Source organism: Ranitomeya variabilis, chromosome 2 (assembly GCF_051348905.1).
Source record: "Ranitomeya variabilis isolate aRanVar5 chromosome 2, aRanVar5.hap1, whole genome shotgun sequence".
NCBI lineage: Eukaryota > Metazoa > Chordata > Amphibia > Anura > Dendrobatidae > Ranitomeya > Ranitomeya variabilis.
Window position 1 is genome coordinate 6,699,157 of NC_135233.1, and position 144,179 is coordinate 6,843,335.

The 144,179-nt window shown below is 49.6% G+C and overlaps 2 protein-coding genes across 9 annotated transcripts; one reads left to right on the plus strand and one right to left on the minus strand.

Moving 5' to 3' along the window:
- The first annotated feature begins 5,124 nt into the window (after nucleotides 1-5,124).
- TJAP1 (tight junction associated protein 1) lies at nucleotides 5,125-57,813 on the plus strand. Of its 7 annotated transcripts, XM_077281905.1 has the most exons (12): nucleotides 5,125-5,263; nucleotides 6,009-6,057; nucleotides 29,263-29,366; nucleotides 29,594-29,648; nucleotides 29,867-30,009; nucleotides 32,181-32,209; nucleotides 37,851-38,012; nucleotides 38,090-38,156; nucleotides 41,206-41,235; nucleotides 41,500-41,607; nucleotides 54,566-54,649; nucleotides 55,708-57,813. In XM_077281905.1, exons 5-12 carry the CDS (start codon nucleotides 29,893-29,895, stop codon nucleotides 56,869-56,871), a joined length of 1,761 nt encoding a protein of 586 aa, XP_077138020.1. In that variant the 5' UTR covers nucleotides 5,125-5,263; nucleotides 6,009-6,057; nucleotides 29,263-29,366; nucleotides 29,594-29,648; nucleotides 29,867-29,892; the 3' UTR covers nucleotides 56,872-57,813. The 7 variants fall into 7 exon arrangements, with proteins under 7 accessions (XP_077138020.1, XP_077138027.1, XP_077138026.1 ...); XM_077281912.1 differs by lacking the exon at nucleotides 41,206-41,235 and having other exon boundaries at nucleotides 6,009-6,233; XM_077281911.1 differs by lacking the exon at nucleotides 41,206-41,235 and having other exon boundaries at nucleotides 6,009-6,225.
- A 2,251-nt stretch (nucleotides 57,814-60,064) lies between these two features.
- LRRC73 (leucine rich repeat containing 73) lies at nucleotides 60,065-100,982 on the minus strand. 2 transcript variants are annotated; one of them, XM_077281913.1, is made up of 7 exons: nucleotides 100,884-100,982; nucleotides 81,401-81,740; nucleotides 81,165-81,325; nucleotides 80,932-81,054; nucleotides 61,211-61,311; nucleotides 60,787-60,973; nucleotides 60,065-60,476 (listed from the first exon to the last, which is right to left on the minus strand). In XM_077281913.1, exons 2-7 carry the CDS (start codon nucleotides 81,670-81,672, stop codon nucleotides 60,406-60,408), a joined length of 915 nt encoding a protein of 304 aa, XP_077138028.1. In that variant the 5' UTR covers nucleotides 81,673-81,740; nucleotides 100,884-100,982; the 3' UTR covers nucleotides 60,065-60,405. The 2 variants fall into 2 exon arrangements, with proteins under 2 accessions (XP_077138028.1, XP_077138029.1); XM_077281914.1 differs by having other exon boundaries at nucleotides 100,826-100,907.
- Between the last annotated feature and the right edge of the window lie 43,197 nt (nucleotides 100,983-144,179).

Sequence of the window (144,179 nt, forward strand, 5' to 3'; positions counted from 1 at the left end):
AAGAGCAAACTCGGCCAACGGCAAGAAAGCCACCCAATCATCCTGATCAGCAGACACAAAGCATCTCAAATAGGTTTCCAAGGTCTGATTAGTTCGCTCAGTTTGGCCATTTGTCTGAGGATGGAACGCCGAAGAAAATGACAAATCAATGCCCATCCTAGCACAAAAGGCCCGCCAAAACCTAGAAACAAACTGGGAACCTCTGTCAGACACAATATTCTCCGGAATGCCATGCAAACGAACCACATGCTGAAAAAACAATGGAACCAAATCAGAGGAGGAAGGCAATTTAGGCAAAGGTACCAAATGGACCATTTTAGAGAACTGGTCACAAACCACCCAGATAACAGACATCTTCTGGGAAACAGGAAGATCCGAAATAAAATCCACGGAAATATGCGTCCAGGGCCTCTCAGGGACCGGCAAAGGCAAAAGCAACCCACTAGCGCGGGAACAGCAAGGCTTGGCCCGGGCACAAGTCCCACAGGACTGCACAAAAGAACGCACATCCCGCGACAAGGAAGGCCACCAAAAGGACCTAGCAACCAAATCTCTGGTACCAAAAATCCCAGGATGACCAGCCAACACTGAACAATGAACCTCAGAAATTACCTTACTAGTCCATCTATCAGGAACAAACAGCTTCACCACTGGACAGCGGTCAGGTTTATCAGCCTGAAATTCCCGAAGCACCCGCCGCAAATCAGGGGAGATGGCAGAAAGAATCACCCCTTCTTTAAGAATGCCAACCAGCTCAAGGACTCCAGGAGAATCAGGCAAAAAACTCCTAGAGAGGCATCAGCCTTAACATTCTTAGATCCCGGAAGATACGAGACCACAAAATCAAAACGGGAGAAAAACAGGGACCATCGAGCCTGTCTAGGGTTCAGCCGCTTGGCCGACTCGAGGTAAATCAGATTCTTATGATCGGTCAAGACCACAACGCGGTGCTTGGCTCCCTCAAGCCAATGTCGCCACTCCTCAAATGCCCACTTCATAGCCAACAACTCCCGATTGCCAACGTCATAATTGCGCTCCGCAGTCGAAACCTTTCTGGAAAAAAAAGCACACGGTTTCATCAAAGAACCATCAGAATTCCTCTGAGACAAAACGGCCCCTGCCCCAATCTCAGAAGCGTCAACCTCAACCTGAAAAGGAAGAGAAACATCCAGCTGACGCAACACAGGGGCAGAAGTAAATCGGCGTTTAAGCTCCTGAAAGGCCTCAACAGCCGCAGAGGACCAATTCGTCACATCAGCGCCTTTCTTCGTCAAATCGGTCAGGGGCTTAACCACACTGGAAAAGTTGGCAATGAAACGGCGATAAAAATTAGCAAAGCCCAAAAATTTCTGAAGGCTCTTCACCGATGTGGGTTGAATCCAGTCATGAATGGCTTGGACCTTAACAGGATCCATTTCTATAGACGAGGGAGAAAAAATAAAACCCAAAAAAGAGACCTTCTGAACTCCAAATAGGCACTTAGACCCCTTCACAAATAAAGCATTATCACGAAGGATCTGGAATACCATCCTGACCTGCTTCACATGAGACTCCCAATCATCGGAAAAAATCAAAATATCATCCAAATACACAATCATGAATTTATCAAGATAATTGCGGAAAATATCATGCATGAAGGACTGAAATACAGAAGGAGCATTAGAAAGCCCGAAAGGCATCACAAGGTATTCAAAATGGCCTTCGGGCGTATTAAATGCAGTTTTCCATTCGTCACCCTGTTTAATACGAACAAGATTATATGCCCCTCGAAGGTCAATCTTAGTAAACCAACTAGCCCCCTTAATCCGAGCAAACAAATCAGAAAGCAAAGGTAAAGGGTATTGGAATTTGACCGTGATCTTATTAAGAAGGCGATAATCAATACAGGGTCTCAAGGAGCCATCCTTCTTGGCAACAAAAAAGAATCCCGCTCCCAATGGTGACGAGGACGGCCGAATATGCCCCTTCTCCAAAGACTCCTTGACATAACTCCGCATTGCGGCATGCTCTGGCACAGACAGATTGAAAAGTCGGCCCTTAGGGAACTTACAGCCAGGAATCAAGTTAATAGCACAATCACAGTCCCTATGTGGAGGAAGGGAACTGGACTTGGGCTCATCAAATACATCCTGGAAATCCGACAAAAACTCAGGGACTTCAGAAGAGGGGGAAGAGGAAATTGACATCAAAGGAACGTCACAATGTACCCCTTGACAACCCCAACTAGTCACAGACATCGATTTCCAATCCAGCAACCGATTATGTTCCTGTAACCATGGAAAACCCAGTACAACAACATCATGCAAGTTATGCAACACCAGAAAACGGCAATCTTCCTGATGTGTTGGAGCCATGCACATAGTCAGCTGAGTCCAATACTGAGGTTTATTCTTGGCCAACGGTGTAGCATCAATGCCCCTCAAAGGAATAGGGCTCTGCAAAGGCTGCAAGGAAAAACCACAGCGCCTGGCGAATTCCAAGTCCATTAAGTTCAGGGCAGCGCCTGAATCCACAAACGCCATGACAGAAAAGGACGATAATGAGCAAATCAGGGTCACAGATAAGAGAAATTTAGGCTGTACAGTACTGATGGTAACAGACCTAGCGGCCCTCTTAATACGCTTAGGGCAATCAGAAATAACATGAGCAGAATCACCACAGTAAAAACACAGCTTATTCTGACGTCTGAATCCCTGCCGTTCTGCTCTAGTCAAAATCCTATCACATTGCATAGGCTCAGGACTCTGCTCAGAGGATACTGCCATATGGTGCACAACTTTGCGCTCGCACAGACGCCGATCAATCTGAATGGCTAGAGACATAGATTCGCTCAGACCAACAGGTGTGGGGAACCCCACCATAACATCTTTAAGGGCTTCAGAAAGACCCTTTCTGAAAATTGCTGCCAGAGCATCCTCATTCAATTTAGTGAGCACAGACCATTTTCTAAATTTCTGGCAGTATAATTCTGCCGCTTCCTGACCCTGACACAGGGCCAACAAGGTTTTTTCTGCATGATCCACAGAGTTAGGTTCGTCATACAATAATCCGAGCGCTTGAAAAAATGCGTCTACATTAAGCAATGCCGGATTCCCTGATTCAAGGGAGAATGCCCAGTCCTGAGGGTCACCACGCAGCAGAGAGATGACAATCTTAACCTGCTGAATGGGATCACCAGAGGAACGGGGTTTCAAAGCAAAAAACAATTTACAGTTATTTTTAAAGTTCAAAAACTTGGATCTGTCCCCAAAAAACAAATCAGGAGTTGGAATTCTAGGCTCTAAGGCCAGAGTCTGGACAACATGATTTTGGATACTCTGTACTCTTGCAGCAAGTTGATCCACACGAGAAAACAAACCCTGAACATCCATGCCAGCGCCAAAATCCTGAACCACCCAAAGATTAAGAGTTAAAAAAAGACAAAAGAGACTGCAGAAAAAAAAATGGCTCAGAATTTTTCTTTTTTCCTTCTTTTGAGATGCATTTAATTCATTTTTGGCCAGTTGTACTGTTATGCACTGGTGGTTTAGGAGCAACATGGGACGAGCTCTGGAGGAGGTGGTAACTATACCGACCGCAGTTCCTGAGCTTAACACAACACTAGAAGTAGCCGTGGGATGTTCCTGTCACTCCCTAGACATCTCGTCACAGCCGGAGAACTGACTACCCCTAAAGATAGAAACATGAAAGCTATCTTGCCTCAGAGAAAATCCCCAAAGGATAGGACAGCCCCCAAAATATTGACTGTGAGTGGAGAGGGAAATGACATACACAGAATGAAACTAGGATGTAGCAAAGGAGGCCAGTCTAGCTAGATAGATAGAACAGGACAGAATGCTGTGCGGTCAGTATTAAAAACTAGAAAAATCCACCACAGAGTTTACAAAAATCTCCACACCTGACTAAAGGTGCGGAGGGTAAATCTGCTTTCCAGAGCTTCCAGCTTAACTGAATAAATCCATACTGACAAGCTGGACTAGAAAAAAAACATAGAATGTGCTGAACGATTAAGTTCACAACAAGTGGAAAGCAAAAGAACAAAGCAAGGACTTATCTTTGCTGAACTGGTCAGAACATCAGGGAAATCCAAGAGAGATGTGAATCCAAGCAAGAACCATTGACAACTGGCACTAGCTGAAGGATAGAGCCAGGATAAATAGCCGAGCCAGAATAGACGATCAGTGGAAGCAGCTGCTGACGCTAAATCCAAGGAGCAGCAGTACCACTTAAATCCACCGGAGGGAGCCCAAGAGCAGAACTCACAAAAGTGCCACTTACAACCACCGGAGGGAGCCCAAGAGCGGAATTCACAACAGGGGAGGGAGGGAGAGCGGGCGGAGAGACGAGGAGAGGGAGGGCAGGCGGAGAGACGAGGGGAGGACGGGCGGGCGGGCGGAGAGACGAAGGGAGGGCTTTTCGGAGAGACGAGGGGAGGGAGGGCGGAGAGAAGAGGGGAGGGCGGAGAGACGAGGGGAGAGCGGGCGGGCTTTCGGATAGACGAGGGGAGGGCGGGAATCCGGGCGGGCGGAGAGGGCGGAGAGACGAGGGGAGGGAGGGCGGAGAGGCGAGGGGGGGAGGGGAGACGAGGGGAGGGGGGAGACGAGGGGAGGGGGGAAGACGAGGGGAGGGGGAAGACGAGGGGAGGGGGAAGACGAGGGGAGGGAGGGTGGAGAGACGAGGGGAGGGGGGCGGAAAGACGAGGGGAGGGGAGGGGGGCACGCGGAGAGACGAGCGGGAGAGAGATGAGATGAGAGGAGGGGGGGTAGAGACACGAGAGGAGGGCGGGCAGATACAGGAGCCGGGGGGCGCGCGGAGAGGCGAGCGGGGATCGAGACAAGGGGAGAGCGGAGAGAGGAGCAGAAATAGACAGCAGTGGTTCTGGCAGTAATAGGGAGCCCTCACACTGAACATGAGCACGGCACACAATGCCTCCAATCAGAGGCCTTCTTTCACTTTACCACAGTAGGTGTGATTATATAAGCCGCTCTGTGATTGGTCCGGCTGGATGTTGCTCTATAGAGCGGGCTCGGAGCTGCAGTGGGCGGTAGAGGCTGTCCGGGTTCTTTATTCAGTGTCTGCTGATCGGCGCCATCTTTTTGTGGCTCGCTGTCTGGGGACGGAAGCGCTGGACTCCGAGAAGATGGCGGCCCTTGTACATTGATGTGACAGCCGTACAGAGGACTCGGACTGTGATGTCACACGTCTAACGTGGGGATTCCGGAGGATTACCCGGCGTGCCTCTCGGAAACATGGCTGCCAGCAGGTAAGAGAAGACGGAGGGAGGCCGCCTGTGAGGTGACGGTGCTGGGAGGGGGCGCCATGGAGGCGAGTGAGAGGGAGGCGGACACCTGCTCTATACTCATACTGATGGGGGGGACACGGCGGGGGGCGGTGTGTGTGATGGGGGGACACGGCGGGGGGCGGTGTGTGTGATGGGGGGACACGGCGGGGGCCGGTGTGTGTGATGGGGGGACACGGCGGGGGCCGGTGTGTGTGATGGGGGGACACGGCGGGGGGCGGTGTGTGTGATGGGGGGACACGGCGGGGGGCGGTGTGTGTGATGGGGGGACACGGCGGGGGGCGGTGTGTGTGATGGAGGGACACGGCGGGGGCCGGTGTGTGTGATGGGGGGGACACGGCGGGGGGCCGGTGTGTGATGGGGGGGCAGGTGTGTGTGATGGGGGGACACGGCGGGGGCCGGTGTGTGTGATGGGGGGGACACGGCGGGGGCCGGTGTGTGTGATGGGGGGACACGGTGGGGGGCCGGTGTGTGTGATGGAGGGACACGGCGGGGGCCGGTGTGTGTGATGGGGGGGACACGGCGGGGGCCGGTGTGTGTGTGTGATGGGGGGACACGGCGGGGGCCGGTGTGTGTGTGTGATGGGGGGACACGGCGGGGGCCGGTGTGTGTGATGGGGGTCAGTGGGGTCAGTGAGTGGCTCGGGTTGATGTCGGGTGGTCTCTGGGGTCCGGACTCCATTGTAGCAGGTCGTGTCTGTGTCTTGTAGATGAGCTCTGGGCTTCTCTTCTGGCGGAGGAGGAGGACCGCGCTGTGAGGTAAGGAGCTGGGTCCTCTATCACTCGCACTTCTGTATGTGAGTCACGCTTGGACTGTGACCCTCCACATCTCCCTGGACTTTGGCTTGTGCTCGGCCTCTCGGTGTCACTTGTGTGGAGTCCGGACACTGAAGAAGATGGGAGTTCTCCTCCTGGGGACCATGTGAGGTCAGCAGGTAGCGTCTGCTCAGTGGATGATGGGAGTGAATGTTCTCCCCCTCCCTGTGTTGTGGGTGAAGGTTTGGTTGGCGGGGGCAGGACTTGGAAGAAGGGGAGGGTCTGTCTGTTGTCGGGGGCCGGCGGTCGTCTGTTACCCTTTAGCTTGTTAGTTTTTTTTCGCTATAAGGGTCTGCGCCCTGCTCCTGGCCGGGGGGGGGTGTTGTACACCTGCGCGCTGCTTGTGGCCGAGGGAGGGACACCCCAGGGTGCCAAGATTAACGGTGGCGTCTGAGGGGTTGAACAGTTATTGTAGAGCGAAGCATCAGCAAGTGACAGTGCAGGCGACAGTGAGGGAAACCACAACTCCCAGCAAGTTCTGGAGATTTACAGATGTCAGAGAATGCTTGGACTTGTAGTTCCTAGAGTTTGCAGCCAATCCGAGGCCACAGATTGGCTGCAGCGGTTGTGTGAAGTTCAGGTCGTAATAAGACGTGAGAAGAGCATTGTGGTGTTGAGCGGCGGTCCCGGCGCACTGCGGGGGTCTTGTAGGAACGTAGGTGGTGTTTTTCCTCTTTCACTACCCCATGGGCCAGACCCTTTAATCGTCTAAAGAGGAGCCATAAATGCGACACTTTGTGCCCGCGGCGCCATTTGTTGGGGGACGAGTTGTAGTTCGGAAGAACATAAAATGTAGAGATAAAATCTGAGTGCGACCGCCAAGAACCCGCTCTGCCGCAGCCATTGGGGCGTGTTTTTGGGATGTCGTTACGTGGTGACGCTTCTCCGGGCCGCAGCCGTTCTGGTGATCGCAGCTTCAGCCGCTATTATTCTAGTGAAATTGATTTTTCACATTGCCTGAACAGTTGTGCGCCCCCGGCCCAGCCTGTATGACCAAAACAATCCCAGCTCCAGCCGCGTCTCTTTATATCTGGGCGGATTGTACAGGTTTTACATAGTAACATGGTAACATAGTTAGTAAGGCCGAAAAAAGCCATTTGTCCATCCAGTTCAGCCTATATTCCATCATAATAAATCCCCAGATCTACGTCCTTCTACAGAACCTAATAATTGTATGATACAATATTTTTGATTTTGGACCCGTTACGTATTTTTTTCTTTCCATTTTTGGTGGGAAATGGAGCTTTAATTGAAACTTCCATATATATGTGTGTGTGTGTGTATATATATATGTATGTGTGTATATACGTGTGTGTATATGTAACCTATTCTTTGTAAATCTTTAAGTTCCTGTGAGACCTTTAAACCTGCCGAGCCGCCTATAGCACAAGCAGGGTTCTCCTCTGAAGTCTGGCATGTGGAGAGCGTCACAGGAGGACAAACATGTCCGCTGCGGTCTTCCTTCAGGCCCCGGCTGCACTAGAGGCACACTCCCACCTTCACCTACTAGTACCGGGGGTCAGAGGGACACCTTCGCTGCAGGGGAGGCACTCGCACATCTACGACAGACTCGTCAGTGTTAGCGACTACTCTCCTGCCCAAGCCGTCCATCAGCCCCCAGGACCTGGCACCACCAGGGAAAGCGAGTGAGTCCTGTGGAACCCTCCATTGCACGTCCGTGACACTGGGCCCACTGGGGAATTCTCCAGCTTTTGGCAGGACCAGTCTGAGCCTGTGTGTTTTGTATATGCAAATGTTGAAAAAAACAATTGGAAACAAAATTATCAAAACCTCTGGATGTATCCAGTCTCGTGCAGAAATCCCGGCACCTCTACTGAGTAAGGTTTTGCCGCTGAACATGGCTGGAGTGAAGGTCTGTGTTCAGCGATGAGTTCGGTTTTTGTGTTGGACGCAATGATGGCTGGAGCAGCTTAGTGTGGAGACACGACGGGTCAGTGAGTGCTCTAGTCCGCTAGCCGAAACCGCATGGACCAGGTATCCCACCGCTCTCCTTTAACCATGGGTATAATACTACCCAGACAATGTAGGTTGAGGGTAACTGTGTGACAATGCTTTATTGAACCACAAAACAGGCAAAAAACACAAAAACAGTCCCAGCAAAATAACCAAGATGGTGCACATCAGAGTCTCACCCTTCCGCTGACCCGCTGGGATTTGAGCAGCTGTGACTTCAGAGCTTCCAGGGCCAGTTATCCCATCTGTGGCACGCACGGAGAGGAGGTAACGATAAGCTTAGGAAGTTGACAATCCATTTGAGGTACAAGGCCAGGTGACCGGAGGGTCACAAACTTGCTTCTCCGAACATCTCCATGGAGCCAGGTGACCGGTGGGTCCCAGTCCCGGCTTTCTGCAAACAAGTCCTGGGATTCGCAATGGTCAATGGAGCAGACCCGTATTCTTCCAGCCGGGGCCTTGGTCCCCTAAACTGGCATCCTGTAGAATAACAAATCTGTGTCCCTCTTGATGGAGCCATTATGTCTTGGCTGCTGTCTTATAGAGAGTCTCTGGATGTTTGGATCTCTTGGCTGTCTGGATGTCCCTCTGTATATCTGGAGGTATTTCTCCTTTTTAAAGTTAACAAATGTCCTTCAAGCCAGCATTCTTAGGTAAAGGGGAAGAATGGTGATCTATTTACATAGTTTTTGCCTCCTCTATTTTGCAGGCCAACAAACTAGCTGGCCTGGACAATGTGTAATTGGCATATCAGCAAATAAAATTGTTCAATGACCCTGCATGAAAGAGTCAATATTTCAGAATCTTGCCCAACTGAAGAAATAAAATGCATAAATTCAAACTCAACAAATGGATAACTCTATTCTTCCTGGCTAACTGGAAATAGACGTGTCTGATTTATTAAGATACAATGCTGTGTCCCCACACCTAGGTATCCATGTTTACGACTACTCATAGCCACAGCTAGCTAGATTCTAATGGCTAACTAAGCTACTGCAATGCCTGCACATGAGGAAAGATACATAGCGAATCAGAAGAACTATACTACATTACTAATTGGAGATTATTGCAAAGAGGTAAAGTCACCTCACCGTATCACTATGCACATATTCAGGAAAAACAATCGGCGCGGAGCAGTCTCTGTCCAGGATGCATTCAGCAGAGGCAAAGGAAGGAAATAGATCTGCAGCGATGAATTTCACAGAAGAAGGGATAACAAAAAAAAGTAGCTTTTAATTGGTCCGTTAAAAAAAAAACACAGTAAGTGTTGGAGGAGACGGGCGCTCACCGGGTACGGATGACGGAGGAGACGGGCGCTCACCGGGTACGGATGACGGAGGAGACGGGCTCACCGGGTACGGATGACGGAGGAGACGGGGGCTCACCGGGTACGGATGACGGAGGAGACGGGCGCTCACCGGGTACGGATGACGGAGGAGACGGGCGCTCACCGGGTACGGATGACGGAGGAGACGGGCGCTCACCGGGTACGGATGACGGAGGAGACGGGCGCTCACCGGGTACGGATGACGGAGGAGACGGGCGCTCACCGGGTACGGATGACGGAGGAGACGGGCGCTCACCGGGTACGGATGACGGAGGAGACGGGCGCTCACCGGGTACGGATGACGGAGGAGACGGGGGCTCACCGGGTACGGATGACGGAGGAGACGGGCGCTCACCGGGTACGGATGACGGAGGAGACGGGGGCTCACCGGGTACGGATGACGGAGGAGACGGGGGCTCACCGGGTACGGATGACGGAGGAGACGGGGGCTCACCGGGTACGGATGACGGAGGAGACGGGGGCTCACCGGGTACGGATGACGGAGGAGACGGGGGCTCACCGGGTACGGATGACGGAGGAGACGGGCGCTCACCGGGAACGGATGACGGAGGAGACGGGCGCTCACCGGGAACGGATGACGGAGGAGACGGGCGCTCACCGGGTACGGATGACGGAGGAGACGGGCGCTCACCGGGTACGGATGACGGAGGAGACGGGCGCTCACCGGGTACGGATGACGGAGGAGACGGGCGCTCACCGGGTACGGATGACGGAGGAGACGGGCGCTCACCGGGTACGGATGACGGAGGAGACGGGCGCTCACCGGGTACGGATGACGGAGGAGACGGGCGCTCACCGGGTACGGATGACGGAGGAGACGGGCGCTCACCGGGTACGGATGACGGAGGAGACGGGCGCTCACCGGGTACGGATGACGGAGGAGACGGGCGCTCACCGGGTACGGATGACGGAAGAGACGGGCGCTCACCGGGTACGGATGACGGAGGAGACGGGCGCTCACCGGGTACGGATGACGGAGGAGACGGGCGCTCACCGGGTACGGATGACGGAGGAGACGGGCGCTCACCGGGTACGGATGACGGAGGAGACGGGCGCTCACCGGGTACGGATGACGGAGGAGACGGGCGCTCACCGGGTACGGATGACGGAGGAGACGGGCGCTCACCGGGTACGGACGTGATTTTAATTTTTTCATTTTGTATTTTGTCAATTCATAATCAACTATTAACCATTTTATTCCTGGAAGCTTCCTACTGCGCTGTATTTTCCCATGCTTACCTAGGACTTCTCGTCCCCTGTAATATAGATGTGTCTCCTCCCCTCATCCCCTGTAATATAGATGTCTCCTCCTCTCATCCCCTGTAATATAGATGTGTCTCCTCCTCTCATCCCCTGTAATATAGATGTCTCCTCCTTTCATCCCCTGTAATATAGATGTCTCCTCCTCTCATCCCCTGTAATATAGATGTGTCTCCTCTCCTCATCCCCTGTAATATAGATGTCTCCTCCTCTCATCCCCTGTAATATAGATGTCTCCTCCTCTCATCCCCTGTAATATAGATGTCTCCTCTCCTCATCCCCTGTAATATAGATGTGTCTCCTCCTCTCATCCCCTGTAATATAGATGTGTCTCCTCCTCTCATCCCCTGTAATATAGATGTGTCTCCTCCTCTCATCCCCTGTAATATAGATGTCTCCTCCTCTCATCCCCTGTAATATAGATCTGTCTCCTCCTCTCATCCCCTGTAATATAGATGTGTCTCCTCCCCTCATCCCCTGTAATATAGATGTGTCTCCTCCTCTCATCCCCTGTAATATAGATGTGTCTCCTCCTCTCATCCCCTGTAATATAGATGTGTCTCCTCCTCTCATCCCCTGTAATATAGATGTCTCCTCCTCTCATCCCCTGTAATATAGATGTCTCCTCCTCTCATCCCCTGTAATATAGATGTCTCCTCCTCTCATCCCCTGTAATATAGATGTCTCCTCCTCTCATCCCCTGTAATATAGATGTCTCCTCCTCTCATCCCCTGTAATATAGATCTGTCTCCTCCTCTCATCCCCTGTAATATAGATCTGTCTCCTCCTCTCATCCCCTGTAATATAGATGTGTCTCCTCCCCTCATCCCCTGTAATATAGATGTGTCTCCTCCTCTCATCCCCTGTAATATAGATGTGTCTCCTCCTCTCATCCCCTGTAATATAGATGTCTCCTCCTCTCATCCCCTGTAATATAGATGTCTCCTCCTCTCATCCCCTGTAATATAGATGTCTCCTCCTCTCATCCCCTGTAATATAGATGTGTCTCCTCCTCTCATCCCCTGTAATATAGATGTGTCTCCTCCCCTCATCCCCTGTAATATAGATGTGTCTCCTCCTCTCATCCCCTGTAATATAGATGTGTCTCCTCCTCTCATCCCCTGTAATATAGATGTGTCTCCTCCTCTCATCCCCTGTAATATAGATGTGTCTCCTCCTCTCATCCCCTGTAATATAGATGTCTCCTCCTCTCATCCCCTGTAATATAGATGTGTCTCCTCCCCTCATCCCTTGTAATATAGATGTGTCTCCTCCTCTCATCCCCTGTAATATACATGTGTCTCCTCCTCTCATCCCCTGTAATATAGATGTGTCTCCTCCCCTCATCCCCTGTAATATAGATGTCTCCTCCTCTCATCCCCTGTAATATAGATGTGTCTCCTCCTCTCATCCCCTGTAATATAGATGTGTCTCCTCCCCTCATCCCCTGTAATATAGATGTCTCCTCCTCTCATCCCCTGTAATATAGATGTCTCCTCCCCTCATCCCCTGTAATATAGATGTGTCTCCTCTCCTCATCCCCTGTAATATAGATGTGTCTCCTCCTCTCATCCCCTGTAATATAGATGTGTCTCCTCCTCTCATCCCCTGTAATATAGATGTGTCTCCTCCTCTCATCCCCTGTAATATAGATGTCTCCTCCTCTCATCCCCTGTAATATAGATGTGTCTCCTCCTCTCATCCCCTGTAATATAGATGTGTCTCCTCCCCTCATCCCCTGTAATATAGATGTGTCTCCTCCTCTCATCCCCTGTAATATAGATGTCTCCTCCTCTCATCCCCTGTAATATAGATGTCTCCTCCTCTCATCCCCTGTAATATAGATGTCTCCTCCCCTGATCCCCTGTAATATAGATGTCTCCTCCTCTCATCCCCTGTAATATAGATGTGTCTCCTCCTCTCATCCCCTGTAATATAGATGTGTCTCCTCCCCTGATCCCCTGTAATATAGGTGTCTCCTCCCCTCATCCCCTGTAATATAGATGTGTCTTCTCCCCTCGTCCCCTGTAATATAGATGTGTCTCCTCTCCTCATCCCCTGTAATATAGATGCGTCTCCTCCCCTGATCCCCTGTAATATAGATGTATCTCCTCCCCTCATCCCCTGTAATATAGGTGTCTCCTCCCCTCATCCCCTGTAATATAGATGTGTCTCCTCCTCTCATCCCCTGTAATATAGATGCCTCCTCCTCTCATCCCCTGTAATATAGATGTGTCTCATCCCCTGTAATATAGATGTGTCTCCTCCTCTCATCCCCTGTAATATAGATGTGTCTCCTCCTCTCATCCCCTGTAATATAGATGTCTCCTCCTCTCATCCCCTGTAATATAGATGTGTCTCCTCCTCTCATCCCCTGTAATATAGATGTCTCCTCCTCTCATCCCCTGTAATATAGATGTGTCTCCTCCTCTCATCCCCTGTAATATAGATGCGTCTCCTCCCCTGATCCCCTGTAATATAGATGTATCTCCTCCCCTCATCCCCTGTAATATAGGTGTCTCCTCCCCTCATCCCCTGTAATATAGATGTGTCTCCTCCTCTCATCCCCTGTAATATAGATGCCTCCTCCTCTCATCCCCTGTAATATAGATGTGTCTCCTCCTCTCATCCCCTGTAATATAGATGTGTCTCCTCCTCTCATCCCCTGTAATATAGATGTCTCCTCCTCTCATCCCCTGTAATATAGATGTCTCCTCCTCTCATCCCCTGTAATATAGATGTGTCTCCTCCTCTCATCCCCTGTAATATAGATGTGTCTCATCCCCTGTAATATAGATGTGTCTCCTCCTCTCATCCCCTGTAATATAGATGTCTCCTCCCCTGATCCCCTGTAATATAGATGTGTCTCCTCTCCTCATCCCCTGTAATATAGATGTGTCTCCTCCTCTCATCCCCTGTAATATAGGTGTCTCCTCCTCTCATCCCCTGTAATATAGATGTGTCTCCTCCCCTCATCCCCTGTAATATAGATGTGTCTCCTCCTCTCATCCCCTGTAATATAGGTGTCTCCTCCTCTCATCCCCTGTAATATAGATGTGTCTCCTCTCCTCATCCCCTGTAATATAGATGTGTCTCCTCCTCTCATCCCCTGTAATATAGATGTCTCCTCCCCTGATCCCCTGTAATATAGATGTGTCTCCTCCTCTCATCCCCTGTAATATAGATGTGTCTCCTCTCCTCATCCCCTGTAATATAGATGTGTCTCCTCCTCTCATCCCCTGTAATATAGATGTCTCCTCCTCTCATCCCCTGTAATATAGATGTCTCCTCCTCTCATCCCCTGTAATATAGATGTGTCTCCTCCTCTCATCCCCTGTAATATAGATGTGTCTTCTCCCCTCGTCCCCTGTAATATAGATGTGTCTCCTCTCCTCGTCCCCTGTAATATAGATGCGTCTCCTCCCCTGATCCCCTGTAATATAGATGTATCTCCTCCCCTCATCCCCTGTAATATAGATGTGTCTCCTCCCCTCATCCCCTGTAATATAGATGTGTCTCCTCCTCTCATCCCCTGTAATATAGATGCCTCCTCCTCTCATCCCCTGTAATATAGATGTGTCTCCTCCCCTCATCCCCTGTAATATAGATGTGTCTCCTCCTCTCATCTCCTGTAATATAGATGTGTCTCCTCCTCTCATCCCCTGTAATATAGATGTGTCTCCTCCCCTCATCCCCTGTAATATAGATATGTCTCCTCCTCTCATCCCCTGTAATATAGATGTGTCTCCTCCTCTCATCCCCTGTAATATAGATGTGTCTCCTCCCCTCATCCCTTGTAATATAGATGTGTCTCCTCCTCTCATCCCCTGTAATATACATGTGTCTCCTCCTCTCATCCCCTGTAATATAGATGTGTCTCCTCCCCTCATCCCCTGTAATATAGATGTGTCTCCTCCCCTTATCCCCTGTAATATAGATGTCTCCTCCTCTCATCCCCTGTAATATAGATGTGTCTCCTCCTCTCATCCCCTGTAATATAGATGTCTCCTCCTCTCATCCCCTGTAATATAGATGTCTCCTCCTCTCATCCCCTGTAATATAGATGTCTCCTCCCCTCATCCCCTGTAATATAGATGTGTCTCCTCTCCTCATCCCCTGTAATATAGATGTGTCTCCTCCCCTTATCCCCTGTAATATAGATGTCTCCTCCTCTCATCCCCTGTAATATAGATGTGTCTCCTCCTCTCATCCCCTGTAATATAGATGTCTCCTCCTCTCATCCCCTGTAATATAGATGTCTCCTCCTCTCATCCCCTGTAATATAGATGTCTCCTCCCCTCATCCCCTGTAATATAGATGTGTCTCCTCCCCTCATCCCCTGTAATATAGATGTCTCCTCCTCTCATCCCCTGTAATATAGATGTGTCTCCTCCTCTCGTCCCCTGTAATATAGATGTCTCCTCCTCTCGTCCCCTGTAATATAGATGTGTCTCCTCCTCTCGTCCCCTGTAATATAGATGTGTCTCCTCCCCTCATCCCCTGTAATATAGATGTCTCCTCCTCTCATGACCTGTAATATAGATGTGTCTCCTCATCCCCTGTAATATAGATGTGTCTCCTCCTCTCATCCCCTGTAATATAGATGTGTCTCCTCCTCTCATCCCCTGTAATATAGATGTGTCTCCTCCCCTCATCCCCTGTAATATAGATGTCTCCTCCTCTCATCCCCTGTAATATAGATGTCTCCTCCCCTGATCCCCTGTAATATAGATGTGTCTCCTCATCCCCTGTAATATAGATGTGTCTCCTCCCCTCATCCCCTGTAATATAGATGTGTCTCCTCCTCTCATCCCCTGTAATATAGATGTGTCTCCTCCCCTGATCCCCTGTAATATAGATGTCTCCTCCTCTCATCCCCTGTAATATAGATGTGTCTCCTCCCCTGATCCCCTGTAATATAGATGTGTCTCCTCCTCTCATCCCCTGTAATATAGATGTGTCTCCTCCCCTGTAATATAGATGTGTCTCCTCCTCTCATCCCCTGTAATATAGATGTGTCTCCTCCCCTCATCCCCTGTAATATAGATGTCTCCTCCTCTCATCCCCTGTAATATAGATGTCTCCTCCTCTCATCCCCTGTAATATAGATGTCTCCTCCCCTCATCCCCTGTAATATAGATGTGTCTCCTCCTCTCATCCCCTGTAATATAGATGTGTCTCCTCCTCTCATCCCCTGTAATATAGATGTGTCTCCTCCCCTGATCCCCTGTAATATAGATGCGTCTCCTCCCCTGATCCCCTGTAATATAGATGTGTCTCCTCCTCTCATCCCCTGTAATATAGATGTGTCTCCTCCTCTCATCCCCTGTAATATAGATGTGTCTCCTCCTCTCATCCCCTGTAATATAGATGTCTCCTCCTCTCATCCCCTGTAATATAGATGCATCTCCTCCCCTGATCCCCTGTAATATAGATGCGTCTCCTCCCCTGATCCCCTGTAATATAGATGCGTCTCCTCCCCTGATCCCCTGTAATATAGATGCGTCTCCTCCTCTCATCCCCTGTAATATAGATGTGTCTCCTCCCCTCATCCCCTGTAATATAGATGTCTCCTCCTCTCATCCCCTGTAATATAGATGTCTCCTCCTCTCATCCCCTGTAATATAGATGTCTCCTCCCCTGATCCCCTGTAATATAGATGCGTCTCCTCCCCTGATCCCCTGTAATATAGATGTGTCTCCTCCTCTCATCCCCTGTAATATAGATGTGTCTCCTCCTCTCATCCCCTGTAATATAGATGTGTCTCCTCCTCTCATCCCCTGTAATATAGATGTCTCCTCCTCTCATCCCCTGTAATATAGATGCATCTCCTCCCCTGATCCCCTGTAATATAGATGCGTCTCCTCCCCTGATCCCCTGTAATATAGATGCGTCTCCTCCCCTGATCCCCTGTAATATAGATGCGTCTCCTCCCCTGATCCCCTGTAATATAGATGCGTCTCCTCCTCTCATCCCCTGTAATATAGATGTGTCTCCTCCTCTCATCTCCTGTAATATAGATGTGTCTCCTCATCCCCTGTAATATAGATGTGTCTCCTCCCCTGATCCCCTGTAATATAGATGTGTCTCCTCCTCTCATCCCCTGTAACATAGATGTGTCTCCTCCTCTCATCCCCTGTAATATAGATGTGTCTCCTCCCCTGATCCCCTGTAATATAGATGTGTCTCCTCCTCTCATCCCCTGTAATATAGATGTGTCTCCTCCTCTCATCCCCTGTAATATAGATGTGTCTCCTCATCCCCTGTAATATAGATGTGTCTCCTCCCCTGATCCCCTGTAATATAGATGTGTCTCCTCATCCCCTGTAATATAGATGTGTCTCCTCTCCTCATCCCCTGTAATATAGATGTGTCTCCTCCTCTCATCCCCTGTAATATAGATGTGTCTCCTCCTCTCATCCCCTGTAATATAGATGTGTCTCCTCCTCTCATCCCCTGTAATATAGATCTGTCTCCTCCCCTCATCCCCTGTAATATAGATGTCTCCTCACCTCATCCCCTGTAATATAGATGTCTCCTCCCCTGATCCCCTGTAATATAGATGCGTCTCCTCCCCTGATCCCCTGTAATATAGATGTCTCCTCCTCTCATCCCCTGTAATATAGATGCGTCTCCTCCCCTGATCCCCTGTAATATAGATGTCTCCTCCTCTCATCCCCTGTAATATAGATGTGTCCCCTCCCCTGATCCCCTGTAATATAGATGCGTCTCCTCCCCTGATCCCCTGTAATATAGATGTGTCTCCTCCTCTCATCCCCTGTAATATAGATGTGTCTCCTCCTCTCATCCCCTGTAATATAGATGTGTCTCCTCCTCTCATCCCCTGTAATATAGATGTGTCTCCTCCTCTCATCCCCTGTAATATAGATGTCTCCTCCCCTGATCCCCTGTAATATAGATGTGTCTCCTCCTCTCATCCCCTGTAATATAGATGTGTCTCCTCCTCTCATCCCCTGTAATATAGATGTCTCCTCCTCTCATCCCCTGTAATATAGATGCGTCTCCTCCTCTCATCCCCTGTAATATAGATGTGTCTCCTCCTCTCATCCCCTGTAATATAGATGTGTCTCCTCATCCCCTGTAATATAGATGTGTCTCCTCCTCTCATCCCCTGTAATATAGATGTGTCTCCTCCTCTCATCCCCTGTAATATAGATGTGTCTCATCCCCTGTAATATAGATGTCTCCTCACCTCATCCCCTGTAATATAGATGTCTCCTCCCCTGATCCCCTGTAATATAGATGCGTCTCCTCCCCTGATCCCCTGTAATATAGATGTCTCCTCCTCTCATCCCCTGTAATATAGATGCGTCTCCTCCCCTGATCCCCTGTAATATAGATGTCTCCTCCTCTCATCCCCTGTAATATAGATGTGTCTCCTCCCCTGATCCCCTGTAATATAGATGCGTCTCCTCCCCTGATCCCCTGTAATATAGATGTGTCTCCTCCTCTCATCCCCTGTAATATAGATGTGTCTCCTCCTCTCATCCCCTGTAATATAGATGTGTCTCCTCCCCTGATCCCCTGTAATATAGATGTCTCCTCCTCTCATCCCCTGTAATATAGATGTGTCTCCTCCCCTGATCCCCTGTAATATAGATGCGTCTCCTCCCCTGATCCCCTGTAATATAGATGTCTCCTCCTCTCATCCCCTGTAATATAGATGTGTCTCCTCCCCTGATCCCCTGTAATATAGATGCGTCTCCTCCCCTGATCCCCTGTAATATAGATGCGTCTCCTCCCCTCATCCCCTGTAATATAGATGTGTCTCCTCCTCTCATCCCCTGTAATATAGATGTGTCTCCTCCCCTCATCCCCTGTAATATAGATGTGTCTCCTCCCCTCATCCCCTGTAATATAGATGTGTCTCCTCCCCTCATCCCCTGTAATATAGATGTGTCTCCTCCCCTCATCCCCTGTAATATAGATATGTCTCCTCCTCTCATCCCCTGTAATATAGATGTGTCTCCTCCTCTCATCCCCTGTAATATAGATGTCTCCTCCCCTGATCCCCTGTAATATAGATGTGTCTCCTCCCCTCATCCCCAGTAATATAGATGTCTCCTCCCCTCATCCCCTGTAATATAGATGTGTCTCCTCCTCTCATCCCCTGTAATATAGATGTCTCCTCCTCTCATCCCCTGTAATATAGATGTGTCTCATCCCCTGTAATATAGATGTGTCTCCTCCTCTCATCCCCTGTAATATAGATGTGTCTCCTCCTCTCATCCCCTGTAATATAGATGTGTCTCCTCCTCTCATCCCCTGTAATATAGATGTCTCCTCCTCTCATCCCCTGTAATATAGATGTGTCTCCTCCTCTCATCCCCTGTAATATAGATGTGTCTCCTCCTCTCATCCCCTGTAATATAGATGTGTCTCCTCCTCTCATCCCGTGTAATATAGATGTGTCTCATCCCGTGTAATATAGATGTGTCTCATCCCCTGTAATATAGATGTGTCTCCTCCTCTCATCCCCTGTAATATAGATGTCTCCTCCCCTGATCCCCTGTAATATAGATGTGTCTCCTCCTCTCATCCCCTGTAATATAGATGTGTCTCCTCTCCTCATCCCCTGTAATATAGATGTGTCTCCTCCCCTCATCCCCTGTAATATAGATGTGTCTCCTCCTCTCATCCCCTGTAATATAGATGTCTCCTCCCCTGATCCCCTGTAATATAGATGTCTCCTCCTCTCATCCCCTGTAATATAGATGTCTCCTCCTCTCATCCCCTGTAATATAGATGTCTCCTCCTCTCATCCCCTGTAATATAGATGTCTCCTCCTCTCATCCCCTGTAATATAGATGTGTCTCCTCCTCTCATCCCCTGTAATATAGATGTGTCTTCTCCCCTCGTCCCCTGTAATATAGATGTGTCTCCTCTCCTCATCCCCTGTAATATAGATGCGTCTCCTCCCCTGATCCCCTGTAATATAGATGTATCTCCTCCCCTCATCCCCTGTAATATAGATGTGTCTCCTCCCCTCATCCCCTGTAATATAGATGTGTCTCCTCCTCTCATCCCCTGTAATATAGATGTGTCTCCTCCTCTCATCCCCTGTAATATAGATGCCTCCTCCTCTCATCCCCTGTAATATAGATGTGTCTCCTCCCCTCATCCCCTGTAATATAGATGTGTCTCCTCCTCTCATCTCCTGTAATATAGATGTGTCTCCTCCTCTCATCCCCTGTAATATAGATGTGTCTCCTCCCCTCATCCCCTGTAATATAGATGTGTCTCCTCCTCTCATCCCCTGTAATATAGATGTGTCTCCTCCTCTCATCCCCTGTAATATAGATGTGTCTCCTCCTCTCATCCCCTGTAATATAGATGTGTCTCCTCCTCTCATCCCCTGTAATATAGATGTGTCTCCTCCTCTCATCCCCTGTAATATAGATGTGTCTCCTCCTCTCATCCCCTGTAATATAGATGTCTCCTCCTCTCATCCCCTGTAATATAGATGTGTCTCCTCCCCTCATCCCTTGTAATATAGATGTGTCTCCTCCTCTCATCCCCTGTAATATACATGTGTCTCCTCCTCTCATCCCCTGTAATATAGATGTCTCCTCCCCTCATCCCCTGTAATATAGATGTGTCTCCTCCCCTCATCCCCTGTAATATAGATGTGTCTCCTCCCCTCATCCCCTGTAATATAGATGACTCCTCCTCTCATCCCCTGTAATATAGATGTGTCTCCTCCCCTCATCCCCTGTAATATAGATGTCTCCTCCTCTCATCCCCTGTAATATAGATGTCTCCTCCTCTCATCCCCTGTAATATAGATGTCTCCTCCCCTCATCCCCTGTAATATAGATGTGTCTCCTCTCCTCATCCCCTGTAATATAGATGTGTCTCCTCCTCTCATCCCCTGTGATATAGATGTGTCTCCTCCCCTCATCCCCTGTAATATAGATGTCTCCTCCTCTCATCCCCTGTAATATAGATGTGTCTCCTCCTCTCGTCCCCTGTAATATAGATGTCTCCTCCTCTCATCCCCTGTAATATAGATGTGTCTCCTCCTCTCGTCCCCTGTAATATAGATGTGTCTCCTCCCCTCATCCCCTGTAATATAGATGTCTCCTCCTCTCATCCCCTGTAATATAGATGTGTCTCCTCATCCCCTGTAATATAGATGTGTCTCCTCCCCTCATCCCCTGTAATATAGATGTCTCCTCCTCTCATCCCCTGTAATATAGATGTGTCTCCTCCTCTCATCCCCTGTAATATAGATGTGTCTCCTCCCCTCATCCCCTGTAATATAGATGTGTCTCCTCCTCTCATCCCCTGTAATATAGATGTCTCCTCCCCTGATCCCCTGTAATATAGATGTGTCTCCTCATCCCCTGTAATATAGATGTGTCTCCTCCCCTCATCCCCTGTAATATAGATGTGTCTCCTCCTCTCATCCCCTGTAATATAGATGTGTCTCCTCCTCTCATCCCCTGTAATATAGATGTGTCTCCTCCCCTGATCCCCTGTAATATAGATGTGTCTCCTCCACTCATCCCCTGTAATATAGATGTGTCTCCTCCCCTGATCCCCTGTAATATAGATGTGTCTCCTCCTCTCATCCCCTGTAATATAGATGTCTCCTCCCCTCATCCCCTGTAATATAGATGTGTCTCCTCCTCTCATCCCCTGTAATATAGATGCGTCTCCTCCCCTGATCCCCTGTAATTTAGATGTCTCCTCCTCTCATCCCCTGTAATATAGATGTGTCTCCTCCCCTGATCCCCTGTAATATAGATGTGTCTCCTCCCCTGTAATATAGATGTCTCCTCCTCTCATCCCCTGTAATATAGATGTGTCTCCTCCCCTGATCCCCTGTAATATAGATGCGTCTCCTCCTCTCATCCCCTGTAATATAGATGTGTCCTCCTCCTCTCATCCCCTGTAATATAGATGTGTCTCCTCCTCTCATCCCCTGTAATATAGATGTCTCCTCCTCTCATCCCCTGTAATATAGATGTGTCTCCTCCTCTCATCCCCTGTAATATAGATGTGTCTCCTCCTCTCATCCCCTGTAATATAGATGTCTCCTCCTCTCATCCCCTGTAATATAGATGTCTCCTCCTCTCATCCCCTGTAATATAGATGTGTCTCCTCCTCTCATCCCCTGTAATATAGATGTGTCTCCTCCTCTCATCCCCTGTAATATAGATGTGTCTCCTCCTCTCATCCCCTGTAATATAGATGTGTCTCCTCCTCTCATCCCCTGTAATATAGATGTGTCTCCTCCTCTCATCCCCTGTAATATAGATGTCTCATCCCCTGTAATATAGATGTGTCTCCTCCTCTCATCCCCTGTAATATAGATGTCTCCTCCTCTCATCCCCTGTAATATAGATGTCTCCTCCTCTCATCCCCTGTAATATAGATGTGTCTCTTCCTCTCATCCCCTGTAATATAGATGTGTCTCCTCCTCTCATCCCCTGTAATATAGATGTCTCCTCCCCTGATCCCCTGTAATATAGATGTGTCTCCTCCTCTCATCCCCTGTAATATGGATGTCTCCTCCTCTCATCCCCTGTAATATAGATGTCTCCTCCCCTCATCCCCTGTAATATAGATGTGTCTCCTCCCCTGATCCCCTGTAATATAGATGTGTCTCCTCCTCTCATCCCCTGTAATATAGATGTGTCTCCTCCTCTCATCCCCTGTAATATAGATGTGTCTCCTCCCCTCATCCCTTGTAATATAGATGTGTCTCCTCTCCTCATCCCCTGTAATATAGATGTGTCTCCTCCTCTCATCCCCTGTAATATAGATGTCTCCTCCTCTCATCCCCTGTAATATAGATGTGTCTCCTCTCCTCATCCCCTGTAATATAGATGTGTCTCCTCCCCTCATCCCCTGTAATATAGATGTGTCTCCTCCCCTGATCCCCTGTAATATAGATGTGTCTCCTCCTCTCATCCCCTGTAATATAGATGTGTCTCCTCCCCTGATCCCCTGTAATATAGATGTGTCTCCTCCTCTCATCCCCTGTAATATAGATGTGTCTCCTCCTCTCGTCCCCTGTAATATAGATGTGTCTCCTCCTCTCATCCCCTGTAATATAGATGTGTCTCCTCCCCTCATCCCCTGTAATATAGATGTGTCTCCTCTCCTCATCCCCTGTAATATAGATGTGTCTCCTCCCCTCATCCCCTGTAATATAGATGTGTCTCCTCCCCTGATCCCCTGTAATATAGATGTGTCTCCTCCTCTCATCCCCTGTAATATAGATGTGTCTCCTCCCCTGATCCCCTGTAATATAGATGTGTCTCCTCCTCTCATCCCCTGTAATATAGATGTGTCTCCTCCTCTCATCCCCTGTAATATGGATGTCTCCTCCTCTCATCCCCTGTAATATAGATGTGTCTCCTCCCCTGATCCCCTGTAATATAGATGTGTCTCCTCCCCTGATCCCCTGTAATATAGATGTGTCTCCTCCTCTCATCCCCTGTAATATAGATGTGTCTCCTCCTCTCATCCCCTGTAATATAGATGTGTCTCCTCCTCTCATCCCCTGTAATATAGATGTGTCTCCTCCTCTCATCCCCTGTAATATAGATGTGTCTCCTCCTCTCATCCCCTGTAATATAGATGTGTCTCCTCCTCTCATCCCCTGTAATATAGATGTATCTCCTCCCCTCATCCCCTGTAATATAGATGTGTCTCCTCCCCTCATCCCCTGTAATATAGATGTGTCTCCTCCTCTCATCCCCTGTAATATAGATGTCTCCTCCCCTGATCCCCTGTAATATAGATGTGTCTCCTCCTCTCATCCCCTGTAATATAGATGTCTCCTCCTCTCATCCCCTGTAATATAGATGTGTCTCCTCTCCTCATCCCCTGTAATATAGATGTGTCTCCTCCGCCTCTGGCTGTTGTGTAATTGAATCTGCTTCTCACCTGTTTCACTTGTGTCTTGTTTGGATGTAAGAGCCGCAGTTTTTCCAGACATTTGAGCTGTGGGCTCTGGTTTCGGGGCTCGGGCCTGGTGTATGGTCAGGGTCATGGTACGCTGCACCGGAGGAGGATGGTGGATGTTACTTCTCTGCAGTAAGAATGGAACAGATGTGGCCACAAAAGCATAACTGCTGAACTGCAGATCCGTGCCACTGTGCCGTGCGTAGCACTGAGTGTGGAGGTGTTGTGATCCGTGTGCCGTACTTAGCGCTGAGTGTGTGAACGGGTCCAGGATCGTGTGCGCTTTCCATTGAGTTCATCAGGGACCATGTAGCGCTGGTTGTTTGGGGGGGGGCGTCAGGGACAGTGTGCTGCGAGTATTGCTGGGTGTGGGGGACATTGGGGACTGTGTGCCGCGCTTATTGCTGGGTGTGGGGGGCGTCGGGGACTGTGTGCTGCGCGCAGCGCTGGGTGTGGGGGACATAGGGGACTGTGTGCTGCGCGCAGCGCTGGGTGTGGGGGACATAGGGGACTGTGTGCTGCGCGCAGCGCTGGGTGTGGGGGACATAGGGGACTGTGTGCCGCGCTTATTGCTGGGTGTGGGGTGGGGCGTCGGGGATTGTGTGCTGCGTGCAGCGCTGGGTGTGGGGGGCATCGGGGACTGTGTGCCGCGCTTATTTCTGGGTGTGGGGGGCATTGGGGATTGTGTGCCGCGCTTATTGCTGGGTGTGCGGGTCATCGGGGACTGTGTGCCGCACTTATTGCTGGGTGTGCGGGGCATCGGGGACTGTGTGCCGTGCTTATTGCTGGGTTTGGGGGGCATCGGGGATTGTGTGCTGCACGCAGTGCTGGGTGTGGGGGGCATCGGGGATTGTGTGCCGCGTGTATTGCTGGGTGTGGGGGGCATTAGGGATTGTGTGCCGCGTGTATGCTGGGTGTGGGGGGCATCGGGGACTGTGTGCCGTGCGCAGCGCTGCTTGTTGGGCATCGGGGACTGTGTGCCGCACACAGCGCTGGTTGTTGGGCATCGGGGACTGTGTGCCGCGCGCAGTGCTGGTTGTTGGGCATCGGGGACTGTGTGCGGCGCGCAGTGCTGGTTGTTGGGAATCGGGGACTGTGTGCTGCGTGCAGTGCTGGTTGTTGGGCATCGGGGACTGTGTGCCGTGCGCTGTGCTGGGTGGGGGAGATGTCGGTGACAATGTGCCGCGCGCAGTGCTGGGTGGGGGAGATGTCGGTGACAATGTGCCGCGCGCAGTGCTGGGTGGGGGAGATGTCGGTGACAATGTGCCGTGCGCTGTGCTGGGTGGGGGAGATGTCAGTGACAATGTGCCGCGCGCAGTGCTGGGTGGGGGAGATGTCGGTGACAATGTGCCGTGCGCTGTGCTGGGTGGGGGAGATGTCGGTGACAATGTGCCGTGCGCAGTGCTGGGTGGGGGAGATGTCGGTGACAATGTGCCGTGCGCAGTGCTGGGTGGGGGAGATGTCGGTGACAATGTGCCGCGCGCAGTGCTGGGTGGGGGAGATGTCGGTGACAATGTGCCGCGCGCTGTGCTGGGTGGGGGAGATGTCGGTGACAATGTGCCGCATGCAGTGCTGGGTGGGAGAGATGTCGGTGACAATGTGCCGTGCGCAGTGCTGGGTGGGGGAGATGTCGGTGACAATGTGCCGTGCGCAGTGCTGGGTGGGGGAGATGTCGGTGACAATGTGCCGCATGCAGTGCTGGGTGGGGGAGATGTCGGTGACAATGTGCCGTGCGCAGTGCTGGGTGGGGGAGATGTCGGTGACAATGTGCCGCATGCAGTGCTGGGTGGGAGAGATGTCGGTGACAATGTGCCGCGCGCTGTGCTGGGTGGGGGAGATGTCGGTGACAATGTGCCGCATGCAGTGCTGGGTGGGAGAGATGTCGGTGACAATGTGCCGCGCGCTGTGCTGGGTGGGGGAGATGTCGGTGACAATGTGCCGCATGCAGTGCTGGGTGGGAGAGATGTCGGTGACAATGTGTCGTGCGCAGTGCTGGGTGGGGGAGATGTCGGTGACAATGTGCCGTGCGCAGTGCTGGGTGGGGGAGATGTCGGTGACAATGTGCCGCGCGCAGTGCTGGGTGGGGGAGATGTCGGTGACAATGTGCCGCGCGCAGTGCTGGGTGGGGGAGATGTCGGTGACAATGTGCCGCATGCAGTGCTGGGTGGGGGAGATGTCGGTGACAATGTGCCGTGCGCTGTGCTGGGTGGGGGAGATGTCGGTGACAATGTGCCGCATGCAGTGCTGGGTGGGAGAGATGTCGGTGACAATGTGCCGTGCGCAGTGCTGGGTGGGGGTGATGTCGGTGACAATGTGCCGTGCGCTGTGCTGGGTGGGGGAGATGTCGGTGACAATGTGCCGCGCGCAGTGCTGGGTGGGGGAGATGTCGGTGACAATGTGCCGCGCGCAGTGCTGGGTGGGGGAGATGTCGGTGACAATGTGCCGCGCGCAGTGCTGGGTGGGGGAGATGTCGGTGACAATGTGCCGCGCGCAGTGCTGGGTGGGGGAGATGTCGGTGACAATGTGCCGCGCGCAGTGCTGGGTGGGGGAGATGTCGGTGACAATGTGCCGCGCGCAGTGCTGGGTGGGGGAGATGTCGGTGACAATGTGCCGCGCGCAGTGCTGGGTGGGGGAGATGTCGGTGACAATGTGCCGCATGCAGTGCTGGGTGTGGGGGGCGTCGGGGACCTTGTGCCGCCGTATCACAGAAGATGAACCTCCACTGTCCTACACGTTGCGCAGTATGAGCTGATTCCTGGCGCCTTTTGGGACGGGCGGCTCTTGGTCACAGTCGGTGCCTGTGTCGGGTGCTCGCTCTGGCGGTCACACGTGTGTGTGTGTTTCCTGTGTGCCACCCGCGGCCCCACTCAGTGCGGAGCTGTGATCCCGAGTGACTGGAGCCGATCTGGGCGCAGGCCGTGTCTCGCCGCTCGGGTTACCGCTCTGCCAGGTCTTGTCTGGACGTGGGAGGATGACGGAGGTTTTGTCCTGAGTGTGTTTCTGGCGTATGATCGCTCTTCACATTCCTGTAGGTACGAGTCAGGCACGCTGTTCATAGCTGGGGGGTACAAACTTTATAAAGAGGTGAGGAAAGGGCGGGGCAGCACCACGCGTGTCTTCACCTGGATACACCTGAAGCCCTAGAGGCACGAGTCAATATAAGAGGTGGAGCAGGAGCGGCGCAGATTCCTAGACAAAGATACCTCTGCTGCGGGGGCGCATGCTATGTACCACCTGCTGCACCAACCGAGCTGCCATATGGCACCAAAGCACCCCTACCGCATGGATAGACCCCTGATGTGCCCCCTACTGGAGCGTAGAGCCCTGATGTATAGTGACTGTGCCCCCTGCAGGGGGAATAGACCTCCGATGTATAGTGACGGTGCCCCCTGCTGGGGGGAATAGACCCCCGATGTATAGTGACTGTGCCCCCTGCTGGGGCGAATAGACCCCCGATGTATAGTGACTGTGCCCCCTGCAGGGGGAATAGACCCCCGATGTATAGTGACGGTGCCCCCTGCGGGGGGAATAGACCCCTGATGTATAGTGACTGTGCCCTCTGCGGGGGGAATAGACCTCCGATGTATAGTGACGGTGCCCCCAGCTGGGGGAATAGACTTCCGATGTATAGTGACTGTGCCCCCTGCTGGGGGGAATAGACCCCCAATGTATAGTGACGGTGCCCCCTGCGGGGGGAATAGACCCCTGATGTATAGTGACTGTGCCCCCTGCTGGGGGGAATAGACCCCCGATGTATAGTGACTGTGCCCCCTGCTGGGGCGAATAGACCCCCGATGTATAGTGACTGTGCCCCCTGCAGGGGGAATAGACCCCCGATGTATAGTGACTGTGCCCCCTGCGGGGGGAATAGACCCCTGATGTATAGTGACTGTGCCCTCTGCGGGGGGAATAGACCTCCGATGTATAGTGACGGTGCCCCCTGCGGGGGGAATAGACCCCTGATGTGCCCCCTACTGGAGCGTAGAGCCCTGATGTATAGTGACTGTGCCCCCTGCAGGGGGAATAGACCTCCGATGTATAGTGACGGTGCCCCCTGCGGGGGGAATAGACCCCTGATGTATAGTGACTGTGCCCTCTGCGGGGGGAATAGACCTCCGATGTATAGTGACGGTGCCCCCAGCTGGGGGAATAGACTTCCGATGTATAGTGACTGTGCCCCCTGCTGGGGGGAATAGACCCCCAATGTATAGTGACGGTGCCCCCTGCGGGGGGAATAGACCCCTGATGTATAGTGACTGTGCCCCCTGCTGGGGGGAATAGACCCCCGATGTATAGTGACTGTGCCCCCTGCTGGGGCGAATAGACCCCCGATGTATAGTGACTGTGCCCCCTGCAGGGGGAATAGACCCCCGATGTATAGTGACTGTGCCCCCTGCGGGGGGAATAGACCCCTGATGTATAGTGACTGTGCCCTCTGCGGGGGGAATAGACCTCCGATGTATAGTGACGGTGCCCCCTGCGGGGGGAATAGACCCCTGATGTATAGTGACTGTGCCCTCTGCGGGGGGAATAGACCTCCGATGTATAGTGACGGTGCCCCCAGCTGGGGGAATAGACTTCTGATGTATAGTGACTGTGCCCCCTGCAGGGGGAATAGACCCCCGATGTATAGTGACTGTGCCCCCTACTGGGGGGAATAGACCCCCAATGTATAGTGACGATGCCCCCTGCTGGGGGGAATAGACCTCCGATGCATAGTGACTGTGCCCCCTGCGGAGGGAATAGACCCCCGATGTATAGTGACTGTGCCCCCTGCTGGGGGGAATAGACCTCCGATGTATAGTGACGGTGCCCCCAGCTGGGGGAATAGACTTCTGATGTATAGTGACTGTGCCCCCTGCAGGGGGAATAGACCCCCGATGTATAGTGACTGTGCCCCCTGCTGGGGGGAATAGACCCCCAATGTATAGTGACGATGCCCCCTGCTGGGGGGAATAGACCTCCGATGCATAGTGACTGTGCCCCCTGCGGAGGGAATAGACCCCCGATGTATAGTGACGGTGCCCCCTGCTGGGGGGAATAGACCTCCGATGTATAGTGACGGTGCCCCCAGCTGGGGGAATAGACTTCTGATGTATAGTGACTGTGCCCCCTGCAGGGGGAATAGACCCCCGATGTATAGTGACTGTGCCCCCTGCTGGGGGGAATAGACCCCCAATGTATAGTGACGATGCCCCCTGCTGGGGGGAATAGACCTCCGATGCATAGTGACTGTGCCCCCTGCGGAGGGAATAGACCCCCGATGTATAGTGACTGTGCCCCCTGCTGGGGGGAATAGACCCCCGATGTATAGTGACTGTGCCCCCTGCAGGGGGAATAGACCCCCGATGTATAGTGACTGTGCCCCCTGCTGGGGGGAATAGACCCCCGATGTATAGTGACTGTGCCCCCTGCTGGGGCGAATAGACCCCCGATGTATAGTGACTGTGCCCCCTGCGGAGGCAATAGACCCCTGATGTATAGTGACAGTGCCCCCTGCAGGGGGAATAGACCCCTGATGTATAGTGACAGTGCCCCCTGCTGGAGGATATAGAACTGCTGCAGGATGGTGAGGGGGCTGCGGGCACAGGTGGGGGATATGATACTTGTCTCCTCATGTTTCGCAGGCACAATGCCGTCTCCTGCATCTTGAATTACAGACGGCGGAGCAGATTCCAGCGACATCACCCAGATGGCAGCAGGTGGGAGCGGGATGCTGTACCCTTCACAGGTGAGAAGACCCCTGCCCAGCCTCGCGCCCGGCTCCCTGGAGGGTTTGCCCCTGGCTGTGCCCCCTAGGTTCATATTGGCTCATTCTTTGTGTCGTAGTAAATGTGAAGTAGTGTGAGGGTCCTTCACCATCCGGTCGTCTGTGCCTCCTCTCTCCCCCCGAGTTAGTTTTGTACCCCCTTTTTTCCGGGGTCTTGTGCTCCTACCGTTACTTGTGCTTCTCCGCAGGCCTCCTGACACGCTGCGGAGCTCCCGTCTGACCCAGGGTGTAGTTTTGTATGTGGTGAGTACATTCTGGTGCCCCTGGAGGTGTGGAGTGTATGACGCCAGCTTGGCCTCCTCCTGTTGTCCTGCCTGTCCGATTGATCTTTCCCCAGTGAGCGTCGCCTCCTCCTGGAGGGATCAATATTCTGCCTGTGGCTCTGGATGTGTGTGCTGTGCTCAGTCTGCCGCCCCGGTGCCCTGAGTGTGCAGCCTCTGACTGTTCTTACTCTGCCATAGGATCGGTGCCCGTAGAGCAGCTCAGGATGAGCAGCACAGCCCCCATTAAGAAGCCGTACCGTAAGGCTCCGCCGCAGCACCGCGAGGTCCGCCATGAGCCACCTGGAGCGCGGGAGGAGGTGATGGAGCAGCTGAGTAGTCAGGTAACCACAGGTGCATTAGCTGGGAACCAGCGCACGTGCTTCAGCCGAGCCGAGGCGGTGGAGCTGGATGCTTCAGACCACTTGAGCTGCTCCTCCTCCTGGTCCATAGCCTCTAGCAATGAGAAGGAAGCAGAATGGGAGGGCAGGGGTAGGAGCAAACCGCGGACCCTGCTTCGAAGGGTAAAGTCCCTCAGGGGTAAGGGGAAGGTGGGCAAATCCAAAAGGCTCATGGGACTGCGACAATTCTTAAGCCACAGTGAAGAGAACATTGCTGCGTCAGAAGTGGGAAAGATGGAGAGCAAGAACCGTAGCCTGGTGTTTAAAGAGCCTGCCGAGGTGCTGGCCCCCAAGAAAGCCCAGCACTCATCCAGCGATCAGCCTCTGAAGAGCATCCTGAAGCAGCCTGGTGCCCTGAACCCAGATACACTGCGCTCGCCATCCCACCCAGGATCCCCCTCCCCAGACCACAAGACCCTGCAGGAAAAGACCAACTTCTCCAGGTTTCTGGATGAGATTACCTCCCGAGTGCTGAGCCCGACCAACCAGCAAAAGGCCCAGAGAAGGGGGGGAAGCACCAACGACGAGGCTCCCCTGTCCGTCAGGACACCTGGCAACGGATGTGGGCGCCCAGCAGAAGAGCGGCATGGTAGGAGGACAGGGCACAGGAGGGCAGTGGGCAGGAGGCAGTCAGCAGACAGGAGACATGAAGCCGCCTCACACAGCAAGGAGCCGTGTCACTCTCCATCCGAGCAGGGCTTCCTGGACACAGAGTCCCTCTCTTCTGCTTCTCACTGGAGTCCTGAGGGCAAAAGCCCCTCACCCAGGACATCACCTTCTCTTACTGCTGCGCGCTACAAGGTTAGTGCCCCCACTTTCCCATAGAACTAATCTAGGCCCTCCCACCGTCTTCGGCGGCACTCCAGGCCCTCCCACCGTCTTCGGCGGCACTCTAGGCCCTCCCACCGTCTTCGGCGGCACTCTAGGCCTTCCTGTATTCTGTGGCGGCACTCTAGGCCCTCCCGCATTCTATGGCGTCACTCTAAGCCCTCCTGCATTCTATGGCGTCACTCTAGGCCCTCCCACATTCTATGGCAGCACTCTAGGCCCTCCCACATTCTATGGCGGCACTCTAGGCCCTCCCACATTCTATGGCGTCACTCTAGGCCCTCCCGCATTCTATGGCGTCACTCTAGGCCCTCCCGCATTCTATGGCGTCACTCTAGGCCCTCCCGCATTCTATGGCGGCACTCTAGGCCCTCCCGCATTCTATGGCGGCACTCTAGGCCCTCCCGCATTCTATGGCGGCACTCTAGGCCCTCCCGCATTCTATGGCAGCACTCTAGGCCCTCCCACATTCTATGGCGGCACTCTAGGCCCTCCCACATTCTATGGCGTCACTCTAGGCCCTCCCGCATTCTATGGCGTCACTCTAGGCCCTCCCGCATTCTATGGCGTCACTCTAGGCCCTCCCGCATTCTATGGCGTCACTCTAGGCCCTCCCGCATTCTATGGCGGCACTCTAGGCCCTCCCGCATTCTATGGCGGCACTCTAGGCCCTCCCGCATTCTATGGCGGCACTCTAGGCCCTCCCGCCGTCTGGGCATCCTCTCCTAGGTTCCCTCTCTTCCCCTCTCCTCATGGTTACTGTCTCCTGCCACTACTGCTCCCAGCATCCCGAGCCCCTGCTTGAAAGATCGTTCCCTGTTCATGGGTGACGGCCCCTGAAAGTAATAATCACAACTTTGCTCGGTGGTCTGGTATGAATATTATGAGGGGCTTGGATGTAGCAGACACTCATGATGAGGTTGGAGACAGGAGGGTCATGTGAGTAATGGTGCCCTCCGCTCTCCCAGACCTCTGATACCTGCATCGCACCCCAGAATGAGAAGTTATAAGGAGAGCGCTGACGGTGTGACAGCGCCCCGGACGGTGTGACAGCGCCCCGGACGGTGTGACAGCGCCCCGGACGGTGTGACAGCGCCCCGGACGGTGTGACAGCGCCCCGGACGGTGTGACAGCGCCCCGGACGGTGTGACAGCGCCCCGGACGGTGTGACAGCGCCCCGGACGGTGTGACAGCGCCCCGGACGGTGTGACAGCGCCCCGGACGGTGTGACAGCGCCCCGGACGGTGACAACTGCTTGATCAGTGACTGATCTTCTCTGTTCACAGGAGGCCGTGACCGAAGCCGACAGAATTCAGTAAGTTTTCCACCTGTCGCCCCTCTTACTCCGTCTGTTCTTCACCCCTCCCCCAGTCCTCTGCTTTCCTGTTTGACCCCCTCTTCTCTTTATTCCTGCCTCTTGATTTCCTCCTCCTTCTGTTGCCATCATTTTGCCCCAAAATCCTCCTCTTACCCTGATCATGCCCTCGGCCCCTTTTAGTCATGAGGCATACATTACATTACCGGTGACGTCCTCTGCTGAATCTAGGACACCAGAGCAGTCACCATAGTGAAGCACAGCCACGCAGGAGGAGTGGTACTGTGTGCATGTTTCAGGCGGTGTATGACATCCAGGCGTGTTACGGGCGGTGTATGACATCCAGGCGTGTTACCGGCGGTGTGTGACATCCAGGCGTGTTACAGGCGGTGTGTGACATCCAGGCGTGTTACAGGCGGTGTGTGACATCCAGGCGTGTTACGGGCGGTGTATGACATCCAGGCGTGTTACAGGCGGTGTGTGACATCCAGGCGTGTTACGGGCGGTGTGTGACATCCAGGCGTGTTACAGGCGGTGTGTGACATCCAGGCGTGTTACAGGCGGTGTGTGACATCCAGGCGTGTTACAGGCGGTGTGTGACATCCAGGCGTGTTACAGGCGGTGTGTGACATCCAGGCGTGTTACGGGCGGTGTATGACATCCAGGCGTGTTACGGGCGGTGTGTGACATCCAGGCGTGTTACGGGCGGTGTATGACATCCAGGCGTGTTACGGGCGGTGTATGACATCCAGGCGTGTTACAGGCGGTGTGTGACATCCAGGCGTGTTACAGGCGGTGTGTGACATCCAGGCGTGTTACGGGCGGTGTGTGACATCCAGGCGTGTTACGGGCGGTGTGTGACATCCAGGCGTGTTACGGGCGGTGTATGACATCCAGGCGTGTTACGGGCGGTGTGTGACATCCAGGCGTGTTACGGGCGGTGTGTGACATCCAGGCGTGTTACGGGCGGTGTATGACATCCAGGCGTGTTACGGGTGGTGTATGACATCCAGGCGTGTTACAGGCGGTGTGTGACATCCAGGCGTGTTACAGGCGGTGTGTGACATCCAGGCGTGTTACGGGCGGTGTATGACATCCAGGCGTGTTACGGGCGGTGTGTGACATCCAGGCGTGTTACGGGCGGTGTGTGACATCCAGGCGTGTTACGGGCGGTGTATGACATCCAGGCGTGTTACGGGCGGTGTGTGACATCCAGGCGTGTTACGGGCGGTGTATGACATCCAGGCGTGTTACAGGCGGTGTATGACATCCAGGCGTGTTACGGGCGGTGTATGACATCCAGGCGTGTTACAGGCGGTGTGTGACATCCAGGCGTGTTACGGGCGGTGTATGACATCCAGGCGTGTTACGGGCGGTGTGTGACATCCAGGCGTGTTACGGGCGGTGTGTGACATCCAGGCGTGTTACGGGCGGTGTATGACATCCAGGCGTGTTACGGGCGGTGTATGACATCCAGGCGTGTTACGGGCGGTGTATGACATCCAGGCGTGTTACGGGCGGTGTGTGACATCCAGGCGTGTTACGGGCGGTGTGTGACATCCAGGCGTGTTACGGGCGGTGTATGACATCCAGGCGTGTTACGGGCGGTGTATGACATCCAGGCGTGTTACGGGCGGTGTATGACATCCAGGCGTGTTACGGGCGGTGTGTGACATCCAGGCGTGTTACAGGCGGTGTATGACATCCAGGCGTGTTACGGGCGGTGTGTGACATCCAGGCGTGTTACAGGCGGTGTGTGACATCCAGGCGTGTTACGGGCGGTGTATGACATCCAGGCGTGTTACGGGCGGTGTGACATCCAGGCGTGTTACAGGCGGTGTGTGACATCCAGGCGTGTTACGGGCGGTGTATGACATCCAGGCGTGTTACAGGCGGTGTGTGACATCCAGGCGTGTTACGGGCGGTGTATGACATCCAGGCGTGTTACGGGCGGTGTGTGACATCCAGGCGTGTTACGGGCGGTGTGTGACATCCAGGCGTGTTACGGGCGGTGTATGACATCCAGGCGTGTTACGGGCGGTGTGTGACATCCAGGCGTGTTACGGGCGGTGTGTGACATCCAGGCGTGTTACGGGCGGTGTATGACATCCAGGCGTGTTACGGGCGGTGTGTGACATCCAGGCGTGTTACGGGCGGTGTGTGACATCCAGGCGTGTTACGGGCGGTGTGTGACATCCAGGCGTGTTACGGGCGGTGTATGACATCCAGGCGTGTTACAGGCGGTGTATGACATCCAGGCGTGTTACAGGCGGTGTATGACATCCAGGCGTGTTACGGGCGGTGTGTGACATCCAGGCGTGTTACGGGCGGTGTATGACATCCAGGCGTGTTACGGGCGGTGTGTGACATCCAGGCGTGTTACGGGCGGTGTGTGACATCCAGGCGTGTTACGGGCGGTGTATGACATCCAGGCGTGTTACGGGCGGTGTGTGACATCCAGGCGTGTTACGGGCGGTGTGTGACATCCAGGCGTGTTACGGGCGGTGTATGACATCCAGGCGTGTTACGGGCGGTGTGTGACATCCAGGCGTGTTACGGGCGGTGTGTGACATCCAGGCGTGTTACGGGCGGTGTGTGACATCCAGGCGTGTTACGGGCGGTGTATGACATCCAGGCGTGTTACAGGCGGTGTATGACATCCAGGCGTGTTACAGGCGGTGTATGACATCTTGACATGCTACAGATAAACGGTTGTAATAACGTCCGGTTACCCAGGTAAAGTAATGGTGGTGTCGTCATAGACCGTTATTTTCTCATCTCTAAATACAATGTCATCTGTAAGGAGACAAATATTTCCTCTCAAAATATGGAGACAAGAAATCTACAGACTGCTGCCATGGAAACCACAACCTGTCCATTCTATAAAGGAAATGTGTCCTTGTTCCACACAGCAACCAATCGGAGCTCAGCTTTTGTTTTAACAGAGAAACTAATGCCAATCAAAAATCTGCTTTTGTTTTACTTCAACAGTGTAAGAAATGTGTGATACACGGTGTGTGTGATAGCAGACGGTGGCCGTGGTGTGTGATACACGGGTGTGTGTGATACACGGGGGTGTGTGTGATAGTAGACGGTGGCCGTGGTGTGCGAGATACACGGGGGTGTGTGTGATAGTAGACGGTGGCCGTGATGTGTGAGATACACGGGGGGGTGATACACGGGTGTGTGTGAGATACACTGGGGTGTGTGTGATACACTGGGGGGTGATACACGGGTGTGTGTGATACACGGGGGTGTGTGTGATAGTAGACGGTGGCCGTGATGTGTGAGATACACGGGGGGGTGATACACGGGTGTGTGTGAGATACACTGGGGTGTGTGTGATACACTGGGGGGTGATACACGGGGGTGTGTGATACACGGGGGTGTGTGTGATAGTAGACGGTGGCCGTGGTGTGTGAGATACACGGGGGGGTGATACACGGGTGTGTGTGAGATACACTGGGGTGTGTGTGATACACTGGGGGGTGATACACGGGTGTGTGTGATACACGGGGGTGTGTGTGATAGTAGACGGTGGCCGTGGTGTGTGAGATACACGGGGGGGTGATACACGGGGGTGTGTGATAGTAGACGGTGGCCGTGATGTGTGAGATACACGGGGGGGGTGATACACGGGTGTGTGTGAGATACACTGGGGTGTGTGTGATACACTGGGGGGTGATACACGGGGGTGTGTGATACACGGGGGTGTGTGTGATAGTAGACGGTGGCAGTGGTGTGTGAGATACACGGGGGGGTGATACACGGGTGTGTGTGAGATACACTGGGGTGTGTGTGATACACTGGGGGGTGATACACGGGTGTGTGTGATACACGGGGGTGTGTGTGATAGTAGACGGTGGCCGTGGTGTGTGAGATACACGGGGGGGTGATACACGGGGGTGTGTGATAGTAGACGGTGGCCGTGATGTGTGAGATACACGGGGGGGGTGATACACGGGTGTGTGTGAGATACACTGGGGTGTGTGTGATACACTGGGGGGTGATACACGGGGGTGTGTGATACACGGGGGTGTGTGTGATAGTAGACGGTGGCAGTGGTGTGTGAGATACACGGGGGGGTGATACACGGGGGTGTGTGTGAGATACACGGGTGTGTGTGAGATACACGGGGGGGTGATACACGGGTGTGTGTGAGATACACGGGGGGGTGATACACGGGTGTGTGTGAGATACACGGTGTGTGTGTGATAGTAGACGGTGGCAGTGGTGTGTGATACACGGGTGTGTGTGAGATACACTGGGGTGTGTGAGATACACGGGTGTGTGTGATAGTAGACGGTGGCAGTGATGTGTGAGATACACGGGGGGGTGATACACGGGTGTGTGTGAGATACACGGGGGGGGGGGTGATACACGGTGGGGTGTGATGCACGGGGGTGTGTGTGATACACGGGTGTGCGTGTGTGTAATACGGTGTGTGATACACTGGGTGTGTGATACCCGGGGAGTGTGTGTGTGATACACGGGGAGTGTGTGTGTGATACATGGGGGTGTGGGTGTGAGATACACGGGGGGGTGTGATACAGTGTGTGTGTGATACACGGGGTGTGTGTGTGTGATACACGGGGAGTGTGTGTGTGTGATACACGGGGGGGGGTGTGTGTGTGATACACCGGGGTGTGGGTGTGAGATACACGGGGGGGGGGGGGGGTGATACAGTGTGTGTGTGATACACGGGGTGTGTGTGTGTGTATGATACATGGGGGTGTGTGTGATGGTGGAGGGCGGCAGTGATGTGTGTGGTGTTTCTCCAGCCATTTCACCTTCCTCGGAGGACTTTCTGGGCTTCCTCCTCCTCTTCTCGCAGTCAGATCGCAGTTCTGTTCCTGGTTTCCGCTTCTAGTTTTCTTGGATCTTTGGCTTTTTAAAATCAAACAAAACTAAATCGGTCTGAGGAGAAAGGTGACAACATGGCTGACTCCCCGAACCTTATTGGCCCATCATCCCGACATTAGACCGTGTAGTGGATTTTCTCAATGGGTTGTTTCGAGCTTTAGACGATTTGTTGTAGGAGTGTGAACGTGAAAATCGACACCTTCATAATATAGACGTCGGACAAGAAGAGCAGTCATAGGAGCGGTGGCTGATTGTTCATCTGAATAATGGAAGTCATGTCTGGTGATGGTAAAGATCGGATCAAACACCGTAAAGAAGAGCGAGGAAGGATGTAGCAGGAGGATGTGTCCATCACGATGCGGTAGATATCTGATGAGTTCTCGCCAGCAGAGCTCCATGCTGCAGACTGAGGACATGGAGGCTGGCCTCATGGAGGACGATGTGGCATCTCGGGGCGCGAGCTGTATGTTGGGTGTCTGGATTTCATTCTCTGCCTGTACCATATACACGTGGCGCACACATCGCGGCAGCTCTGTTCACCCTTATACCCCCAGATCTCCACATCCTGAGAACATGATGCTGCCCCTCCCCCATGATCATCGGAGGTCGTTGTCCCCAACCCTATGTATAATGCCATCTGCCTCATAGAATTAACCCCATCCTGTCATTCCGCCATCTCGATTTAGCTCAGATGACCGTCTTATAGCGTTGACCTCCGGCCGGGCACAGGGATGGTGGGTGATCCGTCTCGGTGCTTCACGCATTTTCTTCCTTGCAGCTTTCTGCAGCATCAGAATGATGAGCTGCGCAGGCGTCTGGCCTACGCCACAACCAAAATGGAGGCCATGGAGCACGAGGTGGATGCCGGACGACATTATTTGGAGGTGGAGCTCAGTCGTAATCGTGAGGAGCTGGAGAAACTTAAGGACAAGTTCCGCAGGTAATTGATGTGGAGCTGGAACTTTGTCATCCCATCACCCGTCACCCTCGATCCCACCATCACCTCCTGTCCTGCAGGTTACAGAACAGCTACACGGCCTCTCAGAGGACCAACCAGGACCTGGAGGAAAAGTTACACACCCTGGTAAGACTCTGAAGAGCTCCTGCTTTAATGGTAGCACATGCAGAAATGTTCTCCATATTTCTGACATCTGGCTGCAGGAGCAATTCTTGTAGGATGGTGAATGTGTAGTGGATGGCTGTTGTAGTTATTTGGCTGACAGCGTGTCCAAGGTGAAGGTGGGAGGGAATGAGGCCCGGCTGACAGCGTGTCCAAGGTGAAGGGGAGCGAATGAGGCCCGGCCGACAGCATGTCCAAGGTGAAGGGGAGCGAATGAGGCCCGGCCGACAGCATGTCCAAGGTGAAGGTGGGGCGAATGAGGCCCGGCTGACGGCGTGTCCAAGGTGAAGGTGGGGCGAATGAGGCCCGGCTGATGGTGTGTCCAAGGTGATGGTGGAGTGAATGAGGCCCGGCTGACGGTGTGTCCAAGGTGAAGGTGGAGTGAATGAGGCCCGGCTGACGGTGTGTCCAAGGTGAAGGTGGGAGGGAATGAGGCCCGGCTGACGGGTGTGTCCAAGGTGAAGGTGGAGTGAATGAGGCCCGGCTGACGGAGTGTGTCCAAGGTGAAGGTGGAGTGAATGAGGCCCGGCTGACGGTGTGTCCAAGGTGAAGGTGGGAGGGAATGAGGCCCGGCTGACGGTGTGTCCAAGGTGCTGGTGAAGTGAATGAGGCCCGGCCGACAGCATGTCCAAGGTGAAGATGGAGCAAATGAGGCCCGGCTGACGCTGTGTCCAAGGTGATGGTGAAGTGAATGAGGCCCGGCTGACGGTGTGTCCAAGGTGAAGGTGGAGCGAATGAGGCCCGGCCGACAGCATGTCCAAGGTGAAGGTGGAGCGAATGAGGCCCTGCCGACGGTGTGTCCAAGGTGAAGGTGGAGTGAATTAGGCCCGGCTGACGGTGTGTCCAAGGTGAAGGTGGAGTGAATTAGGCCCGGCTGACGGTGTGTCCAAGGTGAAGGTGGAGTGAATTAGGCCCGGCTGACTGCGTGTCCAAGGTGAAGGTGGATTGAATGAGGCCCGGCTGACGGTGTGTCCAAGGTGAAGGTGGAGCGAATGAGGCCCGGCCGACAGCATGTCCAAGGTGAAGGTGGAGCGAATGAGGCCCTGCCGACGGTGTGTCCAAGGTGAAGGTGGAGTGAATTAGGCCCGGCTGACGGTGTGTCCAAGGTGAAGGTGGAGTGAATTAGGCCCGGCTGACGGTGTGTCCAAGGTGAAGGTGGAGTGAATTAGGCCCGGCTGACTGCGTGTCCAAGGTGAAGGTGGATTGAATTAGGCCCGGCTGACGGTGTGTCCAAGGTGAAGGTGGAGTGAATTAGGCCCGGCTGACTGCGTGTCCAAGGTGAAGGTGGGAGGGAATGAGGCCCGGCTGATGGCATGTCCAAGGTGAAGGTGGAGCGAATTAGGCCCGGCTGACAGTGTGTCCAAGGTGAAGGGGAGCGAATTAGGCCCGACTGATGGCATGTCCAAGGTGAAGGTGGAGTGAATTAGGCCCAGGTGACGGTGTGTCCAAGGTGAAGGTGGGGCGAATGAGGCCCGGCTGACGATGTGTCCAAGGTGAAGGTGGATTGAATTAGGCCCGGCTGACGGTGTGTCCAAGGTGAAGGTGGAGTGAATTAGGCCCGGCTGACTGCGTGTCCAAGGTGAAGGTGGGAGGGAATGAGGCCCGGCTGATGGCATGTCCAAGGTGAAGGTGGGAGGGAATGAGGCCCGGCTGACAGTGTGTCCAAGGTGAAGGGGAGCGAATTAGGCCCAACTGATGGCATGTCCAAGGTGAAGGTGGAGTGAATTAGGCCCAGGTGACGGTGTGTCCAAGGTGAAGGTGGGGCGAATGAGGCCCAACTGACGGTGTGTCCAAGGTGAAGGTGGGGCGAATGAGGCCCGGCTGACGGTGTGTCCAAGGTGAAGATGGAGCAAATGAGGCCTGGCTGACAGTGTGTCCAAGGTGAAGGTGGAGTGAATGAGGCCCTGCTGACGCTGTGTCCAAGGTGAAGGTGGGAGGGAATGAGGCCCGGCTGACGGTGTGTCCAAGGTGAAGGTGGGAGGGAATGAGGCCCGGCTGACGGTGTGTCCAAGGTGAAGGTGAAGTGAATGAGGCCCGGCTGATGGTGTGTCCAAGGTGAAGTGACTGAGGCCCGGCTGACGCTGTGTCCAAGGTGATGGTGAAGTGAATGAGGCCCGGCTGACGCTGTGTCCACGGTGAAGGTGGAGTGAATTAGGCCCAGCTGACGCTGTGTCCAAGGTGAAGGTGGAGTGAATTAGGCCCGGCTGACGGTGTGTCCAAGGTGAAGGTGGGAGGGAATGAGGCCCGGCTGACGGTGTGTCCAAGGTGAAGGTGAAGTGAATGAGGCCCGGCTGATGGTGTGTCCAAGGTGAAGTGACTGAGGCCCGGCTGACGCTGTGTCCAAGGTGATGGTGAAGTGAATGAGGCCCGGCTGACGCTGTGTCCACGGTGAAGGTGGAGTGAATTAGGCCCAGCTGACGCTGTGTCCAAGGTGAAGGTGGAGTGAATTAGGCCCGGCTGACGGTGTGTCCAAGGTGAAGGTGGGGCGAATGAGGCCCGGCTGACGGTGTGTCCAAGGTGAAGGTGGGGCGAATGAGGCCCGGCTGACGCTGTGTCCAAGGTGAAGGTGGGGCGAATGAGGCCCGGCTGACGCTGTGTCCAAGGTGAAGGTGGGGCGAATGAGGCCCGGCTGACGCTGTGTCCAAGGTGAAGGTGGAGTGACTGAGGCCCGGCTGACGGTGTGTCCAAGGTGATGGTGGAGTGAATGAGGCCCGGCTGATGGTGTGTCCAAGGTGAAGTGAATGAGGCCCTGCTGACGGTGTGTCCACGGTGAAGGTGGAGTGAATTAGGCCCGGCCGACGGTGTCCAAGGTGAAGGTGGAGCGAATGAGGCCCTGCTGACGGTGTGTCCAAGGTGAAGTGAATGAGGCCCGGCTGACGGTGTCCAAGGTGAAGGTGGAGCGAATGAGGCCCATTGACGGCGTGGTTGTGGTGCTGGAACAGTGAGTGCCGCACGTTGAGCTCTGCTATATCTTACATGTAATTTTCTTTCTCTTTGTCTCGCGCTGTTGCAGGCCTCTTTCAGTCAGAGCTGGATCTATTCAGTTGCGTTTGGTAGCGGTTACGGGACGGGGGGGGGGAAGGATAATTTTTGGATTTGTGTGTTATTTCTCCAGAACATCCCCTTTTTCTCCCGTCTTCCCTCTATGGTATCCTTGGTGTTAATAGTGACACCTCTGGTATGACTGCCACTCTGGGTTCTCCTGTATGTCACCCGTATGACCTCATGTGTTTCCTCATGGCTGCACCTCCCCCGCCCTCCGTCTGCTCCACGCCGTCACTGACCTCCTGCCTTCTGTCATTTCTAGATCAAGAAGGCCGAGATGGACAGAAAAACCCTGGACTGGGAGATTGTGGAGCTGACAAATAAGCTGCTGGACGCCAAGACGACCGTCAACAAGCTGGAGGAGCTGAACGTGCGTTTCCTCCTCTCCTTGCTGGAGACCGTATGAGGACCGTATGAGGCCTGATTCTTGTGTGATGAGTCGTAGTTTTCAGAGACCTCATTCGTATAATGTTCTGAAAAGTGTTAAAAAAAAAAATATATATATCTATCCCGGTCAATGAGCTGGTGAAAAGCACGTAGTTCTGACAGTTTTGGGGGTTTTATTTTTTGGTTCTCATTGTGCAGTAACATTGTCCTGGTCAGTCCAATGACAACATCAAACTTTCATAGATTTTATTTAAGTGGTGAAAAAGAAAATCTGTAGTTTGTAGTAAAAAAACCCAAAATCTTTCTGCGAGCCATGGAGGTTGTGGCCCGTGGCGAGGGCTTGTTTTCGTGCCGAGCCGATGGTCTATGAATACTATTTTTGTTGTAGGTTCGGTGGTTTTAATCGTCTCCTATTTGCATTTTATTCTTTTTGAAGTGAGGTAGACGAAAAACTGCAATTCTGGCGATTTATGTTTATCCCTTTATGGTTTATACTGTAGGGTTCATATCGTATTTTGGCGATGTCGGTCTGTGGTATTTGTTTTCTGTTTTTAATAGAAATTAACTATTTCTAATTTTATATTTTGAAAAACTGTAATCTTATTTTTCCCTCTTATTATTTATTTATTTTTTTAAGTCCCTCAGGGGACGGGAACCTGCGATTGATGGCTTATGTTATATACTGCAGTACATAGCGAACATCTCGATCTCCTTGTAAGCTCCGCCTGTGGACCAAGATGGCAGCAGCCCCCATGGTTGAGCTCCTCAGTTCGGTCTTTTCGGTGCACCAGTAGGGTTGTGTGCTCGAGCCCCAGCGCAGAGATTTACATGGTGAAAAGCTCTGTCAGCTGCCACCTATAAACCTGCCTCAGCTCTTCCCCAGAAAAAGTGGTGCTTGGTGATCACCGGACGGAGACGTCACTGATCGGCAAATGGTGGAGAAACAGAATTATCATCATCAGGATTCTCCAGTCCGGAGTCTGATCCTTGTGCAGAGATTCGGGCACCTCGGCTGCTGTCACTGAGGTTATTAATGGTCGTATGAGGACTGCTCTGCCGCTGAATGTACAAATCATCAGGATCCGCTGCCGGCAGCTCCTGTGTAATCACCGACCGATGATGTCCACAATGGAGACAAGTCCAGAGAGGCTGCCGGCAGCTCCTGTGTAATCACCAACCAATGATGTCCCCAATGGAGACAAGTCCAGAGAGGCTGCCAGCAGCTCCTGTGTAATCACCGACCAATGATGTCCACAATGGAGACAAGTCCAGAGAGGCTGCGGGCAGCTCCTGTGTGATCCCCGACCAATGATGTCCCTGATGGAGACAAGTCCAGAGAGGCTGCCGGCAGCTCCTGTGTGATCACCGACCGATGATGTCCACAATGGAGACAAGTCCAGAGAGGCTGCCGGCAGCTCCTGTGTAATCACCAACCAATGATGTCCCCAATGGAGACAAGTCCAGAGAGGCTGCCGGCAGCTCCTGTGTAATCACCAACCAATGATGTCCCCAATGGAGACAAGTCCAGAGAGGCTGCCAGCAGCTCCTGTGTAATCACCGACCAATGATGTCCACAATGGAGACAAGTCCAGAGAGGCTGCCGGCAGCTCCTGTGTGATCCCCGACCAATGATGTCCCTGATGGAGACAAGTCCAGAGAGGCTGCCGGCAGCTCCTGTGTAATCACCAACCAATGATGTCCCCGATGTAGACAAGTCCAGAGAGGCTGCTGGCAGCTCCTGTGTAATCACCGACCTATGATGTCCCTGATGGAGACAAGTCCAGAGAGGCTGCTGGCAGCTCCTGTGTAATCACCGACCAATGATGTCCCCGATGTAGACAAGTCCAGAGAGGCTGCTGGCAGCTCCTGTGTGATCACCGACCTATGATGTCCCCATGTACTTGATGGAGAAGTCCAGAGACCCTGCAGCCACGGTAGCAGGTTTAGGCCACGCAGGCGGCTCACCGTAATGTGAGGAACATGAGACCTGGGGTTGTCATGTGGGAAAAATGGCACCTGGGACACTTCCACCTTCCCTTGTGACGCCTCTTCATGGTGCTGCCCACATGGTCTCCTGACCAAACTCTAGCCATCATTGTGTCCCATACAAAAGCCAGACTCCTCGCTCAGGACAGACCTCCTCTCCAGCCTCCATTGCGGTCGTGATCTACTCCATGATGGCCTTTGAGAACGGTGGTGTGGGGTCCGTGGACTTTTGTAGCCGGACGTCTGGCTGGCACCCATTGTCTTTTGGTGGTTTGTGTAGACGCTCAGTAACTCCTTACTCTTGGTATGTGACTGTCACTTGCAGTACAGACCAGAACACTGCACGCCAGTCTCCTAATCTGATGAGGCCATGTGGGGAGCGCCATGAAGAGGCTTCACGAGGGGATGTCATACTGGTCCTACTCCCCAACATTATGTTGTGGGGTATAATGTTCGCTAGCCAAACCCCTCAAGGTTTCATTCCTGGTCACTAACCTTTTGGTGTTACTTTGATTGGTGGTAGAACCAGCAGTACAGCCATTTCTCCAGTGTTACAGAAACCGTTTTTCCACATGACATCCCAGGGCCGCATGTTCCTCCCTTTACTCTGAGCGAATGTGTGACCTGAACCTACTCCCGTGGACTTGTTTCCATCAAGCACATAGGGGACGTCATTGGTCGGTGATTACACAGGAGTTGTTGGCAGCGTCTCCGGACTTGTCTCCATTGAGCACATAGGAAACGTCATTGTCGGTGATTACACAGGAGGGGTTGGCAGTGGATCCTGATGATTTGTACAGATGAGTTAAGAACCTTCCTTATACGACCATTAATAACTTCAGTGGCAGCAGCCGAGGTCGGAGGTGCTGAGGTTTCTGATTGAGGCTCAGACTTCATCCTGTACAGATCAGTGACTTCTCCATCCTTCATTTCCATCTTTCCACTACTTCTCCTTCTTTATTCGGTAATCTCACTGTTGAGTGTAGAATTCCTCCCATCACCGGTCCTCGTGGTTGCAGATTTCAGATACTTTTATTTTATTGACTGTGAAGATGTGAGGTTGTGGGTTGTAATAATCACCTAGACAGGTTAACAATGCAACTTTTTTTTTGTTCCTTACATCCATGGTCTTAAAGCAATTGTGGGGAGATGGTCACAATGCAATGTCTGCAGTCGACAACATCCCATCCTGGGGCCGATAGTGAGCCTCGCCTGGTACGGGGGCAGTGGAACTATCTCCCAACTTTAGGTTGGCCCACTGCTTTTGGATCTGCTGCTGGTATAGTCTACAGTCCCAGTCCATGCTCCATACCATGACTGTGGCACGACTTCCACTCCAGCTGGCAACAACCGTCCTTAAAGGGAACCTGTCACCTGAATTTGGTGGGACAAGTTTACGGACGGTCATATGGGCGGGGTATTCGGGTGTTTGATTCACCCTTTCCTTACCCGCTGGCTGCATGCTGGCCGCAATATTGGATTGAAATTCATGCTGTGTCCTCCGTAGCGCGCAGTATGCTTTGCCCAACTGCGGGCAAAGCCGAAAAGCATTAGTGCGCATGCGCCGGCGCACTATGTCCCGGAAGTATTTCGCTGTGTTCCGGGACATAGTGCGCCGGCGCATGCACACTAATGCTTTTTGGCTTTGCCCGCAGTTGGGTAAAGCATACTGTGCGTGCACAAGGCAAGATTGCCTTGCACAGGCGTGTACTACGGAGGACACAGCATGAACAATCCAGTATTGCGGCCAGCGGGTAAGGAAAGGGTGAATCAAACACCCGAAAACCCCGCACATATGACCGCAAACCTGTCCCGCCAAATTCAGGTGACAGGTTCCCTTTAAGATAGTTCCTCACATCCAGATAACAGATATCGCAGCCGTAGCACCAGCCGGCAACAAGATAGTACAGTCCCAACTGGGGTCCTCCAAATGTCTGTGGGTTCAGTGATGGGCAGAAGATCAGACCTGTATTCCACCAGATGGTGCCATTGGTCATTGGGCTGTTCCTGAATACTGTCTCTTTACAGAGGGAGCCAGAGACTTTATATCCACAGCTCCCATTCAGGACATTCTTCCACAGGATTGGAGGAAGGTGGGGGCGGTAATCTTGCGTTGTTTGATTGTTCAAATATTCTGGATATTTATCCTTCGTTGTGCATATTGCATCAGCCCACTGTAGTTTGTCAGTCAGCAGGCATTCACAAATTAACATATGCTATAAGTCAAGGTACAGTCTCATGTGAAGCAATGGCTCCATTGAGGCCTCTGAGACACTATCAAGAGTAATGGAACGATGCTTTTACCTTTATCTTGTGTATACTTACAAGTGCTTCTTACTAAATGAGAATATCATCACAAAGTGAATTTATTTCAGTTCAACACAAAAAGTGAATCTCCTCTATTCTATAGAGTCATTACGCACAGTGATCTGTTTCACGTGTTTATTTCTGTTAATGTTGATGATTATGGCTTACAGCCAATGAAAACCGAAAAGTCATTATCTCAGTAAATTAGAATAATTAACAATAAACACCAGTAAAGGCTCCTAAGTGTTTATAAAGGTCTTTAGTCTGTTTCAGTGGCTCCACAATCATGGGGAAGACTGCTGACCTGACAGATGTCCAGAAGGCGTCACTGACACACTCCACAAGGAGGGGAAGCCACAAAAGGTCATTACTAAAGAAGCCGGCTGTTCACACAGTGCTGTATCCAAGAATATTAATGGAGTGTGGTAGAACAAGGTGCACAAGCAACCGGGATAACCGCAGCCTGGAAAGGATTGTTAAGAAAAGGCCATTCAGTAATGTGGGGGAGATTCACAAGGAGCGGACTGCTGCTGGAGTCATTGCTTCACCACACACAGCCGTCTCCAGGACATGGGCTACAAGTGTCACATTCCTTGTGTCAGCCACTCATGACCAATAGACACCGCCAGAAGCGTCTTACCTGGGCCAAGGAGAACAAGAACCGGACTGTTGTCAGTGGTCCAAGGTCCCAGAGTCTGGAGGAAGAGTGGAGGCCACAATCCAAGCTGCTGGAGGTCTGGTGTGAAGTCTCCACAATCAGTGATGGTTTGGGGAGCCATGTCATCTGCTGGTGTAGATCCACTGTGTTTTATCAAGACCAAAGTCAGCGCAGCCGTCTACCAGGACATTGTAGAGCACTTCATGCTTCCCTCTGCCCACAAGCTTTATGGAGATGGAAATGTCATTCTCCAGCAGGACTTGGCCCCTGTCCACACTGCAGAAAGTACCAATACCTGGTGTAAAAACAACAGTATCACTGGGCTTGATTAGCAGCAAACTCTCCTGACCTTAACCCCATAGAGAATCTATGGAGTATTGTCAAGAGGAAGATGAGACACCCGACCCAACAATGCAGACGAGCTGAAGGCTGCTATCAAAGCAACCTGGGCTTCCATAACCCCTCAGCAGTGCCACAGGCTGATCCCTCCATGCCACGCCGCATTGATGCAGTTATTGATGCAAAAGGAGCCCGACCAAGTACTGAGGGCATTTACTGATCATACATTTCAGTAGGAAACATTTCAGATTTTACAATCATTTTTCAAACTGGTGTTATAAAGTATTCTAATTTACTGAGATAATGACTTTTGGGTTTTCATTGGCTGTAAGCCATAATCACCAACATTAACAGAAATAAACACATGAAATAGATCACTCTGTGTGTAATGACTCTATAGAATATAGGAGGTTCACTTTTTGTATTGAAGAACTGGAATAAATTCACTTTTTGATGATATTCTAATATAGTGAGAAGCTCCTGTAAGATCCAGCCATCGTCACCAGAGCTGCCTGCACTATGTACCGCATACATTCTTCAAAGGCACGGGGGAGACAGAAATGCCTATCAATTGCTGATGACTGCACAGCTCTTGTCACACAACTATATCGGAGGAGATGAGAGCTCGGCCTCCTGACGGACACCACTAATAAATGAGCTCATCTAGGAAGGGGGATCACTTTATCATCCAAGCGAGGTGAGGGCACCGACTCTAGCTGGTCATGTGACCGTGTCACTGCACCAGCAGAATAGTGAGCGCAGCTCTGGGGTATAATACAGGAGGTAACTCAGGATCAGTAATGTAATGTATGTACACAGTGACTGCACCAGCAGAATAGTGAGTGCAGCTCTGGGGTATAATACAGGATGTAACTCAGGATCAGTAATGTACGTACACAGTGACTGCACCAGCAGAATAGTGAGTGCAGCTCTGGGGTATAATACAGGATGTAACTCAGGATCAGTAATGTATGTACACAGTGACTGCACCAGCAGAATAGTGAGTGCAGCTCTGGAGTATAATACAGGATGTAACTCAGGATCAGTAATGTAATGTATGTACACAGTCACTGCACCAGCAGAATAGTGAGCGCAGCTCTGGAGTATAATACAGGATGTAACTCAGGATCAGTAATGTAATGTATGTACACAGTCACTGCACCAGCAGAATAGTGAGCGCAGCTCTGGGGTATAATACAGGATGTAACTCAGGATCAGTAATGTAATGTATGTACACAGTGACTGCACCAGCAGAATAGTGAGCGCAGCTCTGGAGTATAATACAGGATGTAACTCAGGATCAGTAATGTAATGTATGTACACAGTCACTGCACCAGCAGAATAGTGAGCGCAGCTCTGGAGTATAATACAGGATGTAACTCAGGATCAGTAATGTAATGTATGTACACAGTCACTGCACCAGCAGAATAGTGAGCGCAGCTCTGGGGTATAATACAGGATGTAACTCAGGATCAGTAATGTAATGTATGTACACAGTGACTGCACCAGCAGAATAGTGAGCGCAGCTCTGGGGTATAATACAGGAGGTAACTCAGGATCAGTAATGTAATGTATGTACACAGTGACTGCACCAGCAGAATAGTGAGTGCAGCTCTGGAGTATAATACAGGATGTAACTCAGGATCAGTAATGTAATGTATGTACACAGTGACTGCACCAGCAGAATAGTGAGTGCAGCTCTGGGGTATAATACAGGAGGTAACTCAGGATCAGTAATGTAATGTATGTACACAATGACTGCACCAGCAGAATAGTGAGTGCAGCTCTGGAGTATAATACAGGATGTAACTCAGGATCAGTAATGTAATGTATGTACACAGTCACTGCACCAGCAGAATAGTGAGCGCAGCTCTGGGGTATAATACAGGAGGTAACTCAGGATCAGTAATGTAATGTATGTACACAGTGACTGCACCAGCAGAATAGTGAGCGCAGCTCTGGGGTATAATACAGGAGGTAACTCAGGATCAGTAATGTAATGTATGTACACAGTGACTGCACCAGCAGAATAGTGAGCGCAGCTCTGGGGTATAATACAGGAGGTAACTCAGGATCAGTAATGTAATGTATGTACACAGTGACTGCACCAGCAGAATAGTGAGCGCAGCTCTGGGGTATAATACAGGATGTAACTCAGGATCAGTAATGTATGTACACAGTGACTGCACCAGCAGAATAGTGAGCACAGCTCTGGGGTATAATACAGGAGGTAACTCAGGATCAGTAATGTAATGTATGTACACAGTGACTGCACCAGCAGAATAGTGAGTGCAGCTCTGGAGTATAATACAGGATGTAACTCAGGATCAGTAATGTAATGTATGTACACAGTGACTGCACCAGCAGAATAGTGAGTGCAGCTCTGGAGTATAATACAGGATGTAACTCAGGATCAGTAATGTAATGTATGTACACAGTAACTGCACCAGCAGAATAGTGAGTGCAGCTCTGGGGTATAATACAGGATGTAACTCAGGATCAGTAATGTAATGTATGTACACAGTGACTTCACCAGCAGAATAATGAGTGCAGCTCTGGGGTATAATACAGGACGTAACTCAGGATCAGTAATGTAATGTATGTATACAGTGACTGCACCAGCAGAATAGTGAGTGCAGCTCTGGGGTATAATACAGGAGGTAACTCAGGATCAGTAATGTAATGTATGTACACAGTGACTGCACCAGCAGAATAGTGAGTGCAGCTCTGGAGTATAATACAGGATGTAACTCAGGATCAGTAATGTAATGTATGTACACAGTGACTGCACCAGCAGAATAGTGAGTGCAGCTCTGGGGTATAATACAGGATGTAACTCAGGATCAGTAATGTAATGTATGTACACAGTAACTGCACCAGCAGAATAGTGAGTGCAGCTCTGGGGTATAATACAGGATGTAACTCAGGATCAGTAATGTAATGTATGTACACAGTGACTGCACCAGCAGAAAAGTGAGTGCAGCTCTGGGGTATAATACAGGAGGTAACTCAGGATCAGTAATGTAATGTATGTACACAGTGACTTCACCAGCAGAATAATGAGTGCAGCTCTGGGGTATAATACAGGACGTAACTCAGGATCAGTAATGTAATGTATGTACACAGTGACTGCACCAGCAGAATAGTGAGTGCAGCTCTGGAGTATAATACAGGAGGTAACTCAGGATCATTAATGTAATGTATGTACACAGTGACTGCACCAGAAGAATAGTGAGTGCAGCTCTGGAGTATAATACAGGATGTAGCTCAGGATCAGTAATGTAATGTATATACACAGTGACTGCACCAGCAGAATAATAAGTGCAGCTCTGGAGTATAATACAGGATGTAACTCAGGATCAGTAATGTAATGTATGTACACAGTGACTGCACCAGCAGAATAGTGAGTGCAGCTCTGGAGTATAATACAGGATGTAACTCAGGATCAGTAATGTAATGTATGTACACAGTGACTGCACCAGCAGAATAGTGAGTGCAGCTCTGGGGTATAATACAGGATGTAACTCAGGATCAGTAATGTAATGTATGTACACAGTGACTGCACCAGCAGAATAGTGAGTGCAGCTCTGGAGTATAATACAGGATGTAACTCAGGATCAGTAATGTAATGTATGTACACAGTGACTGCATCAGCAGAATAGTGAGTGCAGCTCTGGAGTATAATACAGGAGGTAACTCAGGATCAGTAATGTAATGTATGTACACAGTGACTGCACCAGCAGAATAGTGAGTGCAGCTCTGGGGTATAATACAGGAGGTAACTCAGGATCAGTAATGTAATGTATGTACACAGTGACTGCACCAGCAGAATAGTGAGCGCAGCTCTGGAGTATAATACAGGATGTAACTCAGGATCAGTAATGTAATGTATGTACACAGTGACTGCACCAGCAGAATAGTGAGTGCAGCTCTGGGGTATAATACAGGATGTAACTCAGGATCAGTAATGTAATGTATGTACACAGTGACTGCACCAGCAGAATAGTGAGTGCAGCTCTGGGGTATAATACAGGATATAACTCAGGATCAGTAATGTAATGTATGTACACAGTGACTGCACCAGCAGAATAGTGAGTGCAGCTCTGGGGTATAATACAGGATATAACTCAGGATCAGTAATGTAATGTATGTACACAGTGACTGCACCAGCAGAATAGTGAGTGCAGCTCTGGAGTATAATACAGGATGTAACTCAGGATCAGTAATGTAATGTATGTACACAGTGACTGCACCAGCAGAATAGTGAGTGCAGCTCTGGGGTATAATACAGGAGGTAACTCAGGATCAGTAATGTAATGTATGTACACAGTGACTGCACCAGCAGAATAGTGAGCGCAGCTCTGGGGTATAATACAGGAGGTAACTCAGGATCAGTAATGTAATGTATGTACACAGTGACTGCACCAGCAGAATAGTGAGCGCAGCTCTGGGGTATAATACAGGAGGTAACTCAGGATCAGTAATGTAATGTATGTACACAGTGACTGCACCAGCAGAATAGTGAGCGCAGCTCTGGGGTATAATACAGGATGTAACTCAGGATCAGTAATGTATGTACACAGTGACTGCACCAGCAGAATAGTGAGCACAGCTCTGGGGTATAATACAGGATGTAACTCAGGATCAGTAATGTAATGTATGTACACAGTGACTGCACCAGCAGAATAGTGAGTGCAGCTCTGGAGTATAATACAGGATGTAACTCAGGATCAGTAATGTAATGTATGTACACAGTAACTGCACCAGCAGAATAGTGAGTGCAGCTCTGGGGTATAATACAGGATGTAACTCAGGATCAGTAATGTAATGTATGTACACAGTGACTTCACCAGCAGAATAATGAGTGCAGCTCTGGGGTATAATACAGGACGTAACTCAGGATCAGTAATGTAATGTATGTATACAGTGACTGCACCAGCAGAATAGTGAGTGCAGCTCTGGGGTATAATACAGGAGGTAACTCAGGATCAGTAATGTAATGTATGTACACAGTGACTGCACCAGCAGAATAGTGAGTGCAGCTCTGGAGTATAATACAGGATGTAACTCAGGATCAGTAATGTAATGTATGTACACAGTGACTGCACCAGCAGAATAGTGAGTGCAGCTCTGGGGTATAATACAGGATGTAACTCAGGATCAGTAATGTAATGTATGTACACAGTAACTGCACCAGCAGAATAGTGAGTGCAGCTCTGGGGTATAATACAGGATGTAACTCAGGATCAGTAATGTAATGTATGTACACAGTGACTTCACCAGCAGAATAATGAGTGCAGCTCTGGGGTATAATACAGGACGTAACTCAGGATCAGTAATGTAATGTATGTACACAGTGACTGCACCAGCAGAATAGTGAGTGCAGCTCTGGAGTATAATACAGGAGGTAACTCAGGATCATTAATGTAATGTATGTACACAGTGACTGCACCAGAAGAATAGTGAGTGCAGCTCTGGAGTATAATACAGGATGTAGCTCAGGATCAGTAATGTAATGTATATACACAGTGACTGCACCAGCAGAATAATAAGTGCAGCTCTGGAGTATAATACAGGATGTAACTCAGGATCAGTAATGTAATGTATGTACACAGTGACTGCACCAGCAGAATAGTGAGTGCAGCTCTGGAGTATAATACAGGATGTAACTCAGGATCAGTAATGTAATGTATGTACACAGTGACTGCACCAGCAGAATAGTGAGTGCAGCTCTGGGGTATAATACAGGATGTAACTCAGGATCAGTAATGTAATGTATGTACACAGTGACTGCACCAGCAGAATAGTGAGTGCAGCTCTGGAGTATAATACAGGATGTAACTCAGGATCAGTAATGTAATGTATGTACACAGTGACTGCATCAGCAGAATAGTGAGTGCAGCTCTGGAGTATAATACAGGAGGTAACTCAGGATCAGTAATGTAATGTATGTACACAGTGACTGCACCAGCAGAATAGTGAGTGCAGCTCTGGGGTATAATACAGGAGGTAACTCAGGATCAGTAATGTAATGTATGTACACAGTGACTGCACCAGCAGAATAGTGAGCGCAGCTCTGGAGTATAATACAGGATGTAACTCAGGATCAGTAATGTAATGTATGTACACAGTGACTGCACCAGCAGAATAGTGAGTGCAGCTCTGGGGTATAATACAGGATGTAACTCAGGATCAGTAATGTAATGTATGTACACAGTGACTGCACCAGCAGAATAGTGAGTGCAGCTCTGGGGTATAATACAGGATATAACTCAGGATCAGTAATGTAATGTATGTACACAGTGACTGCACCAGCAGAATAGTGAGTGCAGCTCTGGGGTATAATACAGGATATAACTCAGGATCAGTAATGTAATGTATGTACACAGTGACTGCACCAGCAGAATAGTGAGTGCAGCTCTGGAGTATAATACAGGATGTAACTCAGGATCAGTAATGTAATGTATGTACACAGTGACTGCACCAGCAGAATAGTGAGTGCAGCTCTGGGGTATAATACAGGATGTAACTCAGGATCAGTAATGTAATGTATGTACACAGTGACTGCACCAGCAGAATAGTGAGTGCAGCTCTGGAGTATAATACAGGATGTAACTCAGGATCAGTAATGTAATGTATGTACACAGTGACTGCACCAGCAGAATAGTGAGTGCAGCTCTGGGGTATAATACAGGATGTAACTCAGGATCAGTAATGTAATGTATGTACACAGTGACTGCACCAGCAGAATAGTGAGTGCAGCTCTGGAGTATAATACAGGATGTAACTCAGGATCAGTAATGTAATGTATGTACACAGTGACTGCACCAGCAGAATAGTGAGTGCAGCTCTGGGGTATAATACAGGATGTAACTCAGGATCAGTAATGTAATGTATGTACACGGTGACTGCACCAGCAGAATAGTGAGTGCAGCTCTGGAGTATAATACAGGGTGTAACTCAGGATCAGTAATGTAATGTATGTACACAGTGACTGCACCAGCAGAATAGTGAGTGCAGCTCTGGGGTATAATACAGGATATAACTCAGGATCAGTAATGTAATGTATGTACACAGTGACTGCACCAGCAGAATAGTGAGTGCAGCTCTGGGGTATAATACAGGATGTAACTCAGGATCAGTAATGTAATGTATGTACACAGTGACTGCACCAGCAGAATAGTGAGTGCAGCTCTGTAGTATAATACAGGATGTAACTCAGGATCAGTAATGTAATGTACGTACACAGTGACTGCACCAGCAGAATAGTGAGTGCAGCTCTGTAGTATAATACAGGATGTAACTCAGGATCAGTAATGTAATGTATGTACACAGTGACTGCACCAGCAGAATAGTGAGTGCAGCTCTGGGGTATAATACAGGATGTAACTCAGGATCAGTAATGTAATGTATGTACACAGTAACTGCACCAGCAGAATAGTGAGTGCAGCTCTGGGGTATAATACAGGATGTAACTCAGGATCAGTAATGTAATGTATGTACACAGTGACTTCACCAGCAGAATAATGAGTGCAGCTCTGGGGTATAATGCACTATAAGATTTTTTTTTATGTAGGCAGTGACTGCGTTATATATACAATCAGAGGTCGTCCTTAGTGTTCTGTTATGACGCCTGTCTCTTCTTTTCCAGGAGCGATACAGACAGGACTGTAATCTCGCTGTGCAGTTGCTGAAATGCAACAAGTCTCACTTCAGGAACCACAAGTTTGCAGATGTTAGTATTGACATTGCGATTGATGATTCGACTAATGGGGTGACACTAGTACTGGGAGCTGTGAGCAGTATGGATGTTCATGTGAGTTTTGGTGTCGGGTCCGATGTGACAGAATGTAGATGGGAGGGTTGTGACGTCAGCTTCAGTTTGACAGTGTCCAGGTGGTGGTTGCGGTGCTTGGTCTGGTGTGACGGTGTGTAGATGGGGGTTGCAGTGCTGTGTCCGGTGTGTGTGCACGTGCAGATGGGGGTTACGGTGCCAGGTCCGGTGTGTGCATGCACGCATGCGTGTAGATGGGGGTTGAGCTGACGTGTCCGGTGTGTGCGCGTGTAGATGGGGTTACGGTGCCATGTCCGGTGTGTGTAGATGGGGGTTGTGGTGACGGGCTAGGTGTGTGCGCGTGTAGATGGGGGTTGTGGTGACGGGTCCGGTGTGTGCGCGTGTAGATGGGGGTTGCGGTGACAGGTCCATTGTGTGTGTGCATGTGTAGATGGGGGTTGCGGTGCCTTGTCCGGTGTGTGTGTGTGTGTGTGTGTGTGTGTGTGTGTGTGTGTGTGTGTGTAGCTGAGGGTTGCGGTGCCGAGTCCAGTGTGTGCGCGTGTAGATGGGGGTTGCGGTGCTGGGTCTGGTGTTTGCGCGTGTAGATGGGCGTTGCGGTGCCGAGTCCGGAGTGTGCACGTGCAGATGGGGGTTGGGCTGACGTGTCCGGTGTGTGTGCGCGTGTAGATGGGGTTACGGTGCCATGTCCGGTGTGTGTAGATGGGGGTTGTGGTGACGGGTCCGGTGTGTGCGTGTATAGATGTGGGTTGCGGAGCCGGGCCCAATATGTGTGTGCATGTGTAGATGGGGGTTGCGGTGACTCGTCCGGTGTGTGCGCGCATGTAGATGGGGGTTGCGGTGCCATGTCCGGTGTGTGTGTAGCTGAGGGTTGCGGTGCCGGGTCCAGAGTGTGCGCGTGTAGATGGGGTTATGGTGCCGGGTCCGGTGTTTGCGCGTGTAGATGGTTGTGGTGCCAAGTCCTGTATGTCCTCACTGACCCGCCTGCTCTCTTCTCGCAGTTGCCTTACAAGCTGCAGGACATGGTTAGTAAGCATCTCCAGAGCGCGGCCTCCTCTCCGGGCTCCGGTCAGGACACTCCTCCTCCAGGTCTTTCACATTCAGACGTGGTGCCCACTTCCGTCATTGCCCGTGTTCTGGAGAAGCCAGAATCACTTATTCTTAACTCTGCGATGTCCAGCAGCGGCAGTGGCCCCACTGCAGAGGATGTGTTTGTGCATGTAGACATGAGCGGCTCCACACAGCAGCAGAATGGTGTCCTGCAGAAGCAGAGCAGCTCGGACAGTGCTACTGAAGAGCCTCCAGCCTTCGAAAAACTCAGTCCCTACCCAACACCTCCACCGCCCCATCCTCTGTACCCAGGACGTAAGGTTATAGAGTTCTCCGATGAGAAGGTGCGAATCCCCAAAAACAGCCCCCTGCCCAACTGCACTTATGCCACAAGGCAGGCCATCTCACTGAGCCTAGTACAAGGCGAGGAGGGCAGCCCCGACAGACACCGCACTGTCCCAAACAGCCCTGCATCGTCAGAAGGCTACCCCCAGCGGGCACGAAGTGCTGACAATCCTGTGCGCTCTCCGTTAAGTAGTGCGGCCCCCAGCTCTGCCAGCTCAGAGGAGGACATGCTGGCTAATTGGCAAAGGATGTTTGTAGATAAAGCTGCCCCAAGTTCAGAGGGATCCCTGGCTCACCGCACGTCCTTTAGTCGGGACACCGCACTAGAGTTGCAGCAGAGGTTCAGCCGCTCCATGCAGGAGCTGAGCCATGTGGCACAAGCGTTCTCTGAACAGGAAATGTCCGGGAACAGCTGGATGAGCAGCCGGGAGAAAGGCTCAGAAAAGGAGATCTCCGGCACAAAGAGGGGACAACTCCCCAATGAGTATGGCAAGGAATTTTCCAAGGAGGAGGCCCAAGACCTTCTCTCTGGAGATTTGGAGGAGGAGGAGGATATGGAGCCCCTACAGCCGTCCGAAGACCTCGACGAGTACCAGGAACTGGAAGATCAAATCCTCCAGGCTTGTGAAGAGCAGGAGGACAGTGACATATTAAAGGAAAAACCTCCAAGCGGCCGTCCTCACCGAAGCCCTAAACGAATGGGTGTGCACCACCTGCACCGGAAGGACAGTCTGACCCGGGCCCAGGAGCAGGGCAACTTGCTGAACTAGCCCGAGAGCACGGCACTATATATTATATGTAGAATGTCCGGACGGCGGCCATTACCGACAGTATATGCAGATTCCCAGGCCCAAGGGTCTCCCACGCACAATGCACTACAGGAGATGGACGCAACCGCTCGTAGACTCTGGAGTCAGCTGGAGGGGGACGAGTAAAGCCCCCATATAGACTGAATGCCTCCTCCACCCCGATTCTATGCGATGTCCCATCAGGTGCTGCCATTCGTAGTGACAGTCCAATGCGTTCCCCCTCCTTCCAAGTGACTACGGCCTCATGTCCCACCATGCTGAACATAGTCCCCGAGTCAGGTGGAGAAATGTAATGAAGGGTAAAAGTGGTCGGAGGGGAGAGCTCACCTAATCGTTACATGTGGGGTTTTTGTTTAGCCGGTGAAATATTGAGTCTTTTGGTCTCCTGACGGCGGCTTGATGCCCACTGATTTATTTGGTGGGCGATCTGTTGCTGCAGTGACCTCCCCTTGTCCCACACTGTCATGGCTGCTGGGTAACTCGGATCTGCCGTATTTCTACAGCCCTGGTGTTTGATGTAGGCTGACGCACACCCGGTCACGCATCTGAGCTTTCCACGTCCGCCCCTTCTCGTGTTGACTATTTGCAGCTTTTTTTGCTCAGTGAGATGGCGGATTGTGGCGAGCGGACCCCTCCACGGCCCGCTGGTGTTTTGTGTGTTCTCCTGTCTGCGTGGCGCCTGTGTCCTGTCCTAGTGCTCCTGTCAGACTCGTGTCCATCACGTCTGTATATAGATGCACATATATATGTATATATATTTTTGTATCTGGCGGCCGTGTTGTCCCTGCGTGTCTGGCGCCTTCCGTCCTCTGGATCTGACTGTTAACCCCGTGTAGATATATTTTCTGAAATTTTTCAAAGCTGACATCTATTTTCCAATGAGAAATAAACTATTTTAAATGAGTTGTGCCTTATTGTAAGAAAATGTGGCATGCGGTTAGTGAGACCGCTGGGCAGAGGGGGCAGGAAAGTGGCTCAGTTTGTGGCCTGTGCGCGGGGGGGCGAGCAGAAGGTGACGCTCAGTGATGGCATGGAGGGGGCTGGAAGGAGACGATCAGTGATGGCATGGAGGGGGCTGGAAGGAGACGCTCAGTGATTGCATGGAGGGGGCTGGAAGGAGACGCTCAGTGATTGCATGGAGGGGGCTAGAAGGAGACGCTCAGTGATGGCATGGAGGGGGCTGGAAGGAGACGATCAGTGATGGCATGGAGGGGGCTGGAAGGAGACGATCAGTGATGGCATGGAGGGGGCTGGAAGGAGACGATCAGTGATGGCATGGAGGGGGCTGGAAGGAGACGATCAGTGATGGCATGGAGGGGGCTGGAAGGAGACGATCAGTGATGGCATGGAGGGGGCTGGAAGGAGACGCTCAGTGATTGCATGGAGGGGGCTGGAAGGAGACGCTCAGTGATTGCATGGAGGGGGCTGGAAGGAGACTCTCAGTGATGGCATGGAGGGGGCTGGAAGGAGACGATCAGTGATGGCATGGAGGGGGCTGGAAGGAGACGCTCAGTGATTGCATGGAGGGGGCTGGAAGGAGACGATCAGTGATGGCATGGAGGGGGCTGGAAGGAGACGATCAGTGATGGCATGGAGGGGGCTGGAAGGAGACGATCAGTGATGGCATGGAGGGGGCTGGAAGGAGACGCTCAGTGATTGCATGGAGGGGGCTGGAAGGAGACGCTCAGTGATTGCATGGAGGGGGCTGGAAGGAGACTCTCAGTGATGGCATGGAGGGGGCTGGAAGGAGACGATCAGTGATGGTATGGAGGGGGCTGCAAGGAGACGATCAGTGATGGCATGGAGGGGGCTGGAAGGAGACGATCAGTGATGGCATGGAGGGGGCTGGAAGGAGACGATCAGTGATGGCATGGAGGGGGCGGGAAGGAGACGCTCAGTGATTGCATGGAGGGGGCTGGAAGGAGACGCTCTGATGGCATGGAGGGGGCTGGAAGGAGATGCTCAGTGATGGCATGGAGGGGGCTGGAAGGAGACGCTCTGATGGCATGGAGGGGGTTGGAAGGACACGCTCAGTGATTGCATGGAGGGGGCTGGAAGGAGACGATCAGTGATGGCATGGAGGGGGCTGGAAGGAGACGCTCTGATGGCATGGAGGGGGCTGGAAGGAGACGCTCAGTGATGGCATGGAGGGGGCGGGAAGGAGACGCTCAGTGATTGCATGGAGGGGGCTGGAAGGAGACTCAGTGATTGCATGGAGGGGGCGGGAAGGAGACGCTCAGTGAGTGCACTGGGGGTGGGAAACTGACAATCTGATTTTGGAGGGGGGTGAGGAGGAGCTGAGAATTGCAGCCTCTGTGCAGGGGGGGGGGGGGTCAGGAAGGTGACGCTGAGTGATTGCACCTGCTGTGTGGAGGGGGGCAGGAGTGTCACCCATCCCGCATAGCGGTTTACATTTGCCATCGGCTGTGTTGCTGTGTAGAGTCTGAATCTGCATTGCTCCCATACTGTGATTTGCAGCTATGAGAGGGGGAGGGTGTTGATAGACACTTGGGAGCAGAAGTCTTCAGTCTGCACCTTCGGAGCCATTCAACTGTTAAGTGATTTGGAAAGTGACCCTGATGTCACTGCAGGGAGTGTGGCTTTGAGATTTGCGATGTCATTGTAGAGAGCAACACAGGAAAAGAAGAAATATCAATCATGTATAGTGCTGCACAGAGTATTTCAGAAGAGGAGTGTGCTGGTGTAATCTTCCTGCTGTTGATCGAGCAGTGGAAGCACAAGAGCAGAACCGCCCCCCACACACACACACGCAGCACCACACACACACTTGCATGCGCAGCACCTGTCCCCTCACACACACGCCGCCCTCCTCTCACACGCACACGTGCAGCACCACCCTCCACACACACGCACACAGCACTGCCCCCTCACATAGACACGTGCGCAGCACCGCCCCCTCACATAGACACGTGTGTGCAGCACCGCCCCCACATACTGACACGTGTGCGCAGCACTGCCCCTCAGACACGTGTGCGCAGCACCGCCCCCTCACATACAAATGTGTGCGCAGCACCACGCCCCTCACGTACAAACACGTTTGCGCAGCACCGCCCCCCTCACATAGACACGTGTGCGCAGCACCGCCCCCCTCACATGCGCGTAGGTCTTCACAGACACACGGCACAGATTCTTTTCAGGAACCTTTATTAGCTTGTGCTTGTAGTGCAGTGGCCAGAGCTCTGCCCATGCAGCTCCCGTCCCCGGTGGGGCAGAGATGTGGTGAAGCTGGCAGTGCCCTGTACAATGTGCATACATAATATATTGATAAATTCTCTGTGCTAATAGTAGAGCCGTCATTTACCACCAACACCCAGTCTGCCCTCTGTGCAACACAAACGCTCCCCTGAATTGTGCAAATTTGTGACTCGTCCATCAGTCTTCTCCATCGGTGGAGCCGCAGCCATTGCTCACTTCTCAAGGCTTCAGGAGTTGGGTTAACTTGAGCAGACGACAATTGTGTGATGTATCCGAGCCTCACATCTCTGTCTCCGCCAGGAGGTTATCCCCGATGCCGGAGGTCAGCAGAACCCTATGGGGGCCAGGACCTGAAAAATGGGGGGCAAGAGAGTGAGGAAGGGGCAGCTGCTCAGACTGTACAAAGCAAGCCCGTGGGATCCTATCACCCACTACAGTATACACCCCCTCTGAGTACAGTCCTAACTCTCCATACAACATCCCCTCCCTCCATTCCCCACAATGTTCTTGCAACCCACCCCCTTCGTACCGCCCTATGCCTGCTTTATCCCTCCACCATAAACCCTGTGCTCCACACCGCCCTGTCCACGCTACATCTGTACATGGGCACAGGTGACAGTAACTTTTATTCTCCTCCTCTTGGACTATGCCGCCTCTCACCTATACTGCTCTTCAGTTCTTTCTCCCTGACGGATCGCTCCTTGCTGTGCTCTTCGCTCTCCTCTTCATCCTCGCCCTCCGAAAGAAGGTCCGCAATCTGCTGCTGCAGCTCCACACTGATGTTATTCTCAGACAGCACCAGAGACTTCAGCGGGGTCGGATAATTCTGCACCATGTCCAGTAGGATCTGCAGGAAGGACACGGTCAGATCGGCCGACTACTCTGACCAGTCACAGATGTAGAAGGGTAGATAGAAGGAGAGGCAGTAAACCTACACGAGGCAAAACGGCAGCTACAGCTTAGCCCCCGGGGGAACGTGCACACCACATCACTAGGCGGTGTACTCATGTCTCCAGTGGGGCAAACTGCTATAATGCCAGAGCCAGCCTACCCTGTACTGGCCACAAGAAACCTGGAAATGTACCTGAGCCGACTGATTGCTGAGTCCAGTCCCTTCCAAATCCAGAACTTCCAGAGTCCGACTGGATGCCACACACACTGCCAACATGGAGGCAATGTGATCCCCTGTACAGATACAACCGCACACGATGAGCGTATGACTCGTGTACAGATACAGCCGCACACAGAAGACACATCCTTCATACTATGACCCTTGACTATGCATACAACCTCACCTCGAAGACATCAGACTGTGTATGACTTGTGTACATTTACAATTACACCCTCCATGTTGTCTTCAGGTTGCATGACTCGTGTACAGACACAACCGCACATGGAGGGCATATGACCCATGTACAGAAATAACCGCACCCCCAAGTCAACACGGAAGGCGTATGACCCGTTTAAAGAAACAATCACACACAATGAACGTATGACCGTGTACAGGTATAAACGCACATGGATGATGTATGACCCGCGTACAGATACAACCGCACACAATGAGCGTATGACTTTTGTACAGATACAACCGCACATGTTGAGTGTATGACCGTGTACAGATACAACCGCACACGATGAGCGAATGACCCGCGTACAGATACAACCGCACACGATGAGTGTATGACCTTTGTACAGATACAACCGCACACAATGAGCATATGACCCGCGTACAGATACAACCGCACACAGAGGGCATGAGCGTTGTACAAATAAATCAAGTAAATCAAATAGCAACATTACAAGGAGCAGCAATAAAATGTAAATATTTCAGGACAATACAATAAAACCACTAAAAAAGTGAACAGAACAACTGGCTGGTACACAACACGGTCCTGGAATGAGCTCTCGCTCGCCGGCCTCAGATTACAGTACAATGCCCAGTATACCTGGGTGTCACGGATCCCTACTCCGTGGTGTAACTAATTGGTCAAGTGCCCGCTCTCAGCACGTGACTTGGGTTATGCCTGCAAGGTTAAATCTATCTCCCCTCTCTCAGTCCAGCATTCAACCTCTGTCCTATGCTGTAATGGGAGCATAAATCACTCACCGACACCGACCCAGGCCACACACCCGCTCATACACGCTGCCACCACTCACCGAGTACACGGGCGATGAGTCCCGGAAATATTAATACTAATAATGTCTACCACTCATAAGGCTCACACACCTTAGGCTATGGATTCTTTTAGAGCATTCAAGGTCACATTGTTAAAGTTTTATACTTTAATACAAAAAGGTTCAGTGCTTACAGTAATAGAAGGTATAAAAATATGATGATAAAAAGACATACAACTTATGCAAAACAGTATAAAATAACAGGAGATACTTACAGAAATCATCTAACTGGTAATTTGCTTTCTGCTCCCTGAGGAGGGGTGAATGGAGTTGGTGGAACACATCAGCGTCTGCTGCCCTCACATGTGAACACGTTTCTCTGTATACAGGTCTATTTTATAACTTTGGTCGGGAGGTCAGGTTTCTAGACCAGCCCCTCAAGTTAATATCATAACTGCTTGTTTTTTGATTGGACCACGGCCGCGCCCCCCCCCCATTGAATATATTATTTTTCTCTTGAGATCCTTTGTGTAAACGTTCTTACAGAGATACTATTAGGCCTTAATTAACATCTCTTCCAAGAGCTAGGAGGTGCCAAATGTTACCTTTCTTCTTGGCTTCCCTCAGGACTCCCTGGTGAGATTGGGGACAGTCTACTTGTCCCAGGAAAATACATATTAACACCTGGGTGCGACATGCAGCTTTCAAGACAGATGTTACATATGTCACATTATTGCCAGTGACACAATAAATCCATACATAGTCCACTGTGCACACACACACACACTTCACCACACTGGGTCTGTTGGATAATGGAAGAAGTCCAAAGAGATGCACGCACTGGCGAAAGGTGGTGATGATATCCATACATCAGGTAGTCACAGTAATACCAGCACACAAGCAAGATAGTGCAAGACACGCACAGTAGGAAAAGGGAGGAGCGGGGAAAAAGGCAGAGAGACGAAAAAGGGAAGAGCAGGGGAATAATAATTTTATTTCTATAGCGCCACCATATTCCGCAGCACTTTACATTATAGAGGGGACTTGTACAGACAATAGACATTGCAGCATAACAATAATCACAGTTCGAAACAGATACCAAGAGGAGTGAGGGTCCGGCTGCTCGCAAGCTACAATCTATGAGGAAAAAGGGGAGACACGAGAGGTGGATGGCAACAATTGCTTTAGTTGTTCGGACCAGCCATAGTGTAAGGCTCGGGTGTTCATGTAAAGCTGCATGAACCAGTTATCAGCCTAAGTATGTAGCAGTACAGACACAGAGGCTATTAACTGCATAAAGTGTATGAGAACATGATGCGAGGAACCTGATTATGGTTTCAGTTTTGTGAATGGGCTACACAGGGATAGTTAGGTTAATGTGTTGAGGCGGTAGGCCAGTCTGAACAAATGCGTTTTTAGGGCACGCTTAAAACTGTGGAGATTGGGGATTAGTTGAATTAACCTGGGTAGTGCACTCCAGAGAATTGGCGAAACACGTGTAAAGTCTTGGAGACGGGAGTGGGAGTTTCTGATTATTGAGGATGCTAACCTGAGGTCATTAGCAGAACGGAGGGCACGGGTAGGGTGGTAGACTGGGACCAGGGAGGAGATGTAGGGTGGTGCTGAGCCATGGAGTGCTTTGTGGGTGAGGGTAATAGTTTTGTACTGGATTCTGGAGCGGATGGGTAACCAGTGCAATGACTGGCACAGGGTAGAGGCATCGGTGTAACGGTTGGTGAGGAATATGATCCTGGCTGCAGCATTCAGGACAGATTGGAGTGGGGAGAGTTTGGTAAGAGGGAGGCCAATTAGTAGAGAGTTACAACAGTCCAGACGAGAATGAATAAGTGAGATAGTAAGAGTTTTTGCAGAGTCAAAAGAAAGAAAAGGGCGAATTCTAGAAATGTTTTTGAGATGCAGATAACAAGAGCGAGCCAGTGATCGGATGTAGGGGTGAATGAAAGCTCGGAATCAAGTAGGAACCCAAATCTACTGATTGTTTGTCCAATAGGGGCGGTACACAGGGAGAAGAGGAGGGGGCCTAGGACTGATCCTTGAGGAACCCCAACAGTAAGGGGAAGGTGAGAGGAGGAGGAACCAGCAAAAGATACAGTGAAGGAGCGGTCAGGGAGATAGGAGGAGAACCAGGAGAGAACAGTGTCCTTAAGGCCGATGGAGCGTAGCATAGTGAGGAGGAGCTGATGATCCACAGTATCAAATGCTGCGGAGAGATCCAAGAGAATTAGCATGGAGTAGTGATGTCAAGGTGAAAATATATTTTCTTATATACCTTTTGTACTTTTATATATCTTATACTGTGAAACAATAAGTTTTCCCTTGCTAATGCAAATGTAACTGTATTAAAGATGGCTGCCAGTGTTCATTCTTCACTTTAGGTTAGAGTTTGAAGGGTTAAGTTTCATTTCTTTTGAAATCGAAACTTAAGGAATGTGAAGAAAAGGAGGATCCACCAGAAGATGTCAGAACAAATCAGAAAGACTGAATGCTAGCTTAAACCCCGCCTAATGCACGCCTTCCCCTAACACTCAATATAGTATTGTGTATTCTAAAATAAAAGTCAGTTGCTGTGACCGTTACACACGTGTGTGGATGCACGAGCATGCACTGAGATTGAACCAGCTACCTGTCTGACTCATTCTTACCCGGTACCACATGCTTATAGTTTAATTTGGAATGACTGGTGAATGAGGGTATATTGTCGTTACAACCCCGACAATTTGGAGCCCAACGGGGGGCGTGGACAGCGATCCGAGACCCTCTGGACCCATGCCTGGATGTCCGTGGATGACACCTGTAGTGGCTGACCTCGAGGACTGATCACCCTCCGAACACGGTAAGTGGCGATTATGTACACTGTATATGTCACACTTGCTAGTGTCTCAGCCGTTATTGGTTTGTCTGTGGTCTCCTTGGGTCCGGGAGGTGACCGGTCGAGTGGTGAGACCGAGCGCGATCCTGTGCCACGCTCTGAACCAGCAACTGAGAGACGTCGCATCCGGCGCGTCCTCATGTACACCACACCTCCTCCACCGGTCATTGTACTCCGTTCAACCACCCTACCCGTGACTGTTGTCTAGTAGTGAAGTGGAGTGAAAGATTGAGCTAGTTGTAGATTGTGGGGCAGCTTAGAGAAAGGGATAGGAGACGCAGCCTCTGTGATATTGTGCTGACAGGTAACTAAGGCGTTCCGAGAGGGGACCACCTGTCCAGATAGGTAACTAAGACGTTCCGAGAGGGGACCACCTGTGCTGACAGGTAACTAAGGCGTTCCGAGAGGGGACCACCTGTCCAGATAGGTAACTTAAGACGTTCCGAGAGGGGACCACCTATATTTTTGTGGAGGGGTCTCATTAGGAGGCTGCCTCCCAACGGTTTAGAATATCGTGGCAGGATAGTCTGTAATCACTGTTGTTCAGGTTAGGGACAGACAGGAAACATTGAGCGTGAGGCTCTTTTCCTAGTACGTGGAACGTGAGGCTCCGTACTGTAGAACAAAGTGTTGATATCGCTGCCAGTGGTTTACTGCAGAAAACCATAGTATTCTGTAAGAGTCATGCTACGTCTCTTAAAGCAGAAGAAGTCTGTGCCCCACAAGTTAGATGAGGATGCTGTGGAAGTCAAGGCAATAGTAGAGTCACGGGAGGGAAAGAAGGCAGTCAAGAATGTTGAGAGATTGTATAAGCATGTAGGATTGCCCTCGTCAGGGAGATTGCAGCCGGCTATGTGGCCCAATCTCATAGAAAATAAAAGGGGCATGTTGAAAGATAAAGGATTGTTAGAACAAGCTCATCTGCGAGTTGCGCAAAGCTTGAAGAATGAAGGATGAAAATAGGTTGATGGAGAGGGAGGATCAGACAATGTAGAACCCGTGTTTGGTTATAAAATGCCTTTGAACTGTGATTTTACAGATTGTAAAATGGCCGCCGTGCCACTGGTGATGAGAATGCAGTCCCAGCCACCGCCCTGTAATGGCGGCGGGATGAGCTTTCCAGAAGCGTAGGTGTGTCCTGTTTGTGTTGTGCAGAATCCAACCTGGGTGGAGACCTGCCGCGTGTGCGTGTACGGGCCGTCCTTGGGGCTCCGCCCAGACCACGGAGAATCAGGAAAGTTTTGTAGAAATTAAGTCTGAAAACTGCTGCAATTTGTGACTGTGTAGAAGATACGGAACTTTTATCAGTGCTGTGTAGTGTAGGGGAGGAGGGAGCGGACCGCTGTGAGATTTCTCCTCTTTCCTCATCTGTGCTACGAACTTAGAGAAAGGGGGGCAAAGAGCTGGGCTTTTGTATTCTCCCTTGTGCGCTGTGGAATGCAGTGATTTTTCTTATCTCCGTGTTACTAGATGGGAGGGGGTGAGTGAATCCCTGCGCGACCTGCTTGAAATTTCTCCCCTCGGTGCTGTGGGCTAGAGGGAAGGGGGGCCATGTATTGCATTCTAAGTTTTCTCTGTCCTTGGTTTAGTACACGCTGAGAGATTTATGTTTAAAGCAATAAGTACTGTATGAAATTGGAAGTGAAATAGACCTGTGCCTAGTCTTAGAGGAAAACTTGTAAGTAATTGAAAGATTGGTAAAAGATTTACCTGCTTATATATAGCAAATTGAAGATCAACAGGGGGGCTCCCTGTTGGATAATATGGTCCCTCCCTAGCTTCGTTATGTCAATTTTCAGATTAAGAGTTTGTTTTAATCGGTGTAAATGGCAGACCTCCCAGCCCGGAAAGGCCCCTACATCTCCTCTTCCCGTGAAACCTTCACACTTACAAGGCCAGACTTTCCAGGAATCTGAAGTTTGGTTCCCCTGTCATTCACGCTACTACATCACACCTCAGGAATCCCAGGTTCTTTTCTCAGTAGGGTATGGGGACATAATTACCCACCAGAAAGGAGCCATAGTGAACCCAGCTAACTCTACCCTGTCACATAGAGGTTGTTTGGCCCAACAGATAGCTAGAAAAGGGAAGCCCAGCCATAGCCCAAGAGTGTTAGGCCTACCTTGCCGCTTATGGCCCCTTGCATCCAGGAGACGCTATGTCCACCCAAAGAGGGAATTTGCCCTGTGATATAGTGTTACACACTGTGTGAAGGAAGCCCCTGTTCCTCCCACGTCACCAATCCGTGACGTCACTACACAGGCACAGCTCTCCGGCGCCCCCTTTGTCTCTCAGGTCAGTAAGGGAACTGCACCTAGAGCAAATGGCCGCTGGGGAGACTGCCCTGTTACCCACACTGGGTATTCTAGGATTCGCAATCAGAGTAAAAGGATCAGCCCAAAATTAATTTATGATTTAATTGCCTTAAGGGCGCACTAGGTAATTACAAGAAATATACAATCACAATATATCAAGAGTTACAGTCAGAGTACAATATAACAACAATGATACAAGGCTTAAGGTATAAAGCTGGAGGTCACTTTACCAGGTTAGAGGTCGCTTGTGGAAGCCGGGGGGGCGCAGCGTTCCGCAGGTCCAAAACTTTAGTTGCCGGGCAGCCCCCAGAAAGCGTGTGCTTGCCCCCCTCTGGCTGGCATATGCCCTGTTTCTTAGCTGGTCATCTTCTGTGTGTCACCCGCTCTCCACATGTTCCAGCTCTTAACCCTGCCGTGTCCCTCCCCCTGTAGCTGGGTGGGCTTAGCAATCTCCACCCCTCTGCCTCCCTGCGATATTTGTTCCAATATCTAATAAATGGGATAACTGCTCTCAGGATGATCGGATCAGCACACGGGCAGTACCAGCGCCTGTGGTTTGTTCTGCCGGTCATACTGGGATCAAACCTGGACCCATTCGGTCCCTGTGGGAGGCTGATCTCTATATCTCGGGTTTCAGACCTCCCACGGATACAGGAGTCGCACCATTAGATGCACCATTCCTTTAGGACGAGGGGAATATTTTTTATGAGCCGCTACCTCGGACGATGCGTCCATAATTCACGATTCCATGTCAGAGACGGTTCGGCTGGACGACCATACTAGATGTGTATCCAGTGGCCCCTTGACATGCGTGCTTTAATTAAGCCCTTGAGCATTTCCAAGCCCCCTGCTGGTGTGGCTTCCTAACTGAGCTTTGAAGTACTTTCTGCAATCTCCTCTGAGCTCAGCCGATTACCATACTAATAGGCACTATGTTCATTAGAAAAGGTGGGGGCCAGGAGCACTCCTCTCTGCAGACCTGTGACCAGGAGACAAAATGGAGTCATGCCAATCTGTGTTAGTAGGCCCGTCCAAGATGGCGGCTGTTCCCTCATCACACCTCCCTGCTTTAGAGGGCGCTAGGGGGCATCACATTCCTGTGTTCCCCCGTGCGCCCTTCCGCACCTTCTCCTTGCTGGGACAACCCATCAGCGTTACCATGGTCTCTGCCCCCTCCTCTGCCTCTCCCCGAGGCTGTCTCTGCCTCCTCTGTCTCTCTGAGGCAGTCTCTGCCTCCTCCTCTGTCTCTCTTTGAGGCTGTCTCTGCCCCTCCTCTCTCTGTCTGAGGCTGTCTCTGCCCCCTCCTCCTCCTTTCTCTGAGGCTGCCTCTGTCTCCTCCTCCCTCTGTCTGAGGCTGTCTCTGCCTCCTCCTCTGTCTCTGAAGCTGTCCCTGCCTCCTCCTCTGTCCCTCTCTGAGGCCGTCTCTGCCTCTCCCTCTCTCTTTCTGAGGCTGTCCCTGCCTCCTCCTCTGTCTCTCTCTGAGGCTGTCTCTGCCTCCTTCTCTCTTTCCCTGAGGCTGTCCCTGCCTCCTCCTCTGTCCCTCTCTGAGGCTGTCTCTGCCTCTCCCTCTCTCTTTCTGAGGCTGTCCCTGCCTCCTCCTCTGTCTCTCTCTGAGGCTGTCTCTGCCTCCTCCTCTCTGTCTCTGAGGCTGTCCCTGCCTCCTCCTCTGTCCCTCTCTGAGGCTGTCTCTGCCTCTCCCTCTTTCTCTGAGGCTGTCTCTGCCTCTCCCTCTCTCTTTCTGAGGCTGTCCCTGCCCCCTCCTCTCTCTCTCTCTGAGGCTGTCTCTGCCTCCTCCTCTCTGTCTCTGAGGCTGTCCCTGCCTCCTCCTCTGTCCCTCTCTGAGGCTGTCTCTGCCTCCTTCTCTCTTTCCCTGAGGCTGTCCCTGCCTCCTCCTCTGTCCCTCTCTGAGGCTGTCTCTGCCTCTCCCTCTCTCTTTCTGAGGCTGTCCCTGCCTCCTCCTCTGTCTCTCTCTGAGGCTGTCTCTGCCTCCTCCTCTCTGTCTCTGAGGCTGTCCCTGCCTCCTCCTCTGTCCCTCTCTGAGGCTGTCTCTGCCTCTCCCTCTCTCTCTGAGGCTGTCTCTGCCTCTCCCTCTCTCTTTCTGAGGCTGTCCCTGCCCCCTCCTCTCTCTCTCTCTGAGGCTGTCTCTGCCTCCTCCTCTCTGTCTCTGAGGCTGTCCCTGCCTCCTCCTCTGTCCCTCTCTGAGGCTGTCTCTGCCTCCTTCTCTCTTTCCCTGAGGCTGTCCCTGCCTCCTCCTCTGTCTCTCTCTGAGGCTGCCTCTGCCTCCTCCTCTCTGTCTCTGAGGCTGTCCCTGCCTCCTCCTCTGTCCCTCTCTGAGGCTGTCTCTGCCTCTCCCTCTCTCTCTGAGGCTGTCTCTGCCTCTCTCTCTCTCTGAGGCTGTCTCTGCCTCTCCCTCTCTCTTTCTGAGGCTGTCCCTGCCTCCTCCTCTGTCTCTGAGCGGATAGGGTACCCCTAACTGTCGGTCCCTGGGCCACGCCTCCGGTGAACCCTGCTGGACCGTTACCTGGAACAGCCATCCCTGGTCCCAGACCACCCGCTCGCGGTCTGACTCCCCAGGAGGCTGTGCCGCCTGCTCCTTGAGAGCTTTCAGGCTAGCATCAGCTTCCAACGCTGCCTGAAATCCCTGACTCGATGTGGCGAGAATGGATGACACTGCCACATCCGCTGTCAGCTCCCCGGGATCTGTCTCCTGGCCGCTGTCTGACTCGGCAGCCACTTGGTCAGAGAGGGGGAAGCCGTCGGACCTCTGCAAGGCTCCTTGGGCTCCGGCGCTCCCACTCCTGGTGACAGCGGCCACGACCGCTGTGCCCATGGGTAGCGCCTGCTTCCCTCCGGCTCCTGACCAAGCCGCCGGGTCAGGCAGACTTCCCTGCCATCCTGACATCCCGGGTGTGGGGAACTCCTGCCCTGGGGTCTTACCTGGTGGCTCCTCCCCTGGGACGCCTCCTCCCCCCATGGCCTGTTCCTCTTCCTGCAGGGGCCCTAGACTCAGCAGGCTGGATTCACTTAGGGGCCCTACACTGCCCATAGCAGCCCCTCCCTCCACCTCTGAGCTCTCCCCTACAGTCTCCTCACCTGTCCTCCCTGTGAGCCCTGTGTGTGTGGTGTCCGTGCATGGATTACCCTCAGGTTTCAATCCCCCCTCCACTGTTGGAGGCACATTCAACACATCAACATCCACAGTAGAGTCATGACATTCTTGGGGAGCCGAACTTGGGGGTTCAGTGGCCACATACCGAGACACTATCCGCCCCAAATCAGTCCCAAGTAATACATTGGCAGGAATATTTGACGTTACTCCCACCTCCCGCACTCCCCTCCCGGCGCCCCAGTCCAAAAACACCTTGGCGACAGGCAGCGCCGGTTCCACGCCTCCAATTCCGGAGACGGAAAGGGTTCTCCCCGGCACCAAGTCTTGAGGGGACACCACCTCAGGACGTACCAGGGTTCGTTCAGCGCCTGTGTCCCGCAGTCCCATGACCGCTGAGCGGCCGATAGTGACGGGTTGGTAATTGTCCAGGGACCTCCCACCACCCCCTCCCACACATAAAACAGTGGACGGTTCCAGGGACAGGGATGGGGCCTTAAGACGCAGGGGACATGCAGACTTGAAGTGTCCCAGCTGGTTGCAGTGATGGCAACGTCTGGGTTCTGTGCCTGGCCTGGAGAGGGCAGCAGGGGGGTACACCCCTTGCACTCTGGGGGCTGGGAAAACAGGGGCAGGATTGGGCTTACCCCCTCTCCAGGTGCTGCTGGCAGGCTTCTTCGGCTCAGGCGCCCTGTTATTGGCATACTCATCTGCCAGGGCGGCTGTAGCAGAAGCCCCCTGTGGTTTCCGGTCACGGAGGAACTGCTGGAGGTCCTCTGGGCAGTTCCACAAGAACTGCTCCGTGACGAACAGTTCCTGGACCTCCTGGCGGGTGGTGAGCGCTAGACCCGAGGTCCAGTGCTCTGCAGCTCTCAGCAACGCCCGCATGTGGTCGGTCCAGGTGTCCTTTGGGCCCCGCTGCAGGCTCCGGAACTTCTTGCGGTAGGACTCCGGGGTGAGGTTGTAGTGCTGGATCAGGGCCCGCTTGATGCTGCTGTAGTCCTGCTCCGCCCCGGCAGGTAAGTCCCCCAAAACTTCCAGGGACTTACCCCTCAAACGGGGGGTCAGGTATCTTGCCCACTGATCCGGGGCCAGATGGTGTTGAAGGCAGGTCCTTTCAAAGGCCAGCAAGAAGGAATCCAGGTCTCCATCCTTCTCAAGCAGAGGGAAGTCCTCGGCCCGGACTTTGGAAACCCTGGACTCTGGTGGTGCTGGGGCGTCCAGCGGGAGCCCGTGTTGAGCCATCTCCAGTCGGTGCTGGCGCTCCGCTGCTCTCTCCGCCGCTGCTCTCTCCGCCGCTGCTTGCTCCGCTGCCCGCTCTGCAGCTTTCTCTGCCCGCTCTGCAGCTTTCTCGGCCCGCTCCGCTGCCTCACGGCGTTCTGCACGCTCTTGCTCCGCCGCTTCACGGCGTTCTGCACGCTCGGCCTCCGCTGCCTTCTCTGCAGCTGCCATGAGTCTCATATAGGCGTCTTCATTACCCGCCTCGAGACGTGCCACTGCCGCTGCAACAAGGGCCTCTGATGTGGACAGGTTGGGGCGGGTAGGTGGTGGGTAGTCCCTTGCCGGACTAAGCACGGGTGGCTGGCTCCTTGGGGAGTCTGGGCTGAGCTCCCCCTCGCCTTGAACAGTAAAGTCCACCACCACCTCCTCATCGACCATAGCACTGGCCTGCGCCCTCACTGCACTCCTGGTGCCCTCTGCCATCTTTGGAACCTCTGGTTACTGACACAGCTGTAACCCTGACCTTGCACACAACTTATTATATTTACACTCTGACCGTCTAGTGCTGGGCTGACCTTAAGACCCCAGCAGCGAAAGTTACCACTGGTAGTCTTTAGTGTCTGGGAGTAGGGGTCCCACGCACACTATTACTCTGATCCCACGTACGCTGCCACCACTGTGAAGGAAGCCCCTGTTCCTCCCACGTCACCAATCCGTGACGTCACTACACAGGCACAGCTCTCCGGCGCCCCCTTTGTCTCTCAGGTCAGTAAGGGAACTGCACCTAGAGCAAATGGCCGCTGGGGAGACTGCCCTGTTACCCACACTGGGTATTCTAGGATTCGCAATCAGAGTAAAAGGATCAGCCCAAAATTAATTTATGATTTAATTGCCTTAAGGGCGCACTAGGTAATTACAAGAAATATACAATCACAATATATCAAGAGTTACAGTCAGAGTACAATATAACAACAATGATACAAGGCTTAAGGTATAAAGCTGGAGGTCACTTTACCAGGTTAGAGGTCGCTTGTGGAAGCCGGGGGGGCGCAGCGTTCCGCAGGTCCAAAACTTTAGTTGCCGGGCAGCCCCCAGAAAGCGTGTGCTTGCCCCCCTCTGGCTGGCATATGCCCTGTTTCTTAGCTGGTCATCTTCTGTGTGTCACCCGCTCTCCACATGTTCCAGCTCTTAACCCTGCCGTGTCCCTCCCCCTGTAGCTGGGTGGGCTTAGCAATCTCCACCCCTCTGCCTCCCTGCGATATTTGTTCCAATATCTAATAAATGGGATAACTGCTCTCAGGATGATCGGATCAGCACACGGGCAGTACCAGCGCCTGTGGTTTGTTCTGCCGGTCATACTGGGATCAAACCTGGACCCATTCGGTCCCTGTGGGAGGCTGATCTCTATATCTCGGGTTTCAGACCTCCCACGGATACAGGAGTCGCACCATTAGATGCACCATTCCTTTAGGACGAGGGGAATATTTTTTATGAGCCGCTACCTCGGACGATGCGTCCATAATTCACGATTCCATGTCAGAGACGGTTCGGCTGGACGACCATACTAGATGTGTATCCAGTGGCCCCTTGACATGCGTGCTTTAATTAAGCCCTTGAGCATTTCCAAGCCCCCTGCTGGTGTGGCTTCCTAACTGAGCTTTGAAGTACCTTCTGCAATCTCCTCTGAGCTCAGCCGATTACCATACTAATAGGCACTATGTTCATTAGAAAAGGTGGGGGCCAGGAGCACTCCTCTCTGCAGACCTGTGACCAGGAGACAAAATGGAGTCACGCCAATCTGTGTTAGTAGGCCCGTCCAAGATGGCGGCTGTTCCCTCATCACACACTGCAGGCCCCGTATATGATTCCAAGACACCCGAGCACTGCCGTACAGTATTGTAGACTGCCTTGCAGACAGAGCTCACCTATGCAGGGCATGCTACAGGTGTGCTGACTCAGCTTCATGGAGACAAATAGAGACCTGTTGCTTATTACAGCGGCCGCCTGGATAGGGTGGCAAGAGGAAGTTCCTCCTGTGTTTGGACTGTGTTGTCTGTCCAGCTGTTGCTACACAAATCTTCAGAGATTGTTTTGGATTACCCACTGATGGTCCACACCCCACACGATGTACATAGTATCCTTAACCAGGTACAACCTAGCCACATGTCCATGGCTGGACAGCTGCGTCTTCGGTGTGCTATTCTCATGCCTACTAATGTGACTTTGAAAAGGTGCACTGTCCTGAACCCCGCTACTTTTCTCCTAGTTCCCCTGGATCCAAAGGGGGGAGGAGTAGGTGACATGAGCAAGGACACTCTTTTTCTTTCTAGAATGGATCCAGAGGAACAAGATTAGGTTTCCAAACCATATGATTGTCTAGAATTGATGTCTCAGGAAACGGCTGGTCTCTAGTGTGCCTATTCTAATGCTGATTTTGAGCTTTTTGTAGATGGATCCCATCACCAAGATGACCAAGGACGCTACTGTACCAGATATGCTGTGGTCTCAGAACATGAGGTAATCAAGGCAGAGTCAATGCCAGCTCATATGTCTGCACAAGAAGCAGAGCTCAAGGCGCTCATAGAAGCGTGCAAACTAGCAGAAGGTAAGACTGTAAATATCTACACTGATTCCAGGTATGCTTTTGGCATTGCACACGATTATGGGCCTATCTGGAGAGCCAGGGCTTTCCTGACAGCAAATGGCCACCCCTTTAAACAGGCTGAGGCAGTCCAGCAACTTATGAATGCACTACAGTTTCCCACCCAAGCAGGCATCATAAAGGTAAAGGCACATACCAAAGGCACTGATGGACGGACAAAGGGTAACGCACTGGCAGACCAGGCTGCCAAGAAAGCAGCAAGCACTCCTGTAGCCTCTAGAGTACATCACCTAGACACCCCACCATCTCCACTTGTGTTGAAAGACATCTTAGCCCGGTTACAAGAACAGGCAAGTAAGGAGGAGAAAAATAGGTGGCAAAAGATAGGGGCTTGCTCTGATACCGTCACTGGACTATGGGGGAGGGGTGAAAAGGTCTGCCTACCACAGGTACTGTACCCAATGATGGCACAGGTTCTGCACGGGAATGTGCACCACTCAAAGACGGCCATGTGTGACACCCTACAGAAACAATGGATTGCCCCCGGGGTTTTCCACCTGCGCAGAAAGGCAGGTACAGAGCTGCATGATATGTGCCACACATAATCAGGGTAGGACAGTGAAAACTCCATCCAAACACACTCCCCGACCCTTTAACCAATTCCAGAGACTGCAGAATGATTATATTCAGTTACCTAGGGTAGGGACGTATGAGTATGTGTTGGTCTGCATTGATTTATTTTCAGGTTGGCCAGAAGCCTACCCAGTTGCCAAAGCTACGGCTAAGACAACGGCGAAGAAACTGATGGCTGAGATCATATGCAGGTATGGAGTTCCTGAAGTCATTGAAAGCGATCGGAGTTCCCATTTTACTGGAGAGATCATGTCAGAGGTAATGGCAGCACTGGGGGTAAGTCAAGCATTGCATACTCCATCCGCAGAGTAGTGGAAGAGTGGAGAGATTAAATGGAACTTTTAAGCCTAAAATCCAGAAGGCAATGGCAGAGACTGGTAAACCATGGACAGAATGCCTTCCTCTAGCTTTGTTTTCAGTAAGATATACCCCAAACAGGAAGACAGGACTGTCACCGTATGAGAATCTGTTTGGCAGGAGCCCCAATCTTGAGTGTTTCTTTCCACAACAGTTGCAGCTCAAGTACCAGGACTTGACTAGCTATGTGCAGGCCTTACATGGACACCTTGCCAAAGTGCATTTAACCATTTTCAGTTGTCTTCCAGACCCAGACAAGGTTCCTGGACACCATCCCTTTGTGCCAGGAGACCTGGTGTATGTGAAAAAGTTTGTGCGCAGAGATTGTCTCCAGCCGAGATTTGAAGGACTTCACACGGTGATCCCGGTCACCCCCACTGCAGTAAAACTTGAAGGAAAGAGCACCTGGATCCAAGCCTCACACTGTAAAAGAGACCGAACCAGTGTTTAGTCACAGTAGTGACTGAAGGGAAATGTTGCTGTTGTTTTTGACCTTGGGACTGGGGGCCATCCTCGCCCCTACCTCTTCGGCCCCTATTGTAAATAAGAATTCTGGTCCCACTATTCTCTGGGTAAACCAAACAGCCCTTCTGCAACCACTTAGGGGCTGTAAATGGGGTAGAAGCTGTCGCCCCCTCCTCCTGAATCTTGAAAACCCCCAATCTGCTGATCTGCAGACGTTCGTATTGGGAAGGCATTATAATTATGTATTTAATAGTGGATACCATGGGTATTTAGGCCATATACAGCTCCAGGATATTAGCTCTAGACCAACCAAGGCCCCTGTTACCAGTACACCTAAAGCAGGCCCAGGTGAGCGTTTGCAAGATGTAGTTAATGAAGTGATACCCATTCCAGGTCTCAGTTGGCAAGAAGTTTTCTCCATAGAAACACAAACAGCCCCAAGGAAAAACCTATGGTTAGAATGGGTGAGATACAATGTAAGAGTCCAGAATATCTCTGTAGGATGTATTGCTTGTGCTGCTGCGAATACACATCTATACACGCATGCATTGCTTTTTCCTGATGACACCACTGCCTGTGTCATGAATCTGTTGAAAGGTTTGAAGCCCACTGATTGCCCAGATTATGTCCCACTAATTCATAAGGAACCCAGACTAAAGGTCCCAGGAGAAGTAACCGTATTAGCTGACAATTACACCTGCTATAATTCCCACGACATTACAGGTACACCAGTAGGGATCTTCGAGACAGGTTTCTGCAAGGAGAACAGTTCTCTAGATACTGACTTGCTAATTAAACATACACAATATATGTATGACATTTATTGGTTATGTGGAGATGGTAAGCTCCGTCCTAGGTTGCCTAATGCCTGGACAGGCCAATGCACCCTTGTTAAACTAGCTATGCAGTTCAAGATTTTACCTTGGGATCCAAAGATACCTGATGAACCTACCAGAAAGAGGAGAAGTCTCGATCAGCTCCACATGAGTTATGAAGAAGATCCACTGATATATATTGATGCCATTGGAGTGCCAAGGGGGGTGCCTGACCAGTTTAAAGCCCAGAACCAGATTTATGCCGGCATTGTTTCTATAATCCCATAGGTGCAGATTAATAAAAATGTTGAATGGATCAATAATATATATATTACAGAGAACAAAGATTTGTTAATTATAGCTGTGATGCCTTTCAGGATATAGTTGAGGACTTGGGCCCTAACGCTTGTATGACCCGTGCTGCAACCCGACCTAAGAGAATTACACTGAATCCTGTCCAGACAAGATCACATGCAGTGATATAAGAAGCTGACACAGGATTGTGGTTGGTGGATAGTGGGGACATTAACTTTTAGGAGTAGGCTGACAGTAATCCTTTTGGGAAGGAGCTGTAGACCAGCATGTCATGTCGCCCCCCACCACCAGAGAACCAACCACATCAGGTAGGGTAAGACAGATACAGGAGTATTATCCCTGGAGGCCCTCTGACTAGCTAGCTACGCAAAACAATTGGCTGACCCTGAGAAACAACCTTTCTCATTCTACAGACAAATAATGACCATATGATGGACGTATAAGTGTACCTGGGCAGGCCTAGGTAGTTAGTGAGCACAAAAACAGGTGACGTGCTAGGACGCAAATTAAGATTTTCTACAGATGTGACAAAGGAGAGAGTGTAGAGCTATACTTTGGACGGTTACAGCTGAAATGGGAAGACATGGAGTACAGTCCCATAAACCCACTTGATGTTAGAGTATTGGTAAATACATTCATTGACGGTATGACCAAAGACTTACAAGACGGACGAAATATATACAGCCAGACCTGAATGGCGAAATGTAGATCCGAAAGACCTGAAGGTTTCTAAAGAAGTTGAACAAATTAGGACAATAAGACGACGTGTGATGTATGCTGGAGTGGACACATCTTTCTTCTCCAATTGGTTAGGTGGGATCAAGGGATTCCTTCAATAAGTTTGTTTAGTACTAATTGCCCTCCTTATAATTGAATCGATAATCCTCTGTTGTGTTATTCCCTTGTACAAAAAGGTTATTGCCAAAGCAACTCCAACTAGCACCTTCCTCAATCAAGAAATAGATCCACCAGAGTACAATGGTACTGATCCAGGGGAGATCCCGAAGTATATTCCTCTCAAGAGAGTAGACAAAACCCCCCATTCTCAGATGATGCCAAGAGATTTAGTTTAGGGACAGTGGGAGAACTCCATGTGAGGTTAGTGAAGGGTTCAGCTGCCTGGAGGCCTCTCGCTAGGGGAGAGTTTCTGAGGTGTCTGGATGAAGAAATCCACCTCCCCTTTCCTCATCACATGGACAGTCTCGAAGGATCTTTCTTAAGGGAAAAACTTAGTGTTTAGGGGGGATTGTCAAGGTGAAAATATATTTTCTTATATACCTTTTGTACTTTTATATATCTTATACTGTGAAACAATAAGTTTTCCCTTGCTAATGCAAATGTAACTGTATTAAAGATGGCTGCCAGTGTTCATTCTTCACTTTAGGTTAGAGTTTGAAGGGTTAAGTTTCATTTCTTTTGAAATCGAAACTTAAGGAATGTGAAGAAAAGGAGGATCCACCAGAAGATGTCAGAACAAATCAGAAAGACTGAATGCTAGCTTAAACCCCGCCTAATGCACGCCTTCCCCTAACACTCAATATAGTATTGTGTATTCTAAAATAAAAGTCAGTTGCTGTGATCGTTACACACATGTGTGTGGATGCACGAGCATGCACTGAGATTGAACCAGCTACCTGTCTGACTCATTCTTACCCGGTACCACATGCTTATAGTTTAATTTGGAATGACTGGTGAATGAGGGTATATTGTCGTTACGACCCCGACAGTGACTATTAGATTTAGCTGTTAGTAGGTCATTAGAGACTTTAGTGAGGGCAGTTTCAGGGGATAAAGGGAAGAGCGGAGTGTGAGGCAGTGAGGGGGATCATACACGAGGGCCGGTATGTGTCCCCCAGGATGCGTAGAGACCTAGTGAACCCACTGCAGCGCATTGTGATTACCGTAAATGTCTGTGATTACAAAGCAGAATAAAAGTGAGCGTGGATTTGGTCAAAGTAGTTGACCAAGTCAAATTTTAGGAAAACCCGAAATGGGCTTTTCTTTTTGCAGAGATTTGAAACTTAGTAGTAGGGCGAATCTCTCCATCTGCTTTGGGTTTTGGGAGTAGCCCTTGTCCACGATACACATTTAAAGGGAACCTGTCACCTGAATTTGGCGGGACCGGTTTTCGGTCATATGGGCGGGGTTTTCGGGTGTTTGATTCACCCTTTCCTTACCCACTGGCTGCATGCTTGCTGCAATATTGGATTGAAGTTCATTCTCTGTCCTCCGGAGTACACGCCAGTGCAAGGCAATATTATTTCTGTTAATATCGATGATTATGGCTTACAGCCAATGAAAACCGAAAAGTCATTATCTCAGTAAATTAGAGTATTTATAAAGGTCCCTTAGTCTGTTTCAGTAGCTCCACAATCATGGAGAAAACTGCTGACTTGACAGGCAACATAAAGGACGTGTGACCCCCATACAGATACAACTGCTCCAGGAGGACAACGTAAAAGACGTGTGACCCCCATACAGATACAACTGCCCCCGAAGGACAACATAAAGGATGTGTGACCCAAATACAGGTACAATTGTCCCCGGAGGACAACATAGAGGACGTGACCCCTGTACAGATATAACTGCACCCGGAGGATGACCTAGAGCAGGGGTGTCAAACTGCATTCCCCAAGGGCTGCAAACAGGTCATGTTTTCAGGATTTCCTTGTATTGCACAGGTGATCATTTAATCACCTGCACAGAATGATTCCAGCACCTTGTGCAATGAGAAGGAAATCTTGAAAACACGCATGGTTTGAGGCCCTTGAGGAATGCAGTTTGACACCCCTGACCTAGAGGATGTGACCCCAGTACAGATACAACTGACCCAGGAGGACAATGTAGAGGACGTGTGGCCCCCATACAGATACAACTGCCCCCGAAGGACAACATAAAGGATGTTAGACCCAAATACAGGTACAATTGTCCCCGGAGGACAACGTAGAGGACGTGACCCCTGTACAGATATAACTGCACCCGGAGGATGACCTAGAGGATGTGACCCCACTACAAATACAACAGACCCAGGAGGACAATGTAGAGGACGTGTGGCCCCCATAGAGATACAACTGCATGCTAAGGACAATGTAGAGGACGTGAAACCTGTACAGATACATTTGCATCCGGAGGACGACGTAGAAAACGTGTGACCCCAATAAAGTTATAACTGCACCAGGAGAACAACGTAGAGGATGTGACCCCATACATAAACAACTGTGTACGTAGGACGATGTAGAGGACGTGATGCCCGCACAGATACAACCGCATCTGAAGGACAATATGGAGGACGGTAACCCAAAAACAGATACAATTGCACCCGGAGAACGACCTAGAGGACGTGAACCTCGTACATATACTACCTCACACTAAGGACGATGTAGAGGATGTGATGCCCATACAGATAAAAACGCATCCTGAGGACGACGTAGAGGACGTATGACCCCTATACAGATACAACTGCACCCGGAGGACAACATAGAGGACTTGACCCCCATACAGATACAACTACACACTAAGGACGATGTATGACTCCCCCATCCAGATGCAACCACACCCGGAGGACGACGTAGAGGACGTGTGACCCCATACAGATACAACTGTACCTGGAGGACAACCTAGAGGATGTGACCCCCATACATATACAACTACGCACTGAGGGTGATAGAAATGATGTGATGTCCGTATAGATACATACAGCACACGAAGGACAACGTAGAGGACGTTGGACCCCAATACAGATAAACCGCACACTAAGGACAATGTAGAGGACATGATGCCTATACAGACACAATCGCACACGGAAGCCGACATAGAGGACATGCAACATCTGTACATATACAGATACAACCACACATGAAGGACAGAGGTCATGACCCCAGTACAGAAACAACCGCACATGGAGGACGATGTATAGGACGTTTGACCCACATACAGACAACACTGAATAGCAAGATTCATATCTCTCTCACCCAGTGGATTATAATCCAGATTTAGGGTCCGGACTTGTGAACTGTGAGCCACAGCCATGGCCAGACGAGCCCAACCTGTGCAAGAAATCCCAGGGTTGGCAGAAAGAGTCAGCTCCCGAAGACCTAAAACCACAGACAGAATATGTCATCTGTACATCAATGTCCAACTATAAACCTTGCAATAACATAGGACTGTGGCACCAGCGAAGATCTACAGAGAGAGGATGCCTCACCTGGCTTAGCCCCATCAGGGGGAAGGAGGCTGCAGATCAGGCCGATTCCCTCATCACCAAGCATGCAATCCCCAAGGTCCAGAGACAACAAAGCAGGGTGGCTGGCCAGAGAGGGGTTAAGGAGGGACAGACCAGTGTCTGTAAGGGGGTTGCCATGCAGGCTACAGAGAGGACAGAAAATGGAAATAATTATTAGGTGAGCATCCTGACACTCCTCACTAGAGCCTAATACTTACAAGATGGACTGCAGGGAACGATTCCGGTGGAGACTTTGTGCCAGCTGCTGGACCCGGGCTGTGCTGGACACAACCCCGAGGTTAAGATTCAGCTGCACCAGGGAAGGGGACTCCGACACACCCTGACACAGCCGGGTAAAGTCTCTGTCCGAGAGGTGACATCCGCGCAGGGAGAGAAGACGAACTGTGCCCTCCACCAGGCCCTCGCACACCCCCTTCACTTCTGCACTGGAGAGGGTTTCTCCTGACATCTGAATGGAGCCCGGTAACATACTGTGTAGGTGAGGAGAACCCCACGAGGCCAATGACTGCGGGGTACCAGAAGCGAGATTCAAACCCCCTACAGGAAGAGAAGAGTGACACTGAATCCATCGTTATGTACAAGAAGCTGCCCGAAAAGTCAGAGGATGTGTGACCTCTGGACAGATAAAACCCGCACTCCAAGGACGACACAGAGGATGTGTGGCCTCTGGACAGATACAACCGCACTCCAAAATGACACTGAGCATGTGTGACCACTGGACGGATACAACCACACTCCAAGGATGACACGGAGGATGTGTGACTTCTGGACAGATGCAACCACACTCCAATGATGACACAGAGGATGTGTGACCTCTGGACAGATACAACCACACTCCAAGGATGACACGGAGGATGTGTGACTTCTGGACAGATACAACCACACTCCAAGGATGACACAGAGGATGTGTGACCTCTGGACAGATACAACCACACTCCAAGGATGACACGGAGGATGTGTGACCTCTGGACAGATGCAACCACACTCCAATGATGACACAGAGGATGTGTGACCTCTGGACAGATACAACCACACTCCAAGGATGACACGGAGGATGTGTGACTTCTGGACAGATACAACCACACTCCAAGGATGACACAGAGGATGTGTGACCTCTGGACAGATACAACCACACTCCAAGGATGACACGGAGGATGTGTGACCTCTGGACAGATACAACCACACTCCAAGGATGACACGGAGGATGTGTGACTTCTGGACAGCTACAACCACACTCCAAGGATGACACGGAGGATGTGTGACTTCTGGACAGCTACAACCACACTCCAAGGATGACACGGAGGATGTGTGACTTCTGGACAGCTACAACCACACTCCAAGGATGACACTGAGGATGTGTGACTTCTGGACAGCTACAACCGCACTCCAAGGATGACACGGAGGATGTGTGACCTCTGGACAGATATAACAGCACTCCAAGGATGACACGGAGGATGTGTGACCTCTGGACAGATACAACCACACTCCAAAGATGACCCGAAGGATGTGTGACTTCTGGACAGATATACCAGCACTCCAAGGATGACACGGAGGATGTGTGACCTCTGGACAGATATAACAGCACTCCAAGGATGACACGGAGGATGTGTGACCTCTGGACAGATACAACCACACTCCAAAGATGACCCGAAGGATGTGTGACTTCTGGACAGATATACCAGCACTCCAAGGATGACACTGAGGATGTGTGACTTCTGGACAGATAAAACCGCACTCCAAGGATGACACGGAGGATATGTGACTTCTGGACAGCTACAACCACACTCCAAGGATGACACGGAGGATATGTGACTTCTGGACAGATACAACCGCACTCCAAGGATGACACTGAGGATGTGTGACCACTGGACAGATACAACCACACTCCAAGGATGACACGGAGGATGTGTGACTTCTGCACAGATATAACAGCACTCCAAGGATGACACGGAGGATGTGTGACCTCTGCACAGATACATTCATGACCAAATGTGGCACCCTTAAAACTGTTCCAGAAAATGAAGTACTTCTTCCTGACAATTATTGCAATTACACATTTTGTTAAACACAGGTTTATTTCCTATGTGTGTATTGGAGCAACACAAAACAAAACAAAAAAAAGGCAAATTGGACATAATTTCACACAAAACCCTAAACATGGGGTAGACAAAATTGTTGGCACCTTTCCAAAATGGTGAGTAAACTACATTGTTTCCAGCATGTGTAGCTGGTTCAGACTCAACTGTGGAAGTAACAGGTGTGGGCAACATGAAAATCACACCTGAAACCAGATAAAAAGGGGAGACGTTGCCCAGTCTTTGCATTGTGTGTCTGTGTGTGCTGCAATAGGCATGGAATCAGAAAGAGAAGACAATTGGTTGAGGACTTGAGAACCAACATTACTGAACATTATCAACAATCTCAAGATGACAAGTCCATCTCCAGAGATCTTGGGGTATGTGCACACGTTGCAGATTTTACTGCGCATTCGCAGCAGTTTTCCATTTGCAGCTGTTTTCCATGCGTTGTACAGTTCAATGTAAACCTATGGAAAGCAAAATCCGCAGTGCACATGCTGCGGAAAAAAAGTGCGGAAACGTACATGTCAATTCTTTGTGCGGATTCCGCAGCGGTTTACACCTGCTCCATAATAGGAATCCGCAGGTCTAAAACCGCAGGTGGAATCTACAAAAAAATTGCGGTAATTCCGCAGGAAATCCGCAGTGCGGTTTACCTGCAGATTTACCAAAATCAGTCTGGAAAAATCCACACCACTGTCCGCAACGTGTGCACGTGGCCTTGATGTTCCTTTGTCCACGGTGGGGAACATAAGCAAGACGTTTACAACCTATGGTACTGCAGCTAATCTCCCTGGACATGGACGGTAGATAATTGATGAAAGGTTGTAATGCTCAATAGTCTGGACGGCAGATAAGCCTCAAACAAGCTCCAAAGAAATCCAAGCTGTCCTGCAAGCTCAGGCGGCATCAGTGTCAGCGCGAACTATCCGTCCACATGTGAATGAAATGCTATAGCAGGAGACCCCTGAGGACCCCACTGCTGACACAGAGATATAAATAGATAGACTGCAGTTTGTCAAAATGTACAGCTCTGGCAAAAATTAACCCCTTTACCCCCAAGGGTGGTTTGCACGTTAATGACCAGGCCAATTTTTACAATTCTGACCACTGTCCCTTTATGAGGTTATAACTCTGGAACGCTTCAACGGATCCCGGTGATTCTGACACTGTTTTCTCGTGACATATTGTACTTCATAATAGTGGTAAAATTTCTTTGATATTACCTGCGTTTATATGTGAAAAAAAATGGAAATTTTGCCAAAATTTTAAAAATTTCACAATTTTTCCAACTTTGAATTTTTATGCAATTAAATCACAGAGATGTGTCACACAAAATACTTAATAAGTAACATTCCCCACATGTCTACTTTACATCAGCACAATTTTGGAACCAACATTTTTTTTTTTTGTTAGGGAGTTATAAGGGTTAAAAGTTGACCAGCAATTTCTCATTTTTACAACACCATTTTTTTTTTAGGGACCACATCTCATTTGAAGTCATTTTGAGGGGTCTATATGATAGAAAATAACCAAGTGTGACACCATTCTAAAAACTGCACCCCTCAAGGTACTCAAAACCACATTCAAGAAGTTTATTAACCCTTCAGGTGTTTCACAGGAATTTTTGGAATGTTTAAATAAAAATTAACATTTAACTTTTTTTCACAAAAAATTTACTTCAGCTCCAATTTGTTTTATTTTACCAAGGGTAACAGGAGAAAATGGACCCCAAAAGTTGTTGTACAATTTGTCCTGAGTACGCTGATACCCCATATGTGGGGGTAAACCACTGTTTGGGCGCATGGCAGAGCTCGGAAGGGAAGGAGCGCCATTTGACTTTTAAATGCAAAATTGACTGGAATTGAGATGGGACGCCATGTTGCATTTAGAGAGCCACTGATGTGCCTAAACATTGAAACCTCCCACAAGTGACACCATTTTGGAAACTAGACCCCCTAAGGAACTCATCTAGATGTGTGGTGAGAGCTTTGAACTCCCAAGTGTTTCACTACAGTTTATAACGCAGAGCCGTGAAAATAAAAAATCTTTTTTCCACAAAAATTATTTTTTAGCCCCCAGTTTTGTATTTTTCCAAGAATAACAGTTGAAATTGGACCCCAAAAGTTGTTGTCCAATTTGTCCTGAGTACGCTGACACCCCATATGTGGGGGTAAACCACTGTTTGGGCGCATGGCAGAGCTCGGAAGGGAAGGAGCGCCATTTGGAATGCAGACTTAGATGGATTGGTCTGCAGGCGTCACATTGCGTTTGCAGAGCCCCTAATGTACCTAAACAGTAGAAACCCCCCACAAGTGACCCCATATTGGAAACTAGACCCCCCAAGGAACTTATCTAGATGTGTTGTGAGAACTTTGAACCCCCAAGTGTTTCACTACAGTTTATAACGCAGAGCCGTGAAAATAAAAAATCTTTTTCTTTCCACAAAAATTATTTTTTAGCCCCCAGTTTTGTATTTTCCCAAGGGTAACAGGAGAAATTGGACCCCAAAGTTGTTGTCCAATTTGTCCTGAGTACGCTGATACCCCATATGTTGTGGTAAACCCCTGCTTAGGCGCACGGGAGAGCTGGGAAGGGAAGGAGCGCTGTTTTACTTTTTCAATGCAGAATTGGCTGGAATTGAGATCGGACGCCATGTCGCGTTTGGAGAGCCCCTGATGTGCCTAAAAAGTGGAAACCCCCCAATTATAACTGAAACCCTAATCCAAACACACCCCTAACCCTAATCCCAACGGTAACCCTAACCACACCTCTAACCCAGACACACCCCTAATCCCAACCCTATTCCCAACCATAAATGTAATCCAAACCCTAACTTTAGCCCCAACCCTAAGTGTAGCCTTAACCCTAACCCTAGCCCCAGCCCTAACCCTAATGGGAAAATGGAAATAAATACATTTTTTTTATTTTTCCACAACTAAGGGGGCGATGAAAGGGGGGTTTGATTTACTATTTATAGCGGGTTTTTTAGCGGATTTTTATGATTGGCAGCTGTCACACACTAAAAGACACTTTTTATTGCAAAAAATATTTTTTGCGTTACCACATTTTGAGAGCTATAATTTTTCCATATTTTGGTCCATAGTCATGTGAGGTCTTGTTTTTTGTGGGACGAGTTGACGTTTTTATTGGTAACATTTTTGGGCACATGACATTTTTTGATCGCTTTTTATTTCGATTTTTGTGAGGCAGAATGACCAAAAACCAGCTATTCATGAAATTCTTTTGGGAGGGCGTTTATACCGTTCCACGTTTGGTAAAATGGATAAAGCAGTTTTATTCTTCGGGTCAGTACGATTACAGCGATACGTCATTTATATCATTTTTTTATGTTTTGGTGCTTTTATACGATAAAAACTATTTTATAGAAAAAATAATTTATTTTTGCATCGCTTTATTCTGAGGACCATAACTTTTTTATTTTTTCGCTGATGATGCTGTCTGGCGGTTCATTTTTTGCGGGACAAGATGACGTTTTCAGCAGTACCATGGTTATTTACATCCATAAAAAAAATACGGGGGCCAAAGGCCCAGTCAGCTCACCAGCAGACCACAGGAGCATGTGAACCCGTCCTGACCCAGACGTAGCAACAGCTGAAGACATGAAAAATATGAAGATTTTTCCAGCTCCTTTCCGATTAAAAGTCCTTTATTGATCCATATCCTTAAAAATCATCCCTGCACAGAGGGGAATGTGAACAGCGACAGAAACCTGCTACTAGCTACGCGTTTCGCTCTAAAAGATCTTCATCATGGCTATCTACACACACATTCAGAGGAAGTATACATACAATGCTCTAGCAAATCACAGTGAAGACTTCAGATCACATTATCGGATCGCAGGTCCTGCAAGCAAAACTAACATGCAAAAACCGTATAATAACAATAAAAAGAAAAAAAATTAGATTAAAATTAACATTTTAACAATAATAAGTTAAGTCCCAGAGGCAATCTAGTTTGTAAATTCTATATCCAGTCCGTCTCCCTTGTGAGGAGCCGTCTCTTAACATCTCCCCCACAGACAGACTTCTTTAATAGCTCAATCCCCTGAATGAACATAGCAGAAATATTACCTTCATGGTGCATTGCAAAATGTTTTGAAAGCATAGATATATTTCTATTAATGGCATTAAAATTAGTAATATCTCTCAGGTGTTCCGATATCCTTGTTTTAAGTTTCCTAGTTGTGCACCCAACATGTGCAGCCTTACACGCCCTACACCCAATCTTATACACTACATTCTCAGTGACAGCTGATAAATTCTTTTATGGTGAATTCCTTTGTATTATTATAATTGGTAAAAGTCTTACCATCAGGCTAAGAGCGTAAGTGGTGCAGGACGTAGTGCCGCACCTATAAAATCCCTTGCAATCCGGCCAGGTCTGGGATCTAGGACTGGGATCTAGGTCTGAATCCTGGTGAAGTTATATTACCAATTGTGGGGGGCTTTACGTGAAACAATATTAATTCTCTTGCTTAAAATGTTGGCAGTTTCCTCATCTTCCAATAATACAGGCAAGCGCTCATGAATACTAGACTTAATGTCTGACAATTGGGGGCTAAATTGAAGGCACACAAGTGTTTTTTCTTTTCTTTTGTCTATATTAATTTTGTTCTTATTTTTCTGTATTAACAAATCAGCCCTCTCCTTTTTATCCACTATTTTGCGAGCCCTATCAAGGCACCACTTGGGGTATTTACGTTTTATTAATTTATTTTCAAGGGCATCAAATTCTTTGATCCTATCCTCTTCCTTGAAACAATTTCTTTTAAGTCTTGTAAATTCCCCGATTGGTATAGATTTGATTGTATGCGTGGGATGGCTACTTTTAGGCCACGTTCACACTTTGCGGCGTCCTCTGCGGGTTCTCCCGCAGCGGATTTGATAAATCTGCAGGGCAAAACCGCTGCGCTTAGCCCTGCAGATTTATCGCGGTTTGTTCCGCGGTTTCCGCTGCGGGATTACTCCTATACTATTGATGCTGCATATGCAGCAATATGCAGCATCAATAGTAATGTTAAAAATAATAAAAATTGGTTATACTCACCCTCTGACGTCCCGATCTCCTTGGCGCTGCACGCGGTGGTCCGGTTCCAAAGATGCTGTGCGAGAAGGACCTTCGTGACGTCACGGTCATGTGACCACGGCGTCATCACGGTCATGTGACCGCGACGTCACCGCAGGTCCTGCTCGCACAGCAACCCTGAGACCAGACAGCCGCGTGCAGCGCTGAGAGGTGAGTATATCATTATTTTTTATTTTTATTCTTTTTTTTTACACTAATATGGTTCCCAGGGCCTGGAGGAGAGTCTCCTCTCCTCCACCCCGGGTACCATCTGCACATTATCCGCTTACTTCCCGCATCGTGGGCACAGCCCCATGCGGGAAGTAAGCGGTTCAATGCATTTCAATGAGTGCAGAATTGCTGCGATTCTGCACAAAGAAGTGACATGCTGCGGAATGTAAACCGCTGCGTTTCTGCGCGGTTTTTCCCGCAGCATATGCACAGCGGATTGTGGTTTCCATAGGGTTTACATGTAAACGCTATGGAAACTGCTGCGGACCCGCAGCATCAAAATTGCCGCGGATCCACGGTAAAACCCGCAAAGTGTGAACATGACCTTAGCGTGCAGCACTGTGTTGCCGCTGATTGGTCTGATAAATGTTCTACTATTAATTATTTCCCCACCTATCCCACTCAATTCCAAATCCAAAAATGATATCTGACTCATTGACCATGAGACCCATAGTCTCTGGTATGGGCTCTATGACGGAACATCTGTGCGAATGGGTAGATTCGCTTTTGCAACCCATTGTAATCAGATCTCCAGGTTATATTAAAGATTCCCGTGAGGTTCTTAGAGTTTTTTCTAAAACAAAATTTGGCATGACAGTTTCTCATGGTTATGTTGTGATGTTATTTCCCTTAATACTTGCATCCCTCATGACTTAGCCATGAGGGCGTTACAGTTCCATCTTACTAATTCAAATTTATATTCACATGATCTAAATGAATTTGCGTTACAAGTTACCTTCTTTCTTTTAAAACACAATATTTTTTCATTTGACAATGCTATTTTTGCACAGAAAACTGGAGTGCCCATGGGAGCGAGATACTTGCTAATTTAACTATGTCTTTTTGGGAGAAAGAATACATCTATTCGGTGGACAATCCCCATTTGGCAGATCTCGTGTGGTATGGCAGATTGTTATGGTTTCCAATGGCAAGGAAACATCAGAAGCATAGAATAAACGGACAAGCTCTCGGGTGATGGAAACTAGAGCTGACCGCGATGCTAAACCTACACACCACACTAGAAGTAGCCAGGGGGCATTCCTGCGTTGTCTCTAGATGCCGCGCGCCAGCCGGAGAACTAACTACCCCTGGTAGAAGAAAACACAGTCCTGGCTTGCCTCCAGAGAATGTCCCCACAGGAGATAGCAGCCCCCCACATATAATAACGGTGAGAGCAGATGAAAGACACACGTAGTATGAAAGCAGATTTAGCACAGAGAGGCCCGCTAACTAAATAGCAGAAAGATACAACAGAGGACTTCGCGGTCAGCTGCAAAACCCTTCAAAACACCATCCTGAAATTACCTTAACTCATGTGACAACTCATGCCACTGGAGTGGTAATTTCAGCCCAACAAGAGCTTCCAGCTGCAGAGATTCACATAAGTGCAAACTGGACAAAACATACAAAAATAGACTTAAGGACTAAAGTGTCCAACTTAGCTGAGCAGAAAACTGGGAGCAGGAACATGCAACAGAATCACTCTGGATACATTGATGGCCAGCACTAGAATGACTGAGGAGCAAGGTTAAATAGGATACTCCCACATCCTGATAGGAACAGGTGAACTGAGAAGGCAAAGCTTGCAGGACACCAGTACCACAAGAGACCACCGGGGGAGCCCACGAACCGAATCACAACAGCAGATACATCGACGACCTACTCATTATTTGGGGCGGCGATGTATCTGCCATACCTAGGTTTATTGAATATATCAACACTAACGAGCTTGGTATTAGATTTACTCATAGATGCGACAAAAATCAGATATCATTTTTGGATTTGGAATTGAGTGGGATAGGTGGGGAAATAATTAACAGTAGAACATTTATTAAACCAATCAGCGGCAACACAGTGCTGCACACTAAAAGTAGCCATCCCACGCATACAATCAAATCTATACCAATCGGGGAATTTACAAGACTTAAAAGAAATTGTTTCAAGGAAGAGGATAGGATCAAAGAATTTGATGCCCTTGAAAATAAATTAATAAAACGTAAATACCCCAAGTGGTGCCTTGATAGGGCTCGCAAAATAGTGGATAAAAAGGAGAGGGCTGATTTGTTTACACAGAAAAATAAGAACAAAATTAATATAGAGAAAAGAAAAGAAAAACCACTTGTGTGCCTTCAATTTAGCCCCCAATTGTCAGACATTAAGTCTATTATTCATGAGCGCTTGCCTGTATTATTGGAAGATGAGGAAACTGCCAACATTTTAAGCAAGAGAATTAATATTGTTTCACGTAAAGCCCCCCACAATTGGTAATATAACTTCACCAGGATTCAGACCTAGATCCCAGACCTGGCCGGATTGCAAGGGATTTTATAGGTGCGGCACTACGTCCTGCACCACTTACGCTCTCAGCCTGATGGTAAGACTTTTACCAATTATAATAATACAAAGGAATTCACCATAAAAGAATTTATCAACTGTCACTCTGAGAATGTAGTGTATAAGGGTACCGTCACACAGTACCATTTACATCGCTACGACGGCACGATTCGTGACGTCGCAGCGTCGTATGAGTATCGCTCCAGCGTCGTAGACTGCGGTCACACGTTGCAATCACGGCGCTGGAGCGATGCCGAAGTCCCCAGGTAACCAGGGTAAACATCGGGTTACTAAGCGCAGGGCCGCGCTTAGTAACCCGATGTTTACCGTGGTTACCAGCGTAAAAGTAAAAAAAAAACAAACAGTACATTCTCACCATCTGATGTCCGTCAGGTCCCTTGCAGTCTGCTTCCTGCTCTGACTGAGATCCGGCCGTACAGTGAGAGCAGAGCGCAGCGGCGACGTCACCGCTGTGATCTGCTCTCACTTTCCGGCCGGCAGACAGTCAGAGCGGGAAGCAGACTGCAAGGGACCTGACGGACATCAGATGGTGAGTATGTACTGTTTGTTTTTTTTTACTTTTACGCTGGTAACCACGGTAAACATCGGGTTACTAAGCGCGGCCCTGCGCTTAGTTACCCGATGTTTACCCTGGTTACAAACGAACGCATCGCTGGATCGCTGTCACACACAACGATCCAGCGATGACAGCGGGAGATCCAGCGACGAAAGTTTCAAACGATGTGCTACGACGTACGATTCTCAGCTGGGTGCCTGATCGCAGTAGCGTGTCAGACACTGCGAGATCGTAACGATATCGCTAGAACGTCACGAATCGTACCGTCGTAGCGATAAAAATGCCACTGTGTGACGGTACCCTAAGATTGGGTGTAGGGAGTGTAAGGCTGCACATGTTGGGTGCACAACTAGGAAACTTAAAACAAGGATATCAGAACACCTGAGAGATATTACTAATTTTAATGCCATTAATAGAAATATATCTATGCTTTCAAAACATTTTGCAACGCACCATGAAGGTAATATTTCCGCTGTGTTCATTCAGGGGATTGAGCTATTAAAGAAGTCTGTCCGTGGAGGAGATGTTAAGAGACGGCTCCTCACAAGGGAGGCGGACTGGATATAGAATTTACAAACTAGATTGCCTCTGGGACTTAACAAAAGGAACGAAATCATGTACCATTATTGTTAAAATGTTAATTTTAATCTAATTTTTTTTCTTTTTATTGTTATTATACGGTTTTTGCATGTTAGTTTTGCTTGCAGGACCTGCGATAAGATCTTCACTGTGATTTGCTAGAGCATTGTATGTATACTTCCTCTGAATGTGTGTGTAGATAGCCATGATGAAGATCTTTTAGAGCGAAACGCGTAGCTAGTAGCAGGTTTTTGTCGCTGTTCACATTCCCCTCTGTGCAGGGATGATTTTTAAGGATATGGATCAATAAAGGACTTTTAATCGGAAAGGAGCTGGAAAAATCTTCATATTTTTCATGTCTTCAGTTATTTATATCCGTCTTTTTGATCGCGTGTTATTCCACTTTTTGTTTGACGGTATGATAATAAAGCTTTGTTTTTTGCCTTGTTTTTTTTTACGGTGTTCACTAAAGGGGTTAACTAGTGGGACAGTTTTATAGGTTGGGTCGTTACGGACGCGGCGATACTAAATATGTGTACTTTTATTGTTTCTTTTTTTATATAGATAAATGTATTTATGGGAACAAAATATATATATATATATATATATATATATATATATATATATATATATATATATATATATTTTGTAATTTTTTTAAATTTTTTACACATGTGAATATTTTTTTTTACACTATAACATTGCCCCAGGGGGGGGCATCATGTTATAGTGTAAGATCACTGATCTGACACTTTGCTGTGCACTGTGTCAGATCAGCGATCTGACGTGCACTCCTGCAGGCTTACCAGTGCTTGCTCTGAGCAGGCGCTGGTAAGCCACCTCCCTGCAGGACCCGGATGCAGCCCCGCGGCCATTTTGGATCCGGGGCCTGCAGGAAGGAGGAGGTAGGAGACCCTCAGAGCAACGCGATCACATCGCGTTGCTCCGAGGGTCTCAGGGAAGCCCGCAGGGAGCCCCCTCCCTGCGCGATGCTTCCCTATACGGCCGGAACACTGCGATCATGTTTGATCCAGTGTGTCGGGGGTTAATGTGCCGGGGGCGGTCCGTGACCGCTCCTGGCACATAGTGCCAGATGTCAGCTGCGATAGTCAGCTGACACTCAGCCGCGCTCCCCCCCCCGAGAGCGCGGCCGATCGCGCTGGACGTACTATCTCGTCTGTGGTCATGCGAGCCCACCCCACCTCGACAGGATAGTACGTCCAAAAAGGGGTTAAGAGACCACTGCAAAATGTTCCGTTTCTGATTTTTCTCTTTAGATTTTTGATAAAATGTAAATTGTTCTTTTATTCTATAAACTTCTGACATGTCTCCGAAGTTCCAAGCAATGAATTTTGTGTTTCTTTTCAGAAAATGAGAAATGGTAAAATAAAAAAAAAATGCAGACCTCAAATAATGCAAAAACAAGTTCATAATCATTTAGAAACAACAATACTAATGTTTTACCTCAGGAAGAGTTCAGAAATCAATATTTTGTGGAATAACCATGATGTTTAATCCCAGCTTTCCTGCGTCTTGGCAGCTTTCCTCCAGTCTCTCACACTGCTCCTGGGTGATCTTATGCCGCTCCTGGTACAATAATGTCAGCCGTTCTTCTTTGTGTGATGGCTTGTGACTATCCATCTTCCATCTTGATTACATTCCAGAGGTTTTCAGTGGGGTTTAGGTCTGGAGACTGGGCGGCCATGACAGGGATTTGATGTGGTCCTTCATCCACACGTTGATTGACCTAGCTGAGTGGCATGGCGCATTGTCCTGCTGGAAACACCAGTCCTCAGAGTTGGGGAACATTGCCTGAGCAGAACGAATCAGCTGTTTCTCCAGGATAACCTTGTATGCGGCTTGATTCATACGTCCTTCACAAAGAACGACCTGCCCAATTCCAGCCTTGCTGTCGCCTCCCCAGATCATCACTGATCCTGCACCAAATTTCACAGTGGGTGCAAGACACTGTGGCTTGTACGCCTCTCCAGGTCTCCGTCTAACCATTAGACGACAAGGTGTTGGGCAAAGCTGAAAATTAGACTCCTCAGAAAAGATTACCTTACTCCAGTCCTCTATGGTCCAATCCTTATGGTCTTTGGCAGTCTTCAGCCTGGCTCTCCCTTGCTTCTCATTGATGAAAGGCTTTTTTCTAGCTTTACATGACTTGAGTCCTGCCTCTAGGAGCCTGTAATGAACTGTTCTTGCCGTGCACTTCACCCCAGCTGCCATTTGCCATTCCTTTTGTAGGTCACTTGATGTCATCCTGTGGTTACTGAGTGACATTCAAATAAGATGACGGTCATCCCGGTCAGTGGAGAGTCGTTTTCGCCCTCTGCCGGTCTGTAGCTTTGTTGTCCCCAATGTCTGCTGCTTGACCTTGTTGTAATGGACTACCGTCTTAGAAATTTTAAGGATGAAGGCAACATGACGCTCACTGTGTCCCTCTGCTAGTAAAGCCAGAATTGAGCCCTTCTTTCCTCACTCAAGATTTTTCTTTTCATCTCCTTTGGCATGGTTAAAAGTTATTTTTTCATTCCTGTTACTTTTGAGATATTACTAGCTCTTGTTTTGCCATCCAGCTTGTCCTATTGCAGGAGGATTGTGAACACTACAGCAGGGTTTTTATACTTTTCTTCGTTAAACAAGATTTAGTTCAGGTGATTACCTAATCAGAAGCTCATTAAGTAGAATGAGGTGTACTCTGGTGGGAATTCAACTGACACTGGGATGGAATGGCTGTCAGACATGTAGAGAAGCTGATTTTTATAAAACTGTGCAGTGGTCTCTTCATTTTTGCCAGAGCTGTATGTGAGTAACCAAAATCCTCCTGGGAAAGCATCTTGTGCACACATGAGACCAAGATAGAGCTTTTTGGTAAAGCACATCATTCTACTGTTTACTGACAACTGAATGAAGCTTACAGGGAAAAGAACACAGTACCTACAGTCAGATATGGTGGAGGGTCAGGTGTTTTAGGGTTGTTTTGCAGGCTATGGCACTGGGTGGAATCACTGTGTGACAAGGCATCATGAAATCTGAAGGTTACCAAAGGATTTTGGGTGGCAATGTAGTGCCCAGTGTCAGACAGCTAAGTGTGGGTCCTAGGTCATGGGGTCTTCCAGCAGGACAATGACCCCAAACATAGTTCAAGAAGCCCCCAGAAATGGAAGGAAACAAAGCACTGGCGAGTTCTGAGGAGGCAGCAATGAGTCCGAATCTAAATCCCATTGATCACCTGTGGAGAGATCTTACAATCGCTGTTGGGAGAAGGCGAATTCACATGAGACCGGGAGCAGTTTACAAAAGAAGTCGTCCAAGACCCCGGATGGGAGGTGGAAGAAGAGTCCAAGATCCCGTCTGAGTGGTGAAAGAAGAGTCCAAGACCCCGGATGGGAGGTGGAAGGAGAGTCCAAGATCACGGCTGAGAGGTGAAAGAAGAGTCCAAGATCCCGGATGGGAGGTGGAAGGAGAGTCCAAGATCCTGGCTGAGAGGTGGAAGGAGAGTCCAAGATCCTGGCTGAGAGGTGGAAGAAGAGTCCAAGATCCAGGATGGGAGGTGGAAGGAGAGTCCAAGATCCTGGCTGAGAGGTGGAAGAAGAGTCCAAGATCCCGGGTGAGAGGTGGAAGGAGAGTCCAAGATCCTGGCTGAGAGGTGGAAGGAGAGTCCAAGATCCTGGCTGAGAGGTGGAAGAAGAGTCCAAGATCCTGGCTGAGAGGTGGAAGAAGAGTCCAAGATCCTGGCTGAGAGGTGGAAGAAGAGTCCAAGATCCTGGCTGAGAGGTGGAAGAAGAGTCCAAGACCCCGGATGGGAGGTGGAAGGAGAGTCCAAGATCCCGGCTGAGAGGTGAAAGAAGAGTCCAAGACCCCGGATGGGAGGTGGAAGGAGAGTCCAAGATCCCGGGTGAGAAGTGGAAGAAGAGTCCAAGACCCCGGATGGGAGGTGGAAGGAGAGTCCAAGATCCTGGCTGAGAGGTGGAAGGAGAGTCCAAGATCCTGGCTGAGAGGTGGAAGGAGAGTCCAAGATCCAGGATGGGAGGTGGAAGGAGAGTCCAAGATCCTGGCTGAGAGGTGGAAGAAGAGTCCAAGATCCCGTCTGAGAGGTGGAAGAAGCTTGTGATGGTTATAGGAAGCGACTGATTGCAGGTATTTATTCCAATGGGTGCAACCAAATATTAAGTGGAGGGCGCCAACAATTCTGTGAGGCCTATTTTGGGGGTATGTGTGAAATTACGTTCAATTTGCGGTTTTTTTATCACTACTATGTTGTTCCAATAGACACAAAGGTAATAATCCTGAGTGTAAAAAAACACGGGGAATGTAATAATGTTCTGGGGGAAATAATACATTTTCTGGAATGTGGAGGAATTATGACACAGGGGTAGCAAAGAGAAGAGAAGGCAGAAGACACCACAGCTCAGGAGGGGGGGGGTAATTACCACAGCTCAGGAGGGGGAGGTAATTACCACAGCTCAGGAGGGGGAGGTAATTACCACAGATCAGGAGGGGGGGAGGTAATTACCACAGCTCAGGAGGGGGGAGGTAATTACCACAGCTCAGGAGGGGGGGGTAATTACCACAGCTCAGGAGGGGGAGGTAATTACCACAGATCAGGAGGGGGGGAGGTAATTACCACAGCTCAGGAGGGGGGAGGTAATTACCACAGATCAGGAGGGGGGGGTAATTACCACAGCTCAGGAGGGGGGGGTAATTACCACAGCTCAGGAGGGGGAGGTAATTACCACAGCTCAGGAGGGGGGGGTAATTACCACAGCTCAGGAGGGGGAGGTAATTACCACAGCTCAGGAGGGGGAGGTAATTACCACAGCTCAGGAGGGGGGGGGGTAATTACCACAGCTCAGGAGGGGGGGGTAATTACCACAGCTCAGGAGGGGGGGGGTAATTACCACAGCTCAGGAGGGGGAGGTAATTACCACAGCTCAGGAGGGGGGGGGGGTAATTACCACAGCTCAGGAGGGGGGAGGTAATTACCACAGCTCAGGAGGGGGGAGGTAATTACCACAGCTCAGGAGGGGGGGGGGGGGTAATTACCACAGCTCAGGAGGGGGGAGGTAATTACCACAGCTCAGGAGGGGGGGGGGTAATTACCACAGCTCAGGAGGGGGGGGGAATTACCACAGCTCAGGAGGGGGGGGGAATTACCACAGCTCAGGAGGGGGGAGGTAATTACCACAGCTCAGGAGGGGGGGGTAATTACCATAGCTCAGGAGGGGGGGGGTAATTACCACAGCTCAGGAGGGGGGAGGTAATTACCACAGCTCAGGAGGGGGGGGTAATTACCACAGCTCAGGAGGGGGGGAGGTAATTACCACAGCTCAGTAGGGGTGAGGTAATTACCACAGCTCAGGAGGGGGGGGGTAATTACCACAGCTCAGGAGGGGGGGGGTAATTACCACAGATCAGGAGGGGGGGGGTAATTACCACAGCTCAGGAGGGGGGGGGTAATTACCACAGCTCAGGAGGGGGGGGGTAATTACCACAGCTCAGGAGGGGGGGGTAATTACCACAGCTCAGGAGGGGGGAGGTAATTACCACAGCTCAGGAGGGGGGAGGTAATTACCACAGATCAGGAGGGGGGGAGGTAATTACCACAGCTCAGGAGGGGGGGGGGTAATTACCATAGCTCAGGAGGGGGGAGGTAATTACCACAGCTCAGGAGGGGGGGGGGTAATTACCATAGCTCAGGAGGGGGGGGGGTAATTACCACAGCTCAGGAGGGGGGAGGTAATTACCACAGCTCAGGAGGGGGGAGGTAATTACCACAGCTCAGGAGGGGGGGGGGGTAATTACCACAGCTCAGGAGGGGGGGGGGGTAATTACCACAGCTCAGGAGGGGGGAGGTAATTACCACAGATCAGGAGGGGGGGGGTAATTACCACAGCTCAGGAGGGGGGAGGTAATTACCACAGCTCAGGAGGGGGGAGGTAATTACCACAGATCAGGAGGGGGGGGGTAATTACCACAGCTCAGGAGGGGGGGGGGTAATTACCACAGCTCAGGAGGGGGGGGGTAATTACCACAGCTCAGGAGGGGGGGGTAATTACCACAGCTCAGGAGGGGGGAGGTAATTACCACAGCTCAGGAGGGGGGAGGTAATTACCACAGCTCAGGAGGGGGGGGGGTAATTACCACAGCTCAGGAGGGGGGGGGTAATTACCACAGCTCAGGAGGGGGGGGGGTAATTACCACAGCTCAGGAGGGGGGGGGGGGTAATTACCACAGCTCAGGAGGGGGGGGGTAATTACCACAGCTCAGGAGGGGGGGGGTAATTACCACAGCTCAGGAGGGGGGGGGTAATTACCACAGCTCAGGAGGGGGGGGTAATTACCACAGCTCAGGAGGGGGGGGGGTAATTACCACAGCTCAGGAGGGGGGGGGGTAATTACCACAGCTCAGGAGGGGGGGGGTAATTACCACAGCTCAGGAGGGGGGGGGTAATTACCACAGCTCAGGAGGGGGGGGGTAATTACCACAGATCAGGAGGGGGGGGTAATTACCACAGATCAGGAGGGGGGGAGGTAATTACCACAGCTCAGGAGGGGGGGGGGGTAATTATCACAGATCAGGAGGGGGGAGGTAATTACCACAGCTCAGGAGGGGGGGAGGTAATTATCACAGCTCAGGAGGGGGGGGGGTAATTACCACAGCTCAGGAGGGGGGGTAATTACCACAGCTCAGGAGGGGGGGTAATTACCACAGCTCAGGAGGGGGGAGGTAATTACCACAGCTCAGGAGGGGGGGGGTAATTACCACAGCTCAGGAGGGGGGGGGTAATTACCACAGCTCAGGAGGGGGGGGTAATTACCACAGCTCAGGAGGGGGGGTAATTACCACAGCTCAGGAGGGGGGAGGTAATTACCACAGCTCAGGAGGGGGGGGGTAATTACCACAGCTCAGGAGGGGGGGGGTAATTACCACAGCTCAGGAGGGGGGGGTAATTACCACAGCTCAGGAGGGGGGAGGTAATTACCACAGCTCAGGAGGGGGGGGGTAATTACCACAGCTCAGGAGGGGGGGGGGGGTAATTACCACAGCTCAGGAGGGGGGGGGGTAATTATCACAGCTCAGGAGGGGGGGGGTAATTATCACAGATCAGGAGGGGGGGGGTAATTACCACAGCTCAGGAGGGGGGGGGTAATTACCACAGCTCAGGAGGGGGGAGGTAATTACCACAGCTCAGGAGGGGGGGAGGTAATTATCACAGCTCAGGAGGGGGGGGGGGTAATTACCACAGCTCAGGAGGGGGGGTAATTACCACAGCTCAGGAGGGGGGGTAATTACCACAGCTCAGGAGGGGGGAGGTAATTACCACAGCTCAGGAGGGGGGGGGTAATTACCACAGCTCAGGAGGGGGGGGGTAATTACCACAGCTCAGGAGGGGGGGGGTAATTACCACAGCTCAGGAGGGGGGGGTAATTACCACAGCTCAGGAGGGGGGAGGTAATTACCACAGCTCAGGAGGGGGGGAGGTAATTATCACAGCTCAGGAGGGGGGGGGGTAATTACCACAGCTCAGGAGGGGGGGTAATTACCACAGCTCAGGAGGGGGGGTAATTACCACAGCTCAGGAGGGGGGAGGTAATTACCACAGCTCAGGAGGGGGGGGGTAATTACCACAGCTCAGGAGGGGGGGGGTAATTACCACAGCTCAGGAGGGGGGGGTAATTACCACAGCTCAGGAGGGGGGAGGTAATTACCACAGCTCAGGAGGGGGGGGGTAATTACCACAGCTCAGGAGGGGGGGGGTAATTACCACAGCTCAGGAGGGGGGGGGGGTAATTACCACAGCTCAGGAGGGGGGGGGTAATTATCACAGCTCAGGAGGGGGGGGTAATTATCACAGATCAGGAGGGGGGGGGTAATTACCACAGCTCAGGAGGGGGGGGGTAATTACCACAGCTCAGGAGGGGGGAGGTAATTACCACAGCTCAGGAGGGGGGGGGTAATTACCACAGCTCAGGAGGGGGGGGGGGTAATTATCACAGCTCAGGAGGGGGGGGGGTAATTATCACAGCTCAGGAGGGGGGGGGTAATTATCACAGATCAGGAGGGGGGGGGTAATTACCACAGCTCAGGAGGGGGGGGGTAATTACCACAGCTCAGGAGGGGGGGGTAATTACCACAGATCAGGAGGGGGGGGGTAATTACCACAGCTCAGGAGGGGGGAGGTAATTACCACAGCTCAGGAGGGGGGGGTAATTACCACAGATCAGGAGGGGGGGGGGGGTAATTACCACAGCTCAGGAGGGGGGGTAATTACCACAGATCAGGAGGGGGGGGAGGTAATTACCACAGCTCAGGAGGGGGGGGGGGTAATTACCACAGCTCAGGAGGGGGGAGGTAATTACCACAGCTCAGGAGGGGGGGGGTAATTACCACAGATCAGGAGGGGGGGAGGTAATTACCACAGCTCAGGAGGGGGGGGGTAATTACCACAGATCAGGAGGGGGGAGGTAATTACCACAGCTCAGGAGGGGGGGGGTAATTACCACAGATCAGGAGGGGGGAGGTAATTACCACAGCTCAGGAGGGGGGGGGTAATTACCACAGATCAGGAGGGGGGGGGTAATTACCACAGATCAGGAGGGGGGAGGTAATTACCACAGCTCAGGAGGGGGGGGGTAATTACCACAGATCAGGAGGGGGGAGGTAATTACCACAGCTCAGGAGGGGGGGGGTAATTACCACAGATCAGGAGGGGGGGAGGTAATTACCACAGCTCGGGGGGGGGGGAGGTAATTATCTCTTCCCGTCGCCGTCGTCAGTCGTTACCTGCTTGCCCCGGTTATACAGGTCGGTTCCGGGGTCCTGTGCTCCGGAGATGCTGTCTTGTTTCTATAGTAACTATACCGCGTCACTGTCTGACCACGCCCTAATGACGTCATCACTTGGTGTCCGAAACTGCGGAGGGTATAGAGGATAACGCGGGGTATATACAGTGCGGGGGGTATAGAGGATAACGCGGGGTATATACAGTGCGGGGGGTATAGAGGATAACGCGGGGTATATACAGTGCGGGGGGTATAGAGGATAACGCGGGGTATATACAGTGCGGGGGGTATAGAGGATAACGCGGGGTATATACAGTGCGGGGGATATAGAGGATAACGCGGGGTATATACAGTGCGGGGGGTATAGAGGATAACGCGGGGTATATACAGTGCGGGGGGTATAGAGGATAACGCGGGGTATATACAGTGCGGGGGGTATAGAGGATAACGCGGGGTATATACAGTGCGGGGGGTATAGAGGATAACGCGGGGTATATACAGTGCGGGGGGTATAGAGGATAACGCGGGGTATATACAGTGCGGGGGGTATAGAGGATAACGCGGGGTATATACAGTGCGGGGGGTATAGAGGATAACGCGGGGTATATACAGTGCGGGGAGTATAGAGGATAACGCGGGGTATATACAGTGCGGGGAGTATAGAGGATAACGCGGGGTATATACAGTGCGGGGGGTATAGAGGATAACGCGGGGTATATACAGTGCGGGGGGTATAGAGGATAACGCGGGGTATATACAGTGCGGGGGATATAGAGGATAACGCGGGGTATATACAGTGCGGGGGGTATAGAGGATAACGCGGGGTATATACAGTGCGGGGGGTATAGAGGATAACGCGGGGTATATACAGTGCGGGGGGTATAGAGGATAACGCGGGGTATATACAGTGCGGGGGGTATAGAGGATAACGCGGGGTATATACAGTGCGGGGGGTATAGAGGATAACGCGGGGTATATACAGTGCGGGGGGTATAGAGGATAACGCGGGGTATATACAGTGCGGGGGGTATAGAGGATAACGCGGGGTATATACAGTGCGGGGAGTATAGAGGATAACGCGGGGTATATACAGTGCGGGGGGTATAGAGGATAACGCGGGGTATATACAGTGCGGGGGGTATAGAGGATAACGCGGGGTATATACAGTGCGGGGGGTATAGAGGATAACGCGGGGTATATACAGTGCGGGGGGTATAGAGGATAACGCGGGGTATATACAGTGCGGGGAGTATAGAGGATAACGCGGGGTATATACAGTGCGGGGGGTATAGAGGATAACGCGGGGTATATACAGTGCGGGGGGTATAGAGGATAACGCGGGGTATATACAGTGCGGGGGGTATAGAGGATAACGCGGGGTATATACAGTGCGGGGGGTATAGAGGATAACGCGGGGTATATACAGTGCGGGGGGTATAGAGGATAACGCGGGGTATATACAGTGCGGGGGGTATAGAGGATAACGCGGGGTATATACAGTGGGGGGGTATAGAGGATAACGCGGGGTATATACAGTGCGGGGGGTATAGAGGATAACGCGGGGTATATACAGTGCGGGGAGTATAGAGGATAACGCGGGGTATATACAGTGCGGGGGGTATAGAGGATAACGCGGGGTATATACAGTGGGGGGGTATACAGGATAACGCGGGGTATATACAGTGCGGGGGGTATAGAGGATAACGCGGGGTATATACAGTGCGGGGAGTATAGAGGATAACGCGGGGTATATACAGTGCGGGGAGTATAGAGGATAACGCGGGGTATATACAGTGCGGGGGGTATAGAGGATAACGCGGGGTATATACAGTGCGGGGGGTATAGAGGATAACGCGGGGTATATACAGTGCGGGGGGTATAGAGGATAACGCGGGGTATATACAGTGCGGGGGGTATAGAGGATAACGCGGGGTATATACAGTGGGGGGGTATAGAGGATAACGCGGGGTATATACAGTGCGGGGGGTATAGAGGATAACGCGGGGTATATACAGTGCGGGGAGTATAGAGGATAACGCGGGGTATATACAGTGCGGGGGATATAGAGGATAACGCGGGGTATATACAGTGCGGGGAATATAGAGGATAACGCGGGGTATATACAGTGCGGGGGGTATAGAGGATAACGCGGGGTATATACAGTGCGGGGGGTATAGAGGATAACGCGGGGTATATACAGTGCGGGGGGTATAGAGGATAACGCGGGGCATATACAGTGCGGGGGTATAGAGGATAACGCGGGGTATATACAGTGCGGGGGGTATAGAGGATAACGCGGGGTATATACAGTGCGGGGGTATAGAGGATAACGCGGGGTATATACAGTGCGGGGAGTATAGAGGATAACGCGGGGTATATACAGTGCGGGGGATATAGAGGATAACGCGGGGTATATACAGTGCGGGGAATATAGAGGATAACGCGGGGTATATACAGTGCGGGGGGTATAGAGGATAACGCGGGGTATATACAGTGCGGGGGGTATAGAGGATAACGCGGGGTATATACAGTGCGGGGGGTATAGAGGATAACGCGGGGCATATACAGTGCGGGGGTATAGAGGATAACGCGGGGTATATACAGTGCGGGGGGTATAGAGGATAACGCGGGGTATATACAGTGCGGGGGTATAGAGGATAACGCGGGGTATATACAGTGCGGGGGGTATAGAGGATAACGCGGGGTATATACAGTGCGGGGGTATAGAGGATAACGCGGGGTATATACAGTGCGGGGAGTATAGAGGATAACGCGGGGTATATACAGTGCGGGGGATATAGAGGATAACGCGGGGTATATACAGTGCGGGGAATATAGAGGATAACGCGGGGTATATACAGTGCGGGGGGTATAGAGGATAACGCGGGGTATATACAGTGCGGGGGGTATAGAGGATAACGCGGGGTATATACAGTGCGGGGGGTATAGAGGATAACGCGGGGCATATACAGTGCGGGGGTATAGAGGATAACGCGGGGTATATACAGTGCGGGGGGTATAGAGGATAACGCGGGGTATATACAGTGCGGGGGTATAGAGGATAACGCGGGGTATATACAGTGCGGGGGGTATAGAGGATAACGCGGGGTATATACAGTGCGGGGGTATAGAGGATAACGCGGGGTATATACAGTGCGGGGGTATAGAGGATAACGCGGGGTATATACAGTGCGGGGGGTATAGAGGATAACGCGGGGTATATACAGTGCGGGGGGTATAGAGGATAACGCGGGGTATATACAGTGCGGGGGGTATAGAGGATAACGCGGGGTATATACAGTGGGGGGGTATAGAGGATAACGCGGGGTATATACAGTGCGGGGGTATAGAGGATAACGCGGGGTATATACAGTGCGGGGGGTATAGAGGATAACGCGGGGTATATACAGTGCGGGGGGTATAGAGGATAACGCGGGGTATATACAGTGCGGGGGGTATAGAGGATAACGCGGGGTATATACAGTGCGGGGGGTATAGAGGATAACGCGGGGTATATACAGTGCGGGGGGTATAGAGGATAACGCGGGGTATATACAGTGCGGGGGGTATAGAGGATAACGCGGGGTATATACAGTGCGGGGGGTATAGAGGATAACGCGGGGTATATACAGTGCGGGGAGTATAGAGGATAACGCGGGGTATATACAGTGCGGGGGGTATAGAGGATAACGCGGGGTATATACAGTGCGGGGGGTATAGAGGATAACGCGGGGTATATACAGTGCGGGGGGTATAGAGGATAACGCGGGGTATATACAGTGCGGGGGGTATAGAGGATAACGCGGGGTATATACAGTGCGGGGGGTATAGAGGATAACGCGGGGTATATACAGTGCGGGGGGTATAGAGGATAACGCGGGGTATATACAGTGGGGGGGTATAGAGGATAACGCGGGGTATATACAGTGCGGGGGGTATAGAGGATAACGCGGGGTATATACAGTGCGGGGAGTATAGAGGATAACGCGGGGTATATACAGTGCGGGGGGTATAGAGGATAACGCGGGGTATATACAGTGGGGGGGTATACAGGATAACGCGGGGTATATACAGTGCGGGGGGTATAGAGGATAACGCGGGGTATATACAGTGCGGGGAGTATAGAGGATAACGCGGGGTATATACAGTGCGGGGAGTATAGAGGATAACGCGGGGTATATACAGTGCGGGGGGTATAGAGGATAACGCGGGGTATATACAGTGCGGGGGGTATAGAGGATAACGCGGGGTATATACAGTGCGGGGGTATAGAGGATAACGCGGGGTATATACAGTGCGGGGGGTATAGAGGATAACGCGGGGTATATACAGTGGGGGGGTATAGAGGATAACGCGGGGTATATACAGTGCGGGGGGTATAGAGGATAACGCGGGGTATATACAGTGCGGGGAGTATAGAGGATAACGCGGGGTATATACAGTGCGGGGGATATAGAGGATAACGCGGGGTATATACAGTGCGGGGAATATAGAGGATAACGCGGGGTATATACAGTGCGGGGGGTATAGAGGATAACGCGGGGTATATACAGTGCGGGGGGTATAGAGGATAACGCGGGGTATATACAGTGCGGGGGGTATAGAGGATAACGCGGGGCATATACAGTGCGGGGGTATAGAGGATAACGCGGGGTATATACAGTGCGGGGGGTATAGAGGATAACGCGGGGTATATACAGTGCGGGGGTATAGAGGATAACGCGGGGTATATACAGTGCGGGGGGTATAGAGGATAACGCGGGGTATATACAGTGCGGGGGTATAGAGGATAACGCGGGGTATATACAGTGCGGGGGTATAGAGGATAACGCGGGGTATATACAGTGCGGGGGGTATAGAGGATAACGCGGGGTATATACAGTGCGGGGGGTATAGAGGATAACGCGGGGTATATACAGTGCGGGGGGTATAGAGGATAACGCGGGGTATATACAGTGCGGGGGGTATAGAGGATAACGCGGGGTATATACAGTGCGGGGGGTATAGAGGATAACGCGGGGCATATACAGTGCGGGGGTATAGAGGATAACGCGGGGTATATACAGTGCGGGGAGTATAGAGGATAACGCGGGGTATATACAGTGCGGGGGTATAGAGGATAACGCGGGGTATATACAGTGCGGGGGGTATAGAGGATAACTCGGGGTATATACAGTGCGGGGGGTATAGAGGATAATGCGGGGTATATACAGTGCGGGGGGTATAGAGGATAACGCGGGGTATATACAGTGCGGGGGAGTATAGAGGATAACGCGGGGTATATACAGTGCGGGGGGTATAGAGGATAACGCGGGGTATATACAGTGCGGGGGGTATAGAGGATAACGCGGGGTATATACAGTGCGGGGGGTATAGAGGATAACGCGGGGTATATACAGTGCGGGGGGTATAGAGGATAACTCGGGGTATATACAGTGCGGGGGGTATAGAGGATAACGCGGGGTATATACAGTGCGGGGGGTATAGAGGATAACGCGGGGTATATACAGTGCGGGGGGTATAGAGGATAACGCGGGGTATATACAGTGCGGGGGGTATAGAGGATAACGCGGGGTATATACAGTGCGGGGGAGTATAGAGGATAACGCGGGGTATATACAGTGCGGGGGGTATAGAGGATAACGCGGGGTATATACAGTGCGGGGGTATAGAGGATAACGCGGGGTATATACAGTGCGGGGAGTATAGAGGATAACGCGGGGTATATACAGTGCGGAGGGTATAGAGGATAACGCGGGGTATATACAGTGCGGGGGGTATAGAGGATAACGCGGGGTATATACAGTGCGGGGGGTATAGAGGATAACGCGGGGTATATACAGTGCGGGGGGTATAGAGGATAACGCGGGGTATATACAGTGGGGGGGTATACAGGATAACGCGGGGTATATACAGTGCGGGGGGTATAGAGGATAACGCGGGGTATATACAGTGCGGGGAGTATAGAGGATAACGCGGGGTATATACAGTGCGGGGGGTATAGAGGATAACGCGGGGTATATACAGTGCGGGGGGTATAGAGGATAACGCGGGGTATATACAGTGCGGGGGTATAGAGGATAACGCGGGGTATATACAGTGCGGGGGTATAGAGGATAACGCGGGGTATATACAGTGCGGGGGGTATAGAGGATAACGCGGGGTATATACAGTGCGGGGGTATAGAGGATAACGCGGGGTATATACAGTGGGGGGGTATAGAGGATAACGCGGGGTATATACAGTGCGGGGGGTATAGAGGATAACGCGGGGTATATACAGTGCGGGGGGTATAGAGGATAACGCGGGGTATATACAGTGCGGGGGGTATAGAGGATAACGCGGGGTATATACAGTGCGGGGGGTATAGAGGATAACTCGGGGTATATACAGTGCGGGGGGTATAGAGGATAACGCGGGGTATATACAGTGCGGGGGGTATAGAGGATAACGCGGGGTATATACAGTGCGGGGGGTATAGAGGATAACGCGGGGTATATACAGTGCGGGGGGTATAGAGGATAACGCGGGGTATATACAGTGCGGGGGAGTATAGAGGATAACGCGGGGTATATACAGTGCGGAGGGTATAGAGGATAACGCGGGGTATATACAGTGCGGGGGGTATAGAGGATAACGCGGGGTATAGAGGATAACGCGGGGTATATACAGTGCGGGGGGTATAGAGGATAACGCGGGGCATATACAGTGCGGGGGTATAGAGGATAACGCGGGGTATATACAGTGCGGGGAGTATAGAGGATAACGCGGGGTATATACAGTGCGGGGGTATAGAGGATAACGCGGGGTATATACAGTGCGGGGGGTATAGAGGATAACGCGGGGTATATACAGTGCGGGGGGTATAGAGGATAACGCGGGGTATATACAGTGCGGGGGGTATAGAGGATAACGCGGGGTATATACAGTGCGGGGAGTATAGAGGATAACGCGGGGTATATACAGTGCGGGGGGTATAGAGGATAACGCGGGGTATATACAGTGCGGGGGGTATAGAGGATAACGCGAGGTATATACAGTGTGGGGGGTATAGAGGATAACTCGGGGTATATACAGTGCGGGGGTATAGAGGATAACGCGGGGTATATACAGTGCGGGGGGTATAGAGGATAACTCGGGGTATATACAGTGCGGGGGTATAGAGGATAACGCGGGGTATATACAGTGCGGGGGGTATAGAGGATAACGCGGGGTATATACAGTGCGAGGAGTATAGAGGATAACGCGAGGTATATACAGTGCGGGGGGTATAGAGGATAACTCGGGGTATATACAGTGCGGGGGGTATAGAGGATAACGCGGGGTATATACAGTGCGGGGGTATAGAGGATAACGCGGGGTATATACAGTGCGGGGGGTATAGAGGATAACGCGGGGTATATACAGTGCGGGGAGTATAGAGGATAACGCGGGGTATATACAGTGCGGGGGGTATAGAGGATAACGCGGGGTATATACAGTGCGGGGGGTATAGAGGATAACGCGGGGTATATACAGTGCGGGGGTATAGAGGATAACGCAGGGTATATACAGTGGGGGGGGTATAGAGGATAACGCGGGGTATATACAGTGCGGGGGGTATAGAGGATAACGCGGGGTATATACAGTGCGGGGAGTATAGAGGATAACGCGGGGTATATACAGTGCGGGGGGTATAGAGGATAACGCGGGGTATATACAGTGCGGGGGGTATAGAGGATAACGCGGGGTATATACAGTGCGGGGAGTATAGAGGATAACGCGGGGTATATACAGTGCGGGGAGTAGAGAGGATAACGTGGGGTATGTACAGTGCGGGGGGTATAGAGGATAACGCGGGGTATGTACAGTGCGGGGAGTATAGAGGATAACGCGGGGTATATACAGTGCGGAGGGTATAGAGGATAACGCGGGGTATATACAGTGCGGGGGGTATAGAGGATAACGCGGGGTATATACAGTGCGGGGAGTATAGAGGATAACGCGGGGTATATACAGTGCGGGGGGTATAGAGGATAACGCGGGGTATATACAGTGCGGGGAGTATAGAGGATAACGCGGGGTATATACAGTGCGGGGGTATAGAGGATAACGCAGGGTATATACAGTGCGGGGAGTATAGAGGATAACGCGGGGTATATACAGTGCGGGGAGTATAGAGGATAACGCGGGGTATATACAGTGCGGGGGGTATAGAGGATAACGCGGGGTATATACAGTGCGGGGAGTATAGAGGATAACGCGGGGTATATACAGTGCGGGGGGTATAGAGGATAACGCGGGGTATATACAGTGGGGGGGTATAGAGGATAACGCGGGGTATATACAGTGCGGGGGGTATAGAGGATAACTCGGGGTATATACAGTGCGGGGGTTATAGAGGATAACGCGGGGTATATACAGTGCGGGGGGTATAGAGGATAACGCGGGGTATATACAGTGCGGGGGGTATAGAGGATAACTCGGGGTATATACAGTGCGGGGGTTATAGAGGATAACGCGGGGTATATACAGTGCGGGGGGTATAGAGGATAACGCGGGGTATATACAGTGCGGGGGTATAGAGGATAACGCGGGGTATATACAGTGCACTTAGGCAGGTTGATGCAGTTATTTTTTTTCCTTACATCCATCGTTGTACAACAGATGTGGGTAGATCGCCAACGTACAATGTCCCAGCGCACAAGATCCCCTCCCCGGGGCCGATAGTCCCACTGCCCCCGTACCAGGCGATACTCACTGTCTCCCGACTTCTGGATGGCCTACAAGTTTTGTATCTCCCGCCAGGATAGTCTGTAGTCACAGTCCAGGCTCCTCCAGATAATGCAACCAAAGAACATGTATCCAGCAGCAACAGTTCCTGAAATCCAGAGGACAAATCCCTCATCAGTAGCTCGTGTGTCCTGCCCAGCCGGTAACTGATCTCCAAACTCCATAGGTCAGACATGTCCACCAGGACTTCATCCTTGATCCACTCTCTTCCACCTCACTCCATTAACTGCCGGACTAGCCATGTGTATTTTTCTCCATCCCCCTTACACATTTTTCTTTAGCTCACAGAATGAAGCTTAAGGCACCTTCACACTCAGCAACTTTACAACGAGAACGATAGCGATCCGTGACGTTGCAGCGTCCTGGATAGCGATCTCGTTGTGTTTGACACGCAGCAGCGATCTGGATCCCGCTGTGATATCGCTGGTCGGAGCTAGAAGTCCAGAACTTTATTTGGTCGTCAGATCGGCGTGTATCGTCGTGTTTGACAGCAAAAGCAACGACGCCAGCAATGTTTTACATGGAGCTAACGACCTGTGAGAACGATAAGTGAGTCGCCGTTACGTCACTGGATCGCTCCTGCATCGTTGTGGAGCTGATGTTTGACGTCTCTACAGCGATCTAAACAGCGACGCTCCAGCGATCTAGTTTAGGTCGGCTCGTTGTCTATATCGCTGCAGCGTCGCTGAGTGTGACGGTACCTTTACTCCATCACCTGGGACTGATGTGAGACCCCTGTGGTGACGGCCCCCCTAGGTCTACAATCTCCATCCACACAATGGGCCTCGGTTGGTAGAACAATGGATTGATAGGATGATTGCTTTACATTTAGGCTATGTGCACACGTTGCGGATTGTATGCGTTTTTGCCACGTTTTTTAGCTGCAAAAATGAATACACAACACAAGCCGTTGAGTTCAATGGGATTCCGCAATGCTGTACTAATGCTGCGTATTTTTCCGCGGCGGAATCGCATCGTGGAAAAATATGCAGCATGCTCATTCTTTGTGCGGAATCGTGGGGATTCCGCACACATAGGAATGCATTGATCTGCGTACTTCCCGCATGGGGCTATGCCCACCATGCGGGAAGTAAGCGGATCATGTGCAGATGGTACCCGGGTGTGAAGGAGAGTAGACTCTCCTCCAGGCTCTGGGAATAAAAAATAGTTATATACTCACCTTCTGGCGGCCCACGGATCCAGCCCAGGCCTTAGCAATGCTCCCAGCAGCTCCCGTTCCCAGTGATGCCTTGCGACAATGACCTGTGATGACGTAGCGGTCTCACGTGATGCTAGGTCAACTGGGGTCATTGTTGCGAGGCATTCCTGGGAACGGGAGCTGCCAGGAGCATCGCGAGGATTGGGAAGGCTGCGGGGGCCGCCGGAAGCTGAGAATATCACGATTTTTTATTTATTTTTTTAACATTCTTTTACTATTGATGCTGCATAGGCAGCATCAATAGTAAAACGTTGGTCACACTTGTCAAACACTATGTTTGTGTGACCAACCTGTCAATCAGGTTTCCAACCGACGCTACAGATCGCTTGTAAAACGCTAGCATTCTGCAAGCTAATTACGCTTGCAAAACGCTAGTGTTTAGTGGGAAAACGCATGCCAATTCCGCATGCGTATTTCCCGCTGCAGGGAGTTGTGGAATTGCCGCGAAAATTTCCGTGACAATTCCAAGCGTGTTGACATAGCCTTACCTTTAGCAGTCTCCTATCTGGCCTTAGGTTTACATAAGATCTATCCTGCTCTTCTTCCTCTGCTTACTGTCACTGAATGGAACATTGATTCCTGAGGATCAACTGACGAGCAAGCAAATCACTAATGAAACAACAATATTGATGTAACTGGTGCACCGTGCTGGAAAAAGTCTATTTTGTAGAGCTGTGGACTCCGCTCTACATCCATTTGTCCTATAGTCTTTAGTAAGCTGCCATATCCTCACACTCCTCCCCCATTTTTTTCATCACGGACATGAATGTAAGAGGTTTCACCTCCATGAGAATTAAATTTTGTATCATCCCGTTTCCTGAAGGCATATTCCATGTCATCCTTGTGAATAAACTCCACAGTCCCCATTCCACCCTGGTGTTCATTGACATAGTAGGCATCTCCAGCTTGTCTCATATGATCTTTCAGATCCTGCCAACTCCCTGATGGGGTAAGCCCTGAGACGAGGACTCTGTATTTAGTTAGCTGGGACAGGGGTCTGTTTCTCCCGTGGGGTCCTCCATATCCTCCCCCTGATCCACAGTTGGACCTGGCAAACTCCACATGTACCTGATGAGAACCAAACTTGTATCCATTGCGTCCAACCCGAGAGTGCTGACCCCCAGCTGTGGGGATGGTCACTTGGTGGCTTGGTAAATAATGTTCTGGTGGGGGACAATATTTGGGCTGACCAGGGTGATAGTAGACCCAGTGTACTGGCGCCTCCTCCCTGATGTAATTAAACTCCCCCAGGTCACATTCCTTCATGGTAACAGTTATTACATTTTGTGCATTACTCACCACTGGCAGGGGAGTAGTTGGCATGTTGAGATTGCTGTTATCTCTCGGCTTACGCAGTGTGTGAACTGATCCTTGGCTTTGGGTTACGACATTGGTCCAGTGGCACACCAACCTTTCTCCTAGGTTGTTTCCCAGCAACACATTTACTGGTAGGTGCCGCACTACTCCTACATCCACCGTTCCACAACTGTGACCCCAGTTTAAATGTAGTCGGGTCCTCGGAATGTTCAGAGATTCTCCTCCGGCTATGTTGGCTAACATCTGGCTGCCGTGAACAATACACTGGTACGGTACTAGATGTTCTTTGATCAATGTAACAGACATAACTAACAATGTGCGGGGGCTTCTCATCCATGGAGGGGGTCACTAACAATGTGCGGGGGCTTCTCATCCATGGAGGGGGTCACTCACAATGTGTGGAGGCTTCTCATCCATGGAGGGGGTCACTCACAATGTGTGGGGGCTTCTCATCCATGAAGGAAGTCACTCACAATGTGTGGAGGCCTCTCATCCATGGAGGGGGTCACTCAATGTGCAGGGGGCTTCTCATCCATGGAGGGGGTCACTCACAATGTGCGGGGGCTTCTCATCCATGGAGGGGGTCACTCACAATGTGCGGGGGCTTCTCATCCATGGAGGGGATCACTCACAATGTGCGGGGGCTTCTCATCCATGGAGAGGGTCACTCACAATGTGTGGGGTCTTCTCATCCATAGAGGAGGTCACTCACAATGTGCAGGGGCTTCTCATCCATGGAGGGGATCACTCACAATGTGCGGGGGCTTCTTGTTGTGAAATTGGATTCTGGGCTCCCCCGGTGGCCACTTGTGGAATTTAACTTGTGTGCATCATCCCCTCTGTTCACCTGCTCCTATCAGGATGTGGGAGTCGCTATATAACCTTGCTCCTCTGTCAGTTTCATGCCGGTCATCAATGTAATCAGTAGCCCTTCTGTGCATGTTCCTGCTACTAGACAACTCCCAGCTAAGTTGGACTTTTGTCCTTGTGTGTTTTTGCATTTTGTTCCTGTTCACAGCTGCTGTTTCGTTACTGTGTCTGGAAAGCTCTTGTGAGCGGAAATTGCCACTCTGGTGTTATGAGTTAATGCTAGAGTCTTAAAGTAATTTCTGGATGGTGTTTTGATAGGGTTTTCTGCTGACCATGAAAGTGCCCTTTCTGTCTTCATGCTATCTAGTAAGCGGACCTCGATTTTGCTAAACCTATTTTCATACTACGTTTGTCATTTCATCTAAAATCACCGCCAATATATGTGGGGGCCTCTGTCTGCCTTTTGGGAAAATTTCTCTAGAGGTGAGCCAGGACTGTCTTTTCCTCTGCTAGGATTAGGTAGTTCTCCGGCTGGCGCTGGGCATCTAGGGATAAAAAAACGTAGGCATGCTACCCGGCCACTTCTAGTTGTGCGGCAGGTTTAGTTCATGGTCAGTATAGTTTCCATCTTCCAAGAGCTAGTTCTCATATATGCTGGGCTATGTTCTCTCGCCATTGAGAATCATGACAGTTTGACCGGCCCAAAAAAGGGTTAAATTACTGGCTGAGAAAGGAGAGAAAAAAGAAGTCTGCTACAATTTTTTTTTTTTTTTTTTTTTTTTTCCCTCTAGTTCTGAGTGTGCTCTTAATTGAATCACTTGCTAGTCTGCCTATACTGCAGCCTTCCTCTCCTTCTAATCCTTGAATGGCTCTGTGTTCACCTGTTTCAAATGGATCTTCAGAGTGTAGCTACAGGTTTGAATAATCTCGCCACAAAGGTACAAAATTTGCAAGATTTTGTTGTTCATGCACCTATGTCTGAGCCTAGAATTCCTTTGCCTGAATTCTTCTCGGGGAATAGATCTCACTTTCAAAATTTTAAAAATAATTGCAAATTGTTTTTGTCCCTGAAGTCTCGCTCTGCCGGAGACCCTGCACAGCAGGTCAGGATTGTAATTTCCTTGCTCCGGGGCGACCCTCAGGACTGGGCTTTTGCATTGGCACCAGGGGATCCTGCGTTGCTCAATGTGGATGCGTTTTTTCTGGCCTTGGGGTTGCTTTATGAGGAACCTCATTTAGAGCTTCAGGCGGAAAAGGCCTTGATGTCCTTGTCTCAGGGGCAAGATGAAGCTGAAATATACTGCCAAAAATTCCGCAAATGGTCTGTGCTTACTCAGTGGAATGAGTGCGCCCTGGCGGCGATTTTCAGAGAAGGTCTCTCTGATGCCATTAAGGATGTTATGGTGGGGTTCCCTGTGCCTGCGAGTCTGAATGAGTCCATGACGATGGCTATTCAGATCGATAGGCGTCTGCGGGAGCGCAAACCTGTGCACCATTTGGCGGTGTCTACTGAGAAAACGCCAGAAAATATGCAATGTGATAGAATTCTGTCCAGAAGCGAGCGGCAGAATTTTAGACGAAAAAATGGGTTGTGCTTCTATTGCGGTGATTCAACTCATGTTATATCAGCATGCTTTAAGCGTACTAAGAAGCCTGACAAGTCTGTTTCAATTAGCACTTTACAGTCTAAGTTTATTCTATCTGTGACCCTGATTTGTTCTTTGTCATCTATTACCGCGGACGCCTATGTCGACTCTGGCGCTGCTTTGAGTCTTATGGATTGGTCCTTTGCCAAACGCTGTGGGTATGATTTGGAGCCATTGGAGGCTCCGATACCTCTGAAAGGGATTGACTCCACCCCATTGGCTAGTAATAAACCACAATACTGGACACAAGTGACTATGCGTGTTAATCCGGATCACCAGGAGGTTATTCGCTTTCTGGTGCTGTATAATCTACATGATGTTTTGGTGCTGGGATTGCCATGGCTGCAATCTCATAACCCAGTCCTCGACTGGAGAGCTATGTCTGTGTTAAGCTGGGGATGTAAGGGGACGCATGGGGATGTACCTGTGGTTTCCATTTCATCATCTATTCCCTCTGAGATTCCTGAATTCTTGTCTGACTACCGTGACGTTTTTGAAGAACCCAAGGTTGGTTCACTACCTCCGCACCGGGAGTGCGATTGTGCCATAGACTTGATTCCGGGTAGTAAATACCCTAAGGGTCGTTTATTTAATCTGTCTGTGCCTGAACACGCTGCTATGCGAGAATATATAAAGGAGTCCTTGGAAAAGGGACATATTCGTCCTTCGTCATCTCCCTTAGGAGCCGGTTTTTTCTTTGTGTCTAAGAAAGACGGCTCTTTGAGGCCGTGTATTGATTATCGACTTTTGAATAAAATCACGGTTAAATATCAATATCCGTTACCACTGCTTACTGATTTGTTTGCTCGTATAAAGGGGGCCAAGTGGTTCTCTAAGATTGATCTCCGTGGGGCGTATAATTTGGTGCGAATCAAGCAGGGGGATGAGTGGAAAACCGCATTTAATACGCCCGAGGGCCATTTTGAGTATTTGGTGATGCCTTTTGGTCTTTCAAATGCCCCTTCAGTCTTCCAGTCCTTTATGCATGACATTTTCCGCGATTATTTGGATAAATTTATGATTGTGTATCTGGATGATATTCTGATTTTTTCGGATGACTGGGACTCTCATGTCCAGCAGGTCAGAAGGGTTTTTCAGGTTTTGCGGTCTAATTCCTTGTGTGTGAAGGGTTCTAAGTGTGTTTTTGGGGTTCAGAAGATTTCCTTCTTGGGATACATTTTTTCCCCCTCTTCCATCGAGATGGATCCTGTCAAGGTTCAGGCTATTGGTGATTGGACGCAACCCTCTTCTCTTAAGAGTCTTCAGAAATTTTTGGGCTTTGCTAACTTTTATCGTCGATTTATTGCTGGTTTTTCTGATGTTGTAAAACCATTGACTGATTTGACTAAGAAGGGTGCTGATGTTGCTGATTGGTCCCCTGCTGCTGTGGAGGCCTTTCGGGAGCTCAAGCGCCGCTTTTCTTCCGCCCCAGTGTTGCGTCAGCCTGATGTTGCTCTTCCTTTTCAGGTTGAGGTCGACGCTTCTGAAATCGGAGCTGGGGCGGTGTTGTCGCAGAGAAGTTCCGACTGCTCCGTGATGAGACCTTGTGCTTTTTTTTCCCGTAAATTTTCGCCCGCCGAGCGGAATTATGATATTGGGAATCGGGAGCTTTTGGCCATGAAGTGGGCTTTTGAGGAGTGGCGTCACTGGCTTGAGGGGGCCAGACATCAGGTGGTGGTATTGACTGACCACAAAAATTTAATTTACCTTGAGTCTGCCAGGCGCCTGAATCCTAGACAAGCGCGCTGGTCGTTGTTTTTCTCTCGGTTTAATTTTGTGGTGTCTTACCTACCGGGTTCTAAGAATGTTAAGGCGGATGCCCTTTCTAGGAGTTTTGAGCCTGACTCCCCTGGTAATTCTGAGCCCACAGGTATCCTTAAAGATGGAGTGATATTGTCTGCCGTTTCTCCAGACCTGCGGCGGGCCTTGCAGGAGTTTCAGGCGGATAGACCTGATCGTTGCCCACCTGGTAGACTGTTTGTTCCTGATGATTGGACCAGTAGAGTCATCTCTGAGGTTCATTCTTCTGCGTTGGCAGGTCATCCTGGAATCTTTGGTACCAGGGATTTGGTGGCAAGGTCCTTCTGGTGGCCTTCCCTGGCACGAGATGTGCGAGGCTTTGTGCAGTCTTGTGACGTTTGTGCTCGGGCCAAGCCTTGTTGTTCTCGGGCTAGTGGATTGTTGTTACCCTTGCCTATCCCGAAGAGGCCTTGGACGCACATCTCGATGGATTTTATTTCGGATCTGCCTGTTTCTCAGAAGATGTCTGTCATCTGGGTGGTGTGTGACCGTTTCTCTAAGATGGTCCATCTGGTTCCCTTGCCTAAGTTGCCTTCTTCTTCCGAGTTGGTTCCTCTGTTTTTTCAAAATGTTGTTCGTTTGCATGGTATTCCGGAGAATATCGTTTCTGACAGAGGTACTCAATTTGTGTCTAGATTTTGGCGGGCATTCTGTGCTAGGATGGGCATAGATTTGTCTTTTTCGTCTGCTTTCCATCCTCAGACTAATGGCCAGACCGAGCGGACTAATCAGACCTTGGAGACATATTTGAGGTGTTTTGTGTCTGCGGATCAGGATGATTGGGTTGCTTTTTTGCCTTTGGCGGAGTTCGCCCTCAATAATCGGGCCAGCTCTGCCACCTTGGTGTCCCCGTTTTTCTGTAATTCGGGGTTTCATCCTCGATTTTCCTCCGGTCAAGTGGAATCTTCGGATTGTCCTGGAGTGGATGCTGTGGTGGAGAGGTTGCATCAGATTTGGGGGCAGGTGGTGGACAATTTGAAGTTGTCCCAGGAGAAGACTCAGCTTTTTGCCAACCGCCGTCGTCGTGTTGGTCCTCGGCTTTGTGTTGGGGACTTGGTGTGGTTGTCTTCTCGTTTTGTCCCTATGAGGGTTTCTTCTCCTAAGTTTAAGCCTCGGTTCATCGGCCCGTACAAGATATTGGAGATTCTTAACCCTGTGTCCTTCCGTTTGGACCTCCCTGCATCCTTTTCGATTCATAATGTTTTTCATCGGTCATTGTTGCGCAGGTATGAGGTACCAGCTGTGCCTTCCGTTGAGCCTCCTGCTCCGGTGTTGGTTGAGGGTGAGTTGGAGTACGTTGTGGAAAAGATCTTGGACTCTCGTGTTTCCAGACGGAAACTCCAGTATCTGGTCAAATGGAAGGGATACGGTCAGGAGGATAATTCTTGGGTCACTGCCTCTGATGTTCATGCCTCCGATCTTGTCCGTGCCTTTCATAGGGCTCATCCTGATCGCCCTGGTGGTTCTGGTGAGGGTTCGGTGCCCCCTCCTTGAGGGGGGGGTACTGTTGTGAAATTGGATTCTGGGCTCCCCCGGTGGCCACTTGTGGAATTTAACTTGTGTGCATCATCCCCTCTGTTCACCTGCTCCTATCAGGATGTGGGAGTCGCTATATAACCTTGCTCCTCTGTCAGTTTCATGCCGGTCATCAATGTAATCAGTAGCCTTTCTGTGCATGTTCCTGCTACTAGACAACTCCCAGCTAAGTTGGACTTTTGTCCTTGTGTGTTTTTGCATTTTGTTCCTGTTCACAGCTGCTGTTTCGTTACTGTGTCTGGAAAGCTCTTGTGAGCGGAAATTGCCACTCTGGTGTTATGAGTTAATGCTAGAGTCTTAAAGTAATTTCTGGATGGTGTTTTGATAGGGTTTTCTGCTGACCATGAAAGTGCCCTTTCTGTCTTCATGCTATCTAGTAAGCGGACCTCGATTTTGCTAAACCTATTTTCATACTACGTTTGTCATTTCATCTAAAATCACCGCCAATATATGTGGGGGCCTCTGTCTGCCTTTTGGGAAAATTTCTCTAGAGGTGAGCCAGGACTGTCTTTTCCTCTGCTAGGATTAGGTAGTTCTCCGGCTGGCGCTGGGCATCTAGGGATAAAAAAACGTAGGCATGCTACCCGGCCACTTCTAGTTGTGCGGCAGGTTTAGTTCATGGTCAGTATAGTTTCCATCTTCCAAGAGCTAGTTCTCATATATGCTGGGCTATGTTCTCTCGCCATTGAGAATCATGACAGCTTCTCATCCATGGAGGGGGACACTCACAATGTGCGGGGGCTTCTCATCCATGGAGGGGGACACTCACAATGTGCGGGGGCTTCTCATCCATGGAGGGGGACACTCACAATGTGTGGGGGCTTCTCATCCATGGAGGGGATCACTCACAATGTGCGGGGGCTTCTCATCCATGGAGGAGGTCACTCACAATGTGCGGGGGCTTCTCATCCATGGAGGGGGACACTCACAATGTGTGGGGGCTTCTCATCCATGGAGGGGGACACTCACAATGTACGGGGGCTTCTCATCCATGGAGGGGATCACTCACAATGTGTCGAGGCTTCTCATCCATGGAGGGAGTCACTAACAATGTGTGGAGGCTTCTCATCCATGGAGGGGGTCACTGACAATGTGTGGGGGCTTCTCATCCATGGAGGGGATCACTCACAATGTGTGGGGGCTTCTCATCCATGGAGGGGATCACTCCCAATGTGTGGAGGCTTCTCATCCATGGAGGGGATCACTCACAATGTGTGGGGGCTTCTCATCCATGGAGGGGATCACTCACAATGTGCGGGGGCTTCTCATCCATGGAGGGGATCACTCACAATGTGTGGGGGCTTCTCATCCATGGAGGGGATCACTCACAATGTGCGGGGGCTTCTCATCCATGGAGGGGGTCTCTCACAATGTGTGGAGGCTTCTCATCCATGGAGGGGATCACTCACAATGTGCGGGGGCTTATCATCCATGGAGGGGATCACTCACAATGTGTGGAGGCTTCTCATCCATGGAGGGGATCACTCACAATGTGTGGAGGCTTCTCATCCATGGAGGGGTCACTTACAATGTGCGGAGGCTTCTCATCCATGGAGGGATCACTCACAATGTGTGGGGGCTTCTCATCCATGGAGGGGCTCACTCACAATGTGTGGGGGCTTCTCATCCATGGAGGGGATCACTCACAATGTGCGGGGGCTTCTCATCAATGGAGGGGATCACTCAAAATGTGCGGGGGCTTCTCATCCATGGAGGGGGTCACTCACAATGTGTGGAGGCTTCTCATCCATGGAGGGGATCACTCACAATGTGCGGGGGCTTCTCATCCATGGAGGGGATCACTCACAATGTGCGGGGGCGTCTCATCCATGGAGGGGATCACGCACAATGTGCGGGGGTTCTCATCCATGGAGGGGATCACTCACAATGTGCGGGGGCTTCTCATCCATGGAGGGGATCACTCACAATGTGTGGAGGCTTCTCATCCATGGAGGGGATCACTCACGATGTGCGGGGGCTTCTCATCCATGGAGGGATCACTCACAATGTGTGGGGGCTTCTCATCCATGGAGGGATCACTCACAATGTGCGGGGGCTTCTCATTCATGGGGGGGATCACTCACAATGTGTGGAGGCTTCTCATCCATGGAGGGGATCACTCACAATGTGCGGGGGCTTATCATCCATGGAGGGGATCACTCACAATGTGTGGAGGCTTCTCATCCATGGAGGGGGTCACTCACAATGTGCGGAGGCTTCTCATCCATGGAGGGGATCACTCACAATGTGTGGGGGCTTCTCATCCATGGAGGGATCACTCACAATGTGCGGGGGCTTCTCATTCATGGGGGGGATCACTCACAATGTGTGGAGGCTTCTCATCCATGGAGGGGATCACTCACAATGTGCGGGGGCTTATCATCCATGGAGGGGATCACTCACAATGTGTGGAGGCTTCTCATCCATGGAGGGGATCACTCACAATGTGTGGAGGCTTCTCATCCATTGAGGGGTCACTCACAATGTGCGCGGGCTTCTCATCCATGGATGGGGTCACTCACAATATGTGGGGTCTCCTCATCCATGGAGGGGATCACTCACAATGTGCAGGGGCTTCTCATCAATGGAGGGGATCACTCACAATGTGTGGAGGCTTCTCATCCATGGAGGGGGTCACTCAAAATGTGTGGAGGCTTCTCATCCATGGAGGGGATCACTCACAATGTGCGGGGGCTTCTCATCCATGGAGGGGATCACTCACAATGTGCGGGGGATTCCCATCCATGGAGGGGATCACTCACAATGTGCAGGGGCTTCTCATCCATGGAGGTGATCACTCACAATGTATGAGGGCTTCTCATCCATGGAGGGGATCACTCACAATGTGCGGGGGCTTCGCATCCATGGAGGGGATCACTCACAATGTGTGGGGGCTTCTCATCCATGGAGGGGATCACTCACAATATGTGGGGGCTTCTCATCCATGGAGGAGGATCACTCACAATGTGTGGGGGCTTCTCATCCATGGAGGGGATCACTCACAATGTGTGGAGGTTTCTCATCCATGGAGGGGATCACTCACAATGTGCGGGGGCTTCTCATCCATGGAGGGGGATCACTCACAATGTGTTGGGGGCTTCTCATCCATGGAGGAGGTGACTAACAATGTGCGGGGGCTTCTTATCCATGGAGTGGATCACTCACAATGTGCGGGGGCTTCTCATCCATGGAGGGGGATCACTCACAATGTGTGGGGGCTCTCATCCATGGAGGAGGTGACTAACACTGTGCGGGGGCTTCTCATCCATGGAGGGGGTCTCTCACAATGTGTGGGGGCTTCTCATCCATGGAGGAAGTGACTAACAATGTGCGGGGGCTTCTCATCCATGGAGGGGGTCATTCACAATGTGCGGGGGCTTCTCATCCATGGAGGGGGTCACTCACAATGTGCAGGGGCTTCTCATCCATGGAGGGGATCACTCACAATGTGCGGGGTCTTCTCATCCATGGAGGGGGTCACTCACAATGTGTGGATGCTTCTCATCCATGGAGGGGATCACTCACAATGTGCGGGGGCTTCTCATCCATGGAGGGGATCACTCACAATGTGTGGAGGCTTCTCATCCATGGAGGGGATCACTCACAATGTGTGGGGGCTTCTCATCCATGGAGGGATCACTCACAATGTGCGGGGGCGTCTCATCCATGGAGGGGATCACGCACAATGTGCGGGGGTTCTCATCCATGGAGGGGATCACTCACAATGTGCGGGGGCTTCTCATCCATGGAGGGGATCACTCACAATGTGTGGAGGCTTCTCATCCATGGAGGGGATCACTCACAATGTGTGGGGGCTTCTCATCCATGGAGGGATCGCTCACAATGTGTGGGGGCTTCTCATCCATGGAGGGGATCACTCACAATGTGTGGAGGCTTCTCATCCATAGAGGGGATCTGTTGTGAATTCCGTTCTCGAACTCCCTCCTGTGGTCATGAATGGTACTTCGGCGAGTTCTGTCCGTGGACTCCCTCTGGTGGCTGTGAGTGGAACTGCTGGTTCTGAGGTTGCTTCCTCAGCTGCCCTCGTTTGCGGTTAGGCTGGCTTCTCTATTTAACTCCACTCAGATCGTTACTCCATGCCAGCTGTCAATGTATCAGTACTGGTTCAGATCTCTCTCGGATCTTTCTGATGACCTGTCTACTCCAGCAGAAGCTAAGTCCCTACGAGTTCATTTGTTGTTCATTGTGTACTGAATATTTTTCTTAGTGCTTGCTAAGTTCTAGTCCAGCTTGCTAACATGATATTGCCTTGCTAGCTGGAAGCTCTGGGTTGCAGAGTGGCACCTCCGCACCGTGAGTTGGTGCGGGGGTCTTTTTGCACACTCTGCGTGGCTTTTTGTAGTTTTTTGTGCTGACCGCATAGATTCCTTTCCTATCCTCAGTCTATCTAGTAAGTCTGGCCTCCTTTGCTGAAACCTGTTTCATCCCTGTGTTTGTGACTTTCTTCTTAACTCACAGTTAATATATGTGGGGGGCTGCCTTTACCTTTGGGGAATTTCTCTGAGGCAAGTTAAGGCTTATTTTCCTATCTTTAGGGGTAGTTAGCTCTTAGGCTGTGAAGAGGCGTCTAGGGAGAGTTAGGTACGCTCCACAGCTATTTCTAGTGTGTGTGTTAGGATTAGGATTTGCGGTCAGCAGAGTTCCCACTTCCCAGAGCTTGTCCTGTCTTCTAGTTTAACCATCAGGTCATTCCAGGTGCACCTAACCACCAGGTCCACAACAGTACAGCTGGCCAACAAAGTGTTAATGCATCTCAATAGAGGGATAAGAGAAGTTCTGAGACCATTTTTTTTTCTTTGCAGCTTGTTTTGTCTTTCTTTTCCCCTTAACCTCTGGGTGGTTCAGGACTCAGGTGTAGATATGGACATTCAAGGTCTGTCCTCTTGTGTTGATCACCTCACTGCGAGGGTACAAAGCATTCAAGATTATGTAGTTCAGAATCCTATGTTAGAGCCTAGAATTCCAATTCCTGATTTGTTTTTTGGAGATAGATCTAAATTTCTGAATTTAAAAAATAATTGTAAACTGTTTCTTGCTTTGAAACCCCACTCCTCTGGTGACCCCATTCAGCAAGTAAAAATCATTATTTCTTTGTTACGTGGCAACCCACAAGACTGGACATTCTCCCTTGCGCCAGGAGATCCTGCATTGCTTAATGTAGATGCGTTTTTTCTGGCGCTTGGATTGCTTTATGACGAACCTAACTCTGTGGATCAGGCAGAGAAAATCCTGCTGGCTTTGTGTCAAGGTCAGGATGAAGCGGAGGTATATTGTCAGAAGTTTAGAAAGTGGTCTGTGCTTACTCAATGGAATGAGTGTGCCCTTGCAGCAATTTTCAGAAAAGGTCTTTCTAAAGCCCTTAAGGATGTTATGGTGGGGTTTCCCACGCCTGCTGGTCTGAATGAATCAATGTCCTTGGCCATTCAGATCGATCGGCGCTTGCGTGAACGCAAGGTTGTACGCCATTTGGCGGTGTCCTCTGAGCAGAGGCCTGAGCCTATGCAATGTGATAGGACTTTGACCAGAGCTGAACGGCAAGAACACAGACGTCAGAATGGGCTGTGTTTTTACTGTGGTGACTCCACTCATGCTATCTCTGATTGTCCTAAGCGCTCTAAGCGGTTCGCTAGGTCTGTCACCATTGGTACTGTACAGCCTAAATTTCTTTTGTCCGTTACTCTGATTTGCTCTTTGTCGTCCTACTCTGTTATGGCATTTGTGGACTCAGGCGCTGCCCTGAATTTGATGGACTTGGAGTTTGCTAGGCGCTGTGGTTTTTTCTTGGAGCCCTTGCAGTATCCTATTCCATTAAGGGGAATTGATGCTACGCCTTTGGCTAAGAATAAACCTCAGTACTGGACTCAGTTGACCATGTGCATGGCTCCTGCACATCAGGAAGATGTTCGCTTTTTAGTGTTGCATAATTTGCATGATGTGGTCATGTTGAATTTGCCACGGCTACAGGTCCATAATCCAGTATTGGATTGGAAATCAATGTCTGTGTCCAGTTGGGGTTGTCAAGGGGTACATGGTGATGTTCCGTTGTTGTCAATTTCTTCCTCCACGCCTTCTGAAGTCCCTGAGTTTTTGTTGGATTACTGGGATGTATTTGATGAGCCCAAATCCAGTGCCCTACCTCCTCATAGGGATTGTGATTGTGCTATTAATTTGATTCCTGGTAGTAAATTTCCTAAGGGATGGCTTTTCAATTTATCTGTGCCGGAACACGCCGCTATGCGGAGTTATATAAAGGAGTCCTTGGAGAAAGGGCATATTCGCCCGTCGTCGTCACCGTTGGGAGCAGGGTTCTTTTTTGTGGCCAAGAAGGATGGTTCTCTGAGACCTTGTATATTTTACCGCCTTCTCAATAAAATCACGGTCAAATTTCAGTACCCTTTGCCTCTACTGTCTGATTTGTTTGCTCGGATTAAGGGGGCTAGTTGGTTCACCAAGATAGATCTTCGAGGGGCGTATAATCTCGTGTGTATTAAACAAGGCGATGAATGGAAAACAGCATTTAATACGCCCGAGGGCCATTTTGAGTACCTGGTGATGCCATTCGGGCTTTCTAATGCTCCATCTGTGTTTCAGTCCTTTATGCATGACATCTTCCGAAAGTATTTGGATAGATTCATTATTGTATATTTGGATGATATTTTGGTCTTTTCGGATGATTGGGAGTCTCATGTGAAGCAGGTCAGAATGGTGTTCCAGGTTCTTCGTGCTAATTCTTTGTTTGTGAAGGGGTCTAAATGTCTCTTCGGAGTTCAGAAGGTTTCCTTTTTGGGCTTCATTTTTTCCCCTTCTACTATCGAGATGGATCCTGTTAAAGTTCAGGCCATTTATGATTGGACTCAGCCTACATGTGTGAAGAGCCTTCAGAAATTCCTGGGCTTTGCTAATTTTTACCGTCGCTTCATCGCTAATTTTTCTAGTGTTGTTAAACCATTGACTGATTTGACCAAGAAAGGTGCTGATGTGGTGAATTGGTCCTCTGCGGCCGTTGAGGCTTTTTGGGAGTTGAAACGTCGTTTCTCTTCGGCCCCTGTGTTGTGTCAGCCAGATGTTTTGCTCCCTTTTCAGGTCGAGGTTGATGCTTCTGAGATTGGAGCAGGGGCTGTTTTGTCTCAAAGATCTTCTGATGGCTCTGTGATGAAGCCATGTGCTTTCTTTTCTAGAAAGTTTTCGCCTGCTGAGCGTAATTATGATGTTGGCAATCGGGAGTTGTTGGCTATGAAGTGGGCGTTCGAGGAGTGGCGACATTGGCTTGAGGGAGCCAATCATCGCGTAGTGGTCTTAACTGATCACAAGAATCTGACTTATCTCGAGTCTGCTAAGCGGTTGAATCCTAGACAGGCTCGATGGTCGCTGTTTTTTTCCCGTTTCAATTTTGTGGTTTCATACCTTCCAGGTTCTAAGAATGTGAAGGCCGATGCCCTTTCAAGGAGTTTTGTGCCTGATTCCCCGGGAGTTCCTGAGCCGGCTGGTATTCTCAAAGAGGGGGTAATTCTGTCTGCCATCTGACCTGATTTGCGGCGGGCGCTGCAGGAGTTTCAGGCTGATAGACCTGACCGTTGTCCAGCAGAGAAACTGTTTGTCCCTGCTAGATGGACTAGTAGAGTTATCTCTGAGGTTCATTGTTCGGTGTTGGCTGGTCATCCTGGGATTTTTGGTACCAGAGATTTGGTGGCTAGGTCCTTTTGGTGGCCTTCCTTGTCGCGGGATGTGCGTTCTTTTGTGCAGTCCTGTGGGACTTGTGCTCGGGCCAAGTCCTGCTGTTCTCGTGCCAGTGGGTTACTTTTGCCCTTGCCAGTCCCGAAAAGGCCTTGGACGCATTTTTCCATGGATTTTATTTCAGATCTCCCTGTCTCTCAAAGGATGTCGGTCATCTGGGTGGTTTGTGATCGCTTCTCTAAGATGGTCCATTTGGTACCCTTGCCTAAATTACCTTCCTCCTCTGATTTGGTTCCACTATTTTTCCAGCATGTGGTTCGTTTGCATGGCATTCCGGAGAACATCGTGTCGGACAGAGGTTCCCAGTTTGTTTCAAGGTTTTGGCGCTCCTTTTGTGCTAAGATGGGCATTGATTTGTCTTTCTCCTCGGCTTTCCATCCTCAGACAAATGGCCAAACCGAACGAACTAATCAGACTTTGGAGACCTGTCTGAGATGCTTTGTTTCTGCTGATCAGGATGATTGGGTGACCTTCTTGCCATTGGCTGAGTTCGCCCTTAATAATCGGGCCAGTTCGGCTACTTTGGTTTCGCCTTTTTTTTGTAATTCTGGTTTTCATCCTCGTTTTTCTTCAGGGCAGGTTGAGCCTTCGGACTGTCCTGGTGTGGATTCTGTGGTGGACAGGTTGCAGCAAATTTGGACTCATGTAGTGGACAATTTGACATTGTCCCAGGAGAAGGCTCAACGTTTCGCCAACCGCCGTCGCTGTGTTGGTCCCCGACTTCGTGTTGGGGATTTGGTTTGGTTGTCGTCTCGTCATGTCACTATGAAGGTTTCTTCTCCTAAGTTTAAGCCTCGTTTCATTGGTCCTTATAAGATTTCTGAAATTCTCAATCCTGTGTCGTTTCGTTTGGCCCTTCCAGCTTCTTTTGCCATCCATAATGTGTTCCATAGTTCGTTGTTGCGGAGATATGTGGCGCCTATGGTTCCCTCCGTTAACCCTCCTGCTTCGGTGTTGGTCGAGGGGGAGTTGGAGTATGTGGTGGAGAAGATTTTAGATTCTCGTATTTCGAGACGGAAACTTCAGTACCTTCTCATCCATGGAGGGGATCACTCACAATGTGTGGAGGCTTCTCATCCATGGAGGGGGTCACTCACAATGTGTGGAGGCTTCTCATCCATGGAGGGGATCACTCACAATGTGCGGGGGCTTCTCATCCATGGAGGGGATCACTCACAATGTGTGGAGGCTTCTCATCCATGGAGGGGATCACTCACAATGTGTGGAGGCTTCTCATCCATGGAGGGGATCACTCACAATGTGTGGAGGCTTCTCATCCATGGAGGGGATCACTCACAATGTGCGGGGGGCTTCTCATCCATGGAGGGGATCGCTCACAATGTGTGGGGGCTTCTCATCCATGGAGGGGATCACTCACAATATGTGGAGGCTTCTCATCCATAGAGGGGATCTGTTGTGAATACCGTTCTCGAACTCCCTCCTGTGGTCATGAATGGTACTTCGGCGAGTTCTGTCCGTGGACTCCCTCTGGTGGCTGTGAGTGGAACTGCTGGTTCTGAGGTTGCTTCCTCAGCTGCCCTCGTTTGCGGTTAGGCTGGCTTCTCTATTTAACTCCACTCAGATCGTTACTCCATGCCAGCTGTCAATGTATCAGTACTGGTTCAGATCTCTCTTGGATCTTTCTGATGACCTGTCTACTCCAGCAGAAGCTAAGTCCCTACGAGTTCATTTGTTGTTCATTGTGTACTGAATATGTTTCTTAGTGCTTGCTAAGTTCTAGTCCAGCTTGCTAACATGATATTGCCTTGCTAGCTGGAAGCTCTGGGTTGCAGAGTGGCACCTCCGCACCGTGAGTCGGTGCGGGGGTCTTTTTGCACACTCTGCGTGGCTTTTTGTAGTTTTTTGTGCTGACCGCATAGATTCCTTTCCTATCCTCAGTCTATCTAGTAAGTCTGGCCTCCTTTGCTGAAACCTGTTTCATCCCTGTGTTTGTGACTTTCCTCTTAACTCACAGTTAATATATGTGGGGGGCTGCCTTTACCTTTGGGGAATTTCTCTGAGGCAAGTTAAGGCTTATTTTCCTATCTTTAGGGGTAGTTAGCTCTTAGGCTGTGAAGAGGCGTCTAGGGAGAGTTAGGTACGCTCCACAGCTATTTCTAGTGTGTGTTAGGATTAGGATTTGTGGTCAGCAGAGTTCCCACTTCCCAGAGCTTGTCCTGTCTTCTAGTTTAACCATCAGGTCATTCCAGGTGCACCTAACCACCAGGTCCACAACAGGGATCACTCACAATGTGTGGGGGCTTCTCATCCATGGAGGGGATCACTCACAATGTGCGGGGGCTTCTCATCCATGGAGGGGTCACACACAATGTGTGGGGGCTTCTCATCTATGGAGGGGAACACTCACAATGTGTGGGATCTTCTCATCCATGGAGGGGATCACTCACAATGTGTGGGGGCTTCTCATCCATGGAGGGGATCACTCACAATGTGTGGAGGCTTCTCATCCATGGAGGGGATCACTCACAATGTGTGGAGGCTTCTCATCCATGGAGGGGATCACTCACAATGTGCGGGGGGCTTCTCATCCATGGAGAGGATCGCTCACAATGTGTGGGGGCTTCTCATCCATGGAGAGGATCGCTCACAATGTGTGGGGGCTTCTCATCCATGGAGGGGATCACTCACAATGTGTGGGGGCTTCTCATCTATGGACGGGGTCACTCACAATGTGTGGGGGCTTCTCATCTATGGACGGGGTCACTCACAATGTGTGGGGGCTTCTCATCAATGGAGGGGATCACTCAAAATGTGCGGGGGCTTCTCATCCATGGAGGGGGTCACTCGCAATGTGTGGAGGCTTCTCATCCATGGAGGGGATCACTCACAATGTGCGGGGGCTTCTCATCCATCGGGGGGTCACTCACAATGTGCGGGGGCTTCTCATCCATGGAGGTGATCACTCACAATGTGCGGGGGATTCTCATCCATGGAGGGGGTCACTCACAATGTGTGGAGGCTTCTCATCCATGGAGGGGATCACTCACAATGTGTGGGGGTTTCTCATCCATGGAGGGGATCACTCACAATGTGTGGGGGCTTCTCATCCATGGAGGGGATCATTCACAATGTGTGGAGGCTTCTCATCCATGGAGGGGATCACTCACAATGTGCGGGGGGCTTCTCATCCATGGAGAGGATCGCTCACAATGTGTGGGGGCTTCTCATCCATGGAGAGGATCGCTCACAATGTGTGGGGGCTTCTCATCCATGGAGGGGATCACTCACAATGTGTGGGGGCTTCTCATCTATGGACGGGGTCACTCACAATGTGCGGGGGCTTCTCATCCATGGAGGTGATCACTCACAATGTGTGGGGGATTCTCATCCATGGAGGGGGTTACTCACAATGTGTGGAGGCTTCTCATCCATGGAGGGGATCACTCACAATGTGTGGGGGTTTCTCATCCATGGAGGGGATCACTCACAATGTGTGGGGGCTTCTCATCCATGGAGGGGATCATTCACAATGTGTGGAGGCTTCTCATCCATGGAGGGGATCACTCACAATGTGTGGGGGCTTCTCATCCATGAAGGGGGTCACTCACAATGTGCGGGGGCTTCTCATCCATGGAGGGGGATCACTCACAATGTGCGGGGACTTCTCATCCATGGAGGGGATCACTCAAAATGTGCGGGGGCTTCTCATCCATGGAGGGGGTCACTCACAATGTGTGGAGGCTTCTCATCCATGGAGGAGGTCACTCACAATGTGCGGGGGCTTCTCATCCATGGAGGGGGTCACTCACAATGTGTGGAGGCTTCTCATCCATGGAGGGGGTCACTCACAATGTGTGGAGGCTTCTCATCCATGGAGGAGGTCACTCACAATGTGCGGGGGCTTCTCATCCATGGAGGGGATCACGCACAATGTGCGGGGGTTCTCATCCATGGAGGGGATCACTCACAATGTGCGGGGGCTTCTCATCCATGGAGGGGATCACTCACAATGTGTGGAGGCTTCTCATCCATGGAGGGGATCACTCACAATGTGTGGGGGCTTCTCATCCATGGAGGGATCACTCACAATGTGCGGGGGCTTATCATCCATGGAGGGGATCACGCACAATGTGCGGGGGTTCTCTTCCATGGAGGGGATCACTCACAATGTGCGGGGGCTTCTCATCCATGGAGGGGATCACTCACAATGTGTGGAGGCTTCTCATCCATGGAGGGGGTCACTCACAATGTGTGGGGGCTTCTCATCCATGGAGGGATCACTCACAATGTGCGGGGGCTTCTCATCCATTGAGGGGTCTCTCACAATGTGCGGGGGCTTCTCATCCATGGAGGGGGTCACTCACAATATGTGAGGTCTTGTCATCCATGGAGGGGATCACTCACAATGTGCGGGGGCTTCTCATCAATGGAGGGGATCACTCACAATGTGTGGAGGCTTCTCATCCGTGGAGGGGGTCACTCACAATGTGCGGGGGCTTCTCATCTATGGAGGGGGTCACTCACAATGTGTGGGGTCTTCTCATCTATGGAGGGGGTCACTCACAATGTATGGAGGCTTCTCATCCATGGAGGGGATCACTCACAATGTGCGGGGGCTTCTCATCCATGGAGGGGATCACTCACAATGTGCGGGGGGCTTCTCATCCATGGAGGGGATCGCTCACAATGTGTGGGGGCTTCTCATCCATGGAGGGGATCACTCACAATGTGCGGGGGCTTCTCATCCATGGAGGGGATCACTCACAATGTGTGGAGGCTTCTCATCAATGGAGGGGATCGCTCACAATGTGTGGGGGCTTCTCATCCATGGAGGAGGTGACTCACAATGTGCGAGGGCTTCTCATCCATGGAGGGGATCACTCACAATGTGTGGGGGCTTCTCATCCATGGAGGGGATCACTCACAATGTGTGGGGGCTTCTCATCTATGGAGGGGATCACTCACAATGTGTGGAGGCTTCTCATCCATGGAGGGGATTACTCACAATGTGCGGGGGCTTCTCATCCATGGAGGGGGTCACTCACAATGTGTGGAGGCTTCTCATCTATGGAGGGGATCACTCACAATGTGTGGAGGCTTCTCATCCATGGAGGGGATCACTCACAATGTGCGGGGGCTTTTTATTCCTGGAGGGGGTCACTCACAATTTACCTAGAATCATGGCCATGAAGAGAGTGAAATATAAAACTTCCATCATCCAGGAGCAATGTGGTGATGATGCTTTTCCCCGCCATTATGGAGATCATGACGGCAAAAATGAAAACTAAGCGGCTTGGGGAGCAAACTATTGGAATTATGGGTCCAGGAAACTCCCCCGATCTCAGGTCCTGTGAGAACTGAGGACAATCTCAAAAAGGGACTAAGAAAAACCCAGAAACTGTGGTAACTCCGAGTTCTGGTGAGACAAGTATGGATTACCTATGTGGTCAAGTGGATTAATAGAGAGTCAGAAATAGAAAAACGGATAAAAGACTCCTCTGATTTAATAAAACAAAATGTACTTTATTGAATACAAGCATAACACATAGAAACAATTAGAAGCACCGATGCTGCAGGGAATGAAGTTACTGTGGTAATCTGGCGGCATAGTATTTATGCACTTCTCAAATGGTAACAGTCCATGCAAATCTCCAAGCTCTTCACGAAAGTCTCCTAGAGAAGCCCATGTCCGCTAAAAGAATGGCATCACTACTCACAGGAAAGTGTGAACAGGACCAAAAAAGCCAGAAGACGTGTATATAACAAGTGAAAACGAACGAGGTCTCCCCTACTGATAATCGTACTACTATGTGCATTACTGTATAACTGATCCAAAATAAAGGAGTTAATGAAGAGTGTTCATATCAAATATTTCTAGAAAGAAAGAAATCCCATCATAGACATTTCTATAACGAAGTGAATACAGACATGGAGGAAAATAATCAATTCCCAATATAAGTTTCTGTACTAAGATTACACGTTTCTCCGCATGTCTGCTGACAAAGTAAAGACCAATTATGAAAAGAGTGCTGGCCACAAATCAATAGTAGAACACAGCAATTACCACCGGAGACCCCCGACGCGCTCTACTAGCTATTTCTTTCTATAAGTTGTGCTTGTATTCGATTAAGTTTTTTTTAATTATATCAGAGGGTTGTTTCCTTTTGTTTGTTTTTCTGAAACAATAATGGGCGGCCATCAATGAGGATCTGCCCAGAAGCCGACATCCAGCTGCCGGGCGAAGTCTGGAGAACAAGGGGCAGCGCTGCCAGCAACATGGAGGCATCACAGAAACGTCATATATCTGTCAATAACGTAACGACGTATGGAATGTTTATAATTGTCCGTCTGTAACCATAGAAATGACCGACTAAGAGAGCGAAAAGCAATGACACAAATTTTGGTTTCACAAAATTTGCTGCTTCATTCTAAAAACTTTTGGCCAGGACTATACAGTAACCACTGGCCTCTATATAGAGTCCTGACCATCAGTAGGGGGAGGTCATGAACCAGGCCATCATCTGTAGTTCTCAATTTGTGGGACACATGGGGGCTCTGCACAAGTTGAGAAGTCGAAGACTGGCTTTGGCCTAACGAGAAAGCAAGTAGAAGATCTCTTTGGCGAGAAAAGCGTGATAACACAGAACCAGTCGGGGATACATCAGCGTCATGGGTATCATCACAAAGATATAAAACCAGGGGACGTTCTAGCTAGTGGTGTAGATTGAGCGAATCCTTTTCACCTTTGCAGTCACCTGTCTCTCCGTCGGTGTACACTATTCTTTGGTGGTGATTTCTGGAGAAGATTTGGCTCCTCTATTCTTTGGTGGTGATTTCTGGAGAAGATTTGGCTCCTCTATTCTTTGGTGGTGAGTTTTGGAGAAGATTTGGTTGCTCTTAAGGTACCGTCACATTAAGCGACGCTGCAGCGATATAGACAACGATGTCGATCGCTGCAGCGTCGCTGTTTCGTCGCTGTGTGGTCGCTGGAGAGCTGTCACACAGACCGCTCTCCAGCGACCAACTATGCCGAAGTCCCCGGGTGACCAGAGTAAACATCGGGTTACTAAGCGCAGGGCCGCGCTTAGTAACCCGATGTTTACCGTGGTTACCAGTGTAAATGTAGAAAAACCCAAACACTACATACTTACATTCCGGTGTCTGTCGCGTCCCCCGGCGTCCGCTTCCCTGCACTGTGTAAGCGCCGGCCCTAAAGCAGAGCGGTGACGTCACCGCTGTGCTCTGCTTTACGGCCGGCCGGCGCTGACACATTCAGTGCAGGGAAGCTGCCGGCGGGGGACGTGACAGACACCGGAATGTAAGTATGTAGTGTTTGGGTTTTTTTACATTTACAATGGTAACCAGGGTAAATGTCGGGTTACTAAGCGCGGCCCTGCGCTTAGTAACCCGATGTTTACCCTGGTTACCAGTGAAGACATCGCTGAATCGGTGTCACACACTCTGATCCAGCGACGAAATAAGGTGCTGGCCTTCTAGCTCCGACCAACGATATCACAGCAGGATCCTGATCGCTGCTGCGTGTCAAACACAACGATATCGCTATCCAGGACGCTGCAACGTCACGGATCACTATCGTTGTTCAGTGTGAAGGTACCTTTAAGGCCCCGTCTCACATAGCGAGATCGCTAGCGAGATCGCTGCTGAGTCACAAGTTTTGTGACGCAACAGCGACCTCCATAGCGATCTCGCTATGTGTGACACGTACCAGCGATCAGGCCCCTGCTGCGAGATCGCTGGTCGTGTCGGAATGGCCTGGACCTTTTTTTGGTCGTTGAGGCCCCGCTGACATCGCTGAATCGGTGTGTGTGACACCGATCCAGCGATGTCTTCACTGGTAACCAGGGTAAACATCGGGTTACTAAGCGCAGGGCCGCGCTTAGTAACCCGATGTTTACCCTGGTTACCAAAAAAAAACAGTACATACTCGCCTTTCGGTGTCCAGGTCCCTTGCCGTCTGCTTCCTGCTCTGACTGACTGAGATCCGGCCGTACAGTGAGAAGTGAGAGCACAGCAGTGACGTCACCGCTGCGCTCTGCTCTCACTGTACGGCGGCTCAGTCAGAGCGGGAAGCAGACGGCAAGGGACCTGGACACCGAAAGGCGAGTATGTAGTGTTTGTTTTTTTTGGTAACCAGGGTAAACATCGGGTTACTAAGCGCGGCCCTGCGCTTAGTAACCCGATGGTTACCCGGGTGCTGCAGGGGGACTTCGGCATCGTTGAAGACAGTTTCAACGATGCCGAAGTCGTTCCCCTGATCGTTGGTCGCTGGAGAGAGCGGTCTGTGTGACAGCTCCCCAGCGACCACACAGCGACTTACCAACGATCACGGCCAGGTCGTATCGCTGGTCGTGATCGTTGGTAAATCGCTTAGTGAGACGGGGCCTTTACACCGTGTCTTTTCCCTTTGCCGACCTTCTAATCTTTGGTATTTAGTGACTCCCTTTCACTGTGGGGGGCAGGGAGATGCTGCTCTGTCAGTATAGATAAGAAGACCTCACACTCCTTGGGTGGGTGATACATGCAGCCCTCATTGATATGAACCCTCAATGCCTTCCTTCCGATTCTGGTTTGGAATCTAGCTGGCCATGTGCACAGATGTTTTTTTTTTTTAAAGAGTTTTGTAGTTGAAAAAAGCTTCAGGAGTCTCTGGAGCAGTTTTCTTTAGTAGTTTTGATGCATTTTGTGAGGTTGGCCTCCATTGTTTTATTGATTGCCTATCTTAATGCTACAGGAACACATCCGCGTCATCATTTCTATAGTGGCCGTTGCTGGGTACTGCAGCTCTATCCCTTATTCAAATGAACAGGACAGTACCAGGCCGCTAAGGAAATGACAAAGCGGTGGTGTCCCGGGAGCATCCGAGAACTTCTAGCTGCTACTGTCGCCTTTAGCAGCTGATCGGTGGGGCTGCTGGGTGTTGCATTCCCACCAGTCATTGATGGTCTAGCCTAACATTAGGCCATTAATAAAAAAGTACTGGCTAGCTTCTCTGTGTTCTGCAGTCTTTTGATTGGACAGTCTTACTTAGCAGCATTTTCATCAGGTGCCACTTTCTAGTAGTGACACGTACTTTCATTTTCTTCCCCTTGTCATTTCTCAAAACTTAATGTAGGAAAAATAGCTCAAATGAACAAACATAAAACCAGCAAAGTGGTTTTACAATAGAAATGAATAGGAAGAGTCTTTGAAGCATTTTTTGAGCGATTTTTCAGTCTTTGGAGCAATATCCTACAGGGTTTGTTTGGAATGGACACAGTCCAAAAACTCAATGTGTATATACTGTATATCCCAAGTCCACGTCAGCTGGAGAAATGGATGGAGTCGAGATGCTACCAAATCTATTGTGCACTGTGATCTTACATGGGACATACTAAAAAGAATGAAGAAAAGGAATAAATAAAAAGAATGAACATAATAACTTTTAGGTCCAAAGAGATGGAGAGGTGTTATAGATTTCTTATGCATCTTGGATATGAAATGAACACGAAATATATGTAGAATATTAGGAAATCAACATATCCCATATAAACAGGTGTATATTATATTCCCTGAGCCTGATAGGTGGGGAATGACCATGAAATATATGTAGAGAATAAGGGAATGAACACATATCCCATATAAACAGGTGTATATTATATTCCCTGAGCCTGATAGGTGGGGAATGAACATGGAATATATGTAGATAATAGAGGAATGAACACATATCCCATATAAACAGGTGTATATTATATTCCCTGTGCCTGATAGGTGGGGAATGAAGATGAAATATATGTAGATAATAGGGGAATGAACACATATCCCATATAAACAGGTGTATATTATATTCCCTGTGCCTGATAGGTGGGGAATGAAGATTAAATATATGTAGATAATAGGGGAATGAACACATATCCCATATAAACAGGTGTATATTATATTCCCTGAGCCTGATAGGTGGGGAATGAACATGAAATATATGTAGAGAATAGGAGAATGAACACATATCCCATATAAACAGGTGTATATTATATTCCCTAACACTGATAGGTGGGGAATGAAGATGAAATATATGTAGAGAATAGGAGAATGATCACATATCCCATATAAACAGGTGCATATTATATTCCCTGAGCGTGATAGGTGGGGAATGAACATGAAATATATGTAGAGAATAGAGGAATGAACACATATCCCATATAAACAGGTGTATATTATTTTCCCTGTGCCTGATAGGTGGGGAATGAACATGAAATATATGTAGATAATAGGAGAATGAACACATATCCCATATAAACAGGTGTATATTATATTCCCTGTGCCTGATAGGTGGGGAATGAACATGGAATATATGTAGAGAAGAGAGGAATGAACACATATCCCATATAAACAGGTGTATATTATATTCCCTGAGCCTGATAGGTGGGGAATGAACATGGAATATATGTGGAGAAGAGAGGAATGAATACATATCCCATATAAACAGGTGTATATTATATTCCCTGAGCCTGATAGGTGGGGAATGAACATGAAATATATGTAGAGAATAGAGGAATGAACACATATCCCATATAAACAGGTGTATATTATATTCCCTGAGCCTGATAGGTGGGGAATGAACATGAAATATATGTAGAGAATAGAGGAATGAACACATATCCCATATAAACAGGTGTATATTATATTCCCTGTGCCTGATAGGTGGGGAATGAACATGGAATATATGTAGAGAAGAGAGGAATGAACACATATCCCATATAAACAGGTGTATATTATATTCCCTGAGCCTGATAGGTGGGGAATGAACATGAAATATATGTAGAGAATAGGAGAATGAACACATATCCCATATAAACAGGTGTATATTATATTCCCTAACACTGATAGGTGGGGAATGAAGATGAAATATATGTAGAGAATAGAGGAATGAACACATATCCCATATAAACAGGTGTATATTATATTCCCTGAGCGTGATAGGTGGGGAATGAACATGAAATATATGTAGAGAATAGAGGAATGAACACATATCCCATATAAACAGGTGTATATTATTTTCCCTGTGCCTGATAGGTGGGGAATGAACATGAAATATATGTAGAGAATAGAGGAATGAACACATATCCCATATAAACAGGTGTATATTATTTTCCCTGTGCCTGATAGGTGGGGAATGAACATGAAATATATCTAGAGAATAGGGGAATGAACACATATCCCATATAAACAGGTGTATATTATATTCCCTGAGCCTGATAGGTGGGGAATGAACATGAAATATATGTAGAGAATAGAGGAATGAACACATATCCCATATAAACACGTGTATATTATATTCCCTGTGCCTGATAGGTGGGAATGAAGATGAAATATATGTAGATAATAGGGGAATGAACACATATCCCATATAAACAGGTGTATATTATATTCCCTGTGCCTGATATGTGGGGAATGAACATGAAATATATGTAGATAATAGGAGAATGAACACATATCCCATATAAACAGGTGTATATTATATTCCCTGAGCGTGATAGGTGGGGAATGAACATGAAATATATGTAGAGAATAGAGGAATGAACACATATCCCATATAAACAGGTGTATATTATATTCCCTATGCATGATAGGTGGGGAATGAACATGAAATATATGTAGAGAATAGAGGAATGAACACATATCCCATATAAACAGGTGTATATTATTTTCCCTGTGCCTGATAGGTGGGGAATGAACATGAAATATATGTAGAGAATAGAGGAATGAACACATATCCCATATAAACAGGTGTATATTATATTCCCTATGCATGATAGGTGGGGAATGAACATGAAATATATGTAGAGAATAGAGGAATGAACACATATCCCATATAAACACGTGTATATTATATTCCCTGTGCCTGATAGGTGGGAATGAAGATGAAATATATGTAGATAATAGGGGAATGAACACATATCCCATATAAACAGGTGTATATTATATTCCCTGTGCCTGATATGTGGGGAATGAACATGAAATATATGTAGATAATAGGAGAATGAACACATATCCCATATAAACAGGTGTATATTATATTCCCTGAGCGTGATAGGTGGGGAATGAACATGAAATATATGTAGAGAATAGAGGAATGAACACATATCCCATATAAACAGGTGTATATTATATTCCCTATGCATGATAGGTGGGGAATGAACATGAAATATATGTAGAGAATAGAGGAATGAACACATATCCCATATAAACAGGTGTATATTATTTTCCCTGTGCCTGATAGGTGGGGAATGAACATGAAATATATGTAGAGAATAGAGGAATGAACACATATCCCATATAAACAGGTGTATATTATTTTCCCTGTGCCTGATAGGTGGGGAATGAACATGAAATATATGTAGAGAATAAGGGAATGAACACATATCCCATATAAACAGGTGTATACTATATTCCCTGAGCCTGATAGGTGGGGAATGAACATGAAATATATCTAGAGAATAGGGGAATGAACACATATCCCATATAAACAGGTGTATATTATTTTCCCTGTGCCTGATAGGTGGGGAATGAACATGAAATATATGTAGAGAATAGGAGAATGAACACATACCCCATATAAACAGGTGCATATTATTTTCCCTGTGCCTGATAGGTGGGGAATGAACATGAAATATATGTAGAGAATAGAGGAATGAACACATATCCCATATAAACAGGTGTATATTATATTCCCTATGCATGATAGGTGGGGAATGAACATGAAATATATGTAGAGAATATAGGAATGAACACATATCCCATATAAACAGGTGTATATTATTTTCCCTGTGCCTGATAGGTGGGGAATGAACATGAAATATATGTAGAGAATAGGGGAATGAACACATATCCCATATAAACAGGTGTATATTATATTCCCTGTGCCTGATAGGTGGGGAATGAACATGAAATATATGTAGATAATAGGAGAATGAACACATATCCCATATAAACAGGTGTATACTATATTCCCTGAGCCTGATAGGTGGGGAATGAACATGAAATATATCTAGAGAATAGGGGAATGAACACATATCCCATATAAACAGGTGTATATTATTTTCCCTGTGCCTGATAGGTGGGTAATGAACATGAAATATATGTAGAGAATAGGAGAATGAACACATATCCCATATAAACAGGTGCATATTATTTTCCCTGTGCCTGATAGGTGGGGAATGACCATGAAATATATGTAGAGAATAGAGGAATGAACACATATCCCATATAAACAGGTGTATATTATATTCCCTATGCATGATAGGTGGGGAATGAACATGAAATATATGTAGAGAATATAGGAATGAACACATATCCCATATAAACAGGTGTATATTATTTTCCCTGTGCCTGATAGGTGGGGAATGAACATGAAATATATGTAGAGAATAGGGGAATGAACACATATCCCATATAAACAGGTGTATATTATATTCCCTGTGCCTGATAGGTGGGGAATGAACATGAAATATATGTAGATAATAGGAGAATGAACACATATCCCATATAAACAGGTGTATATTATATTCCCTGAGCGTGATAGGTGGGGAATGAACATGAAATATATGTAGAGAATAGAGGAATGAACACATATCCCATATAAACAGGTGTATATTATATTCCCTATGCATGATAGGTGGGGAATGAACATGAAATATATGTAGAGAATAGAGGAATGAACACATATCCCATATAAACAGGTGTATATTATTTTCCCTGTGCCTGATAGGTGGGGAATGAACATGAAATATATGTAGAGAATAAGGGAATGAACACATATCCCATATAAACAGGTGTATACTATATTCCCTGAGCCTGATAGGTGGGGAATGAACATGAAATATATCTAGAGAATAGGGGAATGAACACATATCCCATATAAACAGGTGTATATTATTTTCCCTGTGCCTGATAGGTGGGGAATGAACATGGAATATATGTAGAGAATAGAGGAATTAACACATATCCCATATAAACAGGTGTACATTATATTCCCTGAGCCTGATAGGTGGGGAATGAACATGAAATATATGTAGAGAATAGAGGAATGAACACATATCCCATATAAACAGGTGTATATTATATTCCCTATGCATGATAGGTGGGTAATGAACATGAAATATATGTAGAGAATAGGAGAATGAACACATATCCCATATAAACAGGTGTATATTATATTCCCTGTGCCTGATAGGTGGGGAATGAAGATGAAATATATGTAGATAATAGGGGAATGAACACATATCCCATATAAACAGGTGTATATTATATTCCCTGTGCCTGATAGGTGGGGAATGAAGATTAAATATATGTAGATAATAGGGGAATGAACACATATCCCATATAAACAGGTGTATATTATATTCCCTGAGCCTGATAGGTGGGGAATGAACATGAAATATATGTAGAGAATAGGAGAATGAACACATATCCCATATAAACAGGTGTATATTATATTCCCTAACACTGATAGGTGGGGAATGAAGATGAAATATATGTAGAGAATAGGAGAATGATCACATATCCCATATAAACAGGTGCATATTATATTCCCTGAGCGTGATAGGTGGGGAATGAACATGAAATATATGTAGAGAATAGAGGAATGAACACATATCCCATATAAACAGGTGTATATTATATTCCCTATGCATGATAGGTGGGGAATGAACATGAAATATATGTAGAGAATAGAGGAATGAACACATATCCCATATAAACAGGTGTATATTATTTTCCCTGTGCCTGATAGGTGGGGAATGAACATGAAATATATGTAGATAATAGGAGAATGAACACATATCCCATATAAACAGGTGTATATTATATTCCCTGTGCCTGATAGGTGGGGAATGAACATGGAATATATGTAGAGAAGAGAGGAATGAACACATATCCCATATAAACAGGTGTATATTATATTCCCTGAGCCTGATAGGTGGGGAATGAACATGGAATATATGTGGAGAAGAGAGGAATGAATACATATCCCATATAAACAGGTGTATATTATATTCCCTGAGCCTGATAGGTGGGGAATGAACATGAAATATATGTAGAGAATAGAGGAATGAACACATATCCCATATAAACAGGTGTATATTATATTCCCTGAGCCTGATAGGTGGGGAATGAACATGAAATATATGTAGAGAATAGAGGAATGAACACATATCCCATATAAACAGGTGTATATTATATTCCCTGTGCCTGATAGGTGGGGAATGAACATGGAATATATGTAGAGAAGAGAGGAATGAACACATATCCCATATAAACAGGTGTATATTATATTCCCTGAGCCTGATAGGTGGGGAATGAACATGAAATATATGTAGAGAATAGGAGAATGAACACATATCCCATATAAACAGGTGTATATTATATTCCCTAACACTGATAGGTGGGGAATGAAGATGAAATATATGTAGAGAATAGGAGAATGAACACATATCCCATATAAACAGGTGCATATTATATTCCCTGAGCGTGATAGGTGGGGAATGAACATGAAATATATGTAGAGAATAGAGGAATGAACACATATCCCATATAAACAGGTGTATATTATATTCCCTATGCATGATAGGTGGGGAATGAACATGAAATATATGTAGAGAATAGAGGAATGAACACATATCCCATATAAACAGGTGTATATTATTTTCCCTGTGCCTGATAGGTGGGGAATGAACATGAAATATATGTAGAGAATAGAGGAATGAACACATATCCCATATAAACAGGTGTATATTATTTTCCCTGTGCCTGATAGGTGGGGAATGAACATGAAATATATCTAGAGAATAGGGGAATGAACACATATCCCATATAAACAGGTGTATATTATATTCCCTGAGCCTGATAGGTGGGGAATGAACATGAAATATATGTAGAGAATAGAGGAATGAACACATATCCCATATAAACACGTGTATATTATATTCCCTGTGCCTGATAGGTGGGAATGAAGATGAAATATATGTAGATAATAGGGGAATGAACACATATCCCATATAAACAGGTGTATATTATATTCCCTGTGCCTGATATGTGGGGAATGAACATGAAATATATGTAGATAATAGGAGAATGAACACATATCCCATATAAACAGGTGTATATTATATTCCCTGAGCGTGATAGGTGGGGAATGAACATGAAATATATGTAGAGAATAGAGGAATGAACACATATCCCATATAAACAGGTGTATATTATATTCCCTATGCATGATAGGTGGGGAATGAACATGAAATATATGTAGAGAATAGAGGAATGAACACATATCCCATATAAACAGGTGTATATTATTTTCCCTGTGCCTGATAGGTGGGGAATGAACATGAAATATATGTAGAGAATAGAGGAATGAACACATATCCCATATAAACAGGTGTATATTATTTTCCCTGTGCCTGATAGGTGGGGAATGAACATGAAATATATGTAGAGAATAAGGGAATGAACACATATCCCATATAAACAGGTGTATACTATATTCCCTGAGCCTGATAGGTGGGGAATGAACATGAAATATATCTAGAGAATAGGGGAATGAACACATATCCCATATAAACAGGTGTATATTATTTTCCCTGTGCCTGATAGGTGGGGAATGAACATGAAATATATGTAGAGAATAGGAGAATGAACACATACCCCATATAAACAGGTGCATATTATTTTCCCTGTGCCTGATAGGTGGGGAATGAACATGAAATATATGTAGAGAATAGAGGAATGAACACATATCCCATATAAACAGGTGTATATTATATTCCCTATGCATGATAGGTGGGGAATGAACATGAAATATATGTAGAGAATATAGGAATGAACACATATCCCATATAAACAGGTGTATATTATTTTCCCTGTGCCTGATAGGTGGGGAATGAACATGAAATATATGTAGAGAATAGGGGAATGAACACATATCCCATATAAACAGGTGTATATTATATTCCCTGTGCCTGATAGGTGGGGAATGAACATGAAATATATGTAGATAATAGGAGAATGAACACATATCCCATATAAACAGGTGTATACTATATTCCCTGAGCCTGATAGGTGGGGAATGAACATGAAATATATCTAGAGAATAGGGGAATGAACACATATCCCATATAAACAGGTGTATATTATTTTCCCTGTGCCTGATAGGTGGGTAATGAACATGAAATATATGTAGAGAATAGGAGAATGAACACATATCCCATATAAACAGGTGCATATTATTTTCCCTGTGCCTGATAGGTGGGGAATGAACATGAAATATATGTAGAGAATAGAGGAATGAACACATATCCCATATAAACAGGTGTATATTATATTCCCTATGCATGATAGGTGGGGAATGAACATGAAATATATGTAGAGAATATAGGAATGAACACATATCCCATATAAACAGGTGTATATTATTTTCCCTGTGCCTGATAGGTGGGGAATGAACATGAAATATATGTAGAGAATAGGGGAATGAACACATATCCCATATAAACAGGTGTATATTATATTCCCTGTGCCTGATAGGTGGGGAATGAACATGAAATATATGTAGATAATAGGAGAATGAACACATATCCCATATAAACAGGTGTATATTATATTCCCTGAGCGTGATAGGTGGGGAATGAACATGAAATATATGTAGAGAATAGAGGAATGAACACATATCCCATATAAACAGGTGTATATTATATTCCCTATGCATGATAGGTGGGGAATGAACATGAAATATATGTAGAGAATAGAGGAATGAACACATATCCCATATAAACAGGTGTATATTATTTTCCCTGTGCCTGATAGGTGGGGAATGAACATGAAATATATGTAGAGAATAGAGGAATGAACACATATCCCATATAAACAGGTGTATATTATTTTCCCTGTGCCTGATAGGTGGGGAATGAACATGAAATATATGTAGAGAATAAGGGAATGAACACATATCCCATATAAACAGGTGTATACTATATTCCCTGAGCCTGATAGGTGGGGAATGAACATGAAATATATCTAGAGAATAGGGGAATGAACACATATCCCATATAAACAGGTGTATATTATTTTCCCTGTGCCTGATAGGTGGGGAATGAACATGGAATATATGTAGAGAATAGAGGAATTAACACATATCCCATATAAACAGGTGTACATTATATTCCCTGAGCCTGATAGGTGGGGAATGAACATGAAATATATGTAGAGAATAGAGGAATGAACACATATCCCATATAAACAGGTGTATATTATATTCCCTATGCATGATAGGTGGGTAATGAACATGAAATATATGTAGAGAATAGGAGAATGAACACATATCCCATATAAACAGGTGCATATTATATTCCCTGAGCGTGATAGGTGGGGAATGAACATAAAATATATGTAGAGAATAGGAGAGTGAACTGTGACGGGGTGTACGGCAGAG

Coding starts and splice junctions, on each gene's coding strand:
- LRRC73 (XM_077281913.1), bottom strand. CDS start 81,672: ATGTTACCGGGCTCCATTCAGATGTCAGGAGAAACCCTCTCCAGTGCA. Junction 81,326..81,400: donor CGTTCCCTGCAGTCCATCTT/GTAAGTATTAGG, acceptor TCCTCTCTGTAG/CCTGCATGGCAACCCCCTTA. Junction 60,477..60,786: donor AGAACTGAAGAGCAGTATAG/GTGAGAGGCGGC, acceptor CCCATTTTTCAG/GTCCTGGCCCCCATAGGGTT.
- TJAP1 (XM_077281905.1), top strand. CDS start 29,893: ATGAGCAGCACAGCCCCCATTAAGAAGCCGTACCGTAAGGCTCCGCCG. Junction 41,236..41,499: donor GTCAGAGCTGGATCTATTCA/GTTGCGTTTGGT, acceptor TGTCATTTCTAG/ATCAAGAAGGCCGAGATGGA. Junction 54,650..55,707: donor GGAACCACAAGTTTGCAGAT/GTTAGTATTGAC, acceptor CTCTTCTCGCAG/TTGCCTTACAAGCTGCAGGA.